This window comes from Hyperolius riggenbachi, chromosome 2 (genome assembly GCF_040937935.1).
Source record: "Hyperolius riggenbachi isolate aHypRig1 chromosome 2, aHypRig1.pri, whole genome shotgun sequence".
Lineage (NCBI taxonomy): Eukaryota > Metazoa > Chordata > Amphibia > Anura > Hyperoliidae > Hyperolius > Hyperolius riggenbachi.
Genome location: NC_090647.1, coordinates 9,679,684 through 9,823,862, shown reverse-complemented (window position 1 = coordinate 9,823,862; position 144,179 = coordinate 9,679,684). Strand labels below are relative to the sequence as shown.

Sequence of the window (144,179 nt, the reverse complement as noted above, 5' to 3'; positions counted from 1 at the left end):
ATCCAGCATGTACTCTGCATGTAGCATGTGCGAGCCCCTCCCCCTGTACCCCTCCTGCATCCGGCGTGTGCTCTGCGTGTAGCATGTGCGAGCCCCTCCCCCTGTATCCCTCCCGCATCCGGCGTGTGCTCTGCGTGTAGCATGTGCGGCCCGTCCCCCTGTACCCCTCCTGCATCCGGCGTGTGCTCTGTGTGTAGCATGTGGGCCCCTCCCCCTGTACCCCTCCTGCCTCCAGCGTGTGCTCTGCGTGTAGCATGTGCGAGCCCCTCCCCCTGTACCCCTCCTGCATCCGGCGTGTGCTCTGCATGTAGCATGTGCGAGCCCCTCCCCCTGTATCCCTCCTGCCTCCAGCGTGTGCTCTGCGTGTAGTATGTGCGGCCCGTCCCCCTCCTGCATCCGGCGTGTGCTCTGCGTGTAGCATGTGGGCCCCTCCCCCTGTACCCCTCCTGCCTCCAGCGTGTGCTCTGCATGTAGCATGTGCGAGCCCCTCCCCCTGTATCCCTCCTGCATCCGGCGTGTGCTCTGCGTGTAGCATGTGCGAGCCCCTCCCCCTGTATCCCTCCTGCATCCCGCGTGTGCTCTGCATGTAGCATGTGCGAGCCCCTCCCCCTGTACCCCTCCTGCATCCGGCGTGTGCTCTGCATGTAGCATGTGCAAGCCCCTCCCCCTGTATCCCTCCTGCATCCCGCGTGTGCTCTGCATGTAGCATGTGCGGCCCGTCCCCCTGTACCCCTCCTGCATCCGGCGTGTGCTCTGCGTGTAGCATGTGGGCCCCTCCCCCTGTACCCCTCCTGCCTCCAGCGTGTGCTCTGCGTGTAGCATGTGCGAGCCCCTCCCCCTGTACCCCTCCTGCATCCCGCGTGTGCTCTGCATGTAGCATGTGCGAGCCCCTCCCCCTGTACCCCTCCTGCCTCCAGCGTGTGCTCTGCGTGTAGTATGTGCGGCCCGTCCCCCTGTACCCCTCCTGCATCCCGCGTGTGCTCTGCATGTAGCATGTGCGAGCCCCTCCCCCTGTATCCCTCCTGCATCCGGCGTGTGCTCTGCGTGTAGCATGTGCGAGCCCCTCCCCCTGTATCCCTCCTGCATCCCGCGTGTGCTCTGCATGTAGCATGTGCGAGCCCCTTCCCCTGTATCCCTCCTGCATCCCGCGTGTGCTCTGCGTGTAGCATGTGCGAGCCCCTCCCCCTGTACCCCTCCTGCATCCCGCGTGTGCTCTGCGTGTAGTATGTGCAGGCCCCTCCCCCTGTACCCCTCCTGCATCCCGCGTGTGCTCTGCATGTAGCATGTGCGAGCCCCTCCCCCTGTATCCCTCCTGCATCCCGCGTGTGCTCTGCGTGTAGCATGTGCGAGCCCCTCCCCCTGTACCCCTCCTGCATCCCGCGTGTGCTCTGCATGTAGCATGTGCGAGCCCCTCCCCCTGTACCCCTCCTGCATCCCGCGTGTGCTCTGCATGTAGCATGTGCGAGCCCCTCCCCCTGTATCCCTCCTGCATCCCGCGTGTGCTCTGCGTGTAGCATGTGCGAGCCCCTCCCCCTGTACCCCTCCTGCATCCCGCGTGTGCTCTGCGTGTAGTATGTGCAGGCCCCTCCCCCTGTACCCCTCCTGCATCCCGCGTGTGCTCTGCATGTAGCATGTGCGAGCCCCTCCCCCTGTATCCCTCCTGCATCCGGCGTGTGCTCTGCGTGTAGCATGTGCGAGCCCCTCCCCCTGTACCCCTCCTGCATCCCGCGTGTGCTCTGCATGTAGCATGTGCGAGCCCCTCCCCCTGTACCCCTCCTGCATCCGGCGTGTGCTCTGCGTGTAGCATGTGCGGCCCCTCCCCCTGTATCCCTCCTGCATCCGGCGTGTGCTCTGCATGTAGCATGTGCGGCCCCTCCCCCTGTACCCCTCCTGCATCCGGCGTGTGCTCTGCGTGTAGCATGTGCGGCCCGTCCCCCTGTACCCCTCCTGCATCCCGCGTGTGCTCTGCATGTAGCATGTGCGAGCCCCTCCCCCTGTATCCCTCCTGCATCCCGCGTGTGCTCTGCGTGTAGCATATGCGGCCCCTCCCCCTGTACCCCTCCTGCATCCGGCGTGTGCTCTGCGTGTAGCATGTGCGGCCCGTCCCCCTGTACCCTCCTGCATCCCGCGTGTGCTCTGCATGTAGCATGTGCGGCCCCTCCCCCTGTACCCCTCCTGCATCCAGCATGTACTCTGCATGTAGCATGTGCGAGCCCCTCCCCCTGTACCCCTCCTGCATCCGGCGTGTGCTCTGCGTGTAGCATGTGGGCCCCTCCCCCTGTACCCCTCCTGCATCCGGCGTGTGCTCTGCGTGTAGCATGTGCGGCCCGTCCCCCTGTACCCCTCCTGCATCCCGCGTGTGCTCTGCATGTAGCATGTGCGAGCCCCTCCCCCTGTATCCCTCCTGCATCCGGCGTGTGCTCTGCATGTAGTATGTGCGGCCCCTCCCCCTGTACCCCTCCTGCATCCGGCGTGTGCTCTGCGTGTAGCATGTGCGGCCCGTCCCCCTGTACCCCTCCTGCATCCCGCGTGTGCTCTGCGTGTAGCATGTGCGGCCCGTCCCCCTGTACCCCTCCTGCATCCGGCGTGTGCTCTGCGTGTAGCATGTGCGAGCCCCTCCCCCTGTACCCCTCCTGCATCCCGCGTGTGCTCTGCATGTAGCATGTGCGGCCCGTCCCCCTGTACCCCTCCTGCATCCGGCGTGTGCTCTGCGTGTAGCATGTGCGAGCCCCTCCCCCTGTACCCCTCCTGCATCCCGCGTGTGCTCTGCATGTAGCATGTGCGAGCCCCTCCCCCTGTACCCCTCCTGCATCGTGTACTCTGCATGTAGCATGTGCGGACCCCATATCCTGTACCCCTCCTGCATCCCGCGTGTGCTCTGCGTGTAGTATGTGCGGGCCCTCCCCCTGTACCCCTCCTGCCTCCCACGTGTGCTCTGCATGTAGCATGTGCGAGCCCCTCCCCCTGTATCCCTACTGCATCCGGCGTGTGCTCTGCATGTAGCATGTGCGGCCCGTCCCCCTGTACCCCTCCTGCATCCCGCGTGTGCTCTGCGTGTAGCATGTGCGAGCCCCTCCCCCTGTACCCCTCCTGCATCCGGCGTGTGCTCTGCATGTAGCATGTGCGAGCCCCTCCCCCTGTATCCCTCCTGCATCCCGCGTGTGCTCTGCGTGTAGCATGTGCGGCCCGTCCCCCTGTACCCCTCCTGCATCCCGCGTGTGCTCTGCATGTAGCATGTGCGGCCCCTCCCCCTGTACCCCTCCTGCATCCGGCGTGTGCTCTGCGTGTAGCATGTGCGGCCCGTCCCCCTGTACCCCTCCTGCATCCCGCGTGTGCTCTGCATGTAGCATGTGCGAGCCCCTCCCCCTGTATCCCTCCTGCATCCCGCGTGTGCTCTGCGTGTAGCATGTGCGAGCCCCTCCCCCTGTACCCCTCCTGCATCCCGCGTGTGCTCTGCATGTAGCATGTGCGAGCCCCTCCCCCTGTACCCCTCCTGCATCCAGCATGTACTCTGCATGTAGCATGTGCGAGCCCCTCCCCCTGTACCCCTCCTGCATCCGGCGTGTGCTCTGCGTGTAGCATGTGGGCCCCTCCCCCTGTACCCCTCCTGCATCCGGCGTGTGCTCTGCGTGTAGCATGTGCGGCCCGTCCCCCTGTACCCCTCCTGCATCCCGCGTGTGCTCTGCATGTAGCATGTGCGAGCCCCACCCCCTGTACCCCTCCTGCATCCGGCGTGTGCTCTGCATGTAGCATGTGCGAGCCCCTCCCCCTGTATCCCTCCTGCATCCGGCGTGTGCTCTGCATGTAGTATGTGCGGCCCCTCCCCCTGTACCCCTCCTGCATCCGGCGTGTGCTCTGCGTGTAGCATGTGCGGCCCGTCCCCCTGTACCCCTCCTGCATCCCGCGTGTGCTCTGCGTGTAGCATGTGCGGCCCGTCCCCCTGTACCCCTCCTGCATCCGGCGTGTGCTCTGCGTGTAGCATGTGCGAGCCCCTCCCCCTGTACCCCTCCTGCATCCCGCGTGTGCTCTGCATGTAGCATGTGCGGCCCGTCCCCCTGTACCCCTCCTGCATCCGGCGTGTGCTCTGCGTGTAGCATGTGCGAGCCCCTCCCCCTGTACCCCTCCTGCATCCCGCGTGTGCTCTGCATGTAGCATGTGCGAGCCCCTCCCCCTGTACCCCTCCTGCATCGTGTACTCTGCATGTAGCATGTGCGGACCCCATATCCTGTACCCCTCCTGCATCCCGCGTGTGCTCTGCGTGTAGAATGTGCGGGCCCTCCCCCTGTACCCCTCCTGCCTCCCACGTGTGCTCTGCATGTAGCATGTGCTCTGCGTGTAGCATGTGCGAGCCCCTCCCCCTGTATCCCTACTGCATCCGGCGTGTGCTCTGCATGTAGCATGTGCGGCCCGTCCCCCTGTACCCCTCCTGCATCCCGCGTGTGCTCTGCATGTAGCATGTGCGAGCCCCTCCCCCTGTATCCCTCCTGCATCCCGCGTGTGCTCTGCATGTAGCATGTGCTCTGCGTGTAGCATGTGCGAGCCCCTCCCCCTGTACCCCTCCTGCCTCCAGCGTGTGCTCTGCGTGTAGCATGTGCGGCCCGTCCCCCTGTATCCCTCCTGCATCCCGCGTGTGCTCTGCATGTAGCATGTGCGGCCCGTCCCCCTGTACCCCTCCTGCCTCCAGCGTGTGCTCTGCGTGTAGCATGTGCGGCCCGTCCCCCTGTATCCCTCCTGCATCCGGCGTGTGCTCTGCATGTAGCATGTGCGAGCCCCTCCCCCTGTACCCCTCCTGCATCCGGCGTGTGCTCTGCGTGTAGCATGTGCGGCCCCTCCCCCTGTATCCCTCCTGCATCCCGCGTGTGCTCTGCGTGTAGTATGTGCAGGCCCCTCCCCCTGTACCCCTCCTGCATCCCGCGTGTGCTCTGCGTGTAGCATGTGCGGCCCCTCCCCCTGTATCCCTCCTGCATCCCGCGTGTGCTCTGCATGTAGTATGTGCAGGCCCCTCCCCCTGTATCCCTCCTGCATCCCGCGTGTGCTCTGCGTGTAGTATGTGCAGGCCCCTCCCCCTGTACCCCTCCTGCATCCCGCGTGTGCTCTGCGTGTAGCATGTGCAAGCCCCTCCCCCTGTACCCCTCCTGCATCCCGCGTGTGCTCTGCATGTAGCATGTGCGAGCCCCTCCCCCTGTATCCCTCCTGCATCCCGCGTGTGCTCTGCATGTAGCATGTGCTCTGCATGTAGCATGTGCGAGCCCCTCCCCCTGTATCCCTCCTGCATCCAGCGTGTGCTCTGCATGTAGCATGTGCGGCCCGTCCCCCTGTACCCCTCCTGCATCCCGCGTGTGCTCTGCGTGTAGTATGTGCGGGCCCTCCCCCTGTACCCCTCCTGCCTCCAGCGTGTGCTCTGCGTGTAGCATGTGCGGCCCGTCCCCCTGTACCCCTCCTGCATCCAGCGTGTGCTCTGCGTGTAGCATGTGCGAGCCCCTCCCCCTGTACCCCTCCTGCATCCGGCGTGTGCTCTGCGTGTAGCATGTGCGGCCCCTCCCCCTGTACCCCTCCTGCATCCGGCGTGTGCTCTGCGTGTAGCATGTGCGGCCCGTCCCCCTGTACCCCTCCTGCATCCGGCGTGTGCTCTGCGTGTAGCATGTGCGGCCCGTCCCCCTGTACCCCTCCTGCATCCGGCGTGTGCTCTGCATGTAGCATGTGCGAGCCCCTCCCCCTGTACCCCTCCTGCATCCAGCGTGTGCTCTGCGTGTAGCATGTGCGAGCCCCTCCCCCTGTATCCCTCCTGCATCCGGCGTGTGCTCTGCGTGTAGCATGTGCGAGCCCCTCCCCCTGTACCTCTCCTGCATCCGGCGTGTGCTCTGCGTGTAGCATGTGCGGCCCGTCCCCCTGTACCCCTCCTGCATCCGGCGTGTGCTCTGCGTGTAGCATGTGCGAGCCCCTCCCCCTGTACCCCTCCTGCATCCCGCGTGTGCTCTGCGTGTAGCATGTGCGAGCCCCTCCCCCTGTACCTCTCCTGCATCCGGCGTGTGCTCTGCGTGTAGCATGTGCGGCCCGTCCCCCTGTACCCCTCCTGCATCCGGCGTGTGCTCTGCGTGTAGCATGTGCGAGCCCCTCCCCCTGTACCCCTCCTGCATCCGGCGTGTGCTCTGCGTGTAGCATGTGGGCCCCTCCCCCTGTACCCCTCCTGCATCCGGCGTGTGCTCTGCGTGTAGCATGTGCGGCCCCTCCCCCTGTACCCCTCCTGCATCCGGCGTGTGCTCTGCATGTAGCATGTGCGGGCCCCTCCCCCTGTATCCCTCCCGCATCCGGCGTGTGCTCTGCGTGTAGCATGTGCGGCCCGTCCCCCTGTACCCCTCCTGCATTAGCGTGTGCTCTGCGTGTAGCATGTGCGGCCCGTCCCCCTGTACCCCTCCTGCATCCCGCGTGTGCTCTGCATGTAGCATGTGCGAGCCCCTCCCCCTGTATCCCTCCTGCATCCGGCGTGTGCTCTGCGTGTAGCATGTGCGAGCCCCTCCCCCTGTACCCCTCCTGCATCCCGCGTGTGCTCTGCATGTAGCATGTGCGAGCCCCTCCCCCTGTATCCCTCCTGCATCCGGCGTGTGCTCTGCGTGTAGTATGTGCAGGCCCCTCCCCCTGTGCCCCTCCTGCATCCCGCGTGTGCTCTGCATGTAGCATGTGCGAGCCCCTCCCCCTGTACCTCTCCTGCATCCGGCGTGTGCTCTGCGTGTAGCATGTGCGGCCCGTCCCCCTGTACCCCTCCTGCATCCGGCGTGTGCTCTGCGTGTAGCATGTGCGAGCCCCTCCCCCTGTACCCCTCCTGCATCCCGCGTGTGCTCTGCGTGTAGCATGTGCGAGCCCCTCCCCCTGTACCTCTCCTGCATCCGGCGTGTGCTCTGCGTGTAGCATGTGCGGCCCGTCCCCCTGTACCCCTCCTGCATCCGGCGTGTGCTCTGCGTGTAGCATGTGCGAGCCCCTCCCCCTGTACCCCTCCTGCATCCGGCGTGTGCTCTGCGTGTAGCATGTGCGGCCCCTCCCCCTGTACCCCTCCTGCATCCCGCGTGTGCTCTGCATGTAGCATGTGCGGGCCCCATATCCTGTACCCCTCCTGCATTAGCGTGTGCTCTGCGTGTAGCATGTGCGGCCCGTCCCCCTGTACCCCTCCTGCATCCCGCGTGTGCTCTGCATGTAGCATGTGCGAGCCCCTCCCCCTGTATCCCTCCTGCATCCGGCGTGTGCTCTGCGTGTAGCATGTGCGAGCCCCTCCCCCTGTACCCCTCCTGCATCCCGCGTGTGCTCTGCATGTAGCATGTGCGAGCCCCTCCCCCTGTATCCCTCCTGCATCCGGCGTGTGCTCTGCGTGTAGCATGTGCGAGCCCCTCCCCCTGTACCCCTCCTGCATCGTGTACTCTGCATGTAGCATGTGCGGGTGCATCCCGCGTGTGCTCTGCATGTAGCATGTGCGGACCCCATATCCTGTACCCCTCCTGCATCCGGCGTGTGCTCTGCGTGTAGTATGTGCGGGCCCTCCCCCTGTACCCCTCCTGCCTCCAGCGTGTGCTCTGCGTGTAGCATGTGCGGGGAGTTGGGACACGTGAGGGCCGTGTGCTGTGTTACTCTGGGTCATAACGCTATCTGTTATTAATCCCGCTATGGAGATAAATCTTCAGCGCTGTGTAATCCCCGCTTGTCCCGGCCGGTGATTCTGTCATATTATGTCACCGTCACTTCCACAGGCTGACACTGCTCAGTACAGACAGGCCTGGGGACACCGGCAGCAGCACAGAGGCAGCCACAGCTGGGGGAGGGGGGGTGCTGTGAGGAGACAGTGAGGGGCCACATATCATCACCCAGTGAGGGGCCACGTATCGTCACCCAGAGAGGAGCCACGTATCGTCACCCAGTATTCTGTCATATTATGTCACCGTCACTTCCACAGGCTGACACTGCTCAGTACAGACAGGGCTGGGGACACCGGCAGCAGCAGAGAGGCATTCACAGCCGGGGGAGGGGAGGGGGGTGCTGTGAAGAGACAGTGAGGGGCCACATATCATCACCCAGTGAGGGGCCACGTATCGTCACCCAGTATTCTGTCATATTATGTCACCGTCACTTCCACAGGCTGACACTGCTCAGTACAGACAGGCCTGGGGACACCGGCAGCAGCACAGAGGCAGGCACAGCCAGCGCAAGTAGGAGGAGACAGTGAGGGGGCCACATATCATCACCCAGTGAGAGGCCACGTATCGTCACCCAGAGAGGAGCCACGTATCGTCACCCAGTGAGGGGCCACGTATCATCCAGTGAGGGGCCACGTATCGTCACCCAGTGAGGGGCCACATATCATCACCCATTAAGGGGCCACGTATCATCATCCAGTGAGGGGCCACGTATCGTCACCCAAAGAGGGGCCACGTATCGTCACACAATGAGGGGCCACGTATCATCATCCAGTGAGGGGCCACATACCATCACCCAGTGAGGGGCCACGTATCATCACCCAGAGAGGAGCCACGTATCGTCACCCAATGAGGGGCCACGTATCGTCACTCAGAGAGGAGCCATGTATTGTCACCCAGTGAGGGGCCATGTATCGTCACCCAGTGAGGGGCCACGTATCATAACCCAGAGAGGAGCCACGTATCATCACCCAGTGAGGGGCCACGTATCATCACCCAGAGAGGAGCCACGTATCATCACCCAGTGAGGGGCCACGTATCATCACCCAGAGAGGAGCCATGTATTGTCACCCAGTTAGGGGCCACGTATCATCACCCAGAGAGGAGCCATGTATTGTCACCCAGTGAGGGGCCACGTATCATCACCCAGTGATGGGTCACTTATCGTCACCCAGAGAGGAGCCACGTATCATCACCCAGTGAGGGGCCACGTATCATCACCCAGAGAGGAGCCATGTATTGTCACCCAGTGAGGGGCCACGTATCATCACCCAGTAAGGAGTCACTTATCGTCACCCAGAGAGGAGCCACGTATTACCACCCAGTATTCTGTCATATTTATGTCACTGTCACTTCCACAGGCTGATACAGTGCTCACTACAGACAGGCCTGGGGACACCGGCAGCAGCACAGAGGCAGTCACAGCCGGGGGAGGAGACACTGTGAGGAGACAGTGAGCTGCCACGTATCGTCACCCAGTGAGTGGCCACATATAATCATCCAGTGAGGGGCCACATATAATCATCCAGTGAGGGGCCACGTATCATCACCCAGTGAGGGGCCACGTATCATCACCCAGTGAGGGGCCACGTATCATCAACCAGTGAGGGGCCATGTATCATCAACCAGTGAGGGGTCACGTATCATCACCCAGAGAGGAGCCACGTGTCGTCACCCAGTGAGGGGCCACGTATCACCCAGTGAGGGGCCACGTATCATCACCCAGAGAGGAGCCACGTATCATCACCCAGTGAGGGGCCACGTATCATCACCCAGAGAGGAGCCACGTATCATCACCCAGTGAGGAGTCACTTATCACCCAGTGAGGGGCCACGTATCATCACCCAGAGAGGAGCCACATATCATCACCCAGTGAGGGGCCACGTATCATCACCCAGAGAGGAGCCACGTGTCGTCACCCCGAGAGGAGCCACGTATCATCACCCAGTGAGGAGTCACTTATCACCCAGTGAGGGGCCACGTATCATCACCCAGAGAGGAGCCACGTATCATCACCCAGTGAGGGGCCACGTATCATCACCCAGAGAGGAGCCACGTATCGTCACCCAGTGAGGGGCCACGTATCATCACCCAGTGAGGAGCCACGTATCATCACCCAGTGAGGGGCCACGTATCGTCACCCAGTGAGGGGTCACGTATCATCACCCAGTGAGGGGCCACATATCACCCAGTGAGGGGCCACGTATCATCACCCAGTGAGGGGTCACGTATCATCACCGAGTGAGGGGCCAAGTATCATCACCCAGTGAGGAGCCACATATCATCACCCAGAGAGGAGCCACATATCGTCACCCAGAGAGGAGCCACATATCATCAACCAGTGAGGAGCCACGTATTGTCACCCAGTGAGGGGCCACGTATCGTCACCCAATGAGGGGCCATGTATTGTCACCCAGTGAGGGGCCACATACCATCACCCAGTGAGGAGCCACGTATCATCACCCAGTGAGGGGCCACGTATCGTCACCCAGTGAGGGGCCACGTATTGTCACCCAGTGAGGGGCCACATACCATCACCCAGTGAGGGGCCACGTATCATCACCCAGTGAGGGGCCACGTATCGTCACCCAGTGAGGGGCCACGTATTGTCACCCAGTGAGGGGCCACATACCATCACCCAGTGAGGAGCCACGTATCATCACCCAGTGAGGGGCCACGTATCATCACCCAGAGAGGAGCCACGTATCATCACCCAGTGAGGGGCCACGTATCATCACCCAGTGAGGGGTCACGTATCATCACCCAGTGAGGGGCCACGTATCATCACCCAGTGAGGGGCCACGTATCATCACCCAGTGAGGGGCCACGTATCGTCACCCAGTGAGGGGCCACGTATTGTCACCCAGTGAGGGGCCACATACCATCACCCAGTGAGGAGCCACGTATCATCACCCAGTGAGGGGCCACGTATCATCACCCAGAGAGGAGCCACGTATCATCACCCAGTGAGGGGCCACGTATCATCACCCAGTGAGGGGTCACGTATCATCACCCAGTGAGGGGCCACGTATCATCACCCAGTGAGGGGCCACGTATCATCACCCAGAGAGGAGCCACGTATCGTCACCCAGAGAGGAGCCACATATCATCAACCAGTGAGGAGCCACGTATTGTCACCCAGTGAGGGGCCACGTATTGTCACCCAGTGAGGGGCCACGTATCATCACCCAGAGAGGAGCTACGTATCGTCACCCAATGAGAGGCCACGTATCATCACCCAGTGAGGGGCCACGTATCGTCACCCAGTGAGAGGCCACGTATCGTCACCCAGAGAGGAGCCACGTATCGTCACCCAGTGAGGGGCCACGTATCATCCAGTGAGGGGCCACGTATCGTCACCCAGTGAGGGGCCACATATCATCACCCATTAAGGGGCCACGTATCATCATCCAGTGAGGGGCCACGTATCGTCACCCAAAGAGGAGCCACGTATCGTCACACAATGAGGGGCCACGTATCATCATCCAGTGAGGGGCCACATACCATCATCCAGTGAGGGGCCACGTATCATCATCCAGTGAGGGGCCACATACCATCACCCAGTGAGGGGCCACGTATCATCACCCAGAGAGGAGCTACGTATCGTCACCCAATGAGGGGCCACGTATCGTCACTCAGAGAGGAGCCACGTATTGTCACCCAGTGAGGGGCCATGTATCATCACCCAGTGAGGGGCCACGTATCATAACCCAGAGAGGAGCCACGTATCATCACCCAGTGAGGGGCCACGTATCATCACCCAGAGAGGAGCCATGTATTGTCACACAATGAGGGGCCACGTATCATCATCCAGTGAGGAGCCACATACCATCACCCAGTGAGGGGCCACGGATCGTCACCCAGTGAGGGGCCACGTATCATCACCCAGTGATGGGTCACTTATCGTCACCCAGAGAGGTGCCACATATCATCACCCAGTAAGGAGTCACTTATCGTCACCCAGAGAGGAGCCACGTATTACCACCCAGTATTCTGTCATATTTATGTCACCGTCACTTCCACAGGCTGACACTGCTCAGTACAGACAGGCCTGGGGACACCGGCAGCACAGAGGCAGTCACAGCCGGGGGAGGAGACACTGTGAGGAGACAGTGAGCTGCCACGTATCGTCACCCAGTGAGTGGCCACATATAATCATCCAGTGAGGGGCCACATATAATCATCCAGTGAGGGGCCACGTATCATCACCCAGTGAGGGGCCACGTATCATCACCCAGTGAGGGGCCAGGTATCATCAACCAGTGAGGGGCCATGTATCATCAACCAGTGAGGGGTCACGTATCATCACCCAGAGAGGAGCCACGTGTCGTCACCCAGAGAGGAGCCATATATCATCAACCAGTGAGGGGCCACGTATCATCACCAAGAGAGGAGCCACGTATCATCACCCAGTGAGGAGTCACTTATCACCCAGTGAGGGGCCACGTATCATCACCCAGAGAGGAGCCACGTATCATCACCCAGTGAGGGGCCACGTATCATCACCCAGAGACGAGCCACGTATCGTCACCCAGTGAGGGGCCACGTATCATCACCCAGTGAGGAGCCACGTATCATCACCCAGTGAGGGGCCACGTATCGTCACCCAGTGAGGGGTCACGTATCATCACCCAGTGAGGGGCCACATATCATCACCCAGTGAGGGGCCACGTATCATCACCCAGTGAGGGGTCACGTATCATCACCCAGTGAGGGGCCACGTATCATCACCCACTGAGGAGCCACATATCATCACCCAGAGAGGAGCCACATATCGTCACCCAGAGAGGAGCCACATATCATCAACCAGTGAGGAGCCACGTATTGTCACCCAGTGAGGGGCCACGTATCGTCACCCAGTGAGGGGCCACGTATTGTCACCCAGTGAGGGGCCACATACCATCACCCAGTGAGGAGCCACGTATCATCACCCAGTGAGGGGCCACGTATCGTCACCCAGTGAGGGGCCACGTATTGTCACCCAGTGAGGGGCCACATACCATCACCCAGTGAGGGGCCACGTATCATCACCCAGTGAGGGGCCACGTATCGTCACCCAGTGAGGGGCCACGTATTGTCACCCAGTGAGGGGCCACATACCATCACCCAGTGAGGAGCCACGTATCATCACCCAGTGAGGGGCCACGTATCATCACCCAGAGAGGAGCCACGTATCATCACCCAGTGAGGGGCCACGTATCATCACCCAGTGAGGGGTCACGTATCATCACCCAGTGAGGGGCCACGTATCATCACCCAGTGAGGGCCCACGTATCATCACCCAGAGAGGAGCCACGTATCGTCACCCAGAGAGGAGCCACATATCATCAACCAGTGAGGAGCCACGTATTGTCACCCAGTGAGGGGCCACGTATTGTCACCCAGTGAGGGGTCACTTATCGTCACCCAGTGAGGGGCCACGTATCATCACCCAGAGAGGAGCCACGTATCATCACCCAGTGAGGGGCCACGTATCATCACCCAGAGAGGAGCTACATATCGTCACCCAATGAGGGGCCACGTATCATCACCCAGTGAGGGGCCACGTATCGTCACCCAGTGATGGGTCACTTATCGTCAACCAGTGAGGAGCCACGTATCGTCAACTAGAGAGGAGCCACATATCATCACCCAGTGAGGGGTCACGTATCATCACCCAGTGAGGGGCCACGTATCATCACCCAGAGAGGAGCCACGTATCATCACCCAGTGAGGGGCCACGTATCATCACCCAGAGAGGAGCTACGTATCGTCACCCAATGAGGGGCCACGTATCATCACCCAGTGAGGGGCCACGTATCGTCACCCAGTGATGGGTCACTTATCGTCAACCAGTGAGGAGCCACGTATCGTCACCTAGAGAGGAGCCACATATCATCACCCAGTGAGGGGTCACGTATCATCACCCAGTGAGGGGCCACGTATCATCACCCAGTGAGGGGTCACGTATCATCACCCAGTCAGGGGCCACGTATCATCACCCAGTGAGGGGCCACGTATCGTCACCCAGTGAGAGGCCACATATCATCACCCAGTGAGGGGCCACGTATCATCACCCAGTGAGGGGCCACATATCGTCACCCAGTGAGGGGCCACATATTGTCACCCAGTGAGAGGCCACATATCATCACCCAGTGAGGGGCCACGTATCATCACCCAGTGAGGGGCCACATATCATCACCCAGTGAGGGGCCACGTATCATCACCCAGTGAGGGGCCACGTATCATCACCCAGTGAGGGGCCACGTATCATCACCCAGAGAGGAGCCACGTATCGTCACCCAGAGAGGAGCCACGTATCATCACCCAAAGAGGGGCCACGTATCATCACCCAGTGAGGAGCCACATATTACCACCCAGTATTCTGTCATATTATGTCACCGTCACTTCCACAGGCTGATACTGCTCACTACAGACAGGCCTGGGGACACCGGCAGCAGCACAGAGGCAGGCACAGCCGGGGGAGGGGACACTGTGAGGGGCCACGAATGGTCACCCGGTGAGGGGCCACGTATCATCACCCAGTGAGGGGCCACGTATCATCACCCATTCAGGGGCCACGTATCATCACCCATTGAGGGGCCACATATCATTACTTAGTGAGGGGCCAAGACCAGAATCCCACGAGTGACAATAGGAAACTGAGCTTGCTGGAAAGTAGACCTTGACAGGTGAATTAATGAGATAACAGCTCTCAGGTCTGTAATAGAAAATTAGTTTTCCTACCTCATTAAAGGTTGTGGTTAATTTCCTCTGGGTGATAATTATTTCTTGGCCTGAGCAGCCCCCCCCCCCCCCCTTCCCCCCCGGTCCTGACTTCTCTAACAAGCTGCTGTCCCCCAGCCCTTATTACTAGACACATATCCATGCATGATGCCATATGATATAACCCGGAGGTGTGACACTGCTGCTGGGATGTCTGGATTGTCTGTCAGGGATGGTGGAGGAGGCCAGAAATCTCCCACTAATGTACCACATGCTCAGGACGAGGACTTTTCTGACCCCTCAGAAAGGTAACGAGCGGCCTTCCTGTTCCACAGACGTGAGAGGCGAGCTGTATAGATGCTGGGATCTGTAGTTCTTCAGAGAAGAAAACCCTTCATTCGGAATATAATAAGGAATGAGACAAAGCAGTGAGAAACCAGTGGCGGAAAGCTGGGACTTGTAGTTCAAAGAAGGACAGCAATGGGTCTCCTGGGACATGTAGTGCAAATACAAATACTAGTACACCAAGTTTCCATTGCAAAAGTTGAAGAGAAATCGAGAGCCCAATATGGTGTAGTATGTCAAAATTGATTGGATAAATGAAACAGTGAGATGGTAATACTCACAAACACGGGTTTCCACCTAGGTAACCACTCATTAGGCAGGTGAGGAGATTAGACCTGTCCTCACTCAGGATTAAGAAGTCGCTCTCTGTAGATCACCCCTCCACCTGGGGTGGACTCAAATATATTGGTAGGTGAACAGAGGCGCCAGAAGGATAAAAGTACATAACATTTAAAAAAAAATTGCTGGGAGGAAGTGGTGGACTCGCCTCCGTTAAAGCAGACACCAAGGACTGTAAATATATAGATATACACATTTATTGAAAATACCCCAAAGATGCAACGTGTTTCGCGGGCACAGCCCACTTCTTCAGGCAATAAGAAGGAGATAAACAACAGCAATTCAGTTATAGCAAGCAGAGCGCCTCTGTCTAGGGCTTGTCACAGAGGCGCTCTGCTTGCTATAACTGAATTGCTGTTGTTTATCCCCTGCTTATTGCCTGAAGAAGTGGGCTGTGCCTGCGAAACGCGTTGCATCTTTGGGGTATTTTCAATAAATGTGTATATCTATATATTTACAGTCCTTGGTGTCTCCTTTAACAGAGGCGAGTCCACCACTTCCTCCCAGCAATTTTTAAAAAATTGTATGTACTTTTATCCTTCTGGCGCCTCTGTTCACCTACCAATATTAGATTCCATTGCAGGCATTTTGAGACTTTGAGTTGCACAGAGATTCTGTATGCTGGCATGCTGGGACTTGTAGTTGCACCGAAATTCCAATACAGGCATGCTGTGACTTGTAGTTGCACTGAGATTCCAATGCACACATGCTGAGACTTGTAGTTGCACAGACATTCTAATGCAGACATGCTGAGGTTTGTAGTTGCACAGAGATTCCAGTACAGGCATGCTGGGACTTTTAGTTGCTCAGACAGTAGAGATATGAATAGTAGCAATATTATGCTGGGTACACACGATGAGATTTTCTGGCCAATTTACTGTCAGATCAAATATTTCCAACATGCCCGATCTGCTTTCTGACCGATTTCCTTTCACTTCAATAGGAAATCGCTTGGAAATCGAGTGGAAAGCAGATCGGACATGTTGGGAATAATCGATCTGACAGTAAATGGCCAGAAAATCTCATCGTGTGTACCCAGCATAATGCTGGGAATACACGGTTTGATTCTGAGCCATTTAGATGGCTTGATATATAATTTACGACATGTCCGATCTCCCGCCCGATCGATTCTGCGCTCGATTCTGCATGGAGGGCAAAGAAAAACGAGTGGAAGATAAGAGAATCGCCCTCAGAATCGAACGCGGAAAACGTTCGGGCACGGAATCGAGCGGCAAAATCGTGCCCTGTATGCCCAGCATTACACTGTACAGGTACAATAAGATTGCCTTGTATGGTAGGACTCGTCAGACCATCTGGAACGCTCACTATTATTGCTCTGCAGTGGCTGTGAATGAGCCCCGCCCACTTCAGGGTCACCCAGTAGGTGTGGCATTGACGTTTGGGGTGTTACGTCAGCGCTGGATGCTGTGGGGCACAGATATAAGTTATTAGTTCTCCCTCCAGGATCCGCACCCTAACATGAGTGTATAATGCAGGCCCAGCACTGTCCGCATGCCAAGCGGGGCACTTGGGCGTCCGCTATCGTAAGACACCGCGGCGCCGCCACAGGATACACAGAATGCTACAAATACGCAATATGGAGGACTGTTCAGCCTAGCTTCACTTATTAATATGGTAGCAGGAAAAAAGGGCGCCGGCTGCGGGTGGACTAAAAGGGTGCCGCCATAGACTTTAATGCAATTATCGGTAATACGGCAAAAAAAGCAGAAAAAAAGGTGCCGTGATAAATATCGTTAACAACATTAGAACATTATAGTTTTTGAAGTATGTTATTGTTTTACAAGCTTTCGACATTATAGTTTTTGTCATATTATTTTGTTTATATTTACAAATTTTACGTTATCAAAGAGATTATCGTTACTATGTATAAAAGGGTGTTTCTGCAGAGGGAGTGGTTAGGGTAAAGCTGGCCACTAATGGTCCAATTTCTAGCGAAAAATCGTTAGAGCGATCAGAAATTCTGATCGGATTGGTTGTAAATAATCTCCATTGGTGGACACAATCGGTTATGAACGAGTGAAAAAAATGTCGCCCGAATGAATTTTCGACAAACGAAAATTTGGATTTTCTTGGTGGTCGTCATAGATAGGAAGCAATGATTGGTTAATTTATGGTGTAGTGAACGATTTTTCGTCCGATCAGAATTTCTGATCGCTCGAACGATTTTTCGCTAGAAATTGGACCGTTAGTGGCCACCTTTAGGCACCATCAGGGGGAGTGGTTAGGGTTAGGCCACATTAGGTGGGTGGTTAGGGATAGGTACCACCGGGGGGGGGGGGTTATCACCACCAGGGGGAGTGGTTAGCTTTAGGCACCACCAGGGGAGGGTTCTGTGTGAGAGTAGGCTTGGGTTAGGTGCCACCAGGGGGGGTGGTTAGGGTTAGGCACCACCAGGGAAGGGTTCTGTGTGAGAGTAGGGTTGGGTTAAGCTGTATTGTTGAATTTCGTAACAATATTTAACGTTAATATATTTTCGTTATTATTTCTCGTCTGTTTTTACAACTGTATTTGTCGTTAACGTTGCTTGACAACTATGTTTATCGTTATCAGATTTCGTTAATAAGCAGTTCCATTTCGTTATCAACTCGGGCCCTTTTTTTACGGCGCCCTTTTTTCATGCACGTTGTTAATATTCTTATTAATGTAGCAATAACATCTACTGAGGCTCTGTGCAAATAATATCATATAAAATAATATAAAAGTCCAGCACATTAAGCACAACATCATGACTTTCAGCCACACTAAATATGGAGACAGTTCCGTCCTGCCACGGCAAGAGCCATGAGGAATGAAGCAGAATGTCCCCTGGCACCTCCGGCACACACTCGTAACGGCCATTTCATTATAAACCAAAACGCCAAAACGCATACATAAATGAGGCCATAAATGGAAAGTAAAAACAATAAAGATCACTGGCCAGTGTCCAGTACTGATGATGTCACTGGCCAGTGTCCAATAGTGATGAAGTCACTGGCCAGTGTCCAATAGTAATGACCTCACTGGCTAAGCAAGGAATATGCAGCAGACTGGCTGGCCCTGGGCGTAAGGTCCTTCATTAGAATCGGGCAGTTGCACACAGGTGACACTAGAAAGGCTGGCAGTTTTTGCGGTATGGGTTTAAAGAGAACCAGAGACGAAGCACCCTCATGTACCATATATATCAGTGGGAACAGCTCAGGAATCATTATAGCTGAGTCATTATAGCAGATCCAGAAGGGGGCAGGCTTGGGCTTGAAAAGACATCAGAGAAGGCAGACTCAGCTATAATGATTCCTGAGCAAAGCCAGACTGAATGGACAGTCAGGGATTTTATCAGGGCTGATAAAAAGCAGGCTGAGCAGTGAAGAATGAAACAGAGAGCAGGGTAGGTGTTTTCTCTAATGTTCCCACTGATATACTGTATATGGTAAAATACATGAGGGTGCTTCGTCTCTGGTTCACTTTAATGGAGTTGTCAGACAAATACTGCTGCCCCATGATATACTTACCCGAGGCTTCCTCCAGCCCCTTGCAGCTGACATGTCCCTCGCAGCATCTCCACTCACAGCCGCCGGCCCGGGGTTCCCGCCCGTGCAGAGGCCGACCTCCTCTACTGCGCCTGCGTGAGCGCTGCTGCCTGTGCAGCATACTGCGGACAACGAGGACTTGATTGACAGCTGCACTCACACAGACGCAGTAGAGGAGGTCGGCCTCTGCACGGGCGGGGACCCCGGGCCAGCGGCTGTGAGTGGAGATGCAGCGTGGGACGTGTCAGCTGCAAGGGGCTGGAGGAAGCCCCAAGTAAGTATATCATGCAGCAGCAGTATTTGTCTGACAACTCCTTTAAATCTTAATCCTGGCTGTGCCATGCATTAAATAAAGGCACCAGGAAAAATGGGCATGAGGTGAGGCCGAACTGTAAAAATACTGTCTCTTCATCTTTAGAAGTCGTTAGAATAATAAATACAGTGGGATGCAAAAGTTTGGGCAGCCTTGTTAATCGTCATGATTTTCCTGTATAAATCGTTGGTTGTTACGATAAAAAATGTCAGTTACATATATCATATGGGAGACACATACAGTGATATTTGAGAAGTGAAATGAAGTTTATTGGATTTACAGAAAGTGCGCAATAATTGTTTACATAAAATTAGACAGGTGCATAAATTTGGGCACCACAAAAAAGAAATGAAATCAATATTTAGTAGATCCTCCTTCTGCAGAAATTACAGCCTCTAAACGCTTCCTGCAGGTTCCAATGAGAGTCTGGATTCTGACTGAAGGTATTTTGGACCATTCCTCTTCTATACATTCCTCCTCACACACCACAGATTTTTAATTATATTCAGGTCTGGGGACTGAGATGGCCATTCCAGAACATTGTACTTGTTCCTCTGCATCAATGCCTTAGTGGATTTTGAGCAGTGTTTAGGGTCGTTGTCTTGTTGAAAGATCCAACCCCGCTGCAGCTTCAGCTCTGTCACTGATTCCTGGACATTGGTCTCCAGAATCTGCTGATACTCAGTGGAATCCATGCGTCCCTCAACTTTGACAAGATTCCCAGTCCCTGCACTGGCCACACAGCCCCACAGCATGATGGAACCACCACCATATTTTACTGTAGGGAGCAGGTGTTTTTCTTGGAATGCTGTGTTGTTTTTCCTCCATGCATAACGCCCCTTGTTATGCCCAAATAACTCAATTTTAGTTTCATCAGTCCACAGCACCTTATTCCAAAATGAAGCTGGCTTGTCCAAATGTGCTTTAGCATACCTCCAGCGGCTCTGTTTGTGCTGTGGGCGGAGAAAAGGCTTCCTCTGCATACAGCATCTCCTTGTGTAAAGTGCGCTGAATGGTTGAACGATGCACAGTGACTCCATCTGCAGCAAGATGATGTTGTAGGTCTTTGGCGATGGTCTGTGGGTTGACTCTGACTGTTCTCACCATTTGTCGCTTCTGTTTATCTGAGATTTTTCTTGGTCTGCCACTAGTGTTGGGCGAACAGTGTTCGCCACTGTTCGGGTTCTGCAGAACATCACCCTGTTCGGGTGATGTTCGAGTTCGGCCGAACACCTGATGGTGTTCGGCCTTTTAAGTTCGGGTTCGCCCCGAACTACTGAATGGCCGCCGAACAGGGCGAACAGGGCCCCTGTTCGGCCGAACAGGGCCCTGTTCGCCCGAACATGCCGCAATACGGCCCCCCTATGGGGTCACAGGCATAAGGGGGGAGCATGCCTCGATCGCGGGGGGGGGGGTCGGAAATTCCCCCCACCCCCTCCGCTAGCGCTCCCCCCTCTGCCCGCTTCCCCATACAAAAGTTTAAGGCAAGTTAAATAGTACTTGGTGGCTGGCACTGGCAGTGGAGTGAGGAGGAGGAGGAGTCCGAGTAGCAGAGTGACGCGTTGAGGCCGGGCAGCGGGCGGTTCAGCGGTAGTACCCTTGTGGTACTTCCGCCCTTTCTCTGACCTCACGTCCTCTGCATACGAGGGTACGCGTCACGCGTACCCTTGTATGCGTCATCACGTAGAGGACGTGAGGTCAGAGAAAGGGCGGAAGTACCACAAGGGTACTACCGCTGAACCGCCCGCTGCCCGGCCTCAACGCGTCACTCTGCTACTCGGACTCCTCCTCCTCCTCACTCCACTGCCAGTGCCAGCCACCAAGTACTATTTAACTTGCCTTAACCTTTTTTTATGGGGAAGCGGGCAGAGGGGAGAGCGCTAGCGGAGGGGGTGGGGGGAATTTCCGACCCCCCCCCCCGCGATCGGGGCATGCTCCCCCCTTATGCCTGCGACCCCATAGGGCCCCCAAAATGGGCATGTTCGGGGGTCCCATTGACTTCCATTGAGTTCGGCGTTCGGGCCGAACATGCCGAACATCTGGCCCATGTTCGGCCTGTTCGGCCCGAACATCCAGGTGTTCGCCCAACACTATCTGCCACTTTGAGCCTTAACTTGCACTGAGTCTGTGGTCTTCCATTTCCTAAATATGTTCCTAACTGTGGAAACAGACAGATGAACTCTCTGATACAGCTTTCTGTATCCTTCCCCTAAACCATGATGGTGAACAAATTTTGGGCTTGATTCAGAAAAGGGTGCTAAGTGTTAGCACGCCAATGAAAAGCCACTTTGCATGTGCTAACATGCTTTGCACGTGCTAAGTAGTTAGCACATGCAAACTACTTAGCACCGTAGTTAGCACATGTGGGGCCTGATTCACAAAGCGGTGCTAACAGTTAGCACCCTGGTGAAAAGCCCTTTATCATGCCTAAACTCAGTTTAGGCATGATAAGTTTAGGTGTGATAAGTTTAGGTGTGATAAGTTTAGGCATGATAAGTTTAGGTGTGATAAGTTTAGGCATGATAAGTTTAAGCACCAACTGCGTTAGCACCGCAGTGCACAGCTGATCAAAAGTTTTACGCTAGCAAAGACTGGTGCACTTCGTATAAAGTTTAATGGCGCTGCTTTGCGTGCGGGACTTTGCAAGCGATCTAAACTTATCTAAACTTAGCATGCCTAAACTTATCACGCCTAAACTGGCATTTCACCAGAGTGGTGCAATGGTTATCATGCCTAAAGTCTCTAACTGGGTTAGCACCGCTTTGTGAATCGAGCCCGTAAACTACTTAGCACCGTAGTTAGCACATGTAAACTACTTAGCACCGTAGTTAGCACATGTAAACTACTTAGCACCGTAGTTAGCACATGTAAACTACTTAGCACCCTAGTTTTTTTAAAAAAAATCAGTGTTTATTCAACAAAGAAAAGGAACATATGACAGAATATGCAGTGTAGCAGTGCGCCTCCTAACTTGTCCAACAGTAGCTTCAGCATCAATAATCACTGTGGAAGATGAGAGGTATTGTTAACAATAATATAATGATCGTCACATAATATATAGAGCTCAGATTGAATTTAAATTTCCAAATATTCTATCTTTTACAAGATCATAATTAGCAAGACCAGGGGTATCTAACCATGGAGCTTAGCTCCCTAGTTAGCAAGGTGCTAAGTAGTAGTTTGCATGTGCTAACTACGGTGCTAAGTAGTTTTCATGTGCTAACTACGGTGCTAAGTAGTTTGCATGTGCTAACTACGGTGCTAAGTTTGCATGTGCTAACTACGGTGCTAAGTAGTTTGTATGTGCTAACTACTTAGCACCCTAGTTAGCACGCCCAAAGCCTTTAGGCGTGCTAACTGGGCTAGCACCGTTTACTGAATCGACCCCTTTGTCTTCAGGTCATTTGAGAGTTGTTTTGAGACTCCCATGTTGCTACTCTTCAGAGAAAATTAAAAGAGGAGGGAAACTTACAATTGACCCCCTTAAAAAGACACTGAAGCGAGAATAATTCTCGCTTCAGAGCTCATAGTTAGCAGGGGCTAAAACGCCGCTATCCCGCGGCTAAACGGGGGTCCCTTCATCCCCCCCCCCCCTGCAAAACCATCGACCAACTTGGTCGTAGATTCTGCTCTTCCTGGAGGCAGGGCTAATGACTGCAGCCCTGCCTCACAGCGCGTCTATCAGACGCGCATCGCCGCCTCTCCCCTGCCCCTCTCAGTGAAGGAAGACTGAGAGGGGCGGGGGAGAGGCGGAGGTACGCGTGATAGACGCGCGGGAGGCAGGGCTGCGGCGGTTAGCGCTGCCCCAATGCGGAAGAGATTCCGCCGATGTATGGAGGGGATTTGGGGGTGAAGGGACCCCCGTTAAGCCGCGGGATAGCTGCGTTTTAGCAGGGGCACACATGCCCCTGCTATCTATGAGGTCTGAAGCGAGATTTATTCTCGATTCAGACTCTCTTTAAATACTCTCTCATGATTGGATTCACCTGTGTATGTAGGTCAGGGGTCACTGAGCTTGCCAAGCCAATTTGAGTTCCAATAATTAGTTCTAATGGTTTTGGAATCAATAAAATGACATGCATCAATAAAATTTATGCACCTGTCTAATTTTATTTAAACAATTATTGCACATTTTCTGTAAATCCAATAAATTTCATTTCACTTCTCAAATATCACTGTGTGTGTCTCCTATATGATATATTTAACTGACATTTTTTATCATAACAACCAAAGATTTATACAGGAAAATCATGGCGATTAACAAGGTTGCCCAAATTTTCGTATCCCACTGTATATATACATGTATCACTAAGGTAACAACTTATGTGTTCTATTTAAAATTCTGTCACTTTGTTTATTTATTTTACAGTATACAGAATATATGAATAGATTATATAATTTTGTTTCTTACTTTTGATTAAGTTTGTCTGTAAAAAGAATTAACAAGACATAGTCCTCAAGCCTAAAACACTCTAGAATTTACTCTACAACTTATCACGGTTCAAATAATACCACATATCTCTCAGTTGATAGTTGGGCACCTAGCAGGCCATTAAAGGCACGTACACACGCCTTACTTTTGCAAACAACGGGTCCGTCAGACCCTCTCGTGGGGTGATCGTTCTGCCGACAGTTGCATGTGAGTACAAGCTATCGGCAGACTGATAAGACTGTTTTTGACTGATCCGCCGTGCCTTAACCTTCCTGGCGGTAAGCCCGAGCTGAGCTCGGGCTATGCCGCAGGAAGGCACCGCTCAGGCCCCGCTGGGCCGATTTACATAATTTTTTTTTGCTACACGCAGCTAGCACTTTGCTAGTTGCATATGCAATCCGATCGCCACCGCTCCCCGCCGATCCGTCGCGCCGCAAAAGCCTCCCCACCCCTGACCCCGTGCGCTGCCTGGCCAATCAGTGCCAGGCAGCGCTGAGGGGTGGATCGGAGTCCCCTTTGACGTCACGACGTCGATGACATCATCCCGCCCGTCGCCATGGCGACAGGGGAAGCCCTCCAGGAGATCCCGTTCTTTGAAGGGGTTGGGGGCTGGGGGATGCTGCTGAGCATACCTACCTTTAAAGTGAATGTTTACCGTTTAAAAAAAGAAAAAGTCAGATACTCACCTAAGGAGAGGGAAGGCTCGGTCCTAATGAGCCTTCCCTCTCCTCTCCCGGTGCCCTCGGTGCTGCGCTGGCTCCCCCGCCGCCACAGGGACTTCGGAGGTCTTCGGGAACACTCAGGCTTACGAAGACGGGCCGCTCCATACTACGTACGTGCGAGCGCGTCATAGAGGGCGTGTCAAGTAGGTGTCAAGTAGGTGCGTGTCATGACACCACGAGGAATCTGAGCCAATTGTAGGCTTGGGGTTATGGCTCGGATGATGTCACATTTAACTCTTCCCTGGTCGGTATTAAACCCACACCCGGCTTACGGAGAGTCACTCTTTGCTTCCTGTGATGGCTGGCTTTCAACCTTTTACTCTTATTTATGTTTTGTCATCTTATATAACTGTATGCTGTATATAAGACGTAGTCTAGATGTAACGTAGTATAGACAGAAGATAACCTGATTACCATTCACCAGGAATGGAATCAAGAAGCTGCAACGCAACGGACTTACTACAGAATAATCTACTTTGCTAAGATGTTACAAACTGTACTGCATATCTGTTGACTGAATAAACTCCTAAACTTTGAGGACGCCTAAGAAGTTCTATCTCCTATGCTGTGATGAGAGTCAAGTTCTCACACTTCCTGTGAGTTGCAACTCTAAGGAGTTGCTGGTGCCGGAAAAAAGGTGTAGTGTTGTTGCCAATAGCAACCGACTATACTATAGGTTTCTTACAACCTACACCCCTGTGAGGACAAAACAGCCTCCTCTACTTACACACCCCTGATTATCGACTTTAGCCACAACTATGGTATATCTATGTCCTCTGTGACTTCAGGTAAGCCACGAGGATGTAGATATAAGATATTTAGTTGCAGCATCGCTGTGCATGATTGGGGAACTATCGTGTACGCCCCCGGCACAGTCAGCTGCAGCACCAATTGATGAAAGGGAATATATGTTCCCTTAGACATGGTTGGATTGTGTATACAGGACAGCCTCTGGTATGTGTACCAATCAGAGGAGAGGAGATCCTCTATCATCCCCCCCCCCCCCTCGGGGCATAACAGCCTCTGGTATGTGCACCAATCAGAGGACAGAAGAGCCTCCATCACTCCTGGCTTTATGCACATGTCTTAGAGAACATAACAACCTCCATCACCTGCTCCTTGGTCGCAGGAAGAATAATCTCTATCGTGAACACATCTCAGAGCTAGTGTTGGGCGAACACCTGGATGTTCGGGTTCGGGCCGAACAGGCCGAACATGGGCCAGATGTTCGGCATGTTCGGCCCGAACGCCGAACTCAATGGGAGTCAATGGGACCCCCGAACATGCCCATTTTGGGGGCCCTATGGGGTCGCAGGCATAAGGGGGGAGCATGCCCCGGTCGCGGGGGGGGGTCGGAAATTCCCCCCACCCCCTCCGCTAGCGCTCCCCCCTCTGCCCGCTTCCCCATACAAAAAGTTTAAATCAAGTTCAATAGTACCTGGGCTGGTGGCATTGGCTGGCAGTGGAGTGAGGAGGAGGAGGAGTCCGAATAGCAGAGTGACGTTGAGGCCGGGCAGCGGGCGGTTCAGCGCTAGTACCCTTGTGGTACTTCCGCCCTTTCTCTGACCTCACGTCCTCTGCGTGATGACGCATACGAGGGTACGCGTGATGCGTACCCTCGTATGCAGAGGACGTGAGGTCAGAGAAAGGGCGGAAGTACCACAAGGGTACTAGCGCTGAACCGCCCGCTGCCCGGCCTCAACGTCACTCTGCTACTCGGACTCCTCCTCCTCCTCACTCCACTGCCAGCCAATGCCACCAGCCCAGGTACACTACTATTGAACTTGATTTAAACTTTTTTTATGGGGAAGCGGGCAGAGGGGGGAGCGCTAGCGGAGGGGGTGGGGGGAATTTCCGACCCCCCCCCGCGATCGGGGCATGCTCCCCCCTTATGCCTGCGACCCCATAGGGGGGCCGTATTGCGGCCTGTTCGGCCCTGTTCGGGGGCATACAGAAGTTCGGGGCGAACCCGAACTTAAAAGGCCGAACACCATCAGGTGTTCGGCCGAACTCGAACATCACCCGAACAGGGTGATGTTCTGCAGAACCCGAACAGTGGCGAACACTGTTCGCCCAACACTACTCAGAGCACAGGGATGCCTCTATTAGCCACCCTTGGGTACAGGGTAGAACACTCTGTGGTTTATACACCTCCTGGAAAGTAGCTTCTGCCACCCAACACTACACGGGGCAGAGGAATGTCTGTTATGTATGGCTCTCGTAGAACAGAAGATCATCCATAAACCACCCCTGGAATAGGAACAGAACCCTCCTTGTCACCCTCCCTGACAGCTTCTGTCACCCAACACAACACGGGGCAGAATAATTTCTCTTATATACAGTATGGCTCTCTTAGAACAGAAGACCTTCTTCCATCATCCACCCCTGGAATAAGGACAGAACCCTCCCTGTCACTTCATGGAACAGAAGACCTTCTTCCATCATCCATCCTTGGATCAGGGGAAGAACACTCTCCTCTCTGTTATGTACTTCTCTCAGAAATTAGCTTCTGTCACCCAACACTACATGAGGCAGACAAGTCTGTGAGCTACAACTCTCTGAAAACAGAAGACCTCCACCATCCACCCCTAGATCAGTGGCAGAAGAGCCTGTTTTATGGACCTCTCAGAGCATAGAACACCTTTTAATGTCCACTTTTCTTCTACAGAGGGCGGAAGACTCTCTTTAATGTTTTTCAATAGTATTACAGTATGGACCGATTATGAAAGCCAAATCTGCTAACCTGGTACCCCTGGTCGGGATCACATTCTCTCGAGCACCTTTTGAAACAAATGCATTTATTCTCAGTAGACTCTAACCATCCCCAACCGTGCTTTCCAGATATTTCCTTATGTCTGAATTAACATAACACATTTAAATGTCCTTATTTTCTGAAGCTCAAAACTTTCACAATGAAAAATTTAAATTTATAAGCATAAAAATGCCCCATGAGCCCATCAGACGAGCCTCCTGGGGTATGTGCGTAACATGTAGAGACCCCTCTGCTTACTGCTTTATTAGGCGCACCTCTCAGGAAGAGAAATTCCTCCATTACCCTTCCCACTGTGTTTGGGGCAGAAGAGCTTCCGAAAGGTGCACCTCTTAAAGGACATAACAGTAACAGCCTTCATCACCCCTCCCCCTGTGTTTGGGGCAGAAGAACCTCCACTAGGTGCTCACCTTGGAGGACATAATAGAAAAGCCTTGATTTACAGGGCAGATGAATCTCTGTTAGGTAGACTAGATGGAAGGGGTGTAACTGGAAATTATGAGACTCCCCCCCCCCCCATTACACTTTGATATTCACACCTCTCCCCATGTTGTCCATAACAGCCAGAGGCACATCTGCCAGACGTCCTATAACGAGGAGCACATCTACCCACAGTGCCCCCACCATGATCCATGACAAGTTGTGGAGCCACAGCAATGCTGGCTCTGAAATACGTGTTTGTTGAGGGAAGGGGGCAACATAACTGATAGTTATGCCTCTGCTTGTCAGAAAACATTACAAAATAGCCCCCGCATGTGGGGCAGAAGAACCTGTTAGATACGCCTCTCAGAGAACATAACAGATTAAACACGGCATATTCAGCAGATGAGTCTCCGCTAGGCTCACCTGTCAGAGAGAACATGACAGAACAGCCCAGTTCAAGTCAGATGAATATAACAAAGCAGCCACATGGTACAGGGCAGCAGTGGCGTCACTAGGGGGGTGCGGGAGGTGCAGACCGCACCAGGTACCACAAGCAGAGGGGGTGACACCAAGCTCCAGGCTAAGGCACAGAGAGAGGAGTACTATGTAAATATAAACCAGGCTATTGCCCAACTCTTCTCTCCCCTATAGCAAATGGGTCCAGTATAACCCCTGCCCAACCCAATTATCAACAAATGTAACAAGTAACGTCACTACAAAAAAAAAATATTGGTTTTGTTTAGCCTGGTGAGGTTGGAGGTTTATGAGGTAAGAGAGGGGGTGACACCATGAGTTTCTTCTCCAGGTGACATCGAATCTAGTGACACCTCTGCGGGGCAGAACCTCTGTTAGAAGCACCTAACAAAATATACAGAGTATAAGGGTGGAAGGACCCCTACTAGGTACACCTTTCAGAGAACAGACAAGGACACCCCGTGAGTATGGACACTGTATGGACCAGGACATCCCATGAGTAAGGATAATAGACCCTAAACTGACCAGGAAACCCACTGAGTGTGGGAAATAGACATGAAGAGACCAGGACACCCCAAGATTGTGGGAAATAGACTTAACGGAACCAGAACTCCCAATGTTTGGGAAACAAACATGAAGAAACCAGGACACACCATGAGTATGGGAAATAGACATGAAGAGACCAGAACACACATGAGTATGGGCAATAGACATGAAGAGACCAGAACACACATGAGTATGGGCAATAGACCCAGTAGGACCAGGACACCCCATGAGTATGGAAATATACATGAAGAGACCAGAACACACATGAGTATGGGCAATAGACATGAAGAGACCAGAACACACATGAGTATGGGCAATAGACCCAGTAGGACCAGGACACCCCATGAGTATGGGCAATAGACATGAAGAGACCAGAACACACATGAGTATGGGCAATAGACCCAGTAGGACCAGGACACCCCATGAGTATGGGAAATAGACATGAAGAGACCAGAACACACATGAGTATGGGCAATAGACCCAGTAGGACCAGGACAACTAACGAGTGTGGGAAATAGACATGAAGAGACCAGAACACACATGAGTATGGGCAATAGACCCAGTAGGACCAGGACAACCAACGAGTGTGGGAAATAGACCCTGAACAGACTAGGATACTCCTCAAGTCATAGACCCCTTACCGGTAACACTCTGGCTCTTCTTGCGCTCCAGGGAGTCACAGCTGAAGTTGAGACCTGGGAAGCCCCCGGTAAAGTTCCCGGTGATATTGGTGGTCTGGTTGAGGCTGTTCCAGGTAGAGGAAGGTATCCGGTTGAGCAGACTTTGCCGGCAGAGCAGCTCGTGTATAATGCTGGCATTGCCCGTCAGTCGTAGGGAATCCATCCTTCCTGGGGATCCCTCACTGACAGTCCAGCTGGACAGTACACACTTTCCTCTTCTTTATGGCTCTACTTCTGCTGCCATGGTGACTTTGCTGTCACTTTGCCTCCTCTGTGGCCACATCATCAGCAGCAGCAGCAGCAGCAGGTTGTTCCTGCGAGAGCCATGTGCAGAGAGCAGCGCAGACTGAGGCACTCTGTGTGTATATGTGTGTATAGAGGAGGTGATAGCTGCATATTCCTCTACAGCTCACAGCATTGAGGATACATAGCTCTGCAGTGCCCTCCTGTGGGCAAACAATGGAACTGCAGCCTGTATAAAGATCCCTGCACTGAGAATGCATAGCTCTACAGTGCCCTCCTGTGGACAAACATTAGAACTGCAGCCCGTATAAAGTTCTCTGTATTGATGATACATAGCATTGCAGTGCCATCCTGTGGACAAACAGTGGAAGTGCAGCCTGGATAAAGATCCCTGCACTGCGGATACATAGCTCTACAGTGCCCTCCTGTGGACAAACATTAGAACTGCGGCCTGTATAAAGATCCCCGTATTGAGGATACATAGCACTGCAGTGTTCTCCTCTGGACAAGCACTGGAATTGTAGCTACTGAGAATATCTCTGCTCTTAGAATATGGTACATATTACAGCACCCTTCTCAGGCCAAGCACTGGTACTGCAGCTATTGCAATATGTCTGCACAGAGGATCCATGGCACTGCAGCGCCCCTCTCAGGCCTAGCACTAAAACTGCAGCCTGTATAAACAACCTGCTCAGATGGTAAAAAAATGTGTATGATCCCAGCTTCCTTCTTTTTCATCAAGACCAGGACCAGAATTAGCACAATCAATGCACAGAGGATACATAGCACCTGCAGACCCAGAGTGCAATCCTCTGGCCAAATGTACATCACTGCACCAACCATACACAGCGTCTAACTGCAGACCCAGAGTGCCATCCTCTGGCCAAACACTGGAACTGCAGCCACTGCACATCACAGCACCAACCATACACAGCGTCTACCTGCAGACCCAGAGTGCCATCCTCTGGCCAAACTCTGGAACTGCAGCCACTGCACATCACAGCACCAACCATACACAGCGTCTACCTGCAGACCCAGAGTGCCATCCTCTGGCCAAACACTGGAACTACAGCCACTGCACATCACAGCACCAACGATACACAGCGTCTACCTGCAGACCCAGAGTGCCATCCTCTGGCCAAACACTGGAACTACAGCCACTGCACATCACAGCACCAACCATACACAGCATCTACCTGCTGACCCAGAGTGCCATCCTCTGGCCAAACACTGGAACTGCGGCCACTGCACATCACACCACCAACCATACACAGCGTCTACCTGCAGACCCAGAGTGCCATCCTCTGGCCAAACACTGGAACTGCAGCCACTGCACATCACAGCACCAACCATACACAGCATCTACCTGCTGACCCAGAGTGCCATCCTCTGGCCAAACACTGGAACTGCAGCCACTGCACATCACTGCACCAGCCATACACTGCATCTACCTACAGACCCAGAGTGCCATCCTCTGGCCAAACACTGGAACTGCAGCCACTGCACATCACTGCACCAGCCATACACAGCGTCTACCTGCAGACCCAGAGTGCCATCACCTGGCTAAATATTGGAATTGCAGCCACTGCACATCACAGCACCAACCATACACAGCATCTACCTGCAGACCCAGAGTGCCATCCTCTGGCCAAACACTGGAACTGCAGCCACTGCACATCACAGCACCAACCATACACAGCGTCTACCTGCAGACCCAGAGTGCCATCCTCTGGCCAAACACTGGAACTGCAGCCACTGCACATCACTGCATCAGCCATACACTGCATCTACCTGCAGACCCAGAGTGCCATCCCCTGGCTAAATATTGGAATTGCAGCCACCGCACATCACAGCACCAACCATACACAGCATCTACCTGCAGACCCAGAGTGCCATCCTCTGGCCAAACACTAGAACTGCAGCCACTGCACATCACAGCACCAACCATACACAGCGTCTACCTGCAGACCCAGAGTGCCATCCTCTGGCCAAACACTGGAACTGCAGCCACTGCACATCACAGCACCAACCATACACAGCGTCTACCTGCAGACCCAGAGTGCCATCCCCTGGCTAAATATTGGAATTGCAGCCACTGCACATCACAGCACCAACCATACACAGCATCTACCTGCAGACCCAGAGTGCCATCCTCTGGCCAAACACTAGAACTGCAGCCACTGCACATCACAGCACCAACCATACACAGCGTCTACCTGCAGACCCAGAGTGCCATCCCCTGGCTAAATATTGGAATTGCAGCCACTGCACATCACAGCACCAACCATACACAGCGTCTACCTGCAGACCCAGAGTGCAATCCTCTGACCAAACACTGGAACTGCAGCCACTGCACATCACAGCACCAACCATACACAGCGTCTACCTGCAGACCCAGAGTGCCATCCTCTGGCCAAACACTAGAACTGAAGCCACTGCACATGACAGCACCAACCATACACAGCATCTACCTGCAGACCCAGGGTGCCATCCTCTGGCCAAACACTGGAACTGCAGCCACTGCACATCACAGCACCAACCATACACAGCATCTACCTGCAGACCCAGAGTGCCATCCTCTGTCCAAACCCTAGAACTGCAGCCACTGTACATCACAGCACCAACCATACACAGCGTCTACCTGCAGACCCAGAGTTCCATCCTCTGGCCAAACACTGGAACTGCAGCCACTGCACATCACAGCACCAACCATACACAGCGTCTACCTGCAGACCCAGAGTTCCATCCTCTGGCCAAACACTGGAACTGCAGCCACTGCACATCACAGCACCAACCATACACAGCGTCTACCTGCAGACCCAGAGTTCCATCCTCTGGCCAAACACTGGAACTGCAGCCACTGCACATCACAGCACCAACCATACACAATGTCCTTTAATGTAAATATCTTGCCAAATACACTTGATCCCTCTGCACCACTATAAATTAAATATAGTGCAAAAATACTGCTTTGGATTTTCAGTCCATTGATTGTGGGCCCCCCAGTTCTCTAACAATGCGACTGAGGCATTGGTATTTGGTATTCACTGGAGAAGTTGAGGAATATGTTTTAGGGTGTATTTTGTGGCATCCAAACAGCATGTAGGCATTATGTTCTTTCAAATCAGCATGTTTGCCCCCTAAAAATGAATTTTTACATTTTACCCAATTTTTCCAATCAAAATTGAGAAAAGACCAGACAGTCAAATCCTTTATCCCTTGTTGAATATGTTGGGGGGGGGGGGGGGGGTCTAGTTTTCTAGATGTTCATTTTGGGGGATATTCTGGGAACTGGTCCTTCTGCACTGCTATAAATGAAGTAAGGTGCAAAAAATTCTGCTTTGGATTTTAAGTTCTTAAAAATGTGCTCAGTTGATTCTGGGCCCCCCAGTTCTCTAGCAGTGTGACTGAGGCATTAGTAGGATGGAGGATCCCCTCAAACAGACCCACTAGTTCCGCGCACGTTACCCCACTTTGTCAAGGAGAGGAGACAACCGTGCTGACCATGCTGTACCGATCTTATCTGCCGCGTGTCACATGACTTGGCAGTCAAGGAGAGGAGACAACCGTGCTGACCATGCTGTACCGATCTTATCTGTCTCGTGTCACATGACTTGGCAGTCAAGGAGAGGAGACAACCGTGCTGACCATGCTGTACCGATCTTATCTGCCGCGTGTCACATGACTTGGCAGTCAAGGAGAGGAGACAACCATGCTGACCATGCTGTACCGATCTTATCTGTCGCGTGTCACATGACTTGGCAGTCAAGTAGAGGAGACAACCCTGCTGACCATGCTGTACCGATCTTATCTGCCGCGTGTCACATGACTTGGCAGTCAAGGAGAGGAGACAACCGTGCTGACCATGCTGTACCGATCTTATCTGTCTCGTGTCACATGACTTGGCAGTCAAGGAGAGGAGACAACCGTGCTGACCATGCTGTACCGATCTTATCTGCCGCGTGTCACATGACTTGGCAGTCAAGGAGAGGAGACAACCATGCTGACCATGCTGTACCGATCTTATCTGTCGCGTGTCACATGACTTGGCAGTCAAGTAGAGGAGACAACCCTGCTGACCATGCTGTACCGATCTTATCTGCCGCGTGTCACATGACTTGGCAGTCAAGGAGAGGAGACAACCGTGCTGACCATGCTGTACCGATCTTATCTGCCGCATGTCACATGACTTGGCAGTCAAGGAGAGGAGACAACCGTGCTGACCATGCTGTACCGTTCTTATCTGTCGCGTGTCACATGACTTGGCAGTCAAGGAGAGGAGACAACCGTGCTGACCATGCTGTACCGATCTTATCTGCCGCGTGTCACATGACTTGGCAGTCAAGGAGAGGAGACAACCCGTGCTGACCATGCTGTACCGATCTTATCTGCCGCGTGTCACATGACTTGGCAGTCAAGGAGAGGAGACAACCCGTGCTGACCATGCTGTACCGATCTTATCTGTCGCGTGTCACATGACTTGGCAGTCAAGGAGAGGAGACAACCCGCGCTGACCATGCTGTACCGATCTTATCTGTCGCGTGTCACATGACTTGGCAGTCAAGGAGAGGAGACAACCGTGCTGACCATGCTGTACCGATCTTATCTGTCGTGTGTCACATGACTTGGCAGTCAAGGAGAGGAGACAACCGTGCTGACCATGCTGTACCGATCTTATCTGCCGCGTGTCACATGACTTGGCAGTCAAGGAGAGGAGACAACCGTGCTGACCATGCTGTACCGATCTTCTCTGTCGCGTGTCACATGACTTGGCAGTCAAGGAGAGGAGACAACCGTGCTGACCATGCTGTACCGATCTTATCTGCCGCGTGTCACATGACTTGGCAGTCAAGGAGAGGAGACAACCGTGCTGACCATGCTGTACCGATCTTCTCTGTCGCGTGTCACATGACTTGGCAGTCAAGGAGAGGAGACAACCCGTGCTGACCATGCTGTACCGATCTTATCTGCCGCGTGTCACATGACTTGGCAGTCAAGGAGAGGAGACAACCGTGCTGACCATGCTGTACCGATCTTATCTGTCGCGTGTCACATGACTTGACAGAAGGAGATACCGTGCTGACCATGCTGTACCGATCTTATCTGCCGCGTGTCACATGACTTGGCAGTCAAGGAGAGGAGACAACCGTGCTGACCATGCTGTACCGATCTTATCTGACGCGTGTCACATGACTTGGCAGTCAAGGAGAGGAGACAACCGTGCTGACCATGCTGTACCGATCTTATCTGCCGCGTGTCACATGACTTGGCAGTCAAGGAGAGGAGACAACCGTGCTGACCATGCTGTACCGATCTTATCTGTCGCGTGTCACATGACTTGACAGCATGAGATGCCGGGCTGAAGAGTGAGCGAGGAGTGGAGTGGATAGACGCACATTGCTGGATTCAGCGGCGTGGTTAAGAAGCTGTACGCCCCAGTACAAGTTTTACAATGGGGCCCCCCAAGGACTATAAACATAACAATTAATACGGCGCACCAAAACCTGCTAAGGAAATCCACAGTGTCAGAGGTGTAGGATGAGGATGGAAAACAGTGTGTTAATGATCACTACTTTTTAAACGCAACCAAGCACCACTTTTGTTTCCTGGTTTCTAATATAGGAGGTGCCATGTTCCCTCCTCCCCTTCTAGCTGCCCATTATTTATCCAGGTGTGAAGATAGCATCTGTGCCTTCTCTAAACTCTTTGAAGCACAGTGTACAATCCCCAACTCTCCCCCCCCCCCTCTAATGTGTGCAATAAAACAATGACATCAGTCCTTATGTGCCTGAAACTTCTGCGGTTGGGCAGGACTCGGAAGTAGGGGGACGTAGGCTAATAAAACCCTCTGCTAAACTTTTAAATATAAAAAGAAGAGGGGAAATGTAAGGGTTTTTTATTGATGAGCCATATCGTTGGTATGCATGTTAAACGTGCTATTGAGAGGCCCTGAGAGCTAAAAATGGTGCGTGGTTCACTTTAAAGCATCTATAGAAGTGAATATTATTATAAGGGCCCCGATGCGATGGAGGTCTCTGCACCCCCTATTGCTGCGCCGCTGGCTGGGGTGGCTGGAGTAGGGGAGAGATGCACGGCTTTCAGTTGCACCCATACTGTGTGGTATATGGTGGGACTGGGGAGTAGGGGGGGGGAGTCACTCTGCAGCTGACCGGTGGGGTGGAACTGGGTGGGGGAACACTGAAGGGCCAGAGGACCACCCTCACCTGCCTCACCCCCCCCCCCCATGTGACACCAGCGGCTTGTGTCACTAAAGTGTGATAACTGCAGGTCAGTACACAATAGAACAGCCCATCCATCCGGCAACTACAACAATGAATGAGAAAGTCACTTTTCTCCAAAACGCAATACACTTTATTATACAGGTAACGTATCCAACATAAAAGCAATCAAAAACTACAAGCAGCAAGGCACAGTGTAATAAGTAATACCATAATAATACAAATAGCAATAATTCAATCATCTTGGAAGACCAGGGTTTTATACAATATAAATCCCTACTGGACCACACAGTGTAAAGCAGGTTCAAGAGGAGTATAACACCCAGTCTGGGCCGCTCCCTGCCTGCGCCCCTCCCCGCCTCCGTAAGCTGATTGGAGGAAGCATACGGAGGCGGGGCGGGGAGGGGAGGGACACAGGTGGGGAGCCGTGCTATGCAGGAGGCGGGGAGCGGCGGTGAGTGACAGCATTCAGGTAAACAGCCAGCTAGCGACAAGATGCATGTCGATAGCGTGGCTTCTTTTATGGGGGACAGAAGAGCATGGGGGGGGGGTTGTGGGGCTGGGGGGACATTGTACAGACACAGAGGCTGGTGATAGTGTGCAGACCCAACCTTTGTGTCCTAATAGGATTCTTCAAACCCACCTCGGGTTCTCTTTAAGGGGATCAGGTAAATGCAGCCAAATATTTCAGAAAAGTGATGCATGGCTGGGATACTCCAGCCTAGGGCCGGTTCAAGTAACAATTGGGTCCTAGGGCAAAATTAGCCTGCCCCCCCCCCCCCCAACAGACAGCCACATTTCCCTCCTGGGAAAGCTGGCTGCTGACCCTCCCCCAATCACCTCCCAACTTAACAGACTCTGCAGAGTCCCTGGGGAGCAATGGTTAAGATGGGGGAGGGACACCTTGGGGGCCCCTACAGGCTCTGGGGCCCTGGGGCAATTGCCCATTTTTTCCTATGGTATCTCCAGCCCTGCTCCAGCCTGAACTGAATTGAACAGCCCTGAAGTCCAGCGTTCCACCTCCAGCACAGGGACGTAGCAATAGGGGGTGCAGAGGTTGCGACCGCATCGGGGCCATTGGCAGGTTTTGGTGCACCGTTTCAATTGTTATGTATAGAGTGCTTGGGGGGCACCATTGTAAAACTTGCACCAGGGTCCACAGCTCCTTAGTTACGCCACTGCTCCAGCAATTAGTGAGCACAAGTACTAAAACCATGGTTGCTGTAATGAATGACTGTATGCTCGCTATCGTCCTGCCTTGCGGTCACTCGCTAAGTGCTGGGAGCGTATTTGGTATATTCTTTAGTTGAATCATGAAAAGCTGAGCTCTGGAGCTGATCGAGGAAGGATTGCCGGAAAGTTGTCAGTCCCGTCCTGAGACCACATACCAGCTGCAGGCAGAGTGACAGGTCCATCACATAATGTGATATGCCGGATTACTAGTAACATTGCCTGCAGGTTACCAATGTCATCATCATCAGCCAACCCTCCTGCTCCCATAAGACCAAAGCAATGCACGATCTGTCAGACACACGGTGTGAATCGGGTACGTCGTACTGCATAACTACTGCATACTACTCAATGGCTGCATCTCCCAACTGACCGCTACCAAGCAAGCTTCCACTCTGATGGCCCAGCAGTTAAGCGGAGTCCTTCGTGTGTGATGGAGTTCACACTGGCCAAATAAACGCCTCATCTAAACTGCCAAAGGTAAGTCATCAGAACTCTCACAAAAACAATTCCACACATACCTCTTGTTTCCATATCTGACGCTCCCTCCAGGAGATATTGAACTTTTCACTATCTGTAAGGGCTTCTTCACACTACAAGAGCTTCTCTAAGCGCTTTGTGATTTGAAAAGCTCTTGCTAATGTTATCCTATGTGTGTGCGCACAATGGAGCGGTGTGATTTTGTTAAAATCCCCCATAGCATTGCATTAGGAAGAGCTTTTCAAAATCATTAGCGCTTAAAAAGCTCTTGTAGTGTGCACAAGCCCTTAATGTCTTTGAAGAGTTCCCAGCACTGCCTGACTGCCTGTCCTCCATCTGACTCTCTGGTGTAGACAAACTGCCAGACAGGGAGCAGCAGAGGCACACATAACCCTTTAGTGTCTGCAGACAGGGCTGGATTACCCACCAGGTAAGTGAAGCAACTGCCTGGGGCTTTGTGAGACCAGCTGGTGATAAGGAGGCCTAGCTGTGGCCCTCATGGAGACCCACAACAGACCCTGAGATCGACTACAGAGGATTGAGTGGAGTGCAGAGGCAACTCACCTATCCAGGATTCCTCCTCCCTCCTCCAGCATCCTCCAACTCTGATCACATGACTCACCAACATGTAACAACAATCTGGTTGGGTGGGAAAGTGAGAAGTGGGTGAGTGGCGGAGGGAGCAGACACTGGAGGTACAATGACAATGAGAGGAAGGACTACCGAAGCAACACAAAGGGCTTGATTCACTAAGACAAATAGCATGCCTTATCCGAGTTAACACACCTTATCAGATATAACACACCATATCCAAGTTAACACTCCTTATCAAGGTTAGCACGCCTTATCAGAGATAACAAACCTTATCAGAGTAGCATAGCGAGCGCTACAAACCTGCAGGGGCTCAGGGCAGGACGAGTGTCATTGCCAATTAGCAGGCATAAGTTTGTAGCGCTCACTATGCTACGCTGATAAGGCGTGTTAACTTTGATAAGGCGTGTTATCTCTGATAGGGAGTGTTAACTCAGATAGGGCATGCTATTTGTCTTAGTGAAGTTACTCTGGTGAGTAGCTACAGGAAAGGTAATAATTACAATTGCTGTGGCTACTCTGCATAGAGGGGAGTCCCATGTGTCTGCCTAATACTATGTGGGGATATATCTAGCTGCATAAAGTGGATCTGAACTCTTGCACAGGAGAGAAATGCACACCGTATGTATTTAGAGAGGTAAGCCTGTCTAATTCCCCCTCACCAGTGTCTAATGACAAGTTGTAATTTGATCTTCCCCCTGTGTTAGCTGACTGCCATGGCAGATAAGCTCATTTTGAAGCTCAGGATGTTAACCCTATGTCTGTTTCCATGAAAGCAGGATGTAGACACACTGCAGATTTATTGTAGGATTTGAAACAGCTGTAACAAAGAAATGTTTTTCTTTAAAAGTTATTATGCTGTTGCGTATCTTTTAGAGCAGAGAGGAAGTTCTGAGTTCAGATCCGCTTTAATATTATCTGGGGGTGGGAGCGTTGGTAACCTAATTATTATTATTATTAATGTATAAAGCACCAACATATTCTGTGGTGCTGTACAATCCTGGGGCATAGCTGGCTACCTTACACTCTATGGGGGCACACGTGGCTATCAAATACTATCTACGGGGCTTACATGACTCTGTAATACTGCTGATTGGTGAGTGGGGGCATATAGCTTCCTAATACTATGTGGGGGCACACATGGGACTCACAGGGCTGGGCCGAGGCAGAAGCAAGAGAGGCTCCAGCCTCAGGGCGCAGTGTAGGAGGGGGCGCTTTGCAGAGGCAAGAAAGGTTCCAGCTTCAGGGCACAGTGTAGGAGGGGGCACAGAGACGAGGCAGAGGCGAGAGAAGCTCCAGCCTCAGGGCGCAGTGTAGGAGGGGGCACAGGGCTGAGGCAGAGGCGAGAGAGGCTCCAGGGTGCAGTGTGAAGGGGGGGGAGCAGGGCGGGGCCGGGCAGAGGCGAGAGAGGCTCCAGCCTCAGGGCACAGTGTAGGAGGGGGCGCAGGGCCAGGCCCGAGGCAGAGGCGAGAAAGGCTCCAGCCTCAGGGCGCAGTGTAGGAGGGGGCGCAGTGCAGAGGCAAGAAAGGCTCCAACTTCAGGGTGCAGTGTAGGAGAGGGGTGTCGGGCTGAGGCAAGAGAGGCTTCAGCCTCAGGGCGCAGTGTAGGAGGGGGAGCAGGGCGGGGCCCAGGCAGAGGCGAGAGAGGCTCCAGCCTCAGGGCGCAGTGTAGGAGAGGGGTGTCGGGCTGAGGCAAGAGAGGCTTCAGCCTCAGGGAGCAGTGTAGGAGAGGGTGCAGGGCGGGGCCGAGGCAGAGGCGAGAGAGGCTCCAGCCTCAGGGCGCAGTGTAGGAGAGGCAGAGCGGGGCCAAGGCAGAGGTGAGAGGGGCTCCAGCTTCAGGGTGCAGTGTAGGAGAGGCAGGACGGGGCCAAGGCAGAGGTGAGAGAGGCTCCAGCCTCAGGGTGCAGTGTAGGCATGGCCGGATTTCTGGCAAGGCCACATAGGCCATGGCCTAGGGCACCAGATAAACAAGGGGCGGCCTGCAGACAGTGGGCATTATTTGCAAGTGTCCAAACAAATGAAAGTGGTCAGGATAACTGCACTATTAGTACCAGCTGGCATCTGCCTGTGCTGTGCTACAGGCAGCTGCAGTCCGTTAACCAAACGTTTGTGAACAGTGTGTGACTAGAAAAAAGCCAGACCTTGCCCAATGACATAGCAGCAGCTGCAGGCAGTTACAGAAGGCCGGTTCTCATGTACTTGGTGTGGGGGATGAAAGGACCAGGGGCAGCACCAGCAAATAGTACAGAATACAGAAGGCAGCCTCTCACAGTACCCATTTCTTAATTATTGATTGGCCAGCGCTGTTACCCTGGAGACAGCAGTGGGTACAGGACTCACTTTTACGTGTTGCTGACCCCACCCAATGTCCAATTGTGAGCAACTTTTGACTGTGTGTGTGGTGGATGGCTCCCAGCACGCCCATCACCTGTAGATCGCTTGATTGACCAGTTCCCCCGTGTGACGTGGATTGATTCACTTCACGTTGCCATGGAGACCTCAGCACTAGCCGCAATAGTGGACACTAGCGGCACAAAAATGTTTGGGTGTGTGTGGAGAGAGGTGGTAGGATACGGTTTCGGTTGGGGCGGCTGGTAATAGTCGGCCTTGGGCGGTAAGAAGTACAAATCCGGCCCTGAGTGTAGGAGGGGGTGGAGCGAGGCAGAGGCGAGAGAGGCTCCAGCCTCAGGGCGCAGTGTAGAAGGGGGCGCACAACTCACTCAGCTATCATTCCCCTATTGTGTTTGAAGCAGAGAGAAATAAGAAAAGGGGATACATGGCAGTGCCTGCAAAACCAGATAACTAGAGAGTAAGGTGTTGGGGGCCCTGGAGCACCTCTTAAAGGGAATATCCAGGCGCAGGATGGCTGCATGGGGCTGGTAGAAGCAGAACTAGCTGGTGGCGGGGGACTGGAGCAGCAGTGAGTGACTACGAGGGCACAGGATGGCTGCATGGGGCTGGTAGAAGCAGAACTAGCTGGCGGCGGGGGACTGGAGCAGCAGTGAGTGACTACGAGGGCACAGGATGGCTGCATGGGGCTGGTAGAAGCAGAACTAGCTGGTGGTGGGGGACTGGAGCAGCAGTGAGTGACTACGAGGGCACAGGATGGCTGCATGGGGCTGGTAGAAGCAGAACTAGCTGGTGGAGGGGGACTGGAGCAGCAGTGAGTGACTACGAGGGCACAGGATGGCTGCATGGGGCTGGTAGAAGCAGAACTAGCTGGTGGCGGGGGACTGGAGCAGCAGTGAGTGACTATGAGGGCACAGGATGGCTGCATGGGGCTGGTAGAAGCAGAACTAGCTGGAGGCGGGGGACTGGAGCAGCAGTGAGTGACTACGAGGGCACAGGATGGCTGCATGGGGCTGGTAGAAGCAGAACTAGCTGGCAGCGGGGGACTGGAGCAGCAGTGAGTGACTACGAGGGCACAGGATGGCTGCATGGGGCTGGTAGAAGCAGAACTAGCTGGTGGAGGGGGACTGGAGCAGCAGTGAGTGACTACGAGGGCACAGGATGGCTGCATGGGGCTGGTAGAAGCAGAACTAGCTGGTGGAGGGGGACTGGAGCAGCAGTGAGTGACTACGAGGGCACAGGATGGCTGCATGGGGCTGGTAGAAGCAGAACTAGCTGGTGGTGGGGGACTGGAGCAGCAGTGAGTGACTACGAGGGCACAGGATGGCTGCATGGGGCTGGTAGAAGCAGAACTAGCTGGAGGCGGGGGACCAGAGCAGCAGTGACTACGAGGGCACAGGATGGCTGCATGGGGCTGGTAGAAGCAGAACTAGCTGGCAGCGGGGGACTGGAGCAGCAGTGAGTGACTACGAGGGCACAGGATGGCTGCATGGGGCTGGTAGAAGCAGAACTAGCTGGCAGCGGGGGACTGGAGCAGCAGTGAGTGACTACGAGGGCACAGGATGGCTGCATGGGGCTGGTAGAAGCAGAACTAGCTGGTGGCGGGGGACTGGAGCAGCAGTGAGTGACTACGAGGGCACAGGATGGCTGCATGGGGCTGGTAGAAGCAGAACTAGCTGGTGGTGGGGGACTGGAGCAGCAGTGAGTGACTACGAGGGCACAGGATGGCTGCATGGGGCTGGTAGAAGCAGAACTAGCTGGTGGCGGGGGACTGGAGCAGCAGTGAGTGACTACGAGGGCACAGGATGGCTGCATGGGGCTGGTAGAAGCAGAACTAGCTGGTGGTGGGGGACTGGAGCAGCAGTGAGTGACTGCGAGGGCACAGGATGGCTGCAGGGGGCTGGTAGAAGCAGAACTAGCTGGAGGCGGGGGACTGGAGCAGCAGTGAGTGACTACGAGGGCACAGGATGGCTGCATGGGGCTGGTAGAAGCAGAACTAGCTGGTGGAGGGGGACTGGAGCAGCAGTGAGTGACTACGAGGGCACAGGATGGCTGCATGGGGCTGGTAGAAGCAGAACTAGCTAGCGGTGGGGGACTGGAGCAGCAGTGAGTGACTACGAGGGCACAGGATGGCTGCATGGGGCTGGTAGAAGCAGAACTAGCTGGCAGCGGGGGACTGGAGCAGCAGTGAGTGACTACGAGGGTACAGGATGGCTGCATGGGGCTGGTAGAAGCAGAACTAGCTGGTGGCGGGGGACTGGAGCAGCAATGAGTGACTATGAGGACACAGGATGGCTGCATGGGGCTGGTAGAAGCAGAACTAGCTGGTGGTGGGGGACTGGAGCAGCAGTGAGTGACTACGAGGGCACAGGATGGCTGCATGGGGCTGGTAGAAGCAGAACTAGCTGGCAGCGGGGGACTGGAGCAGCAGTGAGTGACTACGAGGGTACAGGATGGCTGCATGGGGCTGGTAGAAGCAGAACTAGCTGGTGGCGGGGGACTGGAGCAGCAATGAGTGACTATGAGGACACAGGATGGCTGCATGGGGCTGGTAGAAGCAGAACTAGCTGGTGGTGGGGGACTGGAGCAGCAGTGAGTGACTACGAGGGCACAGGATGGCTGCATGGGGCTGGTAGAAGCAGAACTAGCTGGTGGAGGGGGACTGGAGCAGCAGTGAGTGACTACGAGGGCACAGGATGGCTGCATGGGGCTGGTAGAAGCAGAACTAGCAGGGGGCGGGGACTGGAGCAGCAGTGAGTGATGAGGGCACAGGATGGCTGCAGGGGGCTGGTAGAAGCAGAACTAGCTGGTGGAGGGGGACTGGAGCAGCAGTGAGTGACTACGAGGGCACAGGATGGCTGCATGGGGCTGGTAGAAGCAGAACTAGCTGGTGGAGGGGGACTGGAGCAGCAGTGAGTGACTACGAGGGCACAGGATGGCTGCATGGGGCTGGTAGAAGCAGAACTAGCTGGCTGCGGGGGACTGGAGCAGCAGTGAGTGACTACGAGGGCACAGGATGGCTGCATGGGGCTGGTAGAAGCAGAACTAGCTGGTGGTGGGGGACTGGAGCAGCAGTGAGTGACTACGAGGGCACAGGATGGCTGCATGGGGCTGGTAGAAGCAGAACTAGCTGGTGGCGGGGGACTGGAGCAGCAGCGAGTGATGAGGGCACAGGATGGCTGCATGGGGCTGGTAGAAGCAGAACTAGCTGGCAGCGGGGGACCAGAGGAGCAGTGAGTGGCTGCGAGGGCACAGGATGGCTGCAGGGGGCTGGTAGAAGCAGAACTAGCTGGCAGCGGGGGACTGGAGCAGCAGTGAGTGACTACGAGGGCACAGGATGGCTGCATGGGGCTGGTAGAAGCAGAACTAGCTGGCGGCGGGGGATTGGAGCAGCAGTGAGTGACTACGAGGGCACAGGATGGCTGCAGGGGGCTGGTAGAAGCAGAACTAGCTGGCGGCGGGGGATTGGAGCAGCAGTGAGTGACTACGAGGGCACAGGATGGCTGCATGGGGCTGGTAGAAGCAGAACTAGCTGGCGGCGGGGGATTGGAGCAGCAGTGAGTGACTACGAGGGCACAGGATGGCTGCAGGGGGCTGGTAGAAGCAGAACTAGCTGGTGGCGGGGGACTGGAGCAGCAGTGAGTGACTACGAGGGCACAGGATGGCTGCATGGGGCTGGTAGAAGCAGAACTAGCTGGTGGAGGGGGACTGGAGCAGCAGTGAGTGACTACGAGGGCACAGGATGGCTGCATGGGGCTGGTAGAAGCAGAACTAGCTGGCAGCGGGGGACTGGAGTAGCAGTGAGTGACTACGAGGGCACAGGATGGCTGCATGGGGCTGGTAGAAGCAGAACTAGCTGGAGGCGGGGGACTGGAGCAGCAGCGAGTGATGAGGGCACAGGATGGCTGCATGGGGCTGGTAGAAGCAGAACTAGCTGGCAGCGGGGGACCAGAGGAGCAGTGAGTGGCTGCGAGGGCACAGGATGGCTGCATGGGGCTGGTAGAAGCAGAACTAGCTGGAGGCGGGGGACTGGAGCAGCAGCGAGTGATGAGGGCACAGGATGGCTGCATGGGGCTGGTAGAAGCAGAACTAGCTGGCAGCGGGGGACCAGAGGAGCAGTGAGTGGCTGCGAGGGCGCAGGATGGCTGCATGGGGCTGGTAGAAGCCCCAGGTAAGTGAAACAATTTTTTTTGCCTGGATATTCCCTTTAAGGTGGCCATACATTAGAAGATTATGGGCAGATTCGACCAAGAGACAAATGTATCTCTAATCGAATCTGCCTATACACTACAGGTGGATTGCCGTCCGATTTCTGCATGAAAGCATCAGGGAATTGGCTGAGCCGCCGCGTCCGCCCCGCTGCTGCCCCCAAAATGTATAAATGTGTGTAATGTTGTGCCTTTACACATTACCCGTCCTGTAGCAGCTTCCGCACAGTGTCCGTCCATCTCACCGGGTAACAGCCGCATACACACTAGCGGTGCATAGCGTCTGACGTCAGACATAGCGACGCTGGCGTGTGTGCGGAACCCGGCGAGATGGACGGAAACAGGTAATGTATAAATGCACACACTACATATATTTATGCAGCGGCAGCGGTGGGGGTTTCGTCGTCTCGTTGCTCGTTTGCAAATCGGCCACCGTACTGCCACGCCCCCGACCAACCAACTTCGGCCCGACATATTGCAGCATGCTCGATGGACTGCGCGGCCAATTTCTGTCCCGAAATTGGCCGCTTTGTAGGTCGGGCATGCACTTGGCAGCACCAACTTTTATCCGATTCGATTATAATAATTAGATGGTCGATTGGTTGGTTGGTTGGTCGGCTAATGTATGGCCACGTTTAGTCTAATAGCAATCAGTGTGTGATGGCTGGGGTAGGAGGGATGGGGAGGGGCCTCTTAGTCTAATAGCAATCAGTGTGTGACAGCTGGGGTGGGAGGGATGGGGGAGGAGCCTCTTAGTGTAATAGCAATCAGTGTGTGAAGGCTGGGGTGGGAGGGATGGGAGGGGCCTCTTAGTGTAATAGCAATCAGTGTGTGACGGCTGGGGTGGGAGGGATGGAGGAGGGGCCTCTTAGTCTAATAGCAATCAGTGTGTGAAGGCTGGGGTGGGAGGGATGGGGGAGGGGCCTGTTAGTGTAATAGCAATCAGTGTGTGACGGCTGGGGTGGGAGGGATGGGAGGGACCTCTTAGTGTAATAGCAATCAGTGTGTGAAGGCTGGGGTGGGAGGGATGGGAGGGGCCTCTTAGTCTAATAGCAATCAGTGTGTGAAGGCTGGGGTGGGAGGGATGGGGGAGGGGCCTCTTAGTGTAATAGCAATCAGTGTGTGACGGCTGGGGTGGGAGGGATGGGGAGGGGCCTGTTAGTGTAATAGCAATCAGTGTGTGACGGCTGGGGTGGGAGGGATGGAGGAGGGGCCTCTTAGTCTAATAGCAATCAGTGTGTGACGGCTGGGGTGGGAGGGATGGAGGAGGGGCCTCTTAGTGTAATAGCAATCAGTGTGTGACGGCTGGGGTGGGAGGGATGGAGGGGCGCACTTTGGTGTCTCAGCCTTGGGTGCTGGAGGACCTTGTCCCGCCTCTGCACAGGGCCACCTAATACTGATGGTGGGGGAGATGACTTCTTAGTTTTCTGACAAGAGGAAACATGGCTGCTATATTGTTGTGTATGAAGGCACAGGGCTACTCAAAGTGTACCCGAGATGAACCTTGACTCATAAGACGGATACCTGCCTAAGAAGAAGGAAGCCTCACGACCATGATCCTGACAGTTTCCTGTCTGTGAACCTCATTGCATTGTGGGAAATATTGTCTGTTTCCACCTGCCAAGCAAGCAATATCTCCCTCTGTGATTGGGGAAACAGAGGGCACCATCCGTCTGTTACTTGTATTTAATTCCAATAAACATCATACAAAGGCAACCAGTAAACAACATAAAGTGTTACCATACCTATGCTGTATGTGGCACCGCTGCAGGTGATGGAGGTGGGAGTGGGGAGGAGTAGGTGTCACAATTAAAGGGGAAGTGCCACACAACTCCTATTCCTTCATTACAACAATATCTCCCTCTGTGCATAGAACTCTCAGTAATGAACATTCCACAGAGATCACCTGACAGGACTAAAGAGGCCACCAGCAGTGATCCATTTCAGAATATAAATCAGGGAGAGGAGAACCACAACAGGCAGGACAAGAATCCCCCTCAGGCAATGAGCCAGTCACTAGAGCCATAGATCAGCTGTCACACCCCCTCTCTGGAGAAATCATTTCCACAGAACTGGCTGGGCAGGTAATGTGTCTGGGGGCAGCCAGTCCTCTGTACTGCGAATGTGCAGCATTTCAGAGGGAATTTCCTGTTCTGAATAACCTCCAACTTCCGTCTATACACGCAGTGGTGTAGCTAAGGAGCTTTGGGCCCCGGTGCAAGTTTTACAATGGGGCCCGCCAAGCACTCTATACATAACAATTGATACGGCGCACCAAAACCTGCCAATGGCAACTACAGTGTCAGAGCTGCAAGAAGGTGATAGGAGAAGTTTGTATTACCACTATTCAAAGTATCTATAGAAGTGATTATTATGAGCACAGGACCAATAGAGAGCTAATACTGAGGTTGAGAGAGAGCCCATATAGTGCAAGCTGCACTGTATGCTGCACTGTACACTGCACTGTATGCGGCACTGTATACTGCACTGTATCCTACACTGTATACTGCACTGTATACTGCACTGTATGCTGCACTGTATACTACACTGTATGGTGCACTGTAAACTGCACATGCTGCACTGTACGCTGCACTGTATGCTGCACTGTACACTGCGCTGTATGTTGCACTGTATACTGCACTGTATGCTGCACTGTATACTGCACTGTATACTACACTGCAAGGTACATTGTTTGCTGCACTGTATGCTGCACTGTATACTACACTGTATGCTGCACTGTATGGTGCACTGTACACTGCACTGTATGCTGCACTGTATTCTATGCTGCACTGTACACTGCACTGTATGCTGCACTGTATTCTATGCTGCACTGTATACTGCACTGTATGCTGCTCTGTACACTGCACTGTATGCTGCACTATATTCTATGCTGCACTGGATGGTGCACTGTATCCTGCACTGTATGCTGCATTGTACACTGCACTGTATGCTGCACTGCATGGTGCACTGTACGCTGCACTGTATTCTATGCTGCACTGTATGCTGCACTGCATGGTGCACTGTACACTGCACTGTATGCTGCACTGCATGGCACATTGTACACTGCACTATATGCTGCGCTGTACACTACACTGTATGCTACACTGTATACTGCACTGTACACTGCACTTGCTGCACTGTATTCTATGCTGCACTGTATACTGCACTGTATGCTGCTCTGTACACTGCACTGTATGCTGCACTGTATTCTATGCTGCACTGGATGGTGCACTGTACACTGCACTGTATGCTGCATTGTACACTGCACTGTATGCTGCACTGCATGGTGCACTGTACACTGCACTGTACAACATGCTGCACTATACGCTGCACTGTATGCTGCACTGTATTCTATGCTGCACTGTATTCTGCACTGCATGGTGCACTGTACACTGCACTGTATGGTGCATTGTACACTGCACTATATGCTGTGCTGTATACTGTATACTACACTGTATGCTACACTGTATACTACACTGTATGGTGCACTGTACAGTGCACTTGCTGCACTGCACGCTGCACTGGACGGTGAACTGTATACTGCACTGTATTCTATGCTGCACTGTACGCTGTACTGTATGCTGCACTGTATGCTGCACTGTATTCTATGCTGCACTGTATGCTGCACTGTACACTGCACTGTATGCTGCACTGTATTCTATGCTGCACTGTATTCTATGCTGCACTGTATGCTATGCTGCACTGTATGGTGCATTGTACACTGCACTGTACACTGCACTGTATGCTGCACTGTATTCTATGCTGCACTGTATGGTGCACTGTACACTGCACTGTACGCTGCACTGTATTCTATGCTGCACTGTACACTGCACTGTATGCTGCACTGTATTCTATGCTGCACTGTATACTGCACTGTACGCTGCACTGTATGCTGCACTGTACACTGCACTGTACGCTGCACTGTATTCTATGCTGCACTGGATGGTGCACTGTATCCTGCACTGTATGCTGCATTGTACACTGCACTGTATGCTGCACTATATGCTGCACTGTATTCTATGCTGCACTGTATGCTGCACTGTATGCTGCACTGCATGCTGCACTGTACGCTGCACTATATGGTGCATTGTACACTGCACTATATGGTGCGCTGTATTCTATGCTGCACTGTATGGTGCACTGTATGCTGCACTGCATGCTGCATTGTACACTGCACTGTATGCTGCACTGCATGGTGCACTGTACACTGCACTGTACAACATGCTGCACTATACGCTGCACTGTATGCTGCATTGTATTCTATGCTGCACTGTATTCTGCACTGCATGGTGCACTGTACACTGCACTGTATGGTGCATTGTACACTGCACTATATGCTGTGCTGTATACTGTATACTACACTGTATGCTACACTGTATACTACACTGTATGGTGCACTGTACAGTGCACTTGCTGCACTGCACGCTGCACTGGACGGTGAACTGTATACTGCACTGTATTCTATGCTGCACTGTACGCTGCACTGTATGCTGCACTGTATGCTGCACTGTATGCTGCACTGTATTCTATGCTGCACTGTATGCTGCACTGTACACTGCACTGTATGCTGCACTGTATTCTATGCTGCAGTGTATTCTATGCTGCACTGTATGCTATGCTGCACTGTATGGTGCATTGTACACTGCACTGTACACTGCACTGTATGCTGCACTGTATTCTATGCTGCACTGTATGGTGCACTGTACACTGCACTGTACGCTGCACTGTATTCTATGCTGCACTGTATGCTGCACTGTATGCTGCACTGTATACTGCACTGTATGCTGCACTGTATGCTGCACTGTACACTGCACTGTACGCTGCACTGTATTCTATGCTGCACTGGATGGTGCACTGTATCCTGCACTGTATGCTGCATTGTACACTGCACTGTATGCTGCACTATATGCTGCACTGTATTCTATGCTGCACTGTATGCTGCACTGTATGCTGCACTGCATGCTGCACTGTACACTGCACTGTATGCTGCACTATATGGTGCATTGTACACTGCACTATATGCTGCGCTGTATTCTATGCTGCACTGTATGGTGCACTGTACGCTGCACTGTATGCTGCACTGTATGCTGCATTGTACACTGCACTGTATGCTGCACTGTATGCTGCACTGCATGCTGCACTGTACACTGCACTGTATGCTGCACTATATGGTGCATTGTACACTGCACTATATGCTGCGCTGTATTCTATGCTGCACTGTATGGTGCACTATATGCTGCACTGTATGCTGCAGTGTATGCTGCACTGTACGGGTCCATCGCAATGGCAGCAATGTTACTTTACATGACCATTGCATTATGACCCAATATCAGGATGTGAAATTCAGCATATACACTGTGAACGTGGCTTCATACCCGGATCTGATGTGTGAATTTACAAATTGCACAAACTGTAAGATGCTTCTGTGTTTAGCTTACATGTTGTGTGATGGCGTCCCACCCCTGACCCCTGACCTCTGCCTGTGTTTCCTGCAGAGACCATGAAGAAGATGAAGATGGTGATGAAGTGTCTCCTGGGCATTGTGTGTCTAGCTTTCCTCTCTCACATCAGCATGGCACAAAGTAAGTGAAGAACCTCCATGTCTCTACATTGTGGGGACACACTGCCTCCTCTGGTGATGGATGGAACCAGACTGATCCCCAAGGCTTGTTCATATCTAAAATCAAATTCGCAAACACAAGCGTTTTGCGATGTTGTGAGCAATTTTTTAAGCCCCTACCGGCACTCTCGCTGCATTTTTTTTTAAAGCGCTTTTCTAAGCACTTTTTCAGAGCTATTTTTTAATTCACTCCCTGACGCAAGTCATGATGAAGTGAACTGAATAATTACAATGTATTTATTCTTGGAAATGCAAACGCAATCACTGCACAAAACAATTTTGTGAGCATTTTGTGGTTTTCCTATATTTTTCCTATACCTTCCATTGAGGCAAAATCACCTCAAAAATGGTCCAGGCACCGCTTTGCTGAGGGGATCGGAAGAAAGCCGCTCAGATGTGAACTCTCTCATAGGGAATCACTGCACAAGCGTTTTCAGGACTTGCGCTTGAAAAAAGGCTGAAAACGCCCCTAGTGTGATCGAGCCCTAAGAGAGTACTATATACAGGATCTTCTCAAAAAATTAGCATATTGTGATAAAGTTCATTATTTTCTGTAATGTACTGATACACATTAGACTTTCATATATTTTAGATTCAAATACACACAACTGAAGTAGTTCAAGCCTTTTATTGTTTTAATATTGATGATTTTGGCATACAGCTCATGAAAACCCAAAATTCCTATCTCAAAAAATTAGCATATTTCATCCGACCAATAAAAGAAAAGCGTTTTTAAAACAAAAAAAGTCAACCTTCAAATAATTATGTTCAGTTATGCACTCAATACTTGGTCGGGAATCCTTTTGCAGAAATGACGGCTTCAATGCGGCGTGGCATGGAGGCAATCAGCCTGTGGCACTGCTCAGGTGTTATGGAGGCCCAGGATGCTTCGATAGCGGCCTTAAGCTCATCCAGAGTGTTGGGTCTTGCGTCTCTCAACTTTCTCTTCACAATATCCCACAGATTCTCTATGGGGTTCAGGTCAGGAGAGTTGGCAGGCCAATTGAGCGCAGTAATACCATGATCAGTAAACCATTTACCAGTGGTTTTGGCACTGTGAGCAGGTGCCAGGTCGTGCTGAAAAATGAAATCTTCATCTCCATAAAGCTTTTCAGCAGTTTGTGAGGCTGAGGGGGGAAGGAGCTGCTGCCTGTCACATGCTAATCCCAGACTGGATTGCAGATAATTCACAATGTAATAAAAACTTGTAGTATACCGTAACATGATTATATATATATATATATATATATATATATATATATATATATATATATATATATATATATATATATATATATATACATACATCACTTCCTGGCCATGCGGCCATGTTTTTTGTTTGTAAACACTGTTTAAGACTGGCGATTAAAAGCCAGAATCACGGCGGGGAGTGGTGGAAATGGCAAAGAGGGACCCAGCAGATCACAGTGACTCGATTGGTATGTTTTTTATTGTACAAATCGGACAGTACAGTGTAAGGAAACGCGGAAGAGCCGGAGGTGGCTCTTTCCGCACACGGCATGGCGGAGCACGGAGAGGCAGCCGCCTCCACTCAGTGTGAGGCGGCTGTCTCCTTACGGGGCATGGTGGAGCACGGAGAAACCGCCGTGTTGGAAGCGGCGGTTAGCGCGCATGGCCCCATTGCTGGTGTGGCTGGGACACGTTGTCCCTCTAGGATTAGAGTGACGCGCGCACTGGGGCAGGGATTATATGACAGCCAGAGGTGAGTCAGCTGACCAGGCTGGTCAGCTGACACTGGCTCCACAGCTCATTGGTCCAGCACTTAGGGAGGTGCTGGAGAGATGCCTGTGTATATATACTGCTGGCTGTTCACTTGCTCCTTGTCTGGCGTTGCGAACACAACGTGCTAGCACTCAGACCCGTAGTCAGATCCGAAAGTGTGCCGGGACCAGCTGGAGCTGTAATCCTACACTTAGCTAGATTCTGTTGATAGCTTAAAGTACTAGTTTGATTGTGATATCTGTTATGACCTTTTGGCTTGCCTGACTATCTCCTGAACTCTGATTCTGTACCTCGATATTTCTGATACTCTGTTGCCGAACCCCGGCTCGCCCTAAGACTCTGCTTTTGTCTCCTGATTCTGTACCTTGATATTTCTGATACCATGTTGCCGAACCCTGCCTGTTTATCGGACTCCGTATCTGCCTTCTGAGTCTGTACTTTGTCTGTGTGTTTACGACCTGGCTTATCCGACCTCGAGAATCGACCTTACTGTTAGAGGCGGTTCCCAGTCCTGTTAGTGACACCTTCTCCTGGGTGTCACTATCAGAGAGTCCTTCCTATCTTAGCTTGACTCCTCCCTCCTAGGAGAGTTCAGGCCTTCGGAAGGAATCCGTGCAGTACTCCTTACTGCCTCGAGGCCTATGCCTCTTAGTGTTACAGTTACACCAATCACTACACTCTACTCAGGTGTCCAGAGGTTAGCTTGTATATCGGATTATCGGTGATACTGCAGATCATCTATAATCTGGTATATATCTGTATTCCCAGTGATACTGCAGATCACCGGTAATCAGATCCTCTCTGTGCTACACCGTTCATTACATACAGATTCTCTTTAAAGCGGAATATAACCCTGCATTTCAACTTTGCTCTAAAACATTATTTATAGCATATTATATGCAACCAGCTTTTTTTTTTACTAGACCAGCATTGGAAGGGTTACACAAAGAGCTTTAAAGTTCCTGGAGAGAACTGCTCCCTGCAGCCGAAGTTTAGATAGATACATTTAAGTAAACAAAATGTATCTAAGTGTGGAATGTGACTCACTCTCTCTGACTGTGTAGGAGCTGGATGACAGCCAAAGAGTGTGTAACATCCCTCACTTGTTACATTCTATTTAGTTAAATGTATCTATCTGAACTTCAGCTGTGGGAAGCAGTTCTCTCCACGGAACTTTAAAGCTCTGTGTGTAACCCTTCCAATGCTGGTCTAGTAAAAAAAATGCTGATTGCATATAATATGCTGTAAATAATGTTTTAGAGCAAAGTTGAAATGCTGGGTTATATTCCGCTTTAAGCACACACTAGGCTTTAAGAGAACCTGAGACAACCTAATAAAGAAAATGTATCCATTCCTCGCCGTCCCACCTCTGCTGACTGCATTTTCCGCTATGGGCCCTGGTAAGTGAGTCGGAGCGCAGTGGCCTGGCCACAGTACTCCCAGCCATGGCAGTGCGGCGGGGAGAGCGCGCGGGGCCAAAGTGCACCTGCGCCCCCTGGCTCACTTACCGGGGCCCATTGTAGAAAATGCAGACAGCAGAGGAGTAGGACAGCGAGGGACGGATCAGCCTGCAGGGGGCTGGAGGAAGCCCCAGGTATGTATTACGTTTTCTTTTTTAGGTCATGTCAGGTTCTCTTTAACTTTGGCATCTAGAGGTCCTGAGAGAATTATCAAAGTATATATCAAAAATAATTACCACTTATCCCGTCACTAATATTATGCTGATCAGGGACTGGCTATATGATAAGGCATAGCTAGTGCGAAGGCTTGGCACAATTCTCAGATCGCAGATCCATCCTTTGCCTTCGTCTCTGCATTCAGCATCCTTGTACGACAGTTCAGTAAAGCAAAGCGTGAGTCTTAGGAGCAGTGGTGTAGCTAAGGAGCTATAGATTCCCCCTCCCCCCCCCCCCCCCCTTCCGAGCATCACTAATTGTGTGTCAGTTTATCTCTTTATAAAATGATCAGTAGAGATTGTACATGAAATGCTGAGGATTCCGCCTGGCATACAAATTGTATGCAGCCTGCAGCTAGGCCAATCACGTTCGGAAAAAAACACATTTTAGGGCTGGTGCACACTGCACACCAAGAGCTCTTCTGAGGCCTTTTAGAAGCACTAGAAAGGCTCGGTCACACTAGGGGCGGTTACAAGCCCGGGCGATTTTCAAAATCGGCCTAAAAGCCCTTGTGCAATGATTCCCGACGAGAGCGTTCACATCTGAGCGGTTCATTTCTGATCCGCTCAGCAAAGCAGTTCCTGTACCTTTTTTGAGGCAATTCCCCCTCAATGGAAGGTATAGAAAAAAAACGCAAAACGCTCACAAAATCGCTTTGTGCAACGAATACGCAATGCCCACCCAAGCACCGGGAATCCCAAATAAAATTGCGTCAAAAAGCACCCAACGTGAACGCTAATGGAATGCAATGTGAACAAGGCCGAACAGAGCGATTTTCCAAGCATTTTTTTGCCCAGGCTGTTCACTTCCAGTTCTACTGTACAAAAAAAAAAAAAAACTCTACACCAAAACACTCCAAAAATCGCCAGGCACGTTCCTGGAATCGCTTAGAAAAATCTCTTCTAAAAACGTTTAGTGTTTGCGATTATGCCAGTGATTTTTAGTGTGCACCATATTCAGGGCCCTTTCACACCGCCTGCGCTCCGATTTGTTATTGAAAAGGCGTACGATTTTCCACACGTAAGTACAGTAAAGTAGCAATCGGACTCCCGGGAAGGCAATCACACTAAATGCATTTCCCATTTGCTAAAAAAGGCAATCCTAGTTCTGCTGCATTTTTCCTGCGTTTCGACTGAGAACAGCATAATGAAAATCGCAAAACATAAAGTGCGAAACGTGCTATTTATTATTATTTATTTATTATTTATTGTATTTATAAAGCGCCAACATATTACGCAGCGCTTAGTGTTTGCATTGTTCGATTGCGTTTTGGACTTTTTGGTGTGAAAGAGCCCTCAAGCTGCATACGTTTTGCATTACATTTTAATGCAAGCTGGCATCACAAGCATCTGATTGGAGGTCTGTAATAATGATATGGGGGGGGGGTGACTGTCCCTTTAAGTGTCTGGAATAATAATTTCCTTTCTCTTTCCTGTTTTCCAGGTCTCATGTCGTGTAAGTATGTCACCCACTCCTGTCACTACAACACATGAAGTGTACAGTCACCTTCTGCAGGTCCACAACATGTCTGCTCTCCAGTCTCCAAGTCCGAGAGTTCCGAGAAGAGCTGAAGCTTCAGGAAGCGCCACCACTGAGATATCCAAAGCATTACACCTCCCCCCCTAAATCCCCCAGAAAACCACAGGGAAATACCCCAGCAAGAAGACATAACAGCCACATAAATAAACAGGGGCGTTTCTAGGGTCCCTGGAGATCAGTGGCACCTGTGGGCACCAGGAGGGGAGGGCAAAAAATGGGCGTGGCCATGCGGTAAGTGGGCGTGGACATGGATGGGGCCAAATGTACATGAACTTAGCAGCGGTGTAAGCTACGGATAACGGGCCTGCCCATCGAAATATTGGACGGAGCCCCCTGTCCTTTATTTCGATCATTTACAATCAGTATAGGCATAGATCAAAGATGTATACGCACATACAATTTTGATTGGTCAATCACTGACCCCCAATTTCCCACCCCCGTGCAGTAAGTGGGCCAACAGACAATGAATTTTATGAACAGAGCTAAAATTGGCTAATCAAAATTGTATGTGTGTACCAGGCTTTACAGCTAATACTGTACATACTGAAAGTAGCAGGGATCAGCATACAATACAGCTGGTTTACAATCAATAAAGGCACAGAGTAACACCTTACACTGTACACACTGGAGGTAAATCAGCACACAGTGCAAGCACTAGAGAACAGCGTATACTGTACATACTGTAGGCAGCAGAATTCAGCACACTGCAGCTAGCGTGCCAAAAATATGACGATCACGTTGTGTGGCGTGCTTATCGCGCCGCACCAAAAAATGGGTGGGCCATGGACCAGAATATAGGTGTGGTAACGGGTGGAGACAAATTTACATGAACCTAGCAATGGTGGGACATCAGATTAGGACAGTGGTGGCGAACCTTTTGGAGGCCGAGTGCCCAAACTGCAACCCAAAAGTCACTTACCGGTATCTATCGCAAAGTGGCAACAGCAATTTAAACTAAATACTGTACAAACGTTTTAACTCATACATGAACATTATGGAAAATCCAAGTTGAAAATAAACTGTGAAGATAAACAATTTCATCCATCCTACTCCTGAAAAATGTATTCAATTTTTTAGAACCTCCCAGTTTTATTTTCTGTTTTAAAACGCTAAAAAAGTAGGTTTAATGCTATTGTCTCATATGATAAGGATTCAGCTTTTCCCATAGTCTCGCAGTTAGCAATCATGTGACCCCCAACAAGACATATTCAGCAATCATGAGGCCCCCAACAAATCAGGAGGCCCCCAACAAGACAAATTCAGCAATCATGAGGCCTCCAACAAATCATGAGGCCCCCAACAAGACAAATTCAGCAATCATGAGGCCCCCAACAAGACAAATTCAGCAATCATGAGGCCCCCAACAAATCATGAGGCCCCCAACAAGACAAATTCAGCAATCATGAGGCCCCCAACAAATCATAAGGCTCCCAACAAGACACATTCAGCAGTCATGAGGCACATAAATAGACAGCATTTCACATAAATAGGCAGAATGCCCCCTTAATATGGTAGCCCCCCCAAGTTAGGTAGTGAGTGACAGGGACCCCCAGGTTAGCTAGTGAGTGACAGGCGCCTCCAGTTAGCTAGTGAGTGACAGGCGCCTCCAGTTAGGTAGTGAGTGACAGGGACCCCGATAGTGAGTGACAGGGAGCACCTTTAGGTAGTGAGTGAGTGCCAGGGAGCCCCTTTAGGCAGTGAGTGAGTGCCAGGGAGCCCCTTTAGGCAGTGAGTGAGTGACAGGGAGCCCCTTTAGGCAGTGAGTGAGTGACAGGGAGCCCCTTTAGGCAGTGAGTGAGTGACAGGGAGCCCCTTTAGGCAGTGAGTGAGTGACAGGGAGCCCCTTTAGGCAGTGAGTGAGTGACAGGGAGCCCCTTTAGGCAGTGAGTGAGTGACAGGGAGCCCCTTTAGGGAGTGAGTGAGTGACAGGGAGCCCCTTTAGGGAGTGAGTGAGTGACAGGGAGCCCCTTTAGGGAGTGAGTGAGTGACAGGGAGCCCCTTTAGGGAGTGAGTGAGTGACAGGTAGCCCCTTTAAGGAGTGAGTGAGTGACAGGGAGCCCCTTTAGGCAGTGAGTGAGTGACAGGAAGCCCCTTTAGGCAGTGAGTGAGTGACAGGGAGCCCCTTTAGGCAGTGAGTGAGTGACAGGGAGCCCCTTTAGGCAGTGAGTGAGTGACGGGGAGCCCCTTTAGGCAGTGAGTGAGTGAAAGGGAGCCCCTTTAGGCAGTGAGTGAGTGACAGGGAGCCCCTTTAGGGAGTGAGTGAGTGACAGGTAGCCCCTTTAGGGAGTGAGTGAGTGACAGGGAGCCCCTTTAGGGAGTGAGTGAGTGCCAGGGGAGCCCCTTTAGGGAGTGAGTGAGTGACAGGGAGCCCCTTTAGGGAGTGAGTGAGTGCCAGGGGAGCCCCTTTAGGGAGTGAGTGAGTGACAGGGAGCCCCTTTAGGGAGTGAGTGAGTGACAGGGAGCCCCTTTAGGGAGTGAGTGAGTGACAGGTAGCCCCTTTAGGGAGTGAGTGAGTGACAGGGAGCCCCTTTAGGGAGTGAGTGAGTGACAGGGAGCCCCTTTAGGGAGTGAGTGAGTGCCAGGGAGCCCCTTTAGGGAGTGAGTGAGTGCCAGGGAGCCCCTTTAGGGAGTGAGTGAGTGACAGGGAGCCCCTTTAGGGAGTGAGTGAGTGCCAGGGAGCCCCTTTAGGGAGTGAGTGAGTGACAGGGAGCCCCTTTAGGGAGTGAGTGAGTGCCAGGGAGCCCCTTTAGGGAGTGAGTGCGCGCCAGGGAGCCCCTTTAGTGAGTGAGTGAGTGAGTGACAGGTAGCCCCTTTAGGGAGTGAGTGAGTGCCAGGGAGCCCCTTTAGGGAGTGAGTGCGTGCCAGGGAGCCCCTTTAGTGAGTGAGTGAGTGACAGGGAGGCCCCCTCTCTAGCCGCCGCCGCCGCTCCCCCCCCCTACCTCTCAGCAGACCTCAGGATCAGCGGCGACCCGACCAGATGTACGAGCGGGCGCTGGACGCACCCGCTCGATATGCGGAAGTGATGTCACTTCCGCATATCAGTGCGGGCGCTGGGTCCTAGCGCCCGCACGATTGGTCGCCGGCTCGCCGCCTGATCCTGAGGTCTGAGACTGTCAGTGACGCGGCGGCTGGAGGGAGCCGCTGAGTCTGACAGAGGGGGCGGCCGGGCGGAGATCCGTGGCACCCCAGGAAAGATTGGGGGCACGTGCCCCCCTAAAACAAGGCTAGCGACGCCCCTGTAAATAAATAAGCAGGAGGGAGGGTGACTGACAACGGTAGCTACACCTTCTTCTATAGAATGGAGCAAGAGGGAAGGTGAGTGGCATAAAAGAGAGTAAGATGGAAGGAGAGTAGAAGTGATAGCCACACCTTCTCTCAGAGAAAAGAGGGAGGGTGAGTGGCAGTGATAGCCACGCCTTCACCCAGAGAAAAGAGGGAGGGTGAGTGGCAGTGATAGCCACGCCTTTACCCAGAGAAAAGAAGGAGGGTGAGTGGCAGTGATAGCCACACCTTCTCCCAGAGAAAAGAGGGGGAGGAGTGATAGCCACATATTATCCTATAGAACAGAGTAAAAAGAAGGGGGAGTGGCAGTGATAACCACACCTTCTCCTATAGAAAAGAGTAAGAGGGAGGGTGAATGGCTGTAATACAATGAGTAAATAAGAAGGAGGCACTCAAATGGTGTTTAAACTTGCATTTATTAAATCTCAGCAGTTACACAACATTCTAGTTGCAATGCTCAGTTACAAGTTGCAGGGCTCCAAAATAAGCTCCATACCAGTGAAGGGTTCTGCATGATATTATAATGATATAACTAACCTGGACTACATTGGGGGCATCACTGCCAGAGGGGAGAACAGAACGTCCTCAAGGCTTTCCATCCACGTGGTCACCAGGAGATGACATCACCTCCTCCAGAGCACTGGATTATGGCCATAATTGGGGACACAGACGTCACAATTGCCACCAAGACCTCCACTGTTGCAGGGGAAGGGGAAGGGGGGCAGAGCATTATACTTTACCAGTGGCGGTACAGGTCCTCTTCACTCCCCTTCTGTGTACAAGTGTCATGCAGCTGGCCAATCACTAGGCTGCTACAACCACAGTTATTCCAAATACAGCCACTATCTTACCAACTGCTACTACTGCATACAGATCTACAACCACAGCTATACCAACTACAGCCACTATCTTACCAACTGCTACTACCGCATACAGATCTACAACCACAGCTATATCAACTACAGCCACTATCTTACCAACTGCTACTACCGCATACAGATCTACAACCACAGCTATACCAACTACAGCCACTATCTTACCAACTGCCACTACTGCATACAGATCTACAACCTCAGCTATACCAACTACAGCCACTATCTTACTAACTGCCACTACTGCATACAGATCTACAACCCCAGTTATACCAACTACAGCCACTATCTCACTAACTGCTACTACTGCATACAGATCTACAACCACAGCTATACCAACTACAGCGACTATCTTACCAACTGCCACTACCGCATACAGATCTACAACCACAGTTATACCAACTACAGCCACTATCTTACCAACTGCTACTACCGCATACAGATCTACAACCACAGTTATACCAACTACAGCCACTATCTCACCAACTGCAACTACCTCATACAGATCTACAACCACAGTTATACCATCTACAGCCACTGTCTTACCAACTGCTACTACCGCATACAGATCTATAACCACAGTTATACCAACTACAGCCTCTATCTTACCAACTGCTACTACTGCATACAGATCTACAACCACAGCTATACCAACTACAGCCACTATCTCACCAACTGCTACTACTGCATACAGATCTACAACCACAGCTATACCAACTACAGCCACTATCTCACCAACTGCAACTACCGCATACAGATCTACAACCACAGTTATACCAACTACAGCCACTATCTTACCAACTGCTACTACCGCATACAGATCTACAACTACAGTTATACCAACTACAGCCACTATCTTACCAACTGCTACTACCACATACAGATCTACAACCACAGTTATACCAACTACAGCCACTATCTTACCAACTGCTACTACCGCATACAGATCTACAACTACAGTTATACCAACTACAGCCACTATCTTACCAACTGCTACTACCACATACAGATCTACAACCACAGTTATACCAACTACAGCCACTATCTTACCAACTGCTACTACCGCATACAGATCTACAACTACAGTTATACCAACTACAGTCACTATCTTACCAACTGCTACTACTGCATACAGATCTACAACCACAGCTATACCAACTACAGCCACTATCTTACCAACTGCTACTACCACATACAGATCTACAACCACAGTTATACCAACTACAGCCACTATCTCACCAACTGCTACTACCGCATACAGATCTACAACCACAGTTATACCAACTACAGCCACTATCTCACCAACTGCAACTACCTCATACAGATCTACAACCACAGTTATACCATCTACAGCCACTGTCTTACCAACTGCTACTACCGCATACAGATCTATAACCACAGTTATACCAACTACAGCCTCTATCTTACCAACTGCTACTACTGCATACAGATCTACAACCACAGCTATACCAACTACAGCCACTATCTCACCAACTGCCACTACCGCATACAGATCTACAACCACAGTTATACCAACTACAGCCACTATCTCACCAACTGCAACTACCGCATACAGATCTACAACCACAGTTATACCAACTACAGCCACTATCTTACCAACTGCTACTACCGCATACAGATCTACAACTACAGTTATACCAACTACAGCCACTATCTTACCAACTGCTACTACCACATACAGATCTACAACCACAGCTATACCAACTACAGCCACTATCTCACCAACTGCAACTACCGCATACAGATCTACAACCACAGCTATACCAACTACAGCCACTATCTTACTAACTGCTACTACCACATACAGATCTACAACCACAGTTATACCAACTACAGCCACTATCTAACCAACTGCTACTACCACATACAGATCTACAACCACAGCTATACCAACTACAGCCACTATCTCACCAACTGCAACTACCGCATACAGATCTACAACCACAGCTATACCAACTACAGCCACTATCTCACCAACTGCAACTACCGCATACAGATCTACAACCACAGCTATACCAACTACAGCCACTATCTTACTAACTGCTACTACCACATACAGATCTACAACCACAGCTATACCAACTCCAGCGACTGAAGAATTACTGTGGCCTAAGGGGTGCTGTTCTTAGCTGGTTTCAGACCTTCCTATCTGGCAGGACACAGCAAGTATGTCTGGGCACACACTACTCTAATCCAGTGCCACTTGCCTATGGAGTTCCACAGGGTTCTGTACTATCACCATTACTCTTTGCAGTCTACATGCTCCCACTGGGCAAAATAATCCAGAACTATGGTTTAGGATACCATTGTTATGCAGATGACACACAACTGTATCTGTCCTTCAAGCCTGGCACCCAAGACCCATCAGCATCCATAAATGCGTGTCTAGTGGATTTACAAAATTGGATGAACACCAGCTGGCTGAGGCTGAACTCTGACAAAACAGAGGTGTTGGTGGTAGGTGGTCCACACATGATGGATAAAGTTCAAAACGCTCACCACCTCAAACTAGCAATTGGGGGAGATACTGTACAGTATAAAGACTCTGTGCGAAACCTTGGGGTGATCCTGGATGGAAATCTAAAACTCAGACAGCAGGTATCAGCTGTCGTCAAGTCTTCCTTCTTCCATCTAAGAAATATAGCGAAAATAAAACACCTAATCCCAGCTGAAGACCTACCTGCCCTGGTTCACGCATTTGTATCCTCCCGCCTAGACTACTGCAACGCCCTGTTCATCGGATCTACAGATAAGGTTCTGCGCCCCTTACAGCTAGTACAGAATGCTGCAGCCAGACTCCTAGCCAATGCCCCCCGCAGCTCACACATCACCCCAGTACTGCAAACTCTTCACTGGTTGCCAGTAAAATGGAGAATCAATTTTAAGATCTGCCTGCTGACATTCAAGGCTCTACACCACATGGGACCCAAATACATAGCGGATCTATTGGAACTTTATGCCCCTCCACGCACCCTCCGCTCTGCCAACAAGATGAAGCTGGTTATTCCCAGGATACACTTAACATTTGGTGCTCGGGCCTTTTCCTATGCAGCCCCTACTCTATGGAACTCACTCCCACAATCAGTACGAGAGGCTCCTTCTCTGGACAGCTTTAAAAAAAGGCTAAAAACTCACCTCTTTTCCCTAGCCTTTGAGACTGCATAATGCAGGGTCACAGCGCTTTGAGTCCCCAGGGAGAAAAGCGCTATATAAATATTATTGTTATTGTTAACTACAGCTACTATCTCACCAACTGCCACTACTGCATACAGATCTATAACCACAGTTATACCAACTACAGTCACTATCTTACCAACTGCTACTACCAAATACAGATCTGCAACCACAGCTATACCAACTACAGCCACTATCTCACCAACTGCTACTACCACATACTGATCTACAACCACAGCTATACCACCTACAGCCACTATCTCACTAACTGCTTCTACCGCATACAGATCTACAACCACAGCTATACCAACTACAGCCACTATCTTACCAACTGCCACTACCGCATACAGATCTACAACCACAGTTATACCAACTACAGCTACTATCTCACCAACTGCCACTACTGCATACAGATCTATAACCACAGCTATACCAACTACATCCACAATCTTACCAACTGCTACTACTGCATACAGATCTACAACCACAGTTATACCAGCTACAGCCACTATCTCACCAGCTGCTACTACTGCATACAGATCTACAACCACAGCTATACCAACTACAGCCACTATCTTACCAACTGCAACTACCTCATACAGATCTATAACCACAGTTATACCAACTACAGCTACTATCTCACCAACTGCCACTACTGCATACAGATCTACAACCACAGCTATACCAACTACAGCCACTATCTCACCAACTGCTACTACCGCATACAGATCTACAACCACAGTTATACCAACTACAGCTACTATCTCACCAACTGCCACTACCGCTTACAGATCTACAACCACAGTTATACCAACTACAGCCACTATCTCACCAACTGCCACTACCGCATACAGATCTACAACCACAGTTATACCAACTACAGCCACTATCTTACCAACTGCCACTACTGCATACAGATCTATAACCACAGCTATACCAACTACAGCCACTATCTTACCAACTGCCACTACTGCATACAGATCTATAACCACAGTTATACCAACTACAGCCACTATCTTACCAACTGCTACTACCGCATACAGATCTACAACCACAGCTATACCAACTACAGCCACTCTCTTACCAACTGCCACTACCGCATACAGATCTACAACCACAGTTATACCAACTACAGCCACTATCTTACCAACTGCTACTACAGCATACAGATCTACAACCACAGTTATACCAACTACAGCCACTATCTCACCAACTGCCACTACAGCATACAGATCTACAACCACAGCTATACCAACTACAGCCACTATCTTACCAACTGCTACTACCGCATACAGATCTACAACCACAGTTATACCAACCACAGCCACTATCTCACTAACTGCTACTACAGCATACAGATCTACAACCACAGTTATACCAACTACAGCTACTATCTCACCAACTGCCACTACTGCATACAGATCTACAACCACAGTTATACCAACCACACCCACTATCTCACTAACTGCTACTACAGCATACAGATCTACAACCACAGTTATACCAACTACAGCTACTATCTCACCAACTGCCACTACCGCTTACAGATCTACAACCACAGTTATACCAACTACAGCCACTATCTCACCAACTGCCACTACTGCATACAGATCTACAACCACAGTTATACCAACTACAGCCACTATCTCACCAACTGCTACTACCGCATACAGATCTACAACCACAGTTATACCAACTACAGCCACTATCTCACCAACTGCCACTACAGCATACAGATCTACAACCACAGTTATACCAACCACAGCCACTATCTCACTAACTGCTACTACAGCATACAGATCTACAACCACAGTTATACCAACTACAGCTACTATCTCACCAACTGCCACTACTGCATACAGATCTACAACCACAGCTATACCAACTACAGCCACTATCTTACCAACTGCTACTACTGCATACAGATCTACAACCACAGCTATACCAACTACAGCCACTATCTTACCAACTGCTACTACTGCATACAGATCTACAACCACAGTTATACCAACTACAGCCACTATCTCACCAACTGCTACTACCGCATACAGATCTACAACCACAGTTATACCAACTACAGCTACTATCTCACCAACTGCTACTACCACATACAGGTCTACAACTACAGTCATACCAACTACAGCCACTATCTCACCAACTGCCACTACCGCATACAGATCTACAACCACAGTTATACCAACTATAGCCACTATCTCACCAACTGCCACTACCGCATACAGATCTACAACCACAGTTATACCAACTATAGCCACTATCTCACCAACTGCCACTACCGCATACAGATCTACAACCACAGCTATACCAACTACAGCCACTATCTTACCAACTGCTACTACCGCATACAGATCTACAACCACAGTTATACAACCACAGTTATACCAACCACAGCCACTATCTCACTAACTGCTACTACAGCATACAGATCTACAACCACAGTTATACCAACTACAGCCACTATCTCACCAACTGCCACTACCGCATACAGATCTATAACCACAGCTATACCAACTACAGCCACTATCTTACCAACTGCTACTACCGTATACAGATCTACAACCACAGTTATACCAACTACAGCCACTATCTTACCAACTGCCACTACCGCATACAGATCTACAACCACAGCTATACCAACTACAGTCACTATCTCACCAATTGCCACTACTGCATACAGACCTACAACCACAGTTATACCAACTACAGCCACTATCTTACCAACTGCTACTGCATACAGATCTACAATCACAGTTATACCAACTACAGCCACTATCTTACCAACTGCTACTACCAAATACAGATCTACAACCACAGCTATACCAACTACAGCCACTATCTTACCAACTGCTACTACCGCATACAGATCTACAACCACAGTTATACCAACTACAGCCACTATCTCACCAACTGCTATTACCGCATACAGATCTATAACCACAGCTATACCAACTACAGCCACTATCTTACTAACTGCTACTACCACATACAGATCTACAACCACAGTTATACCAACTACAGCCACTATCTTACCAACTGCAACTACCTCATACAGATCTACAACCACAGTTATACCAACTACAGTCACTATCTTACCAACTGCTACTACCGCATACAGATCTACAACCACAGTTACACCAACTACAGCCACTATCTCACTAACTGCCACTACCGCATACAGATCTACAACCACAGTTATACCAACTACAGCCACTATCTTACCAACTGCTACTACCGCATACAGATCTATAATCACAGTTATACCAACTACAGCCACTATCTTACCAACTGCTACTACCAAATACAGATCTACAACCACAGCTATACCAACTACAGCCACTATCTCACCAACTGCTACTACCACATACTGATCTACAACCACAGCTATACCAACTACAGCCACTATCTCACCAACTGCTACTACCGCATACAGATCTACAACCACAGCTATACCAACTACAGCCACTATCTTACCAACTGCCACTACCGCATACAGATCTACAACCACAGTTATACCAACTACAGCTACTATCTCACCAACTGCCACTACCGCATACAGATCTACAACCACAGCTATACCAACTACATCCACTATCTCACCAACTGCTACTACAGCATACAGATCTATAACCACAGTTATACCAACTACAGCCACTATCTCACCAACTGCCACTACAGCATACAGATCTACAACCACAGTTATACCAACTACAGCCACTATCTTACCAGCTGCTACTACCGCATACAGATCTACAACCACAGCTATACCAACTACAGCCACTATCTTACCAACTGCAACTACCTCATACAGATCTATAACCACAGTTATACCAACTACAGCCACTATCTTACCAACTGCTACTACAGCATACAGATCTACAACCACAGTTATACCAACTACAGCCACTATCTCACCAACTGCCACTACCGCATACAGATCTACAACCACAGTTATACCAACTACAGCTACTATCTCACTAACTGCTACTACCACATACAGATCTACAACTACAGTTATACCAACTACAACCACTATCTTACCAGCTGCTACTACCGCATACAAATCTACAACCACAGTTATACCAACTACAGCCACTATCTTACCAACTGCTACTACAGCATACAGATCTACAACCACAGTTATACCAACTACAGCCACTATCTCACCAACTGCCACTACCGCATACAGATCTACAACCACAGTTATACCAACTACAGCTACTATCTCACTAACTGCTACTACCACATACAGATCTACAACTACAGTTATACCAACTACAGCCACTATCTCACCAACTGCTACTACTGCATACAGATCTACAACCACAGCTATATCAACTACAGCCACTATCTCACCAACTGCTACTACAGCATACAGATCTACAACCACAGCTATACCAACTACAGCCACTATCTTACCAACTGCTACTACCGTATACAGATCTACAACCACAGTTATACCAACTACAGCCACTATCTTACCAACTGCTACTACAGCATACAGATCTACAACCACAGTTATACCAACTACAGCTACTATCTCACCAACTGCCACTACTGCATACAGATCTACAACCACAGTTATACCAACTACAGCTACTATCTCACCAACTGCTACTACCGCATACAGATCTACAACCACAGCTATACCAACTACATCCACTATCTCACCAACTGCTACTACAGCATACAGATCTATAACCACAGTTATACCAACTACAGCCACTATCTCACCAACTGCCACTACAGCATACAGATCTACAACCACAGTTATACCAACTACAGCCACTATCTTACCAGCTGCTACTACCGCATACAGATCTACAACCACAGCTATACCAACTACAGCCACTATCTCACCAACTGCTACTACCGCATACAGATCTACAACCACAGTTATACCAACTACAGCCACTATCTCACCAACTGCCACTACCGCATACAGATCTACAACCACAGTTATACCAACTACAGCCACTATCTTACCAGCTGCTACTACCGCATACAGATCTACAACCACAGCTATACCAACTACAGCCACTATCTCACCAACTGCTACTACCGCATACAGATCTACAACCACAGCTATACCAACTACATCCACTATCTCACCAACTGCTACTACAGCATACAGATCTATAACCACAGTTATACCAACTACAGCCACTATCTCACCAACTGCCACTACTGCATACAGATCTACAACCACAGTTATACCAACTACAGCTACTATCTCACCAACTGCTACTACCACATACAGATCTACAACTACAGTCATACCAACTACAGCCACTATCTCACCAACTGCCACTACCGCATACAGATCTACAACCACAGTTATACCAACTACAGCTACTATCTCACTAACTGCTACTACCACTTACAGATCTACAACTACAGTCATACCAACTGCAGCCACTCTCTCACTTACTGCTTCTACCGCATACAGATCTACAACCACAGTTATACCAACTACAGCCACTATCTTACCAACTGCTACTACCGCATACAGATCTACAACCACAGTTATACCAACTACAGCCATTATCTCACCAACTGCTACTACCGCATACAGATCTACAACCACAGTTATACCAACTACAGCTACTATCTCACTAACTGCTACTACCACATACAGATCTACAACTACAGTCATACCAACTACAGCCACTATCTTACCAACTGCCACTACCGCATACAGATCTACAACCACAGCTATACCAACTACAGCCACTATCTTACCAACTGCTACTACCGCATACAGATCTACAACCACAGTTATACAACCACAGTTATACCAACCACAGCCACTATCTCACTAACTGCTACTACAGCATACAGATCTACAACCACAGTTATACCAACTACAGCCACTATCTCACCAACTGCCACTACCGCATACAGATCTACAACCACAGCTATACCAACTACAGCCACTATCTCACCAACTGCCACTACCGCATACAGATCTATAACCACAGCTATACCAACTACAGCCACTATCTTACCAACTGCTACTACCGTATAGAGATCTACAACCACAGTTATACCAACTACAGCCACTATCTTACCAACTGCTACTACCGCATACAGATCTACAACCACAGTTATACCAACTACAGCCACTATCTCACCAACTGCCACTACCGCATACAGATCTACAACCACAGCTATACCAACTACATCCACTATCTCACCAACTGCTACTACAGCATACAGATCTATAACCACAGTTATACCAACTACAGCCACTATCTCACCAACTGCCACTACTGCATACAGATCTACAACCACAGTTATACCAACTACAGCTACTATCTCACCAACTGCTACTACCACATACAGATCTACAACTACAGTCATACCAACTACAGCCACTATCTCACCAACTGCCACTACCGCATACAGATCTACAACCACAGTTATACCAACTACAGCTACTATCTCACTAACTGCTACTACCACATACAGATCTACAACTACAGTCATACCAACTACAGCCACTCTCTCACTAACTGCTTCTACCGCATACAGATCTACAACCACAGTTATACCAACTACAGCCACTATCTTACCAACTGCTACTACCGCATACAGATCTACAACCACAGTTATACCAACTACAGCCATTATCTCACCAACTGCTACTACCGCATACAGATCTACAACCACAGTTATACCAACTACAGCTACTATCTCACTAACTGCTACTACCACATACAGATCTACAACTACAGTCATACCAACTACAGCCACTATCTTACCAACTGCCACTACCGCATACAGATCTACAACCACAGCTATACCAACTACAGCCACTATCTTACCAACTGCTACTACCGCATACAGATCTACAACCACAGTTATACAACCACAGTTATACCAACCACAGCCACTATCTCACTAACTGCTACTACAGCATACAGATCTACAAAAACAGTTATACCAACTACAGCCACTATCTCACCAACTGCCACTACCGCATACAGATCTATAACCACAGCTATACCAACTACAGCCACTATCTTACCAACTGCTACTACCGTATAGAGATCTACAACCACAGTTATACCAACTACAGCCACTATCTTACCAACTGCCACTACCGCATACAGATCTACAACCACAGCTATACCAACTACAGTCACTATCTCACCAATTGCCACTACTGCATACAGACCTACAACCACAGTTATACCAACTACAGCCACTATCTTACCAACTGCTACTACCGCATACAGATCTACAACCACAGTTATACCAACTACAGCCACTATCTTACCAACTGCTACTACCAAATACAGATCTACAACCACAGCTATACCAACTACAGCCACTATCTCACCAACTGCCACTACCGCATACAGATCTACAACCACAGTTATACCAACTACAGCCACTATCTCACCAACTGCTATTACCGCATACAGATCTACAACCACAGCTATACCAACTACAGCCACTATCTTACTAACTGCTACTACCACATACAGATCTACAACCACAGTTATACCAACTACAGCTACTATCTCACCAACTGCCACTACCGCTTACAGATCTACAACCACAGTTATACCAACTACATCCACTATCTTACCAACTGCCACTACCGCATACAGATCTACAACCACAGTTATACCAACTACAGCCACTATCTTACCAACTGCTACTACCACATACAGATCTACAACCACAGTTATACCAACTACAGCCACTATCTCACCAACTGCAACTACCTCATACAGATCTATAACCACAGCTATACCAACTACAGCCACTATCTTACTAACTGCTACTACCGCATACCGACCTACAACCACAGTTATACCAACTACAGCCACTATCTTACCAACTGCAACTACCTCATACAGATCTATAACCACAGCTATACCAACTACAGCCACTATCTTACTAACTGCTACTACCACATACAGATCTACAACCACAGTTATACCAACTACAGCCACTATCTTACCAACTGCAACTACCACATACAGATCTACAACCACAGTTATACCAACTACAGCCACTATCTTACCAACTGCTACTACCGCATAGAGATCTACAACCACAGTTATACCAACTACAGCCTCTATCTTACCAACTGCCACTACCGCATAGAGATCTACAACCACAGTTATACCAACTACAGCCACTATCTTACCAACTGCTACTACCGCATACAGACCTACAACCACAGTTATACCAACTACAGCCACTATCTCACTAACTGCTACTACCGCATACAGATCTACAACCACAGTTATACCAACTACAGCCACTATCTTACCAACTGCTACTACCAAATACAGATCTACAACCACAGTTATACCAACTACAGCCACTATCTTACCAACTGCTACTACCACATACAGATCTACAACCACAGTTATACCAACTACAGCCACTATCTTACCAACTGCTACTACCACATACAGATCTACAACCACAGTTATACCAACTACAGCCACTATCTTACTAACTGCTACTACCGCATACAGACCTACAACCACAGTTATACCAACTACAGCCACTATCTTACCAACTGCAACTACCTCATACAGATCTATAACCACAGCTATACCAACTACAGCCACTATCTTACCAACTGCTACTACTGCATACAGATCTACAACCACAGCTATACCAACTACAGCCACTATCTTACCAACTGCTACTACCGCATACAGATCTACAACCACAGTTATACCAACTACAGCCACTATCTTACTAACTGCTACTACCGCATACAGACCTACAACCACAGTTATACCAACTACAGCCACTATCTTACCAACTGCAACTACCTCATACAGATCTATAACCACAGCTATACCAACTACAGCCACTATCTTACCAACTGCTACTACCGCATACAGATCTACAACCACAGTTATACCAACTACAGCCACTATCTTACCAACTGCTACTACCAAATACAGATCTACAACCACAGTTATACCAACTACAGCCACTATCTTACCAACTGCCACTACCGCATACAGATCTACAACCACAGTTATACCAACTACAGCCACTATCTCACTAACTGCCACTACTGCATACAGATCTACAACCACAGTTATACCAACTACAGCCACTATCTTACCAACTGCTACTACCAAATACAGATCTACAACCACAGTTATACCAACTACAGCCACTATCTTACCAACTGCCACTACCGCATACAGATCTACAACCACAGTTATACCAACTACAGCCACTATCTTACCAACTGCCACTACCGCATACAGATCTACAACCACAGTTATACCAACTACAGCCACTATCTTACCAACTGCCACTACCGCATACAGATCTACAACCACAGTTATACCAACTACAGCCATTATCTCACCAACTGCTACTACCGCATACAGATCTACAACCACAGTTATACCAACTACAGCCACTATCTTACCAACTGCTACTACTGCATACAGATCTACAACCACAGCTATACCAACTACAGCCACTATCTTACTAACTGCTACTACCACATACAGATCTACAACCACAGTTATACCAACTACAGCCACTATCTTACCAACTGCTACTACCAAATACAGATCTACAACCACAGCTATACCAACTACAGCCACTATCTCACCAACTGCTACTACCACATACTGATCTACAACCACAGCTATACCACCTACAGACACTATCTCACTAACTGCCACTACCGCATACAGATCTACAACCACAGTTATACCAACTACAGCCACTATCTTACCAACTGCCACTACCGCATAGAGATCTACAACCACAGTTATACCAACTACAGCCACTATCTTACCAACTGCTACTTCCGCATACAGACCTACAACCACAGTTATACCAACTACAGCCACTATCTTACCAACTGCTACTACCGTATACAGATCTACAACCACAGTTATACCAACTACAGCCACTATCTCACTAACTGCTACTACCGCATACAGATCTACAACCACAGCTATACCAACTACAGTCACTGTCTCACCAATTGCCACTACTGCATACAGACCTACAACCACAGTTATACCAACTACAGCCACTACCTCACCAACTGCTACTACCACATACTGATCTACAACCACAGTTATACCAACTACAGACACTATCTTACCAACTGCTACTACCGCATACAGATCTACAACCACAGCTATACCAACTACAGTCACTATCTCACCAACTGCAACTACCGCATACAGATCTACAACCACAGTTATACCAACTACAGCTACTATCTCACCAACTGCTACTACCGCATACAGATTTACAACCACAGCTATACCAACTACAGCCACTATCTTACTAACTGCTACTACCACATACAGATCTACAACCACAGTTATACCAACTACAGCCACTATCTTACCAACTGCAACTACCTCATACAGATCTATAACCACAGTTATACCAACTACAGCCACTATCTTACCAACTGCTACTACTGCATACAGATCTACAACCACAGCTATACCAACTACAGCCACTATCTCACCAACTGCTACTACCGCATACAGATCTACAACCACAGTTATACCAACTACAGCCATTATCTTACTAACTGCTACTACCACATACAGATCTACAACCACAGTTATACCAACTACAGCCACTATCTTACCAACTGCTACTACCGCATACAGATCTATAATCACAGTTATACCAACTACAGCCACTATCTTACCAACTGCTACTACCAAATACAGATCTACAACCACAGCTATACCAACTACAGCCACTATCTCACCAACTGCTACTACCACATACTGATCTACAACCACAGCTATACCAACTACAGCCACTATCTCACCAACTGCTACTACCGCATACAGATCTACAACCACAGCTATACCAACTACAGCCACTATCTTACCAACTGCCACTACAGCATACAGATCTACAACCACAGTTATACCAACTACAGCTACTATCTCACCAACTGCCACTACTGCATACAGATCTACAACCACAGCTATACCAACTACAGCCACTATCTCACCAACTGCCACTACCGCATACAGATCTACAACCACAGTTATACCAACTACAGCCACTATCTCACCAACTGCCACTACTGCATACAGATCTACAACCACAGCTATACCAACTACATCCACTATCTCACCAACTGCTACTACAGCATACAGATCTATAACCACAGTTATACCAACTACAGCCACTATCTCACCAACTGCCACTACAGCATACAGATCTACAACCACAGTTATACCAACTACAGCCACTATCTCACCAACTGCCACTACCGCATACAGATCTACAACCACAGTTATACCAACTACAGCCACTATCTTACCAGCTGCTACTACCGCATACAGATCTACAACCACAGCTATACCAACTACAGCCACTATCTTACCAACTGCAACTACCTCATACAGATCTATAACCACAGTTATACCAACTACAGCCACTATCTTACCAACTGCTACTACCGCATACAGATCTACAACCACAGCTATACCAACTACAGCCACTATCTTACCAACTGCCACTACCGCATACAGATCTACAACCACAGTTATACCAACTACAGCCACTATCTCACCAACTGCCAGTACCACATATAGATCTACAACCACAGTTATACCAACTACAGCTACTATCTCACTAACTGCTACTACCACATACAGATCTACAACTACAGTTATACCAACTACAGCCACTATCTTACCAACTGCTACTACCACATACAGATCTACAACCACAGTTATACCAACTACAGCTACTATCTCACTAACTGCTACTACCACATACAGATCTACAACTACAGTTATACCAACTACAGCCACTATCTTACCAACTGCTACTACAGCATACAGATCTACAACCACAGTTATACCAACTACAGCTACTATCTCACCAACTGCCACTACTGCATACAGATCTACAACCACAGTTATACCAACTACAGCCACTATCTCACCAACTGCCACTACCGCATACAGATCTATAACCACAGTTATACCAACTACCGCCACTATCTTACCAACTGCCACTACCGCATACAGATCTACAACCACAGTTATACCAACTACAGCCACTATCTCACCAACTGCTACTACCGCATACAGATCTACAACCACAGCTATACCAACTACAGCCACTATCTTACCAACTGCTACTACCGCATACAGATCTACAACCCCAGTTATACAACCACAGTTATACCAACCACAGCCACTATCTCACTAACTGCTACTACAGCATACAGATCTACAACCACAGTTATACCAACTACAGCCACTATCTCACCAACTGCCACTACCGCATACAGATCTATAACCACAGCTATACCAACTACAGCCACTATCTTACCAACTGCTACTACCGCATACAGATCTACAACCCCAGTTATACAACCACAGTTATACCAACCACAGCCACTATCTCACTAACTGCTACTACAGCATACAGATCTACAACCACAGTTATACCAACTACAGCCACTATCTCACCAACTGCCACTACCGCATACAGATCTACAACCACAGCTATACCAACTACAGCCACTATCTTACCAACTGCTACTACCGCATACAGATCTACAACCCCAGTTATACAACCATAGTTATACCAACCACAGCCACTATCTCACTAACTGCTACTACAGCATACAGATCTACAACCACAGTTATACCAACTACAGCCACTATCTCACCAACTGCCACTACCGCATACAGATCTATAACCACAGCTATACCAACTACAGCCACTATCTTACCAACTGCTACTACCGCATACAGATCTACAACCCCAGTTATACCAACTACAGCCACTATCTCACCAACTGCCACTACAGCATACAGATCTACAACCACAGCTATACCAACTACAGCCACTATCTTACCAACTGCTACTACCGTATACAGATCTACAACCACAGTTATACCAACTACAGCCACTATCTTACCGACTGCTACTACAGCATACAGATCTACAACCACAGTTATACCAACTACAGCTACTATCTCACCAACTGCCACTACAGCATACAGATCTACAACCACAGCTATACCAACTACATCCACTATATCACCAACTACCACTACCACATACAGATCTACAACCACAGTTATACCAACTACAGCCACTATCTCACCAACTGCCACTACAGCATACAGATCTACAACCACAGTTATAACAACTACAGCCACTATCTTACCAGCTGCTACTACCGCATACAGATCTACAACCACAGCTATACCAACTACAGCCACTATCTTACAAACTGCTACTACCACATACAGATCTATAACCACAGTTATACCAACTACAGCCACTATCTTACCAACTGCTACTACAGCATACAGATCTACAACCACAGTTATACCAACTACAGCTACTATCTCACCAACTGCTACTACCACATACAGATCTACAACTACAGTCATACCAACTACAGCCACTATCTCACCAACTGCCACTACCGCATACAGATCTACAACCACAGTTATACCAACTACAGCTACTATCTCACTAACTGCTACTACCACATACAGATCTACAACTACAGTCATACCAACTACAGCCACTATCTCACTAACTGCTTCTACCGCATACAGATCTACAACCACAGCTATACCAACTACAGCCACTATCTTACCAACTGCTACTACCGCATACAGATCTACAACCACAGTTATACAACCACAGTTATACCAACCACAGCCACTATCTCACTAACTGCTACTACAGCATACAGATCTACAACCACAGTTATACCAACTACAGCCACTATCTCATCAACTGCCACTACCGCATACAGATCTATAACCACAGCTATACCAACTACAGCCACTATCTTACCAACTGCTACTACCGTATAGAGATCTACAACCACAGTTATACCAACTACAGCCACTATCTTACCAACTGCCACTACCGCATACAGATCTACAACCACAGCTATACCAACTACAGTCACTATCTCACCAATTGCCACTACTGCATACAGACCTACAACCACAGTTATACCAACTACAGCCACTATCTTACCAACTGCTACTGCATACAGATCTACAACCACAGTTATACCAACTACAGCCACTATCTTACCAACTGCTACTACCAAATACAGATCTACAACCACAGCTATACCAACTACAGCCACTATCTCACCAACTGCCACTACCGCATACAGATCTACAACCACAGTTATACCAACTACAGCCACTATCTCACCAACTGCTATTACCGCATACAGATCTACAACCACAGCTATACCAACTACAGCCACTATCTTACTAACTGCTACTACCACATACAGATCTACAACCACAGTTATACCAACTACAGCCACTATCTAACCAACTGCTACTACCGCATACAGATCTACAACCACAGCTATACCAACTACAGCCACTATCTTACTAACTGCTACTACCACATACAGATCTACAACTACAGCTATACCAACTACATCCACTATCTCACCAACTGCTATTACCGCATACAGATCTACAACCACAGCTATACCAACTACAGCCACTATCTTACTAACTGCTACTACCACATACAGATCTACAACCCCAGTTATACCAACTACAGCCACTATCTTACCAACTGCTACTACCAAATACAGATCTACAACCACAGCTATACCAACTACAGCCACTATCTCACCAACTGCCACTTCCGCATACAGATCTACAACCACAGTTATACCAACTACAGCCACTATCTTACCAACTGCTACTACCAAATACAGATCTACAACCACAGCTATACCAACTACAGCCACTATCTCACCAACTGCCACTACCGCATACAGATCTACAACCACAGTTATACCAACTACAGCCACTATCTCACCAACTGCTATTACCGCATACAGATCTACAACCACAGCTATACCAACTACAGCCACTATCTTACTAACTGCTACTACCACATACAGATCTACAACCACAGTTATACCAACTACAGCCACTATCTAACCAACTGCTACTACCGCATACAGATCTACAACCACAGCTATACCAACTACAGCCACTATCTTACTAACTGCTACTACCACATACAGATCTACAACCACAGCTATACCAACTACATCCACTATCTTACCAACTGCTACTACCGCATACAGATCTACAACCACAGTTATTCCAAATACAGCCACTATCTCACCAACTGCTACTACAGCATACATATCTACAACCACAGTTACACCAACTACAGCCACTATCTTACCAACTGCCACTACCGCTTACAGATCTACAACCACAGCTATACCAACTACAGCCACTATCTCACCAACTGCTACTACTGCATACAGATCTACAACCACAGTTATACCAACTACAGCCACTATCTCACCAACTGCCACTACCGCATACAGATCTACAACCACAGTTATACCAACTACAGCCACTATCTTACCAACTGCTACTACCACATACAGATCTACAACCACAGTTATACCAACTACAGCTACTATCTCACCAACTGCCACTACCGCTTACAGATCTACAACCACAGTTATACCAACTACATCCACTATCTTACCAACTGCAACTACCGCATACAGATCTACAACCACAGTTATACCAACTACAGCCACTATCTTACCAACTGCTACTACCACATACAGATCTACAACCACAGTTATACCAACTACAGCCACTATCTCACCAACTGCAACTACCTCATACAGATCTATAACCACAGCTATACCAACTACAGCCACTATCTTACCAACTGCTACTACCACATACAGATCTACAACCACAGTTATACCAACTACAGCCACTATCTTACTAACTGCTACTACCGCATACAGACCTACAACCACAGTTATACCAACTACAGCCACTATCTTACCAACTGCCACTACCGCATACAGATCTACAACCACAGTTATACCAACTACAGCCACTATCTCACCAACTACCACTACCGCATACAGATCTACAACCACAGTTATACCAACTACAGCCACTATCTTACCAACTGCTACTACCACATAGAGATCTACAACCACAGTTATACCAACTACAGCCACTATCTTACCAACTGCTACTACCACATACAGATCTACAACCACAGTTATACCAACTACAGCCACTATCTTACTAACTGCTACTACCGCATACAGACCTACAACCACAGTTATACCAACTACAGCCACTATCTTACCAACTGCCACTACCGCATACAGATCTACAACCACAGTTATACCACCTACAGCCACTATCTCACCAACTACCACTACCGCATACAGATCTACAACCACAGTTATACCAACTACAGCCACTATCTCACCAACTACCACTACCGCATACAGATCTACAACCACAGTTATACCAACTACAGCCACTATCTTACCAACTGCTACTACCACATACAGATCTACAACCACAGCTATACCAACTACAGCCACTATCTCACCAACTGCTACTACCACATACAGATCTACAACCACAGTTATACCAACTACAGCCACTATCTTACCAACTGCAACTACCTCATACAGATCTATAACCACAGTTATACCAACTACAGCCACTATCTTACCAACTGCTACTACCACATACAGATCTACAACCACAGCTATACCAACTACAGCCACTATCTCACCAACTGCTACTACCACATACAGATCTACAACCACAGTTATACCAACTACAGCCACTATCTTACCAACTGCAACTACCTCATACAGATCTATAACCACAGCTATACCAACTACAGCCACTATCTTACCAACTGCTACTACTGCATACAGATCTATAACCACAGTTATACCAACTACAGCCACTATCTCACTAACTGCTACTACCGCATACAGATCTACAACCACAGTTATACCAACTACAGCCACTATCTTACCAACTGCTACTACCAAATACAGATCTACAACCACAGTTATACCAACTACAGCCACTATCTTACCAACTGCCACTACCGCATACAGATCTACAACCACAGTTATACCAACTACAGCCACTATCTTACCAACTGCCACTACCGCATACAGATCTACAACCACAGTTATACCTACTACAGCCACTATCTCACTAACTGCCACTACTGCATACAGATCTACAACCACAGCTATACCAACTACAGCCACTATCTTACCAACTGCCACTACCGCATACAGATCTACAACCACAGTTATACCAACTACAGCCATTATCTCACCAACTGCTACTACCGCATACAGATCTACAACCACAGCTATGCCAACTACAGCCACTATCTCACCAACTGCCACTACCGCATACAGATCTACAACCACAGCTATACCAACTACAGCCACTATCTCACCAACTGCTACTACAGCATACAGATCTATAACCACAGTTATACCAACTACAGCCACTATCTCACTAACTGCCACTACTGCATACAGATCTACAACCACAGTTATACCAACTACAGCCACTATCTTACCAACTGCTACTACCAAATACAGATCTACAACCACAGTTATACCAACTACAGCCACTATCTTACCAACTGCCACTACCGCATACAGATCTACAACCACAGTTATACCAACTACAGCCACTATCTTACCAACTGCCACTACCGCATACAGATCTACAACCACAGTTATACCAACTACAGCCACTATCTCACCAACTGCTACTACAGCATACAGATCTACAACCACAGCTATACCAACTACAGCCACTATCTCACCAACTGCCACTACCGCATACAGATCTATAACCACAGTTATACCAACTACAGCCACTATCTTACCAACTGCTACTACCGCATACAGATCTACAACCACAGCTATACCAACTACAGCCACTATCTTACCAACTGCAACTACCTCATACAGATCTATAACCACAGTTATACCAACTACATCCACTATCTTACCAACTGACACTACCGCATACAGATCTACAACCACAGTTATACCAACTACAGCCACTATCTTACCAACTGCCACTACCGCATACAGATCTACAACCACAGTTATACCAACTACAGCCACTATCTTACCAACTGCCACTACCGCATACAGATCTACAACCACAGTTATACCAACTACAGCCATTATCTCACCAACTGCTACTACCGCATACAGATCTACAACCACAGTTATACCAACTACAGCCACTATCTTACCAACTGCTACTACTGCATACAGATCTACAACCACAGCTATACCAACTACAGCCACTATCTTACTAACTGCTACTACCACATACAGATCTACAACCACAGTTATACCAACTACAGCCACTATCTTACCAACTGCTACTACCAAATACAGATCTACAACCACAGCTATACCAACTACAGCCACTATCTCACCAACTGCTACTACCACATACTGATCTACAACCACAGCTATACCACCTACAGCCACTATCTCACTAACTGCCACTACCGCATACAGATCTACAACCACAGTTATACCAACTACAGCCACTATCTTACCAACTGCCACTACCGCATAGAGATCTACAACCACAGTTATACCAACTACAGCCACTATCTTACCAACTGCTACTTCCGCATACAGACCTACAACCACAGTTATACCAACTACAGCCACTATCTTACCAACTGCTACTACCGTATACAGATCTACAACCACAGTTATACCAACTACAGCCACTATCTCACTAACTGCTACTACCGCATACAGATCTACAACCACAGCTATACCAACTACAGTCACTGTCTCACCAATTGCCACTACTGCATACAGACCTACAACCACAGTTATACCAACTACAGCCACTACCTCACCAACTGCTACTACCACATACTGATCTACAACCACAGTTATACCAACTACAGACACTATCTTACCAACTGCTACTACCGCATACAGATCTACAACCACAGCTATACCAACTACAGTCACTATCTCACCAACTGCAACTACCGCATACAGATCTACAACCACAGTTATAACAACTACAGCTACTATCTCACCAACTGCTACTACCGCATACAGATTTACAACCACAGCTATACCAACTACAGCCACTATCTTACTAACTGCTACTACCACATACAGATCTACAACCACAGTTATACCAACTACAGCCACTATCTTACCAACTGCAACTACCTCATACAGATCTATAACCACAGTTATACCAACTACAGCCACTATCTTACCAACTGCTACTACTGCATACAGATCTACAACCACAGCTATACCAACTACAGCCACTATCTCACCAACTGCTACTACCGCATACAGATCTACAACCACAGTTATACCAACTACAGCCATTATCTTACTAACTGCTACTACCACATACAGATCTACAACCACAGTTATACCAACTACAGCCACTATCTTACCAACTGCTACTACCGCATACAGATCTATAATCACAGTTATACCAACTACAGCCACTATCTTACCAACTGCTACTACCAAATACAGATCTACAACCACAGCTATACCAACTACAGCCACTATCTCACCAACTGCTACTACCACATACTGATCTACAACCACAGCTATACCAACTACAGCCACTATCTCACCAACTGCTACTACCGCATACAGATCTACAACCACAGCTATACCAACTACAGCCACTATCTTACCAACTGCCACTACAGCATACAGATCTACAACCACAGTTATACCAACTACAGCTACTATCTCACCAACTGCCACTACTGCATACAGATCTACAACCACAGCTATACCAACTACAGCCACTATCTCACCAACTGCCACTACCGCATACAGATCTACAACCACAGTTATACCAACTACAGCCACTATCTCACCAACTGCCACTACTGCATACAGATCTACAACCACAGCTATACCAACTACATCCACTATCTCACCAACTGCTACTACAGCATACAGATCTATAACCACAGTTATACCAACTACAGCCACTATCTCACCAACTGCCACTACAGCATACAGATCTACAACCACAGTTATACCAACTACAGCCACTATCTCACCAACTGCCACTACCGCATACAGATCTACAACCACAGTTATACCAACTACAGCCACTATCTTACCAGCTGCTACTACCGCATACAGATCTACAACCACAGCTATACCAACTACAGCCACTATCTTACCAACTGCAACTACCTCATACAGATCTATAACCACAGTTATACCAACTACAGCCACTATCTTACCAACTGCTACTACCGCATACAGATCTACAACCACAGCTATACCAACTACAGCCACTATCTTACCAACTGCCACTACCGCATACAGATCTACAACCACAGTTATACCAACTACAGCCACTATCTCACCAACTGCCAGTACCACATATAGATCTACAACCACAGTTATACCAACTACAGCTACTATCTCACTAACTGCTACTACCACATACAGATCTACAACTACAGTTATACCAACTACAGCCACTATCTTACCAACAGCTACTACCACATACAGATCTACAACCACAGTTATACCAACTACAGCTACTATCTCACTAACTGCTACTACCACATACAGATCTACAACTACAGTTATACCAACTACAGCCACTATCTTACCAACTGCTACTACAGCATACAGATCTACAACCACAGTTATACCAACTACAGCTACTATCTCACCAACTGCCACTACTGCATACAGATCTACAACCACAGTTATACCAACTACAGCCACTATCTCACCAACTGCCACTACCGCATACAGATCTATAACCACAGTTATACCAACTACCGCCACTATCTTACCAACTGCCACTACCGCATACAGATCTACAACCACAGTTATACCAACTACAGCCACTATCTCACCAACTGCTACTACCGCATACAGATCTACAACCACAGCTATACCAACTACAGCCACTATCTTACCAACTGCTACTACCGCATACAGATCTACAACCCCAGTTATACAACCACAGTTATACCAACCACAGCCACTATCTCACTAACTGCTACTACAGCATACAGATCTACAACCACAGTTATACCAACTACAGCCACTATCTCACCAACTGCCACTACCGCATACAGATCTATAACCACAGCTATACCAACTACAGCCACTATCTTACCAACTGCTACTACCGCATACAGATCTACAACCCCAGTTATACAACCACAGTTATACCAACCACAGCCACTATCTCACTAACTGCTACTACAGCATACAGATCTACAACCACAGTTATACCAACTACAGCCACTATCTCACCAACTGCCACTACCGCATACAGATCTACAACCACAGCTATACCAACTACAGCCACTATCTTACCAACTGCTACTACCGCATACAGATCTACAACCCCAGTTATACAACCATAGTTATACCAACCACAGCCACTATCTCACTAACTGCTACTACAGCATACAGATCTACAACCACAGTTATACCAACTACAGCCACTATCTCACCAACTGCCACTACCGCATACAGATCTATAACCACAGCTATACCAACTACAGCCACTATCTTACCAACTGCTACTACCGCATACAGATCTACAACCCCAGTTATACCAACTACAGCCACTATCTCACCAACTGCCACTACAGCATACAGATCTACAACCACAGCTATACCAACTACAGCCACTATCTTACCAACTGCTACTACCGTATACAGATCTACAACCACAGTTATACCAACTACAGCCACTATCTTACCGACTGCTACTACAGCATACAGATCTACAACCACAGTTATACCAACTACAGCTACTATCTCACCAACTGCCACTACAGCATACAGATCTACAACCACAGCTATACCAACTACATCCACTATATCACCAACTACCACTACCACATACAGATCTACAACCACAGTTATACCAACTACAGCCACTATCTCACCAACTGCCACTACAGCATACAGATCTACAACCACAGTTATAACAACTACAGCCACTATCTTACCAGCTGCTACTACCGCATACAGATCTACAACCACAGCTATACCAACTACAGCCACTATCTTACAAACTGCTACTACCACATACAGATCTATAACCACAGTTATACCAACTACAGCCACTATCTTACCAACTGCTACTACAGCATACAGATCTACAACCACAGTTATACCAACTACAGCTACTATCTCACCAACTGCTACTACCACATACAGATCTACAACTACAGTCATACCAACTACAGCCACTATCTCACCAACTGCCACTACCGCATACAGATCTACAACCACAGTTATACCAACTACAGCTACTATCTCACTAACTGCTACTACCACATACAGATCTACAACTACAGTCATACCAACTACAGCCACTATCTCACTAACTGCTTCTACCGCATACAGATCTACAACCACAGCTATACCAACTACAGCCACTATCTTACCAACTGCTACTACCGCATACAGATCTACAACCACAGTTATACAACCACAGTTATACCAACCACAGCCACTATCTCACTAACTGCTACTACAGCATACAGATCTACAACCACAGTTATACCAACTACAGCCACTATCTCATCAACTGCCACTACCGCATACAGATCTATAACCACAGCTATACCAACTACAGCCACTATCTTACCAACTGCTACTACCGTATAGAGATCTACAACCACAGTTATACCAACTACAGCCACTATCTTACCAACTGCCACTACCGCATACAGATCTACAACCACAGCTATACCAACTACAGTCACTATCTCACCAATTGCCACTACTGCATACAGACCTACAACCACAGTTATACCAACTACAGCCACTATCTTACCAACTGCTACTGCATACAGATCTACAACCACAGTTATACCAACTACAGCCACTATCTTACCAACTGCTACTACCAAATACAGATCTACAACCACAGCTATACCAACTACAGCCACTATCTCACCAACTGCCACTACCGCATACAGATCTACAACCACAGTTATACCAACTACAGCCACTATCTCACCAACTGCTATTACCGCATACAGATCTACAACCACAGCTATACCAACTACAGCCACTATCTTACTAACTGCTACTACCACATACAGATCTACAACCACAGTTATACCAACTACAGCCACTATCTAACCAACTGCTACTACCGCATACAGATCTACAACCACAGCTATACCAACTACAGCCACTATCTTACTAACTGCTACTACCACATACAGATCTACAACTACAGCTATACCAACTACATCCACTATCTCACCAACTGCTATTACCGCATACAGATCTACAACCACAGCTATACCAACTACAGCCACTATCTTACTAACTGCTACTACCACATACAGATCTACAACCCCAGTTATACCAACTACAGCCACTATCTTACCAACTGCTACTACCAAATACAGATCTACAACCACAGCTATACCAACTACAGCCACTATCTCACCAACTGCCACTTCCGCATACAGATCTACAACCACAGTTATACCAACTACAGCCACTATCTTACCAACTGCTACTACCAAATACAGATCTACAACCACAGCTATACCAACTACAGCCACTATCTCACCAACTGCCACTACCGCATACAGATCTACAACCACAGTTATACCAACTACAGCCACTATCTCACCAACTGCTATTACCGCATACAGATCTACAACCACAGCTATACCAACTACAGCCACTATCTTACTAACTGCTACTACCACATACAGATCTACAACCACAGTTATACCAACTACAGCCACTATCTAACCAACTGCTACTACCGCATACAGATCTACAACCACAGCTATACCAACTACAGCCACTATCTTACTAACTGCTACTACCACATACAGATCTACAACCACAGCTATACCAACTACATCCACTATCTTACCAACTGCTACTACCGCATACAGATCTACAACCACAGTTATTCCAAATACAGCCACTATCTCACCAACTGCTACTACAGCATACATATCTACAACCACAGTTACACCAACTACAGCCACTATCTTACCAACTGCCACTACCGCTTACAGATCTACAACCACAGCTATACCAACTACAGCCACTATCTCACCAACTGCTACTACTGCATACAGATCTACAACCACAGTTATACCAACTACAGCCACTATCTCACCAACTGCCACTACCGCATACAGATCTACAACCACAGTTATACCAACTACAGCCACTATCTTACCAACTGCTACTACCACATACAGATCTACAACCACAGTTATACCAACTACAGCTACTATCTCACCAACTGCCACTACCGCTTACAGATCTACAACCACAGTTATACCAACTACATCCACTATCTTACCAACTGCAACTACCGCATACAGATCTACAACCACAGTTATACCAACTACAGCCACTATCTTACCAACTGCTACTACCACATACAGATCTACAACCACAGTTATACCAACTACAGCCACTATCTCACCAACTGCAACTACCTCATACAGATCTATAACCACAGCTATACCAACTACAGCCACTATCTTACCAACTGCTACTACCACATACAGATCTACAACCACAGTTATACCAACTACAGCCACTATCTTACTAACTGCTACTACCGCATACAGACCTACAACCACAGTTATACCAACTACAGCCACTATCTTACCAACTGCCACTACCGCATACAGATCTACAACCACAGTTATACCAACTACAGCCACTATCTCACCAACTACCACTACCGCATACAGATCTACAACCACAGTTATACCAACTACAGCCACTATCTTACCAACTGCTACTACCACATAGAGATCTACAACCACAGTTATACCAACTACAGCCACTATCTTACCAACTGCTACTACCACATACAGATCTACAACCACAGTTATACCAACTACAGCCACTATCTTACTAACTGCTACTACCGCATACAGACCTACAACCACAGTTATACCAACTACAGCCACTATCTTACCAACTGCCACTACCGCATACAGATCTACAACCACAGTTATACCACCTACAGCCACTATCTCACCAACTACCACTACCGCATACAGATCTACAACCACAGTTATACCAACTACAGCCACTATCTCACCAACTACCACTACCGCATACAGATCTACAACCACAGTTATACCAACTACAGCCACTATCTTACCAACTGCTACTACCACATACAGATCTACAACCACAGCTATACCAACTACAGCCACTATCTCACCAACTGCTACTACCACATACAGATCTACAACCACAGTTATACCAACTACAGCCACTATCTTACCAACTGCAACTACCTCATACAGATCTATAACCACAGTTATACCAACTACAGCCACTATCTTACCAACTGCTACTACCACATACAGATCTACAACCACAGCTATACCAACTACAGCCACTATCTCACCAACTGCTACTACCACATACAGATCTACAACCACAGTTATACCAACTACAGCCACTATCTTACCAACTGCAACTACCTCATACAGATCTATAACCACAGCTATACCAACTACAGCCACTATCTTACCAACTGCTACTACTGCATACAGATCTATAACCACAGTTATACCAACTACAGCCACTATCTCACTAACTGCTACTACCGCATACAGATCTACAACCACAGTTATACCAACTACAGCCACTATCTTACCAACTGCTACTACCAAATACAGATCTACAACCACAGTTATACCAACTACAGCCACTATCTTACCAACTGCCACTACCGCATACAGATCTACAACCACAGTTATACCAACTACAGCCACTATCTTACCAACTGCCACTACCGCATACAGATCTACAACCACAGTTATACCTACTACAGCCACTATCTCACTAACTGCCACTACTGCATACAGATCTACAACCACAGCTATACCAACTACAGCCACTATCTTACCAACTGCCACTACCGCATACAGATCTACAACCACAGTTATACCAACTACAGCCATTATCTCACCAACTGCTACTACCGCATACAGATCTACAACCACAGCTATGCCAACTACAGCCACTATCTCACCAACTGCCACTACCGCATACAGATCTACAACCACAGCTATACCAACTACAGCCACTATCTCACCAACTGCTACTACAGCATACAGATCTATAACCACAGTTATACCAACTACAGCCACTATCTCACTAACTGCCACTACTGCATACAGATCTACAACCACAGTTATACCAACTACAGCCACTATCTTACCAACTGCTACTACCAAATACAGATCTACAACCACAGTTATACCAACTACAGCCACTATCTTACCAACTGCCACTACCGCATACAGATCTACAACCACAGTTATACCAACTACAGCCACTATCTTACCAACTGCCACTACCGCATACAGATCTACAACCACAGTTATACCAACTACAGCCACTATCTCACCAACTGCTACTACAGCATACAGATCTACAACCACAGCTATACCAACTACAGCCACTATCTCACCAACTGCCACTACCGCATACAGATCTATAACCACAGTTATACCAACTACAGCCACTATCTTACCAACTGCTACTACCGCATACAGATCTACAACCACAGCTATACCAACTACAGCCACTATCTTACCAACTGCAACTACCTCATACAGATCTATAACCACAGTTATACCAACTACATCCACTATCTTACCAACTGAAACTACCGCATACAGATCTACAACCACAGTTATACCAACTACAGCCACTCTCTTACCAACTGCCACTACCGCATACAGATCTACAACCACAGTTATACCAACTACAGCCACTATCTTACCAACTGCCACTACCGCACAGGGACGGATCTAGACCAAGTTGCCCCAAGTTGCGCCTGGGGCAAGGTCAGGTTTTGGCGCCTAAACTGCCATTCCCCATCCAAATTTTGCCGCCTTTTTAAGAATTCAACAAACTGCGCCGGGGGCAAGAGACCTGCTTGCCCCCCCCTAGATCCGTCCCTGCTACCGCATACAGATCTACAACCACAGTTATACCAACTACAGCCACTATTCTTCCAGCTACCACCACAGCACACCTACCTGCAAATTCAGTGTTTCCAATGGCAACCACGGTTCTTTTAATTGCCACCAAGGCTTGGCCAACTATTACAGCTACACCACATACAATCACAATTCCTTTAGCCAATTCCACTGTATACTCAACTATAACTCTATAGTTACTAAAACCCGCTTAGTTCCTTATTTCATCTGCCACGGTCACTACACCAATGATCACAATTCATCCAGCAATTACCCGAGAAATCCGGATCACATTTCCTCCCACGCCACGCCTAAAAACAACTTATTATATTATTATTAAAGAGAACCTGTACTGAGTAAAAATATTTAAAATAAACACATGAGGTAACTTCAAATGAACATTACATAGTTACCTTGCCATCAGTTCCTCTCAGAAGCTCACCATTTTCTTCTGACAATAATCCCTTCCAGTTCTGACAACATTTTGTCAGATCTGAAATATATCAGTTGCTGTCAGTTATATATCAGTTGCTGTCAGTTACAGCTGAGAGGAGAACTGATGTGTCCATGTCTCCCTATGGCTGAAGTGGGTGATATTACAGTGTAACAGTGTGCTGACCAGGAAGCTGTTATGGAGTAATGGCCATTTTCAAAATGGAGGACGGAAAATTCCCTTGATCACAGAGGACAAACAGGACGCAAGACAGGAGAAAGAGATTGATGAGTAGACTACACAGGAGGTAAGTATGATGTGTGTATGTTTATTTTGATTTTTAATTTTCAGTTCCGGTTTTCTTTAAAGGGATACTGTAGGGGGTCGGGGGAAAATGAGCTGAACTTACCCGGGGCTTCTAATGGTCCCCCGCAGACATCCTGTGCCCGCGCAGCCGCTCACTGATGCTCCGGCCCCGCCTCCGGTTCACTTCTGGAATTTCTGACTTTAAAGTCAGAAAACCACTGCGCCTGCGTTGCCGTGTCCTCGATCCCGCTGATGTCATCAAGAGCGCACAGCGCAGGCCCAGTATGGTCTGTGTCTGCGCAGCACACTCCTGGTGACATCAGCGGGAGCGAGGACACGGCAACGCAGGCGCAGTGGTTTTCTGACTTTAAAGTCAGAAATTCCAGAAGTGAACCGGAGGCGGGGCCGGAGCATTGGGGAGTGGCTAGGCAGGCACAGGATGTCTGCGGGGGACCCTTAGAAGCCCCGGGTAAGTTCAGCTCATTTTCCCCCGACCCCCCTACAGTATCCCTTTAAATATTATTATTTTTTAGCACCGACATCTTCCGCTGTGCTGTACAGAGTATATTTTCTTGTTACTAACGGTCCCTCAGAGGAGCTTGTGTGTATCGTAGTCTAGGGCCAATATGTATGGGGAAGCCAATTAACTTATCTTCATGTTTTTGGGATGTGGGAGGAAACCCGAGTGCCCGGAGGAAACCCATGCAGATATGGGGAGAACATACAAACTCCATGCAGATAGTGGCTAGAATTCAGAACATGGCCCCAGCGCTGCAAGGCGAGAGTGCTAACCACTACGCCATACATACATATCTCCTTCTCATTCACAGAGGTATTATTCCTGTGACTACAGCCATTTCTAACACAACCTCAACTATTCCAGCTTCAATCACAGACTTCAGTTCATAATGTACCTGCACTGCTTTATAGAAATCTTTACAATATCTATCAGGTCATTTGATTATGTCCTTTTTTCCAACAGATGTCAAATCATGCAGCAATTGCAACTCCACAAGAAATTCCAACTGTTACGATAAATCGGACTTTGTGTTGTGTTCCTGCAGACCTGGGTTAGTTGGGAATGGCTTGAGTTGTACACACATGGCCTACTGTGACTCATATATGTGCTGCCCTAATGGTTACTACTGGGATATGCAAAAGAAACAGTGTGTGGACATCGATGAGTGTACCAGCCCTACACTGAACAAGTGTTCTCCAACAGACGCCTGTGTCAACCGAATCGGCACCTACTTGTGTATTGCCAACAGGGCCGCAGCTTGTGTAGGGGGCAATCCTTGTGACAGTGAGTGGGACTGTCTGAAAATCAATGGGAACAACCAATGCACTGATCCTTGTGACTCCAGTGTCTATCACCTGTTGAATGGAACTGCCCGACTGGCCAGCATCTCCTCAACTGGAAGGTTCCCCACTGACCGGTTCCTCTTTGGTTGGTTCCGTTACAGCGGCACTGGCAATGCTGGGCTCAGCCTGAAGGAAGGGTGTGTTGGACCCCTGAGGTGTGGCTCTCTGAGTCCCTTCACTCTTGGAATAGGAAGCCATCCAAAGATCGGAGATGGGATAAAATCCACTCCTCTACTGATCAATAACTATCCGGGAACCAGTGCAAGCTGTATAACAGGAGCGAATATTCTTGTGAAAGCCTGTCCGGGTGGATATTATGTGTACAAGTACTTTGGGAACTTCAGATATGATGTCTACTGCACAGGTGAGTCACTATACTGCACATAGGATCACTATACTGCACAGGTGAGTCACTGTACTGCACAGGTGAGTCATTACACTGCAGAGGTGAGTCACTATACTGCGCAGGTGAGTCACTATACTGCACAGGTGAGTCACTATACTGCACAGGTGAGTCACTATACAGCACAGGTGAGTCACTATACAGCACAGGTGAGTCACTGTACTGCACAGGTGAGGCCCTATACTGCACAGGTGAGTCACTATACTGCACAGGTGAGTCACTATACTGCACAGGTGAGTCACTATACTGCACAGGTGAGTCACTATACTGCACAAGAGGGTCACTGTACTGCACAGGTGAGTCACTGTCTTGTACAGAACATGCAGATTTCAGTCTATGGGGGTCATTTTCTATGAGCGGCAGTGATCATCAGTGATGCACATCCGAGCTAGGATATCCGAGATACTCGGATATCCTAGTTTTTTTTTCACTATTCGAGCTCGAATACCGAGCCCGAATAGTATTAGCTATCCGGGCTGTGCTATCCGAGCGCACTTAGATAGCAATCAGCTATCCGGAGATATCCCAGCTATCCGAGCTCAGATAGCATCATCAGCTCGGATAGCGTCACGTCACACCACCTCGACTCCTTACAAGCGAATCAGAGGGCTCCCAGCCCTCTGACTGCAGCCAATCACAGAGGGGGAGCCTGGCCAAGCCCCCCTCTATAAATAGTGGGCGCCATGTTGCCTCACTCGTCCTGCTTGCGACTTACTGACTGATAGTACTGAGAGAACTGCTCCAGTGCTTTTTGTCTGTGTGCAAGTGCATTGATATTGTTCTAAACCTAGCGTTTTTACACTCCAACACTTGATATTCAACTGTATTGCTTTGTATTGTAGATAGATTGTATTTTAGGCAGTTTAGTTTGAGTGATTAGGGACTAGGGAGGGAGACTGTCACTGGTGCTGCTGCAGCTGCAGCCAGCAGCTAGGCCCTGTGCCTAGGCAAGGCAGCCTGCCCTGCTCTGTGCTCTAGTCTCTACCTTACCTGTGCTCTCACCTGTCCTATTCTACTGTACTACTTCTGTGTTAGATAGATTATTGTACTATTTTGTAGTTAGCAAGGCCCAGCTTTACTGCTATACCTGTCCTGTATCAGCTCTCTGTAATCTAGTCACACCTGTTCTATTGTTTAGCTAGATTCTTCTATTGTTTAGTTAGTACTGTAGTGTACTCTAGTCTGTGTATAGGGACCGTCCGTCATCCGTCACCGCATTACCTAGGGTCTTTGTGTGCGCAATGCACGTCTGCGCTGTCCGCACCCTCTCGTTAGTGCTACACCCGTCCTATTGTTTATATTACTTCTATTGTGTATGCGCTGACTATACTGTACTGTAGTCTGTGTATAGGGACCATCCGTCACCGCGTTACCTAGGGTCTTTGTGTGCGCACTGCGCACTCTCTCGTTAGCGCTACACCGATCTCTGCTGTAGAGTACACCTGTCCGTCACTTCACACATCCACCACCACCAGTCCCACCCCATTAAAGTACCCCACTTGTCCCACCCGCCTTTACATACATAACTTTTTTTTTTCATTTGTATAATATTAAAAATATACGATGTCTGGCACTGGCAGCCGCGGTTTGGGCAGGGGCAGCAAGGGCAGAAAGAGAGGAGGTCGTGGCAGCCGCACCACCACCACCATGCGCAGTTCTGCGTCTGCACCAGTGGCTATTCCGCCATTAGCCACTGGCCGTGGACGCCTTGACCGCCCAACAGCTGGGAGTCACGCTGCAGAGACACAGCAGCAGCGTGTGGCGCAGATGTTCCTCCCACCGCCAGGTCATAGCCGTCCTATTGAGGAGAAGGACGCAGACTCTGTGGTGGAACTGATGGTGGATGAGCAGGCCACCATTAGCTCTGGAACCGAGTCCTCCACCCCCGCAACCACTCCTGTTTGCAAGAGCAGCAGCAGCCGCCCAGCACTGCCTGGGGAGGAGGAGTGCAGTTCTCCAGCCCCAGCGGGCAACACAAGCACCCTGTCACTCAGCACCTTCTTATACCCAAGCACAGCGGGGCTATGGAGTGCTGTTGCGGCAGAATTGGAGGAGGAAGAAATGCTGATGGGCACTTTGGGGGATGATGCTTTGGACAGTCAGACAGTGGTGAGTGTCCATCAGCCCATGCATGCAGAAGGGGAGTTTGTGGGGTTATCCCAGCAGGACATGTTTGCTGAGGGGGAGGATGATGATGACAGGGTGAAGGACAGAGACTGGGTGGCAGATCCTGGGGAGGATGCGTCTGCGGGCCTTGCTAGAAGGATCAGCATTGCAGACATAGGCAGGATCAGAAGTGGGCGTGGTATGCAGGCCACACAGCATGCTGATCCGGAGAGTTCTGCCAGTGCCACCACCAGCCGCACCAAGAACCCCCCCCCCCCCCCCCCAACCACCACAAGGAGACCAGCGGCAGCAGCAGCACCGTCGAGCCGAAGGGGCAACTTCACCTCCCCAATTTGGAATTTTTTCACCCTGCCATATGTGGAGTGCAAGTATGCCACCTGCAACTAGTGTTGGGCGAACACCTGGATGTTCGGGTTCGGGTCCGTTCGGCCGAACATGGGCCAGATGTTCGGCATGTTCGGGCCGAACTCCGAACTCCCCCGAACATGCCGCTTTTGGGGCCCTATGGGGTCGCAGGCATAGGGGGGAGCATGCCCCGATCGCGGGGGGGGGTCGGAAATTCCCCCCACCCCCTCCGCTAGCGCTCCCCCCTCTGCCCGCTTCCCCATAAAAAAAGTTTGATGAAAGTTAAATAGTACCGGTGGCTGGCAGTGGAGTGAGTGAGGAGGAGGAGTCCGAGTAGGAGAGTGACGCGTTGAGGCCGGGCAGCGGGCGGTTCAGCGGTAGTACCCTTGTGGTACTTCCGCCCTTTCTCTGACCTCACGTCCTCTACGTGATGACGCATACGAGGGTACGCGTGACACGTACCCTCGTATGCAGAGGACGTGAGGTCAGAGAAAGGGCGGAAGTACCACAAGGGTACTACCGCTGAACCGCCCGCTGCCCGGCCTCAACGCGTCACTCTCCTAGTCGGACTCCTCCTTCTCACTCACTCCACTGCCAGCCACCGGTACTATTTAACTTTCATCAAACTTTTTTTATGGGGAAGCGGGCAGAGGGGGGAGCGCTAGCGGAGGGGGTGGGGGGAATTTCCGACCCCCCCCCGCGATCGGGGCATGCTCCCCCCTTATGCCTGCGACCCCATAGGGGGGCCGTATTCGGGTGAACAGGGCCCTGTTCGGCCGAACAGGGGCCCTGTTCGGCGGGCATTCAGTAGTTCGGGCGAACCCGAACTAAAAAGGCCGAACACCATCAGGTGTTCGGCCGAACTCGAACATCACCCAAAACAGGGTGATGTTCTGCAGAACCCGAACAGTGGCGAACACTGTTCGCCCAACACTACCTGCAACCAGTGCCGCCAGCAGCTCAGCAGAGGGAAGGAGCCCTCTGCGTACGGCACCACCTCTCTGGTGAACCATCTGGCAGGGAAACACTTTCATGAGCATGAGGAGTTCATGAAGTTGAAGGAAGCTGTCAGTGGCAGTGGCAGACCCGCCACCACTGCGAAGCCGTCGGCAGCAGCCACCCGCCCTCCTCCACCTCCTCCAGCAGCACCAGCAGGAGTGCGTCAGAAACTCAATGCTCCTCCTTCCTCTGCAACTCCTGCCGCCGACACTGAGGCCTGTTCTGGCAGCCAGTCCTCAGTGGCCTCCTCTGCTCCCTCCACTGCTTCCCGTGCCAGCAAAATGCGTCGCCAGACCCTGCTCAGCGACACCTTCCAGGGGGTGGTCAGGGTTCCGCCTCCCAGCAGCCTTCGCGTGCGTCAGCTGAATGGCTTGCTGGCACGGGTCATGTGCTCCCAACTCCTGCCTTATTCCCTTGTGCAGGAGGGGAGCGACATGCGTGCGCTCCTGATGTGTGCAGCCCCCGATTGGCCAATCCCCAGCCGACATTTTTTTGCACGCACGGCCATCCCTGCACTTCACCGCTCTGTGATGGCCAATGTCGGGAGAGGGCTGGAGCACGCGGTGGGTCAACGGGTCCACGCTAGCATGTACTCGTGGGGCAGCCGGTTTGGGACAGGCCGCTATCTGTCCTTCACCGCGCATTGGGTCAGCTTGGTGGAAGGGGGTGAGGAGGGGGGAGCAGCATCGGGCACAGTCAGAGCAGCAGCAGGAGCAACAACGCAGTGGGTGGTGCCACCATGCAGGGTCAGTGGAATTGCAGCAGGTTCCTCTGATCCGCTTCCATCCTCCAGCACACCAGCCCAAACCCCCCGCCTCAGCAGCAGCGTGAATCCCCGCCACTGCCAAGCGCTGCTGGAATTGGTCAGCCTGGGGAAGACCAAACTGACGGCGAACCATGTCCTGGCCAAACTCCGAGAGCAGGAGAGGAATTGGCTGACTCCCAGAGGCCTCAGAGTCGGAGAGGTGGTGTCCGGGGGTGGAGAGAGGATGAGGTGGAGGAGGCAGAGGATGAGGAGGACAGCACTGTCGGCTCTGGAGCTGCCGATGATGTGCCAGCAGACGTGGCCAGACTCTTCCCAATGGCAGCGCACATGCTGAGGTGCCTGCGCAAGGACCCAAGGGTCATCCAGATGAAGCAGAGGGAGGACATCTGGATCTGCATGATGCTGGACCCACGTCTGAAGGGAAAGCTCAGCCAGTTCCTGCCTGCAGGAGGAGACCGTGCGCAACAAATGAGGGATTTGCAGCTGTCCCTTGTTGAGCGCTTGGAGGAAGCCTTCCCTCAGCCATCCACCCCCACTGTCCAGCCAGCACAGAGGCAGCAGCAGGTGCCTGTATCCACCAGCAGCAAGCGCACGCGCACCACAGACCTGCTGTCTCTGACCAACCAGCTCTACATGAGTGTAGAGCTGCCAGGGACTAGAGAGGATGCGCCACCAGCTATTTACGCTCAAAAATAGCTGCATTATTTTGAAAAAAAAAATTTTAAATTATTTTAGAGGTTGAAAACTGTGCTGTCCCAATTGTGTATTGGACACAATGTGGGCTTCACGACCGCTGTCTGGAACCTCATGGTGTTCATTTACGGCCCTAGTACCACCGCTAGGAACCAGGGCCTATTATGTCAACAGTCACATCACACTGCCTGACACACACTACTCCTCCTCCTGTAGCTGCATTGAGCTTCTGCTGTCTGTGTGCTGCTACCACTGCCAGGGAGAACAGAAGAAGAACTATTTTCTGCTGCCACCCACTCTCCTACCAGCTATTACCACACTACAATAGCTGCAACTACTTCCTCCTCCTGCTGATGTCTGTGTTTTACCACCGCCAGGGTACACAGAAAAAGGCGCTGTGGCTTGCAATGTCTCACTAGTACCTAGTATGCCATCAACACAAATATAACTATGGTGTTATTAAAATAAAATATTTCCACAAATGAAGTAAAAAAAATATTACAAAAGAAAGGAAAACCAAGACACATAATATAATGATAGAGAAGAAGAGGAAGAAGAAGAAGAAGAAAGAAGAAAGAAGAAGAAAGAAGAAAGAAGAAAGAAGAAGAAAGAAGAAAGAAGAAGAAAGAAGAAAGAAGAAGAAGATATAGAAGAAGATATAGAAGAAGAAGATATAGAAGAAGATATAGAAGAAGAAGAAGATATAGAAGAAGAAGAAGAAGAAGAAGAAGAAGAAGATATAGAAGAAGAAGAAGAAGAAGAAGATATAGAAGAAGAAGAAGAAGATATAGAAGAAGAAGAAGAAGAAGAAGAAGATATAGAAGAAGAAGAAGATGAAGAAGAAGAAGATGAAGAAGAAGAAGAAGATATAGAAGAAGAAGAAGAAGATATAGAAGAAGAAGAAGAAGATATAGAAGAAGAAGAAGAAGATATAGAAGAAGAAGAAGATGAAGAAGAAGAAGAAGATGAAGAAGAAGAAGAAGATATAGAAGAAGAAGAAGATGAAGAAGAAGAAGAAGATGATGAAGAAGAAGAAGAAGAAGAAGATATAGAAGAAGAAGAAGAAGAAGAAGAAGAAGATATAGAAGAAGAAGAAGATATAGAAGAAGAAGAAGATATAGAAGAAGAAGAAGATGAAGAAGAAGAAGAAGATGATGAAGAAGAAGAAGATGATGAAGAAGAAGAAGAAGATGATGATGAAGAAGAAGAAGATGATGAAGAAGAAGAAGAAGATGATGAAGAAGAAGAAGAAGAAGATGATGAAGAAGAAGAAGAAGATGATGAAGAAGAAGAAGAAGAAGATGATGAAGAAGAAGAAGAAGAAGAAGAAGAAGAAGAAGAAGAAGAAGAAGAAGAAGAAGAAGAAGAAGAAGAAGAAGAAATAAAATAAGAAGATATAGAAGAAGAAGATATAGAAGAAGAAGATATAGAAGAAGAAGAAGAAGAAGAAGAAATAAAATAAGAAGATATAGAAGAAGAAGATATAGAAGAAGAAGATATAGAAGATATAGAAGAAGAAGATATAGAAGAAGAAGATATAGAAGAAGAAGATATAGAAGAAGAAGATATAGAAGATATAGAAGAAGAAAATATAGAAGAAGAAGATATAGAAGAAGAAGATATAGAAGAAGAAGAAGATATAGAAGAAGAAGATGAAGACGACGTAAATGAAGACTTCCAACTTACAACCATTTTGGACACACCTTCTCATGCAAACACTTTCATGAAGTTCATTTACTATTTTTGAGACCTTTTTTTATAACTACTACATCACCACATAATCACTTGATGTTTTTCTTCATAAAAAAAGGTGGTTTCATGCATCATTGACCTCCAATACAAGTTTTAAAAGCTATTTAAAGAGACACTGAAGCGAAAAAAAAAAATATGATATAATGAATTGGTTGTGTACTATGAATAATTACTAGAAGATTAGCAGCAAAGAAAATATTCTCATACTTTTATTTTCAGGTATATAGTGTTTTTTCTAACATTGCATCATTCTATAATATGTGCAGATTACACAACACTCAGCATTCAAAATGAGTCTTTCAGAGCAGTCTGTGAACTAATGACCTCTCCTCTAGCAGAGGAAAAGTAAATAGTCCAGGAACAGTTGAGATAATAAAAGTCAGATAACAGCCCTCTCCACGACTAACTTAGTCGGAGAGCTTAATGGCTTGTTTGCATAGAGATAACAACTGGAGTTTCTCAACTCTTCCTGTACTGGAAACAATTACACTGATGTATCTGATCTTAATGTTTTATTTCTTAGCTGTGCTACACATACAAATCATAATATCATCATTTTTTTTCCGCTTCAGTGTCTCTTTAAGGCCAGCTCGAATATTTTACTTGAATACAGACTCGGATAGTGACGTCGGATATCCGAGTTCGAATCGGATATTCAATTAACTCGAATATCGAACTTCGAGTGAATTTGGATAGTTTATTATCCGAATTCGACCAAACTCGAATAGGATAATGAGGTATCCGAGCAACACTGGTGATCATTTCATATTTTCCTAGTTAAACGTTTATTATTTCTCAAGTATATTTTTTGAAAGGTACAAAGGAGACTAGATATGTTAGCTCGATATGTTTTGATTATTTTATGGTGAAAGATTGCCGCATTATGATTATTTTATGGTGAAACACTGCCCCATTATGATTATTTGGCACCTAAGGGGGGCCCCATCCAAATTTTTACAGGGGGGCCCAGTGATTTCTAGTTATGCTCCTTATTGTAAACTGTGCTGCAGCACATATACAATATGTATGTACTGTATGTATGCAATACACGGAGAATATAGTTTTCCTGGGTGGTGGTGGGGATGGTTGAGCATTTTCCTGTCGCCAGGAATAGAGGAGCGGCCACGGGAAGGGGAGGAAAAGGCAAAGGAGGAGGCAGAGGCTCTTCCATCCAGCCCCATTAGCAGACTGCTGCTGCATGTGGCTGGATGTGTTAGAGCGGGAGCTCTCAATGTGTATCACTGTCAAAAATACTAATCCCAAAAGCTTTTATAAAAGCTATTATTAGGAGAAGGAGCGGTGTTAGTAGTGAAGTGGATAGGTAGGCTGGCGGTGGTGGAAAAAACTGTTCTTTCTTTTTCCTTGCTAAGGCCCATAGATCTTTATTGTGTGTGCTGTTATACTGCGTGACTAGTGCAAGGCAATGGTGCTGTCACTCCTGCCCAGCGCAGATATACGCCTCTGCAGATATACGCTGTCAACTGTCACCTCTGATACCAGATTTTACTAAAATTGCTACAAGTATGCAACAGCAGATATCGCATTCACTTTTTAAAAAATTAAGTATGGACACAGTCCCTGCCTATCCTTACATTTGTTAACCAGGGACTACCTGTGTTTCGCTAGTATTTGGCTCCACCCACATTATGTCATGGCCACACTAGGGGGTACATTTGCTTAGGGATGACCCACAAAGGGGTGCATGTGCTGAAAAGGTTGAGAACCACTGGGTTAGCAACAGAGGCTGGGCATTATATGCAGACCCAGCCTCTGTGTGCAATTAGGATTCTTAGTTTTAACCCTTAACCTAGCCTATTAACCTATTGCTAACCCCTGCAATACCTATATATTTTTTAAACTTCTACCATATGCTCAGCTAGTAATAAAACATGGCATATGGGGTATCGTTTTAACCAGGAAGGGCCAAGCGATATACCCCATTTGAAAACGATACCCCATATGCCAAATAATTCATCTTTATGTGTTTTATACCTGTGGGGCTCATCATGTGAAAATTAGAAAGGGTGAAAAATGAAAAAATGGGTATTTTCAGCATTTACTCCTAATAGTTTGGAAGAAAATATTGCCCAAAGAAAGTCTAATTTGCACTGAAATAAAACAAAATATATATCAGATGGTATAAATGATGAAGATAATAATTAAGATGGTATAAATAATTAAAAAGTTACAGCTGTATCAAAGCGACACAGCTAAAGTGTCAAAAATGTCAGGAACCTTAACCTTCCTGGCGGTAAGCCCGAGCTGAGCTCGGGCTATGCCGCGCAGGAAGATATCTCAGCCCCTGGTGGGGCGATTTTCTTCATTTAAAATGCTGTACGCGCAGCTAGCACTTTGCTAGACGCAGCGGCGCAAGAGGCCCCCCCCCCCCGCCAGAGCCCTGCGCTGCCCGGACCAATGAGTTCCGGGCAGCGCTATGGGCTGGATCGGAGGCGTCTGACGTCAGGATGTCGGCTGACGACCATGACGTCATTCCGATCGTCGCCATGGCGACATGAGAAGCCAAACAGGGGAGCGCGTTATATACGCGTTCCCCTGTTTGCTATTGATGCCGGCGACGATCGCACTAGAGGGACACATGCGCCCTCTAGTGGTGTTTCATGTAGCTACCACTCTGGTAGCTTTACATGAAACAAACAAAAAAAAATTTTTAAAAAAAGGATTTTTGCCTTTTTGGCAAAAACAATTAACCGCCAGGAGGGTTAAAGGACACATCCGAGGAGCACAAAATAAAAAAAATCCACTTATTTGGGGCTTCCTCCAGCCCCTGCCAGCCGTCCAGTGCCTTCGTTGCAGCTCCGCTCCCCGTCGGTGGCACGGGGTCCCCTCCGGCGCAAGATTCCTACTGCGCATGTGCCAGCGGCTCTCAGAGTTGCGTTGACAACATTCGGACGGTACTGCGCAGGCTGTTCAGTACAGTCCTGATGACATCAGCATGACTTAGTGAGCCGCACAGTGGTGCACAAGCAGATGCCGACCTGTCGAGGTTGGCATCTGGACCGGAGGGGACCGGAAGCCATCGGAGCTGCAGCGAGGGCACAGGACAGCTGCCAGGGGCTGGAGGAAGCCCCGAGTAAGTGGATTATTGGTTTCTGTTCTTCCTGGGCCTTCCCTTTAACCACTTAATGATTTTGATACAGTACATCTACGACCCCGACTAAGACTTCATCTTAGCCTCAGGGGCGTAGATATATGTATTTCACTGCGATCTCGCTGTGCACGCTCCTGCTCGCTTGTGCGCACGTTCTCGACGCCACCCATTAGTCTTCCTGTGCGTACTGTTAGTACACTAACAGGAAGTAATGGGTGGAGGTGTAACTCCGGAAGATGCAATGCCGCAGGCATCTCACTGATGTCAGCCATCATTGACACAGGGACTGTGTTCCCATTCAGTTATGTATGATTGTTAGGCCGCTGTGGATGGTGTTAAGTGAGAATAGAGTTGGCCACCATCTGATGAGTTGCCCATGTGTTGGGGTTGTGGAGACACAAGTGTGGGCACCGTGGCACTTGCACAGCGGGAAACTGTGTTGAAAAACTTTTCAGGCAGTTTCACGCTATGTGTGGCTTTGCATTATAGGATGTGTTATTGGAATCTGGAGTGTGCAGCAGAAAACTATACAAGATTGAATTGAAAGGTCAATTGTTCAGCCAAATCGTTAGGTGTATGGCTGACTTAGGAGTCTATGGGACCAGTGGCGGCACCAGGGGGGGTGATTTGGGGTGCTGAAGCATCTCCTAAAATTGTACAAGCACCCCTAAAGCACCACTCAGCGTGAACTGACTTTCGGTGTCTAATAGACGGCAGCGGAGAGCAGGGCTATGGTAAAAGGGCGTCCGAAGCCCTGCTCTGGAGACTTTGAGTCTGCAGTGCAGGGCTTCGGGCACCATTTTCCCGTAGCTCTGCTCTCAGCACAGGAGTTTCAGTTCAGGAAGTCATGGACATTGCTGGCTCACTGTAGAGGATCGTGGGAGCTGCGCGCCGGGCAGAGGCCGGGACAGAAGGTCTTCTGCAGGTGAGTAAATGTTGTATTTTCTGGTCAAGTCTGCCACATGATTGAAGTGTTTTCTGGTCAAGTCTGCCACATGATTGAAGTGTTTTCTGGTCAAGTCTGCCACATGATTGAAGTGTTTTCTGGTCAAGTCTGCCACATGATTGAAGTGTTTTCTGGTCAAGTCTGCCACATGATTGAAGTGTTTTCTGGTCAAGTCTGCCACATGATTGAAGTGTTTTCTGGTCAAGTCTGCAACATGATTGAAGTGTTTTCTGGTCAAGTATGCCACATGATTGAAGTGTTTTCTGGTCAAGTCTGCAACATGATTGAAGTGTTTTCTGGTCAAGTCTGCCACATGATTGAAGTGTTTTCTGGTCAAGTCTGCCACATGATTGAAGTGTTTTCTGGTCAAGTCTGCCACATGATTGAAGTGTTTTCTGGTCAAGTCTGCCACATGATTGAAGTGTTTTCTGGTCAAGTCTGCAACATGATTGAAGTGTTTTCTGGTCAAGTATGCCACATGATTGAAGTGTTTTCTGATCAAATCTGCCACATGATTAACCCTCCTGGCGGTTTTAAAAAATCCGCCAGGGGGCAGCACAGTAGTGTTTTTTAATTTTTTTTTTATCATGTAGCGAGACAAAGTCTCGCTACATGATAGCCACTGCTCAGCGGCATCCCCCCGGCGGCATAGCCCCTCAGCACAGGCTTACCGCCAGGGAGGTTAAAATGTTTTCTGGTCAAGTCTGCCACATGATTGAAGTGTTTTCTGGTCAAATCTGCAACATGATTGAAGTGTTTTCTTGTCAAGTCTGCCACATGATTAAAATGTTTTCTGGTCAAGTATGCCACATGATTGAAGTGTTTTCTGGTCAAGTCTGTCACATGATTAAAATGTTTTCTGGTCAAGTATGCCACATGATTGAAGTGTTTTCTGGTCAAGTATGCCACATGATTGAAGTGTTTTCTGGTCAAATCTGCAACATGATTGAAGTGTTTTCTGGTCAAGTCTGCCACATGATTGAAGTGTTTTCTGGTCAAGTCTGCTACATAATTGAAGTGTTTTCTGGTCAAGTATGCCACATGATTGAAGTGTTTTCTGGTCAAGTCTGCCACATGATTGAAGTTTTTTCTGGTCAAGTCTGCTACATGATTGAACATAATTTTTGGTCAAATCTGCCTCATGATTGAACGTATTTTCAGGTCAACTCTGCCACATGATTGCACGTATTTTCAGGTCAAATCTGCCACATGATTGAACATATTTTCTGGTGAAATCTGCCACATGATTGAACGTATTTTCTGGTCAAATCTGCCTCATGATTGAACGTATTTTCTGTTCAAATCTGCCGACATGATTTAACGTATTTTCTGGTCAAATCTGCCAACATGATTGAACGTATTTTCTGGTCAAATCTGCCGACATGATTGAACGTATTTTCTGGTCAAATCTGCCGACATGATTGAACAAATTTTCTGGGCAAATCTGCCAACATGATTGAACGTTTTTTTTGGTCAAATCTGCTGACATGATTTAATGTGTTTTCTGGGCAAATCTGCCGACATGATTGAACGTATTTTCTGGTCAAATCTGCTCACATTATGTGTATTTTCTTGAGAAAGCTATTTATGTTTCACTAATTATGTGAATTTTCTAGGTAAAGGGTCACCAAAACTTGGGCCCACTGTCTTTGCGTTGCACTCTTAAATTACAGTTAGCTCCACCCTCACCCGGTCATAGCCACTCCCATTTTTTGCTGCGGCGTGCGAAGCTACCCCAGAAGTTGGTCCAGCACTGCATAGCACCCCCCCAAAAAAATTCCTGGAGCCGCCACTGTGTGGGACTAAAAAAATCTGATTCCTTTACATGTGTCATAATAAGAGCATTGCATGTAACCTCCAGCTCTACATACCGGTGGCTCTTATCCAGGTGTGCATTATGCCTGAAAAAGAAACACAGGTTTTGAAAGCTTGAAAGAAATAGTTTTTTTTCTAAAATTCTTTATTTTTACTTATCTATATATATAAAATCGGATGTGTGTATGTGTGTATGTATGTGTGTGTGTGTGTATGTGCCGCGATCATTTGAAAACAGCTTGACCGATTTGAACGAAACTTGGTACACAGATCCCTTACTACCTGGGATGATATGTTCTGGGGGTCTCGCGGCCCCCCTGCACATGTGGGCGGAGCTACAAACAGCCAATCAGATTTCACCCATTCAAGTCAATGGAAAACATGTAAAAGGCTGCCATTCTCACAGTAATCAAGCCAGAGTCCCCACACATGGCACAGTTGGTCACTTGGTGACCGAGGTTACAAATCCAGGAAAAGTGGGCGGAGCATAAAACTGCCAATCAAATTTCAGCCATTCATTTAAATGGGAAAATGTAAACTGCAGCCATTCTTAGACTTTTAATCGCAGGGTTCTCAAACCTGGTACACTTGGTCACTGGGTGAATACGATTACGATTCAAGAAAATGGGTGGAGCCTACAACAGCCAATCAAAATTTACCTATTGATTTTCAAGGAGAATATTTAAACTGCTGCTATTCTTACACTTTTAATGGCAGAGGCTTCAAACCTGCTACAGTCGGTCATTGGATGACTGGGGTCCAAATTCACTAAAGGGGCGGGGCCACATACAGCCAATCAGATTTCCTTGGTGAATAAACTGCTTCCATTCACATACTTTTTATGCCAGGAACCTGAAAGCTCACAAACTTGGTCATTGAGTGACTGTGTGTCAAGGTTACAAAAAGTGGGCGGAGCAAAAAAAAAAATTATTGGGAAAACATAAACTGCAGCCACTTTTACACCGTTAATGGCAGGGTTCTCAAACTTTGCACAGTTGGTCACTGGGTGACTGAGATTAAGATTTTGGAAGGTGGGTGGAGCCTACAACAGCCAATAAAAATTCACCTTTTGAATTTCAAAGGGAATATTTCATCTGCTACCATTCTCTTATACTGTGAAAAGCAGATTCCTCAAACCTGGTACAGTTGGTCGCTGGGTGACTTGGGTCCAAATTCGGAAAGCCGGCGGAGCCACAAACAGCCAGATTTGTTTATTTTTCAATGGGATTATACAAAGTATTGATACCAAGGACCCCAAAGCCGATAAACTTGATAACTGAGTGACTGTATGTCAAGGTTAGAAAAAGTGGGCTGTGCCAACAACTACATTTTTAACATGGCAGGGTTCCCAAACTTTACACAATTGGCCACTGGGTGACTGGGATGGATATTCAGAAATGTGGGTGGAGCCTACAACAGCCAATCAAAATGTACCTATTGATTTTCAAGGGGAATATTCCCATTGCTACCATTCTCACACTGTTAGTGGCAGAGGCCGCAAACCTGATACAGTCAGTCATTGAGTGACTAGGGTCCAAATTCACTAAAGGGGTGGAGCCTCAAACAGCCAATCAGATTTGTTAGATTGATTTCAGCCATTCTGTTATTGGCAGGGTTCTCAAACGTGACACAGTTGGCCACTGGGTGACTGGGACTAATATTCAGAAAAGTGGGTGGAGCCTACAGCAGCCAATCAAAATTCACCTTTTGATTTTCAAGGGGAATATTTACATTGTTGCCATTCATGCACTCTTAATGGCAGAGGCCTAAAATCTGCTACAGTCAGTCACTAGGAGACTGGAGTTTAAATTCTGAAGGGATCAGGCCAAAAACAGCCAATTAGATTTGTTTAATTTCAATGGTAAAATGCAAAAAATGTTCAAAAAATGTTCAAATTCAGTAAATTCAGTAAAGGTGCGGAGCCAAAAACAGCCAGATTTCTTTGCTGGATAAACTGCTTCCATTAGCACAATTTTGATGCCACGAACCCAAAAGCTCACAAACTTGGTCATTGAGTAGTGACTGTGTGTCCAGGTTACAAAAAGTGGGTGGAGTTAAAAACAGATTTTTCTGGGAAATTGTAAACTGCAGCCCTTCTTCACTGTTAATGGCAGGGTTCTTAAACTTACCATAGCTGGTTACTAGGTGACTGGGATTAATATTCAGAAAGGTGGGAGGAGCCTAAAAATGGCAATCAAAAATCACATGTCACTTTTCAAGGAGAATATTAAAATTGCTGCCATTCTTTCACTTATGGCACAAGCCTCAAACCTGGTACAGTTGGTCACTGGGGTTCACATTCAGAAAAGGGGACAGAGCCACAAACAGTGAATCAGATTTGTTTCATTTCATGAGAAAATACAAATTATTGATGCCAAGGACCCCAGAGCTCACAAACTTGGTCATTGAGTGACTTTGTGTCCAGGTTACAAAAAGTGGGCAGAGCCAAAAACAAATTTCACTGGGAAAGTGTAAACTGCAGCCCTTCTTACACTGTTTATGGCAGGGTTCACAAACTTTGCCCAGATGGTCACTGAGTGACTGAGATTAATATTCAGGGAAGTGGGTGGAGCCTATAATAGCCAATCAAAATTCACCTGTTGATTTTCAAGTGGAATATTGAAATTTCTGCCATTTTTACACTGTTAATAGCAGATGCCTCAAACCTGCTACAGTTGGTCATTGAGTGACTGGGGTTCACATGCTGGAGAGGGGCGGAGCCAAAAACGGCCTATCTGATTTGTTTAATTTCTATGGGAATATACAAATTATTGATGCCAAGGACCCCAAATCTCACAAACTTAGTCATTGAGTGTTTGTGCGTTAGGGTTGGAAAGTGGGCGGAGCCCACACAAGTCAAATACATACCCGGGCAACGCCGGGTCATCAGTGGGTGGAGACATATATAAATTTCACTGGCAAAATGTAAACTGCAGCCATTCTTACATTGTTAACGGCAGTGTTTTTAAAATTTGCACAGTTGGTCACTGGGTGACTGGGATTAATATTCAGAAAAATTAGGCTCCACCTATTGCTTTTCAAGGGGAATATTTAATTGCTACCATTCTTGAACTGTTAATGGCACAGGCCTCAAACCTGGTACAGTTGGTTATTGGGTGACTGGGGTTCACATTCAGAAAAGGGTGTGGAGCCACAAACAGCCAATCTGATTTTTTCATTTCAATGCAAATTATTGATACCAAAGACAGCAAAGCTCACAAACTTGGTCATTAAGTAATTGTGTGTTAGGGTTAGAAAAAGTATGCAGAACCAACACCAGCCAAATACATACCCGGGCAACGCCGGGCAATCAGCTAGTATAAAATATTATTCAAAACATCATACCATATATAAAATGCCTGCAGATATACACTTTGTTACCATAACAGCCGATTTGTAAAAAAGTAGAAGAAAAAAATTAACATTCGTAGTAGATAACAACAGTTTCTGATGTCATGTTTGAAACTACTTCTACCATAACTCTTTAAGATCACATTAATATGACATAGGCCTCAATTCATAAAGCGCTGTGTGATAAACAAATCTGGTCAGGAAAATACCGCATTCGGTACTTTAGACATTTTTTGCTAATTCATCAATATTTTCACAGGTGCGGTAGAAGTTCTGTAATTTATCAAGGCCCATTCACAAAGTAACTGCAGATCAGTGTGGAGTGTCACTGTGTTGTTATAAGCTGTTCTGTGCAATGACGGCATTACAACAGTAAGAAGCATCCCGACATCCCTTTAGATGTACATGTTTGTTATACTGCCTCTGCTCGCTCTGAATCTCTCCATTAGTCTTGGGACTTTAAGAGGCACATACACAAAATAAATGCAAAAACTGAAAGAACACAGTCACAAACCATATCTGGATTAAAATTGGCCGGAGACGTTATTTATTGCGGTTTTAATAAATGTAAATATCTATCTATATATATAATAGAATAAGCGCCTCAACTTTCAAGCAAGAAGAAGAAGTAGCGCCCTGCCCCCAGGGCCGGTCCAAGCAAGAAGAAGGGGCCGGTCCAAGCAAAAAGAAGAAGTAGCGCCCTGCCCCCAGGGCCGGTCCAAGCAAGAAGAAGGGGCTGGTCCAAGCAAGAAGAAGAAGTAGTGTCATGTCAAACCAAGGGCAAAGAGGGATAATTTGCATATTCAGTAGCAGTGCATTGTGGGTAACCACAAATGTTCACTTATAGCTGAATTATTGCAGATTTGCTTCTGTTTTAAGAAGGAAAATTACACCAAGCTTTGATTTTTTTAGTAGGAGGGCTTTTTGGTCCATTTTATCCTCCTATACATTCTTAGTAGTTTGGGTCACCCTGAGCTGCTTGGTTACTCTGTTGTACTGGTCCAAGCCCTATCTCATACAGCTATATCAATCCTTGCCATGTACTGATAAGGACCAAAAGTCTGAAATAGGCTGTCACATGTGGGTTTGATATAACTGTGTAAAATTTAAAGCTATAGGCTTTCTTGACTTACCAAGGGTGAAAAGGAATAATTTGCATATTTAGTGGCAGTGCATTGTGGGTAACCACAAATGTTCACTTATAGCTGAATTATTGCAGATTTTCTTCTGTTTTAAGAAAGCAAATTACACCAAGCTTTGCTTTTTTTAGTATGAGGGCTTTTTGGTCCCTTTTATCCCCCTATACATTCCGAGTAGAGATGTAGCGAACGGTTCCAGGCGAACATAGGGGGTTCGCATTCGCCTGCACCAGGCGAACTTTTGCGGAAGTTCCATTCGCCCCATAATGCACTATGAGGGTCAACTTTGACCCTCTGCATCACAGTCAGCAGGCACATTGTAGCCAATCCGGCTATACTAAGCCCTGGAGCCCTACCCCCCCCCCCCCCCCCTTATATAAGGCAGGGTCCAGCGGCCATTACACTCACTCGTGTGCCTGCTAGAGAGAGGAAAGGGACAGCTGCTGCAGACTTTTTCTCCTAGGGACAGATTAGTTAGGTTCTAGGCTGCTTTGCTTGCTCCTGTCCTGACTGATTATTATTGATTTTAAAGCACCCAGCAACAGCTCTTTTCAGAGCTCATCCTGTACATATTTTTTTTCTGTGTGTCAAACTGACACTTTTGTTGCATGCACAGCCTTGCTAATTGTTATTGTGTGTGCCACTGCCAGCAGCCCAGCACATTCAGTGACTACCTGTGTGTGTGACAGGGAGCTGCACATTGTACTGCCCAGTACTGCATATACCCCAGTACCTGTTGTGTTTACTTAACCCACCTCATCACTGCATATACCTAGCTTTGTGTTGAGTGAACCCAGCTCACTGCATCTAACTATCTGTTGTGTTGAGTGAGAACCCACCTCACTGCATCTTAAGTAACTTTACTGTTCAGTGAACCCAGCTCACTGCATCTAACTACCTGTTGTGTTGAGTGAGAACCCACCTCACTGCATCTTAAGTAACTTTACTGTTCAGTGAACCCAGCTCACTGCATTTAACTACCCAGTACCTGTTGTGTTTACTTAACTCACCTCATCACTGCATATACCTAGCTTTGTGTTGAGTGAACCCAGCTCACTGCATCTAACTACCTGTTGTGTTGAGTGAACCCACCTGGCCACCTCACTGCATCTAACTACCTGTTGTGTTGAGTGAGAACCCACCTCACTGCATCTTAAGTACCTTTACTGTTCAGTGAACCCAGCTCACTGCATCTAACTACCTGTTGTGTTGAGTGAGAACCCACCTCACTGCATCTTAAGTACCTTTACTGTTCAGTGAACCCAGCTCACTGCATCTAAATACCCAGTACCTGTTGTGTTTACTTAACCCACCTCATCACTGCATATACCTAGCTTTGTGTTGAGTGAACCCAGCTCACTGCATCTAACTACCTGTTGTGTTGAGTGAACCCACCTGGCCACCTCACTGCATCTAACTACCTGTTGTGTTGAGTGAACCCACCTGGCCACCTCACTGCATCTAACTACCTGTTGTGTTGAGTGAACCCTCCTCACTGCATATACCTAGCATCCCCCCGAGATGGACAAAATGGACAAACCAGGTAGAGTAAGAGGTAGAGGCAGACCCAGAGGAAGGCCACCAGGCACCGGCAGGTCTGTGCGAGGTGGTGATGCTGTGATTTCGTGCGGACCTGGCCCAAAATACAGTGCTCACAAGAAGGCACGTGCCATCACTTCCCAAAATCATGAGGAGGTGCTTGAGTATTTAACACAGAACACCTCATCTCCCGCAGCCACCAGCGCTACAACAAGCACCACATCCACTGCATTTGACACTTTGCAGGAGTTATTTGGTGGTGGTGGTGAAATCACTGATTCCCAGCCACTACTGCAACAACAACAAGAAGGCGCAGGTACACTACCTCATACGTCTGAGTTAGGTGGCGATAGTATGGAGGAGGGGGATGATGAACCACCTGAAGTTGGTGCAGTTGAGGAGGTGTCTGAGGAAAGCGCAGCTGGCCAGGAGGATTATGATGACGATTATACGGATACCACATATGTTCCCGGTAGAGGAGATGACCAGGGGGACAGTTCAAAGGAGGAGTCAGAGAGGAGTAGGAGGAGACGACTCCATGATAGAAGCAGAGGGAGCTCGTCCTCAGAAACAGCTGGGGGCAGTGTCCGGCGCCATGTATCGCCAGCTATGGCCAGCCAGCCAACATGCCCTTCAACGTCAGCTGCTGAAGCCACTGTAGCGCCATCACCCCAGGGGGGCTCAGCGGTTTGGAAATTTTTTCACATGTGTGTCTCAGATCGGAGCAAAGCCATCTGTTCTCTCTGCCAGCAAAAATTGAGCCGTGGAAAGGCCAACTCTCACGTAGGGACAAGTGCCTTATGAAGGCACCTGGAGAGAAGGCACAAACAGCTATGGCAAGAACACCTGAACAAAAGCAGCACCCCTCAAAAGACAAGCCACCCTCCTTCTCCTCTTCCTCCTTCAGGTGTGTCGTCTTCATCCACTTTCTCCCTTGCACCTTCACAGCCACCCTCCTCCACACCGCCTCTTCTCTTGAGCGGTTCCTTCTCCTCTGCCCACAGCAGTACCCAGCTGTCCGTGAAGGAAGTATTTGAGCGAGCAAATGTCTGCCAGTCACCCTCTTGCCTGGCGTCTGACAGCTGGCGTGGCGGAACTATTAGCTAAGCTCGCCAGCTATTACCATACAAGCTGGTGGAGTCGGAGGCTTTCCGTATGGTAGTGGTGGATATGTCAGGGGTGTGGAGGTAGATCTGGGTGTCATCTGCATACAGATGATAGTTAAAACCCATGGAGAAGATATCCTTGCCAATCGAGGATGTGTATAGTGAGAACAGTAGGGGGCCAAGGACCGAGCCTTGGGGGACTCCCACCAGGATTTTCTTCCATTGTGGGTCCGTAAACTCTTTTTTGCAGATCCTCCTGCCACGTATTCCTAATTATTCGGGAGTCATCTCCTCCATGTTCAGCATGTTGTAGAGAGGCTTCCCTGGCCCTATTTTCTCCTCAGCATAACTTTTCAGAAGTGGTGTTGCCTCTAGAGAATTCCTCCCCTGTTCCCTGTATTGCTAGAAACTCATCTTCAGTAAATCATGACAGTAACATCCTAAGAGCTCTCTTCCACTAGCAATCACAAACACAAATGCCAGCAATTGCGATTTGAGATTTGCATATCCAATCACTATAGCGTGAAAAATACTTTTCATGATTCCTATGATAAAGTAGCAACCCTAGCGATTTGTGATTGAGATTTGCAAATCGCTCTCAGTGGAAAAGGGTCCTTAAAAAGAACCCGAGGTGTTTTTTGGAAGAGCAGATGTGACACAGAGGCATATTCTCTGCCTAATGACACGCCTCTGTGTCACCCTACCGCCGCTCTCTGCCTCCGCCCCCCACCGCTGCGCTATAGCCCCCCAAGATTAGCGACAATACTTGTGGGATTCCCTGCTCAAAATGCACACAGGGGGCGTTCCTACAGAGTTTCCAGAACTGCCATTGGGCAGCTCTCTCTCCCTGGCCATGCCTCCTGCCCCTCCCCTGCTTCCTTGCCAGCTGCTGTGTGGGAATCAGAGGGCAATTGCGGCCCACAGGAGCGGCAAGGAGCGGCGTTTTCTTGCGGCTACCTGATCCGCTCAGCCCCCGGATCAAGTAGCCTCGGTTTTTGTTTCAATTTCATGAGCCCACCTCGGGCTCTGTTTAAGAGACGTTTGTTATTCTGACATAATGTATGGTTCTGGCACTGATCTCTGTGTATGAAGTTTTGGAAGGTCCAGTGCTGGTCGCTTTAGTGCAGAGGTAGTTTTGGCACAGCAGATTTTGGCAAATTAAATACTGTGACAATCCAGCCCCGTGACCCCGTCTAATCTGCTCCCGTTAGCGTACGCAGGAAGTACGGTGAGCAGACTGACAATATGGATTGATCTCGCAGCTGCCGACAATATGTAATGTGACAATCACTCACCAATCCCGTATTACTAGGCCACGTTTGCCATGCAGGTCTCATGCCCTAGACACTTCTGGAGGCATATTCACTGTGTGTGCAGTAAACAGTTAAGAGTGGTTGGAGGTGCCCATACATGTACAATCCCGATTGTAAGTATAATCGGTAAAATAAAAATATAGATTTCGCGCTGGAAATCGGGTAAATTCACTGCCACCATTCTCCGATTTGATAGGGCGAAGAGACCCCAATGCTATCATAATATGGTAGCCACCCAAACACGTTCGACATGCTCCAGTCACCGTTCGGGGAATAGTCACTTCCGAAGGCTTAAAGACTGCGAGCAGTGTGATGTTTAAAGAAAGGTTACTGGGTCCATATATGATGCAATCTCGATTGTATGTCCAATTGATAAACTAAAGTTATCGATTTCGCACAGGAAATCGGGTACTAGCTAATCCTAGAAGGAAGAAACGGTTATTTACAACCTAGCTAGCAAATCAGCAATTTATAAGACCATAATAAAACAATGCGGTAGTATGACTGACTCTTCAGAGGGCAGATTCGTTATAGCAGCAATCAGATGACCAGAACAGGCACAGGCCTGAACGATAAAATCGTTAGTTTTTATTCTAAAACTACATACACATAGCCTATTTTAGCCCACAGATAAATATACCTGTCCGGCAGAACTGATTGGTTTGATAGAAAGAGAGTAAAGATGAAAAGAAACAGAATGTCTTAACCACTTTACCCCCACGCGTACGGATTTCTCCGCCCCTTTTTTCCCCTCCTAAAAAACCAGGGACGGAGAAATCCGTACCTTCCGCGCTCCCGCCGCTGTCCGCGCTCCCGCCGCTCGTGCGCGCGCACCCGCCGCTCGTGCACGCCGCCACCCACTCGCCCGGAGATCAATGAACGGGAAAATCCATTCCCGTTCGTTGATCTAAGCCCCCGCAATGATCTGCTGCTTCTTTCAGAAACAGCGAGATCATTGTGAGTCTACCAGCCTCCTACTGCTTCCTGTAAGCATCCTTCCGGACGCTTACAGGTCGCATGTAAACCAGGCATGGTCGGAAAATTCCGCGGAATTATAAATTCCGTGATTCCGGCCGGAATTAGGTTAATTCCGATTCCGGTAGTGAAATTGGAATTCCTATTCCTCTCAAACGGAATTCCGCGGAAATTTTTTAATTCCGACGGAATTTTCCGGAATGACATAAAAATCTCTCTCTCTCTCTCTCTCTCTCTCTCTCTCTCTCTCTCTCTCTCTCTCCCTCTCTCTCTCTCTCTCCCTCTCTCCCTCTCCCTCTCTCTCTCTCTCTCTCCCTCTCTCTCCCTCTCTCTCCCTCTCTCTCCCTCTCTCTCCCTCTCTCTCCCTCCCTCTCCCTCCCTCTCCCTCCCTCTCCCTCCCTCTCTCTCCCTCTCTCTCTCTCTCTCTCTCTCTCCCCCCCTCTCTCTCCCCCTCTCTCTCCCTCTCTCTCTCTCTCTCCCCCCCTCTCTCTCCCTCTCCCCCCCTCTCTCTCCCTCTCTCTCCCTCTCTCTCCCTCTCTCTCTCTCTCTCTCTCCCTCTCCCTCTCCCTCTCCCTCTCCCTCTCCCTCTCTCTCCCTCTCTCTCTCCCTCTCTCCCTCTCTCCCTCTCTCCCTCTCTCTCTCTCTCTCTCCCTCTCTCCCTCTCTCCCTCTCTCCCTCTCTCCCTCTCTCCCTCTCTCCCTCTCTCCCTCTCTCCCTCTCCTCCTCATCCATCCATCCATCCATCCAATGCAGTAGGGAATTGCAGATTTTCAAAACAGCTTATATACCATAGCTGGGATTTGAACCCAGAACCTAGTGTGTAGTAGGTATCTGTCTTACCCTCTAGACCATGACCCACACTACATGCTAAAGCTGCCGGTAGCATAAACCATACTTCCATTATGATCAATTCGATAGAAAAAGTAGCATGATTAAGGATTTGTACTTTTTGAAAAGCATGCTTATATACCATAGCTGGGATTTGAACCCAGGACCTAGTGTGTAGTAGGTATCTGTCTTACCCTCTAGACCATGAACCACACTGCATGGAAGTAGGTATCTGTCTTACCCACTAGTAAGGCTGAGGCTGGAGAGGCTGCAACCTCAGGGCGCAGTGTAGGAGGGGGTGCACAATTCATTCAGCTGTCATTCCCAATTGTGTTTGACATGGCAGCGACAGCAAGCCAGATAAGTAGAGATTAAGGTGTTGGGGGTGGGGGGGGGGGCCTGGGGCACCTCTTAGTGTAATAGCAATCAGTGTGTGACAGCTGGGGTGGGAGGGATGGGGGGGCGCACTTTGCTGTCTCAGCCTTGGGTGCTGAAGGACCTTGTCCCACCTCTGACCACACTACATGCTAAAGCCTGGCCCTGAGTGTGGTTGATGGTCTAGAGCAGTGGTCCTCAAACTAAGGCCCGCGGGCCGAATGTGGCCCCCTAAGGCTTTCTTACCGGCCCCCCACACAGAAAATGTATTGCTTATAAATGCAGTCAGCTACATCTTTAAATATTGGTGGTCCACATATGGAATAGCAGTGCAGCACCCCCCATCCACATGGAAGCCAGAAAGCAGAAATTTTGCTGGTTTCCAATCAAATTCCACATCAGGTGACACTGCTGTCCAATTGGCTTGCAGATTGTCACCTGGGTATGCTTCACTGTCTGGTCCGCAAAGACTTCTACATCATTTTATGTTTACTCCGGCCCACCAGCGGTCTGAAGTATGTTGACCCGGCCCTCAACCCAAAAATGTTTGGGGACCCCTGGTCTAGAGGGTAAGACAGATACCTACTACACACTAGGTTCTGGGTTCAAATCCCAGCTATGGTATATAAATAAGCATGCTTTTCAAAAAGTACAAATCCTTAATCATGCTACTTTTTCTATCGAATTGATCATAATGGAAGTATGGTTTATGCTACCGGCAGCTTTAGCATGTAGTGTGGGTCATGGTCTAGAGGGTAAGACAGATACCTACTACACACTAGGTTCTGGGTTCAAATCCCAGCTATGGTATATAAATAAGCATGCTTTTCAAAAAGTACAAATCCTTAATCATGCTACTTTTTCTATCGAATTGATCATAATGGAAGTATGGTTTATGCTACCGGCAGCTTTAGCATGTAGTGTGGGTCATGGTCTAGAGGGTAAGACAGATACCTACTACACACTAGGTTCTGGGTTCAAATCCCAGCTATGGTATATAAATAAGCATGCTTTTCAAAAAGTACAAATCCTTAATCATGCTACTTTTTCTATCGAATTGATCATAATGGAAGTATGGTTTATGCTACCGGCAGCTTTAGCATGTAGTGTGGGTCATGGTCTAGAGGGTAAGACAGATACCTACTACACACTAGGTTCTGGGTTCAAATCCCAGCTATGGTATATAAATAAGCATGCTTTTCAAAAAGTACAAATCCTTAATCATGCTACTTTTTCTATCGAATTGATCATAATGGAAGTATGGTTTATGCTACCGGCAGCTTTAGCATGTAGTGTGGGTCATGGTCTAGAGGGTAAGACAGATACCTACTACACACTAGGTTCTGGGTTCAAATCCCAGCTATGGTATATAAATAAGCATGCTTTTCAAAAAGTACAAATCCTTAATCATGCTACTTTTTCTATCGAATTGATCATAATGGAAGTATGGTTTATGCTACCGGCAGCTTTAGCATGTAGTGTGGGTCATGGTCTAGAGGGTAAGACAGATACCTACTACACACTAGGTTCTGGGTTCAAATCCCAGCTATGGTATATAAATAAGCATGCTTTTCAAAAAGTACAAATCCTTAATCATGCTACTTTTTCTATCGAATTGATCATAATGGAAGTATGGTTTATGCTACCGGCAGCTTTAGCATGTAGTGTGGGTCATGGTCTAGAGGGTAAGACAGATACCTACTACACACTAGGTTCTGGGTTCAAATCCCAGCTATGGTATATAAGCTGTTTTGAAAATCTGCAATTCCCTACTGCGATGGATGGATGGATGGATGGAGGAGGAGGAGGAGGAGGAGAGAGAGAGAGAGAGAGAGAGAGAGAGAGAGAGAGAGAGAGAGAGAGAGAGAGAGAGAGAGAGAGAGAGAGAGAGAGAGAGAGAGAGAGAGAGAGAGAGAGAGAGAGAGAGAGAGAGAGATTGATTTTAAAATTTTTCCGACGGAATTCCGTGTAAATCGGAATTCCGCGGAATTGACCCGGTATACCGTCGGAATGGAACGGTAACGGAATTTCTATATGTCGGAATGCGGAATTGTGCCGGAAACGGAAATCGGCTATTCCAACCATGCCTGATGTAAACAAACACTCTGTGGCCATCTTGTGGCCAAATAGTAAACTACACCCTAAAAGCATTTTACATATACAAACATTACATTTACACAATAAATTAACTCATTACCTCCCACACTCCCCAATTTTTATGTTAAATCTAATAACATTTATAGATCGATCAGAATTTATTGATAACAAAGATATCAAACTTGAGGGGTCAGACCCCTGGGGTATTAAAGGGTTACTTTAAACTGGTCTGATGCTAGATCTGGGAGTCCGATTGGTCCGGAAACCTCTCAGAACCAGCATCCTGTGGAATCCCACAACCTGTGCAGATTGTATGGGCATAGAGATTTGCTATGCCATGAATTATGAAGAAAATGTGAAGGAAATATGGATATTGGGATTCCTGAGGTCACAGTAGGTCAGCTACTTCCAGGGAGAGTTGAAGAACTCAGCCGGAAGTCTTTGAAGCTTTGAAGGCTGCAGGAGATCCAAGGGTGAGGGGAGCCTATAAATACCCCAGACGTGTTAAGGCCTATGTGATCCAGGCCCACCGCTGTTGGTGAGTGTTGACCCCACAGGGTGAATCTGGTGGAGGTGGAGAATACAGCAGAAGAGGAGCGCTGTTCTGATCTTGATAGTATACAAAAAAAGAACTGCTCATTCTTAAAGGGACTCCGAGCAGTGCAGAAACTATGGGAAGATGCATATCATTTTAAAGCTCTCTTTCTCCTCTTTCCAATGATATATAAACCGCCGCCCTACGCCTTTTAGTTTTCACTATTTTCGCGATTGAAATTGCCGCGGCCACGCAATACAATGTAACTATGGAAAGATGGATATCATTTTAAAGCTCTCTTTCTCCTCTTTCTGACGACACATAAACCGCCGCCCTACGCCTTTTAGTTTTCTCTATTTTCGCGATCGAAATAGCGGCCGCTGCAATTTCAATCGCGAAAATAGCGAAAACTAAAAGGCGTAAAGCTGCGGATAATATATCATTGGAAAGAGGAGAAAGAGAGCTTGAAAATGATATGCATCTTTCCATAGTTTCTGCACTGCTCGGAGTCCCTTTAATACAGAAGCGCACCTTAAGAGACTGTATTACCTGGCTAAATGTGAACTTGTAGGAATCCTGTCTGGAACTCATTCTCCATATATTGATATATTGATTATATTAGTATACAGTTTGATCATATTGATCTAGGAGGTTCAAATAGGGATTATATCCCTTATAGGTGATGTATATGACTCCTGTGGAGCTTTAGCGCTGTGTTATTGGTGTTGATATTGTTTGTAAGTGTCAGATTCCCTGCTGAGATTGGGGCCGATCAGTCTGGAGAAGGATGCTTTAAATTGGTTCTGTCAGGCTGATATCTAATCTTCATCTGATGGATGAGCGATATAACTTCCCAGAAATACTGGGTGACAGATTTCTCACTTGGATGAGAGAGACTATGTGATCAGAAACAGCCAGTGTTTGCTAGCAGAGCCAGAGAGTTGGGGTGGGAAAAAAGAGTTGATTTAAACCAAAAATGTCATTCTGGTTGCTTGTAATGAAACTTGCACTTGTGACGTGAATGGCGCACAAACAGTTTTCTCTGGAACCATGTGAGCGTCACAAATACTTGTGTCTGTGTAGAACTGCAATGCAGAAATGTCTATGATACATCCTATTGTCTGCAGGTAGAAGTGAGGAATGGTGAAAATTAAACTGGCTAAGGAATTTACAGTAAATAGAAATATGTTAAGCAGCTGGACAAATGAATACGTTTTTTTCTTGTTTTATTTTAGATCCTGTCCTAAATATCCCAGATATAGCAACATCAGTTATCGCCATAACATCTCCCCCAACAACTCCCACAACCACAACCACAACAACAACTCCTCCAACCACAACAACAACTCCTCCAACCACAACAACAACTCCTCCAACCACAACAACAACTCTCCCAACAACTACAACAACTCCCCCAATCACAACAACAACTCTCCCAACCACAACAACAACTCCTCCAACCACAACAACTCCTCCAACCACAACAACAACTCCTCCAACCACAACAACAACTCTCCCAACAACTACAACAACTCCCCCAATCACAACAACAACTCTCCCAACCACAACAACAACTCCTCCAACCACAACAACTCCTCCAACCACAACAACAACTCCTCCAACCACAACAACAACTCTACCAACAACTACAACAACTCCCTCAATCACAACAACAACTCCCCCAATCACAACAACAACTCTCCCAACCACAACAACAACTCCTCCAACCACAACAACAACTCTCCGAAAAACAACAACAACTCCTCCAACAACAACAACTCTCCCAACAACAACAACAACTCCTCCAACCACAACAACAACTCCTCCAACCACAACAACAACTCCTCCAACCACAACAACAACTCTCCCAACAACAACAACAACTCCTCCAACCACAACAACAACTCCTCCAACCACAACAACAACTCCTCCAACCACAACAACAACTCCTCCAACCACAACAACAACTCTCCCAACAACTACAACAACTCCCCCAATCACAACAACAACTCTCCCAACCACAACAACAACTCTCCCAACCACAACAACAACTCTCCCAACCACAACAACAACTCCTCCAACCACAACAACAACTCTCTCAACAACAACAACAACAACTCCCCCAATCACAACAACAACTCTCCCAACAACAACAACAACTCCTCCAACAACAACAACTCTCCCAACAACAACAACAATTCCTCCAACCACAACAACAACTCCCCCAATCACAACAACAACTCTCCCAACCACAACAACAACTCCTCCAACCACAACAACAACTCCCCCAATCACAACAACAACTCTCCCAACCACAACAACAACTCCTCCAACCACAACAACAACTCCTCCAACCACAACAACAACTCCTCCAACAACAACTCCCCCAATACCAACAACAACTCCCCCAACCACAACAACGAATCCTCCAACCACAACAACAACTCTCCCAAAAACCACAACTCTCCCAACCACAACAACAACTCCTCCAACCACAACAACAACTCCTCCAACCACAACAACAACTCCTCCAACAACAACTCCCCCAATACCAACAACAACTCCCCCAACCACAACAACGAATCCTCCAACCACAACAACAACTCTCCCAAAAACCACAACTCTCCCAACAACTACAACTCTCCCAATCACAACAACAACTCTCCCAACCACAACAACAACTCTCCCAACGACAACAACAACTCTCCCAACCACAACAACAACTCCTCCAACCACAACAACAACTCTCCCAACCACAACAACAACTCCTCCAACCACAACAACAACTCCTCCAACCACAACAACAACTCCTCCAACCACAACAACAACTCCTCCAACAACAACTCCCCCAATCACAACAACAACTCCCCCAATACCAACAACAACTCCCCCAACCACAACAACAAATCCTCCAACCACAACAACAACTCCTCCAACCACAACAACAACTCTCCCAACAACTACAACAACTCTCCCAATCACAACAACAACTCCCCCAATCACAACAACTCCTCCAACCATAACAACAGCTCCTCCAACCACAACAACTCTCCCAACAACAACCATGACTCCTCCAACCACAACAACTCCCCCAACCACAACAACAACTCTTCCAACAACAACAACTCTCCCAAGCACAACAACAACTCCTCCAACCACAACAACAACTCTCCCAACAACAACAACAACTCTCCCAACCACAATAACAACAACAACTCCTCCAACCACAACAACTCTCCCAACAACAACAACAACTCCTCCAACCACAACAACAACTCCTCCAACAACAACAACTCTCCCAACAACAAACACAACTCCTCCAACAACAACAACAACTCCTCCAACAACAACAACAACTCCTGCAACCACAACAACAACTCTCCCAACAGCAACCACAACTCTCCCAACAACAACAACAACTCCGCCAATCACAACAACAACTCTCCCAACCACAACAACAACTCCTCCAGCCACAACAACAACTCCTGCAACCACAACAACAACTCTCCCAACCACAACAACAACTCCTCCAACCACAACAACAACTCCTCCAACCACAACAACAACTCCTCCAACAACAACAACTCTCCCAACCACAGGAACAACTCATCCAACCACAACAACAACTCCTGCAACCACAACAACAACTCTCCCAACTACAACAACAACTCTCCCAACAACAACAACTCCTCCAACCACAACAACAACAACTCTCCGAATAACAACAACAACTCTCCCAACAACAACAACAACTCTCCCAACAACAACAACTCCTCCAACCACAACAACAACTCTCCCAACCACAACAACAACTCCTCCAACCACAACAACAACTCCTCCAACCACAACAACAACTCCTCCAACAACAACAACAACTCCTCCAACAACAACAACAACTCCTCCAACAACAACAACTCTTCCAACCACAACAACTCCTGCAACAACAACAACTCTCCCAAGCACAATAACTACTCTCCCAAGCATACCAACAACTCCTCCAACCACAACAACAACTCTCCCAACAACAACAACTCCTCCTCCAACCACAACAACAAGTCTCCCAACAACAACTCCTCCAATCACAACAACAACTCCTCCAACTACAACAACAACTCTCCCAACAACTACAACAACTCCTCCAACCACAACAACAACTCCTCCAACCACAACAACTCCTCCAACAACAACAACTCTCCCAACAACAACCACAACTCCTCCAACCACAACAACTCCTCCAACAACAACCACATCTCCTCCAACCACAACAACTCTCCCAACCACAACAATAACTCCTCCAACAACAACAACTCTCCCAACCACAGCAACAACTCCTCCAACCACAACAACAACTCCTCCAACCACAACAACTATCCCAACAACAACAACAACTCCTCCAACCACCACAACAACTCTTCCAACGACAACAACAACTCCTCCAAAAACAACCTCAACTCCTCCAACCATAACAACTCCCCCAACAACAACAACAACTCCTGCAACAACAACAACTCCCCCAACCACAACGACAACAACAACAACTCCAACAACAACTCCTCCAACCACAACAACTCCTCCCCTAACCACAACAACAACTCCTACAACCACAACAACAACTCCTCCAACCACAACAACAACTCATCCAACCACAACAACAACTCCTCCAACAACAACTCCTCCAACAACAACTCTCCCAACCACAGCAACAACTCTCCCAACAACATCAACTCCTCCAACCACAACAACAACAACTTTCTCAACAACTCCTCTCCCAACAACAACAACTCTTCCAACAACAACAACTCCTCCAACCACAACAACAACTCCTCCAACCACAACAACGACTCCTCCAACAACAACCACAACTCCTCCAACCACAATAACACCCCCAACCGCAACAACAACTCCTGCAACAACAACAACTCCCCCAAATACAACAACAACAACTCCTCAAACCACAACAACTCCTCCTCCAACCACAACAACAACTCCTCCAACCACAGCAACAACTCCTCCAACAACAACAACTCCTCCTCCAACAACAACTCTCCCAACCACAACAACTCCTGCAACAACAACAACTCTCCCAAGCACAACAACTACTCTCCCAAGCCTACCAACAACTCCTCCAACCACAACAACAACTCTCCCAACAACAACAACAACAACTCCTCCAACCACAACAACAACTCCTCCAACAACAACAACTCTCCCAACAACAACCACAACTCCTCCAACCACAACAACTCCTCCAACCACAACAACTCCACCAACCACAACAACAACTTCTCCAACAACAACAACAACTCCTCCAACCACAACAACCACTCCTCCAACAACAACAACAACTCCTCCAACAACAACAACTCTCCCAACCACAACAACTCCTGCAACAACAACAACTCTCCCAAGCACAACAACTACTCTCCTAAGCCTACCAACAACTCCTCCAACCACAACAACAACTCTCCCAACAACAACCACAACTCCTCCAACCACAACAACTCCTCCAACCATAACAACAACTCCTCCAACAACAACCACAAATCCTCCAACCACAACAACTCCCCCAACCACAACATTAACTCCTCCAACAACAACAACTCTCCCGACCACAGCAACAACTCCAACCACAACAACAACTCCTCCAACCACAACAACTATCCCAACAACAACAACAACTCTCCCAACCACAACAACAACTTTCCCAACCACAACAATAACTCCTCCAACAACAACAACTCTCCCAACCACAGCAACAACTCCTCCAACCACAACAACTCCTCCTCCAACCACAACAACTATCCCAACAACAACAACAACTCCTCCAACCACAACAACTCCTCCAAACACAACAACAACTCCTCCAACAACAACCACAACTCCTCCAACCACAACAACTCTCCCAACCACAACAATAACTCCTCCAACAACAGCAACTCTCCCGACCACAGCAACAACTCCTCCATCCACAACAACAACTCCTCCAACCACAACAACTATCCCAACAACAACAACAACAACTCTCCCAACCACAACAACAACTTTCCCAACCACAACAATAACTCCTCCAACAACAACAACTCTCCCAACCACAGCAACAACTCCTCCAACCACAACAACAACTCCTCCAACCACAACAACTATCCCAACAACAACAACAACTCCTCCAACCACAACAACTCCTCCAACCACAACAACAACTCCTCCAACAACAACCACAACTCCTCCAACCACAACAATAACTCCTCCAACAACAGCAACTCTCCCGACCACAGCAACAACTCCTCCAACCACAACAACAACTCCTACAACAACAACCACAACTCCTCCAACCACAACAACTCCCCCAACCACAACAATAACTCCTCCAACAACAGCAACTCTCCCGACCACAGCAACAACTCCTCCAACCACAACAACAACTCATCCAACCACAACAACTATCCCAACAACGACAACAACTCTCCCAACCACAACAACAACTTTCCCAACCACAACAATAACTCCTCCAACAACAACAACTCTCCCAACCACAGCAACAACTCCTCCAACGACAACAACAACTCCTCCAACCACAACAACTATCCCAACAACAACAACAACTCCTCCAACCACAATAACACCCCCAACCGCAACAACAACTCCTGCAAAAACAACAACTCCTCAAACCACAACAACTCCTCCTCCAACCACAACAACAACTCCTCCAACCACAACAACAACTCCTCCAACAACAACAACTCTCCCAACCACAACAACTCCTGCAACAACAACTCCTCTCCTAAGCACAACAACTACTCTCCCAAGCCTACCAACAACTCCTCCAACCACAACAACAACTCTCCCAACAACAACAACAACCCCTCCAACCACAACAACAACTCCTCCAACAACTACAACTCTCCCAACAACAACCACAACTCCTCCAACCACAACAACTCCTCCAACCACAACAACAGCTCCTCCAACAACAACAACAACTCCTCCAACAACAACAACAACAACTGCTCCAACCACAACAACTCTCCCAACCACAACAACTCCTGCAACAACAACAACTCTCCCAAGCACAACAACTCTCCCAAGCCTACCAACAACTCCTCCAACCACAACAACAACTCTCCCAACAACAACCACAACGCCTCCAACCACAACAACTCCTCCAACCACAACAACAACTCCTCCAACAACAACCACAACTCCTCCAACCACAACAACTCCCCCAACCACAACAATAACTCCTCCAACAACAACAACTCTCCCGACCACAGCAACAACTCCTCCAACCACAACAACAACTCCTCCAACCACAACAACTATCCCAACAACAACAACAACTCTCCCAACCACAACAACAACTTTCCCAACCACAACAATAACTCCTCCAACAACAACAACTCTCCCAACCACAGCAACAACTTCTCCAACCACAACAACAACTCCTCCAACCACAACAACTATCCCAACAACAACTCCTCCAACCAAAACAACTATCCCAACAACAACAACAACTCCTCCAACCACAACAACTCCTCCAACAACAACCACAACTCCTCCAACCACAACAACTACCCCAACCACAACAATAACTCCTCCAACAACAGCAACTCTCCCGACCACAGCAACAACTCCTCCAACCACAACAACAACTCCTCCAACCACAACAACTATCCCAACAACAACAACAACTCTCCCAACCACTACAACAACTTTCCCAACCACACCAATAACTCCTCCAACAACAACAACTCTCCCAACCACAGCAACAACTCCTCCAACCACAACAACAACTCCTCCAACCACAACAACTATCCCAACAACAACAACAACTCCTCCAACCACAACAACAACTCTTCCAACCACAACAACAACTCCTCCAACAACAACCTCAACTCCTCCAACCACAACAACTCCCCCAACCACAACAACAACTCCTGCAACCACAACAACAACTCCTCCAACCACAACAACAACTCCTCCAACCACAACAACAACTCCTCCAACCACAACAACTATCCCAACAACAACCACAACTCCTCCAACCACAATAACACCCCCAACCGCAACAACAACTCCTGCAACAACAACAACATCCCCAAATACAACAACAACAACTCCTCAAACCACAACAACTCCTCCTCCAACCACAACAACAACTCCTCCAACCACAACAACAACTCCTCCAACAACAACAACAACTCCGCCAACAACAACAACTCTCCCAACCACAACAACTCCTGCAACAACAACAACTCTCCCAAGCACAACAACTACTCTCCCAAGCCTAACAACAACTCCTCCAACCACAACAACAACTCCTCCAACAACAACAACAACTCCTGCAACAACAACAACTCTCCCAAGCACAACAACTACTCTCCCAAGCCTAACAACAACTCCTCCAACCACAACAACAACTCTCCCAACAACAACAACAACTCCTCCAACCACAACAACTCCTCCAACCACAACAACAACTCCTCCAACAACAACAACTCTCCCAACAACAACCACAACTCCTCCAACCACAACAACTCCTCCAACCACAACAACAACTCCTCCAACCACAACAACAACTCCTCCAACAACAACAACTCCTCCAACCACAACAACAACTCCTCCAACAACAACAACTCTCCCAACCACAACAACTCCTGCAACAACAACTCTCCCAAGCACAACAACTACTCTCCCAAGCCTACCAACAACTCCTCCAACCACAACAACAACTCTCCCAACAACAAACACAACTCCTCCAACCACAACAACTCCTCCAACCACAACAACAACTCCTCCAACCACAACAACTCCCCCAACCACAACAATAACTCCTCCAACAACAACAACTCTCCCGACCACAGCAACAACTCCTCCAACCACAACAACAACTCCTCCAACCACAACAACTACCCCAACAACAACAACAACTCTCCCAACCACAACAACAACTCTTCCAACCACAACAATAACTCCTCCAACAACAACCTCAACTCCTCCAACCACAACAACTCCCCCAACCACAACAACAACTCCTGCAACAACAACAACAACTCCTCCAACCACAACAACAACTCTTCCAACCACAACAACAACTCCTCCAACAACAACCTCAACTCCTCCAACCACAACAACTCCCCCAACCACAACAACAACTCCTGCAACAACAACAACAACTCCTCCAACCACAACAACAACTCCTCCAATCACAACAACAACTCCTCCAACAACAATATCAACTCCTCCAACAACAACAACTCTCCCAACCACAACAACTCCTGCAACAACAACAACTCTCCCAAGCACAACAACTACTCTCCCAAGCCTACCAACAACTCCTCCAACCACAACAACAACTCTCCCAACAACAACAACTCCTCCAACCACAGCAACAACTCCTCCAACAACAACTACTCTCCCAACAACACCCACAACTCCTCCAACCACAACAACTCCTCCAACCACAACAACAACAACTCCTCCAACAACAACCACAACTCTTCCAACCACAACAACTCCCCCAACCATAACAATAACTCCTCCAACAACAACAACTCTCCCGACCATAGCAACAACTCCTCCAACCACAACAACAACTCCTCCAACCACAACAACTATCCCAACAACAACAACAACTCTCTCAACCACAACAACAACTTTCCCAACCACAACAATAACTCCTCCAACAACAACAACTCTCCCAACCACAGCAACAACTCCCCCAACCACAACAACAACTCCTCCAACCACAACAACTATCCCAACAACAACAACAACTCCTCCAACCACAACAACAACTCTTCCAACCACAACAACAACTCCTCCAACAACAACCTCAACTCCTCCAACCACAACAACTCCCCCAACCACAACAACAACTCCTGCAACAACAACAACAACTCCTCCAACCACAACAACAACTCCTCCAATCACAACAACAACTCCTCCAACAACAACAACAACTCCTCCAACAACAACTCCTCCAACAACAACAACTCTCCCAACCACAACAACTCTTGCAACAACAACAACTCTCCCAAGCACAACAACTACTCTCCCAAGCCTACCAACAACTCCTCCAACCACAACAACAACTCTCCCAACAACAACAACAACTTCTCCAACCACAACAACAACTCCTCCAACCACAACAACAACTCTTCCAACCACAACAACAACTCCTCCAACAACAACCTCAACTCCTCCAACCACAACAACTCCCCCAACCACAACAACAACTCCTGCAGCAACAACAACAACAACTCTTCCAACCACAACAACAACTCCTCCAACCACAACAACAACTCCTCCAACAACAACAACAACTCCTCCTACAACAACTCCTCCAACAACAACAACTCTCCCAACCACAACAACAACTCCTCCAACAACAACCTCAACTCCTCCAACCACAACAACAGCTCCTCCAACCACAACAACAACTCCTCCAACCACAACAACTCCTCCAACAACAACAACTCTCCAAACCACAACAACTCCTCCAACCACAACAACAACTCCTCCAACCACAACAACAACTCCTCCAACAACAACCACAACTCCTCCAACCACAATATTTCCCCCAACCACAACAACAACTCCTGCAACAACAACAACTCCCCCAACTACAACAACAACAACTCCTCCAACCACAACAACAACTCCTCCAACCACAACAACAACTCCTCCTCCAACAACAACTACTCCCCCAACCACAACAATTCCCCCAACCACAACTCCTCCAACCACAACAACTACAACTCCTCCAACCACAACAACTCCCCCAACCACAACAACAACTCCTTCAACAACAACTCCCTGAGGGGTGCCATGATGAGAAATCTCATCCTTGCTTGTGTGACTGCTCACTAAGAGACATGCTCCAGAGCTACTGCCTGGCCTAGCAAGTGCTGTATACAGTGATAAACCTAAAGGCCCATACACACGTCTGTTTTTTGCGAACGACGGGACGTTTGAACGAGCGGATCGCTCAAACTCACTCTTATCACGCGAACGACAGTCTGTACTCACACCCGATTTAGCGGGTGAACGACAGAACGACGGGTCGTTCAAACGACCCGTCGTTCGCAAAAAAGTTCGTGTGTATGGGCCTTTAAGCTTTTCAGTGATTAACACCTTCACTACACTATTGTTCTATTAGGTAGCTAGCTTGATTACATTCAGTGACAGTCAGTCAGGCCTGCTGCAGCAGCTGCTATGTGTCTGTGTGCTGCTGGCCTGCTATCAGCCTTAGCTACAATATAGGTTAGGTTACGGAATAGGATTACTGTGTTATTGTGTAGTTAGAACTGTAATACTGCAGTCAGTGCTAGTTAGTTGTTAGAGTAGTAGTACTACTGTGTTAGCTTACTAACAACCGCAACTCCTCCAACCACAACAACTCCCCCAACCACAACAACAACTCCTCCAACAACAACAACTCCCCCAACAACAACTCCAACCACAACAACAATTTCTCCAACCTCAACAACAACTTCTCCAACCACAACAACAACTCCTCCAACCACAACAACTCCCCCAACCACAACAGCAACTCCTCCAACCACAACAACAACTCCTCCAACAACAACATCTCCCCAAACCACAACAACAACTCCAACAACAACTCCCCCAACCACAACAACTCTCCAACCACAACAACAACTCCCCCAAAGACAACAACAACCCAACCACAACATCAACTCCTCCAACCACAACAATTCCCCCAACCACAACAACTCCTCCAACCACAACAACAACTCCTCCAACCACAACAAAAACTCCCCTAACCACAACAACTCCTCCAACAACAGCAACTCCCCCAACCACAACAGGAACTCCCTTAACCACAACAACAACTCCTCGTACAACAACAACAACAACTCCCCCAACCACAACAACAACTCTCACAAACACAACAACAACTCGCCAAAAACAACAACAACTCCTCCTCCAAACACAACAACAACGCCCCCAACCACAAAAACAACTCCAACAAAAGCAACAACTCCTGCAACCACAACAACAACTCCAACAACAGCAACAACAACTCTCCCAAACACAACAACAACAACTCCTCCAACCACAACAACAACGCCCCCAACCACAACAATAACTCCCTCAACCACAATAACAACTTCCCCAACCACAACAATAACTCCCTCAACCACAACAACAACTTCCCCAACCACAACAATAACTCCCTCAACCACAACAACAACTTCCCCAACCACAACAATAACTCCTCCAACCACAACAACAACTCCTCCAACCACAACAATAACTCCCCCAACCACAACAACATCTCCAACAACAGCAACAACTCCTGCAACCACAACAACAACTCCAACAACAGCAACAACAACTCTCCCAAACACAACAACAACTCACCAACCACAACAACAACAACTCCTCCAACCACAACAACAACGCCCCCAACTACAACAACAACTCCCCCAACCACAACAACAACTCCTCCATCCACAACAACAACTCTCCCAACAACAACAACTCCCCCAACCATAACAACTCCTCCAACAACAACTCCCTCAACCACAACAAAAACAACTTTTCCAATAACAACAACTCCTCCAACAGCAACAACTCCTCCTCCAACAACAACAACAACTCCCCCAACCACAACAACAACTCCCTCAACCACAACAACAACTCCCTCAACCACAACAACGTCCCCAACCACAACAATAACTCCTCCAAACACAACAACTCCTCCAACCACAACAATAACTCCCCCAATCACAACAACAACTCCTGCAACCACAACAACAACTCCAACAACAGCAACAACTCCTCCAACCACAACAACAACTCCCCCAACCACAACAACAACTCCTCAAACCACAACAACAACAACTCCCACAACCACAACAACAACTCTCTTAACTACCTGCGGACCGCCGCAGTATAAATCTATGGCGGGCAGGGGGCGCTGCGGTTCTGACCGGACGTAAACTCTAGCGCGCCCCCGCCCGTCTCCGCCGCTGTCACCGATCGGTCTCCGCAGAAATGTGCTACCCTGCCGCCTCTATGATGGCAGAGCACTGTGAGCCGGGCAGGAGCCGTTTTCATTGGCTCCTAGCCCTGTCATTCATGTAAGCCGTTCCCATTGGCTTATATGGAGTGACAGGGTCAGGAGCCAATGAAAACGGCTCCTGACCGGCGCACAGCGCTCTGCCGTCATACCGACGGCAGAGAGAGCAGCCTGCAGCAGGAACAGAGCTGACTGTCGGGAGCGGCGGATTTTCGCGTCGATTCGTCGGGAAGCGGCACTTTACTGGACCAGCACCCTCTGGTCCTTAAGGGAGCAGAGGGTGCTGTTCCCGAAGTGGTTAACCACAACAACAACTCCTCCAACCACAACAATAACTCCCCCAACTACAACAACAACTCTCCCAACCACAACAACTCCTCCAACCACAACAATAACTCCCCCAACTACAACAACAACTCTCCCAACCACAACAACAACTCCTCCTCCAACAACAACAACTCCCCCAACCACAACAACTCCCCCAACCACAACTCCTCCAACCACAACAACTCCTACAACAACAACTCCTCTAACCACAACAACAACTCCTCCAACAACAACAACTTCCCCAACCACAACAACAACTCCCCCAAACACAACAACTCCCCCAACCACAACTCCTCCAACCACAACAACTCCTCCAACAACAACAACAACTCCTCTAACCACAACAACAACTCCTCCAACAACAACAACTTCCCCAACCACAACAACAACTCCAACTCCCCCAACCACAACAACTTCTCCAACCACAACAACTCCCCCAACCCCCATTTACCCAACTACAACACCTCTCCTAACCACAACACCTCACCCAACCACAACAACTTCTCCAACCACAACAAGTCCTCCAAGCACAACTACTTCCCTAGCCACAACAACCCCCTCAACCACCATTTACCCAACTACAACACCTCCCCCAACCACAACAACTTCTCCAACCACAACAAGTCCTCCAACCACAACTCCCCCAGCCACAACAACTCCCTCAACCACTATTTACCCAACTACAACACCTCCCACAACCACAACAACTTCTCCAACCACAGCAACTCCCTCAACCACAATTTACCCAACTACAACACCTCCCCCAACAACAACAACTGCTCCAACCACAACAACTCCTCCAACCACAGCAATTCCTCCGACCACAACAACTCCCCCAACCACCACAACAAACCCAACCACCATTTACCCAACAACACCTCCCCCAACCACATAACCAAACACAACATTTCCCCCAACTGCAGAACCACCCACAACACCTTCTCCAACCCCACTTTACCTAACCACAACAACTCACCCAACCACAATTTACTCAACCACAACACCTCCAGCAATTGCAGAAGCACCCACAACACCTCCTCAAATTACAATTTACCCAATCACAACACCTCCCCATCTGCAGAACCACGCACAATACTTCCCCAATTACAATTTACCCAAACACGACACCTCTCCTAACTGCAGAACCACCCCCAACACCCCCCACCACAGAACCACCCACAACACCTCCCGCAACTTCAGAGCCAACAACCACACCTCCCCTAACTGCAAAACCACCTACAATACCTCCCCCAATCACAATTTACCCAACCACAACAACTTACCCAACCACACCAACAACTTCCATCATAATTACAGTACCAACCTACACAACACTTGCCCAATCACAAAACCACCCACAACACCTCCCCCAACCACAGAATCACCCACAACACCTCCCCCAATTACAAGTTACCCAACCACAACAACTTACCTAACCACACCAACAACTTCCATCATAATCACAATACCAACCTACACAACACCTCCCCCAACCACAGAACCAACCACAACGCCTCCTCCGACTGCAAATCACCTACAATACCTCCACCAATTACAAGTTACCCAACCAAAACAACTTACCCAACCACAGGCCCAACTACTACCACAAAACTTCCCAAAACCACAACACCTCCCCCAACCACAGCACCAACTACCATCATAACTACAGTACCAACCACAACACCTCCCCAAACCATACCATTAACTCCCACCAAATGCATTGCCAACTATTGCTCCTCACACCACACCAACTACTTTGCCAAATACAATGCCAACTATTTCCCCTTCTACAACACCATCTACATTGCCAAATATAGTGCCAACTATTGCTCCTCCCACCACACCAACTCCATTGCCAAATTCAATGCCAACTATTGCCCCTCCTACAACACCATCTACATTGCCAAATATAGTGCCAACTATTGCTCCTCCCACCACACCAACTCCATTGCCAAATACAATGCCAACTATTGCCCCTCCTACAACACCATCTACATTGCCAAATATAATGCCAACTATTGCTCCTCCCACCACACCAACTCCATTGCCAAATACAATGCCAACTATTGCCCCTCCTACAACACCATCTACATTGCCAAATATAATGCCAACTATTGCTCCTTCCACCACACCAACTCCATTGCCAAATACAATGCCAACTATTGCCCCTCCTACAACACCATCTACATTGCCAAATATAATGCCAACTATTGCTTCTCCCACCACACCAACTCCATTGCCAAATACAATACCAACTATTGCCCCTCCTACAACACCATCTACATTGCCAAATATAGTGCCAACTATTGCTCCTCCCACCACACCAACTACTTTGCCAAATACAATGCCAACTATTGCCCCTCCTACAACACCATCTACATTGCCAAATATAGTGCCAACTATTGCTCCTCCCACCACACTAACTACTTTGCCAAATACAATGCCAACTATTGCCCCTCCTACAACACCATCTACATTGCTCCAATGCTCAATATATAGCACGGGCTACTCCTTCAAATACCACTTCTGTTCTACCAGTAGATTTCTACTTAGAGTAGTGTACTGACTACATCCTCATCTGTCTACAACACCAACTACACTTCTACCTACAGTACTGACTACTACTCCCCCAACTACAACACCAATTAATTCCCTGAGCACATCAGGTAATCTTCTATGGCATAGTACACTGATTATGTTCAGCACAGGATATGCCACTAACTGGGTAAGTTTGCCTCTTCCTCCAAAAGTTCAATACCTAGTGAAAATTATGTCTGGACCCCTTCTACAATTACAAAAACAATATCCCAAAGGGTAACTACTGTTTTCTCAGCCAGAACCTGCTATTACAGACTACAATCCCTCAACCAGAAGAATGTCTAGTCCATGAATGAGAACTATTATAGGGTCCAATAACTCCATGGCAAATACAATCACACCAGTAACTACAACAACAACTTCTCCACCTTCAACCACTTACCTAATACAATAATAACTTCATAGCCATTGGCCCACAAATCCCCCGACCTGTGGTTGAAGATGGTGAGTTTTTCAATATCACCACTGGAAGGTATACGTTTAATAAAGACAGGAGACAGCTCCTCGGCCACCACTTGTGGTTGTTGTCGTCCTCATAGAATGGATAGCAAGAACATGAACATGGACATCTGGAACCAAGTGATTTACAGTATATAAGACCTAATGAAGAACTGAAGACAAGGAATGACCACCACTGAGTGGGGAAGCTAGTTTGTTACGAGCATTATACAACTTGTAGGTGACATCCAACAAAGAGGACCTGTTACCACTCTGTCAGCAGATAGCAGGTTCTGGAAAAGGAGCAACAGTGTGACCACCTGGAAACAAATACTTGAACATCAGAAGAGACAGCAACCAGTGGAGATCTTGTGTCTTCTCTGGCTCATTGCTGATTTTCGGCTGAATTAGGATTTGGAAGTATAAAATGAAAGGAAATATTCATAAAATACAGATTGTCCAGAGCTCCGAAAGCCAGCTAAGGGGATGTGTTACTATTCTGCTGCTGCACATTTGTATTCTGTGAGTTATATATAGTTTGTATTGTTTGTATTTGTTACAGACAGAAGCATTTAAGATATTGATGATGTATAAATCTATAATAATCATGGCTACATCTGGGCAATAATGGGTAAGCAGAGACAGTGGGGTAGCTAAGCAGCTCTGGTCCCCAGTGCGAGTTTTGCATTGGGCCCCCTCAAGCACTCTATACATAACAATTGATACAACCAGGGCCGAATTTACCACAAGGCAGTGTAGGCACGTGCCTACAGGCGTCCGATGATGGAAAGGCAGCTCTCTCATCTCCCATAGTGCCTCCCTCCTTCCCTATGCAGAGTCCAGAGCAGAGTGTAAATGAGAGACTTCTCACCCAGCCCTCGGTTTTCCAGTGACCAGATCTCCCTTCAGCCAGAGGCACCTCTAGCTACCTAATACTAAGGGTTGCCAACCCTTCACATTTTTTTTTACTGACAGACATACAAATTTACTGACAAAGGATTTTTTTTTACTGACAAAAACCTCTGCTGAAAAATGGGCTTGGTCACGCAACAGAATGTGGGCGTGGTCATGGGTGGGGCCGAATATACATGACCTTAGCAGTGCTGTAAAAGGAAGTTTCAGCTCTCTGCCATAGTGTTTCCCCCAAAATACATGTAATCTGACAGCATTTCACCAAAAAGACACATAATCTGGCAGCAGCGGTTCCCCAACATACACATAATCTGGCAATATACACAAAAACTCCACGTCTTGGGAAAAAACGGCTCTAAACTTGCCAGCCCGTGATCACTGTCCTACAGAAACACCACCTCTGCAAGTACAGGACAAATGAGAAAGAAAGACTCGGCAGCAACAAGCTCTATCAAAGTCACAAGATACACAACATGTTTTTCAGGCGGAGCCCTTCCTCAGGTGATAATCTGGCAGCGGTTCCCCAAAATATGTGTAATCTTGCAGCAGCGGTTTCCCAAAAATACGGATAATCTGGCAGCAGTTCTCCCCAAAAAGGTGCCCCCAGTATAGGTAGCCAGGTCTATAGGTGTCCCCAGTATAAGTTGCCAGGTCTATAGGTGTCCCCAGAATAGGTAGCCAGGTCTATAGGTTACCCCGGTATAAGTAGCTATGTGTATAGATGTCCCTAGAATCGGTAGCCAGGACCTGGCTACCTATTCTGGGGACGCCTACAGACCCGGCTACCTATTCTGGAGACACCTACAGACCTGGCTACCTATTCTGGAGACACCTACATGTTATAATTTAAGTTATTTGGACTGAGTTAGTCAAAAAGCCTTGGGGAGCAGACCTGCCCTTTAAGGGGATTTTCTCTTAGAGAGAAAATCTGCAGTTCTGTCAGCAGAACTAGAACATACCAAGAAGCTGTTCTATGGACAAGGCCACGGGTCTCCCTGTCCTGTGCATGTACACCACTAGAACAGTAAACATCAGCCATATTTACTAAACACCAAATTCTTGTATGTATGTCAAAAGCCTCATTGAATATTAATCGAGTAGGTGTGTATGATGACACCACGAGGGGGTCCACCAATAGTCTGATCTAGGGGATGGCGAAGATGAGATCACAGTTAACTCTTTCCGAGTCGGTATAAATAGCCGGACGAGCTGAAAAAGAGGTCTCTCTCTCTCTGATTCCTGCTATGCTTCAATACTGACTGGGACCTCTAAGTATGTTCATTCCTTTCTGTAATCTGATATGATGTATGCTGTACATAGGTAGTCTAGTGTAACATAGAGTAGATATAAGAATACCTGCCTAACTTCCGCAGGGAGTTAGGCAAGAGCTGCAACGTCAAGAAACATGAAGATCTGCTTTGCTTGCTAGGATATGATGAACTGTATCTATCTGTATTTCTGTTTCCTGAATAAATAAAGTGAATATTGAAGAAGCCTGAGAAAGTCTATCTCCTGCTTGCTGTGAAAAGTCGTGTGCGCAAACTCCTGCTGACGAGTTTCCTGGTGCCGGAAAAAGGTGATTAGAACAGAATATAACACTACAGACCTGGCTACCTATTCTGGGGACACCTACAGACCTGGCTACCTATTCTGGGGACACCTACAGACCTGGCTACCTATTCTGGGGACACCTACAGACCTGGCTACCTATTCTGGGGACACCTACAGACCTGGGAACCTATTCTGGGGACACCTACAGACCTGGCTACCTATTCTGGGGACACCTACAGACCTGGATACCTATTCTGGGGACACCTACAGACCTGGCTACCTATTCTGGAGACACCTACAGACCTGGCTACCTATTCTGGAGACACCTAAAGACCTGACTACCTATTCTGGGGACATCTATAAACCTGGTAATTGAACTGGGGACACCTACAGACCTGGGAACCTATTCTGGGGACACCTACAGACTTGGCTACCTATTCTGGGGACACCTATGGACCTGGTAACTGAACTGGGGACATCTATACACCTGGCTACCTATTCTGGGGACACCTATAGACCTGGCTACCTATTCTAGGGACATCTATACACATTGCTAATTATACTGGAGACACCTATAGACCTGGCTACCTATTCTGGGGACACTTAAAGACCTGACTACCTATACTGGGGACACCTATAGAGCTGGATACCTATACTGGGGGTACCTTTTTTGGGAGAACTGCTGCCAGATTACATGTATTTTGGGAAACCTCTGCAAAATTATGTGTACGTTGGTGGAACTGCTGCAGCCAGATTGCCTCTATTTTGGGGGAACCACTGCCAAATTATCTGTATTTTGGAAGAACCTCTGCCACATTATGTGTCTTTTTGGTAAAATGCTGTCAGATTACATGTATTCTGGGGGCAAACACTATGGCAGAGCTCAAACTTCCCTGGCACACCTTTTACAGCACTGCTAAGGTCATGTATATTTGGCCCCAGCCATGAACACGCCCACCTTCTGTTGCAAGGCCACGCCCATTTTTCAGCAGGGGTTTTTGTCAGTAAAAAAATTCTTTGTCAGTAAGTTTGTATGTCTTTGTCAGTAAAAAATAATGTGAAAGGTTAGAAACACTGCTTTGCATCTTTCTGTGGATATCCCTGCAGATCCTCTTTGGCCCATTCTGTTTCTTTCTACCTTTCAGTCCAGAGTGCCCTTAGAAAATCCATGAGGCTCCACATCTTTCATATTCTTCCTGCTAATAGTGACGACTGGTGGGCAATGGAGGATTTTCAATAGCAAATTAGAGCCAAACTTGGTCAAATTCAAGATGGCTTTGATGATGTCTGGGTGTCCTGAGCAGTGGCTTAGCAATAGGGGGTGCAGAGGTAGTGACCGCATCGGGGCCCCGAGGGCCCTCCCTAAAGCACAATATTAGCTCTCTATTGGTCCTGTGCTGGTAATAATCACTTCTATAAATGCTTTAAAGTGACTCTGTAACAAAAATTACAACGTTTTTTCTACCATGCTACAAGTTCCTAAACCTATTCTAATCTGTTCTGGCTCACTGCAGTACTTTGTACTATCAAGGTCTATGTAATAAATCAATGTATCTTTCCCCTGTCAGACTTGTCGGCCTGTGTCTGGAAGGCTGCCAACTCTTCCGTGCTGGTCTGTTCCTCTATGCACACTCCAGTGTGTGTTTTATTTACATAAGCCAGCAGCTTCTCTGCTATCTTATCAGTGATAGAAGAGAGCTGGATAAAAATCCTCCTCTGTTAGGCTGTGAAAGTAGCTGGCTGACACATACTGAGGAATTACAAACACAGGCACAGGCAGAGCTGTCTGCAGGAAGCCTGTAATGTTCAGTGCATGAGAGAAGAAGGGGACAGAAGGTAAACACACAAATGATCTTTTGAGATTCAAAAGGAAAGCTGTATACAGCCTGCTTGTGTATGGATGTATTTTCTATGTGTGGACATATTGTACATCAATCTACTTCCTGTTTTGGTGGCCATTTTGTTTGTTTATAAACAAACTTTTTAAAACTGTTTTTAACCACTTTTAATGCGGCGAGGAGCGGAGAAATTGTGACAGAGGGTAATAGGAGGTGTCCCCTAACACACTGGTATGTTTAATTTTGTGCGATTTTAACAATACAGATTCTCTTTAAATAGTGGTAATTAATAAAAAACTGCTCCCCATCCCCTTCTTGCACCTCTGACACTGTAGTTGCCATTGTATAGAGTGCTTGGGGGCCCCATGTAAAACTTGCACCAGGGCCCATAGCTCCAAGCTCCTTAGCTATGCCCCTGGTCCTGGGTGTCCTTTCTCCTGGATGCAAGGTCTCCGTAGCACCTTAGGTTTCACAAATGTTATATGCTTGTTTCCTTTTCTCATTATTTACTTGTTTATGGACTTTTCTAAGCCTAGGAAGTTGGGCTATTTTGTATACTCTGCCTTCTGTTTGTATTGTTTTATTTGGTTGTGTTGTCTTCTGAAATGGTTGATTTATTATAATATTTGGGCTTTTGTAGTCTGGTTGGAAAATATGATAAACAACCACAACCTCACCTCCTAAAAAGACTATGGTGGTTCTTGCTGATTTGCACCTACTTCAAAGAAAGAGACAAACTTGACAGGAAACTTGACAGGCAGCCTATTAGGCCAATCAAAGTGCTTCATATTAATGAAGCTGCAGAACTGCGATTACTACAGCAGATTGAAAAAGCTGCAAGTAAAAATGAGGTCATAATTATGGGCGACTTCAACTTTCCAGACATTGACTGGGGTATTGAGGCTACCCATTCTGGTAAAAGCAGCAGATTTCTGGCAGCACTACAGGACAATTACTTGACTCAAATGGTAACGGAACCAACTAGGAGGAATGCGTTACTGGATCTGATCATTTCTAATAGACCAGATAATGTATCAAATGTGCAGGTTCAAGAACATTTGGGAAATAGTGATCACAACATGATAACGTTTGATCTGGTGACTGATAGGCCACGGGGCGGCGGGACCACTAAAACTATGAATTTTAGAAAAGCAAAGTTCACTCAAATTAGGCAGGCACTAAGTTTGGTAAACTGGGATAATGTACTACAAGGGGAAGACACTGAAGGGAAATGGCAAGCTTTTAAACTTATACTCAATCAATACTGTAGTATGTATATCCCATATGGAAACAAAATGTCTAGGAATAAAAAAAAGGCCTCTATGGATGAATAGAAAGGTTAGGGATAAAATGAAGAGGAACCTACCAAACGCGAACTTTCCCGGAAGTTCGATTCACCCCATAAAGCTCTATTGAGCAAAACTTTGACTCTTTATATTACAGCCAGCAGACACATTATTGCCATACACACTGCTCTCAATGCTGGAGGCCCACACTGCTCTCAATGCTGGAGGCCCACCCTCCCCTCCTCCTCCTCCTCCTCTCCTCCTCCTCCTCCTCCTCCTCCTCATAAGGTCCTTATACTGCCTACACTAATTAGTTATGGGACAGCTGCTACACACTCTGCTAGGGAGATTTTAATTAGCCTGTTTGTGGGTTCCTCCCTTCTACCCTTCTACCTATTCCCTCCTCCCTCCTACCAGAGGGAGGAGGGAGGAGGGTCTCATCTGCCAGGGAATTCCAGTATTTCAAAAACCAGCTTATATACCATGATAGGGATTTGAACCCAGGCCTCAGTGTATGGTAGGCAACTAACATATCCATTGTACCACCAACACTACTAGCTGAAAGTAGCTGAAAGTAGCTGAAAGTAGCTGAAAGTAGCTGAAAGTAGCTGAAAGTAGCTGAAAGTAACTGAAAGTAGCTGAAAGTAGCCTAGCATGTACCATTTATGCTTAATGCAAGAGAAAAATTAGACAAGACAAATAACATTTATATCACACTTTTCTCCTGGCAGACTCAAAGCACCAGAGCTGCAGCCACTAGGGCATGCTCTATAGGCAGTAGCACAGATATGTAGCCAGACATGGCCTTGTATTTTGTGTTCAACAGTTGTCAAGAGAAAAATTAGACAAGATAGCAGTGTTAGGAAGACTTGCCTAAGGTCTCCTACTGACTAGGTGCTGGCTTACTGAACAGACAGAGACGAGATTCAAACTCTGGTCTCCTGTGTCAGAGGCAGAGCCCTTCACCATTACACCATGCAGCCACTGCTTACAGATATGTAGCCAGGCATGGCCTTGTATTTTGTGTTCAACAGTTGTCCAAAGAGAACCCCAGATAGCCAGGTAGATTCATATCCCTCTCTCTCTCACCAACACTACATGCTGAAGCCAGCCTAGCATGTACCATTTATGCTCAATCCATTTATGCTCAAAATACAATTCCGCGGAAAGTGGTGACCATCCCTACGAGAGAAAGAGAAAGAGAGAGAGAGAGAGAGAGAGAGAGAGAGGGATATGAATCTACCTGGCTATCTGGGGTTCTCTTTGGACAACTGTTGAACACAAAAGACAAGGCCATGTCTGGCTACATCTCTGTAAGCAGTGGCTGCATGGTGTAATGGTGAATGGCTCTGCCTCTGACACAGGAGACCAGAGTTCGAATCTCGTCTCTGTCTGTTCAGTAAGCCAGCACCTATTCAGTAGCAGACCTTAGGCAAGTCTTCCTAACACTGCTATCTTGTCTAATTTTTCTCTTGACAACTGTTGAACACAAAATACAAGGCCATGTCTGGCTACATATCTGTGCTTCTGCCTATAGAGTGTGCCCTAGTGGCTGCAGCTCTGGTGCTTTGAGTCTGCCAGGAGAAAAGTGTGATATAAATGTTATTTGTCTTGTCTAATTTTTCTCTTGCATTAAGCATAAATGGTACATGCTAGGCTACTTTCAGCTACTTTCAGCTACTTTCAGCTACTTTCAGCTACTAGTGTTGGTGGTACAATGGATATGTTAGTTGCCTACCATACACTGAGGCCTGGGTTCAAATCCCTATCATGGTATATAAGCTGGTTTTTGAAATACTGGAATTCCCTGGCAGATGAGACCCTCCTCCCCTCCAGCAGGAGGGAGGAGGCCAATTAAAATCTCCCTAGCAGAGTGTGTAGCAGCTGTCCCATAACTAATTAGTGTAGGCAGGCAACTGAGTCAAATGGTATAAAGGACCTAGCTTGGAGGAGGGAGGGGGGGTCCTCCAGCAGTATGTTTTCTATCATTTTTCTAGCTGGTAGAATTTTTTCAAATTTTCAAAGTTCGCCTCCCCATTGAAGTCTTTTGCGGTTCGCAAACTTTTTCGCGAACCGAACCTTTCGCGGAAGTTCACGAACCGAAAATCGGAGGTTCGCGACATCTCTACAGATGATACAAAATTGTGCAGAATCATCAACTCTCAGGAAGATAGTGTCATATTGCAACAGGATCTGGATAGGATGGCTATATGGGCATATACATGGCAGATGAAATTCAATGTTGACAAATGTAAAGTCATGCATTTTGGTCGTACCAATGGTCTAGCACCATACAAAATAAATGGGATACAGTTGGGGACATCAAACTTGGAGAAGGACTTAGGAGTACTCATCGACAAGTTAAATAATCGTACTCAATGCCAAGCCGCTGCAGCTAAAGCGAACAAAATTTTGGGATGCATTAAAAGGGAAATAAAAACTCGAGATGCTAGCATAATATTGCCCCTGTTTAACTCTCTAGTAAGGCCACATCTGGAATATGGAATTCAGTTCTGGGCACCACATTACAAAAAAGATATTGCAGTTTTAGAGAAGGTGCAGAGTCCAGTGTTGGGCGAACATCTAGATGTTCGGGTTCGGGCCGAACAGGCCGAACATGGCCGCGATGTTCGGGTGTTCGACCCGAACTCCGAACATAATGGAAGTCAATGGGGACCCGAACTTTTGTGCTTTGTAAAGCCTCCTTATATGCTACATACCCCAAATTTACAGGGTATGTGCACCTTGGGAGTGGGTACAAGAGGAAAAAAAAATTTAGCAAAAAGAGCTTATAGTTTTTGAGAAAATCGATTTTAAAGTTTCAAAGGGAAAACTGTCTTTTAAATGCGGGAAATGTCTGTTTTCTTTGCACAGGTAACATGCTTTTTGTCGGCATGCAGTCATAAATGTAATACATATAAGAGGTTCCAGGAAAAGGGACCGGTAATGCTAACCCAGCAGCAGCACACGTGATGGAACAGGAGGAGGGTGGCGCAGGAGGAGAAGGCCACGCTTTGAGACACAACAACCCAGGCCTTGCATGAGGACAAGAAGCGTGCGGATAGCATGCTTTGTACCACCATGCAGTCATAAATGTAATAAAGATAAGTGGTTCAATAAACAGGGACCACGCGGCAACGCTAACCCAGCAGCAGCACACGTGATGGAACAGGAGGAGGCGCAGGAGGAGAAGGCCACGCTTTGTGAGACACAACAACCCAGGCCTTGCATGAGGACAAAAAGCGTGCGGATAGCATGCTTTGTACCGCCATGTAGTCATAAATGTAATAAAGATAAGAGGTTCAATAAACAGGGACCACGCGGCAACGCTAACCCAGCAGCAGCAGCAGCAGCAGCACACGTGATGGAACAGGAGGAGGCGCAGGAGGAGAAGGCCACGCTTTGTGAGACACAACAACCCAGGCCTTGCATGAGGACAAAAAGCGTGCGGATAGCATGCTTTGTACCGCCATGTAGTCATAAATGTAATAAAGATAAGAGGTTCAATAAACAGTGACCACGCGGCAACGGTAACCCAGCAGCAGCAGCAGCACACGTGATGGAACAGGAGGAGGCGCAGGAGGAGAAGGCCACGCTTTGTGAGACACAACAACCCAGGCCTTGCATGAGGACAAAAAGCGTGCGGATAGCATGCTTTGTACCGCCATGTAGTCATAAATGTAATAAAGATAAGAGGTTCAATAAACAGGGACCACGCGGCAACGGTAACCCAGCAGCAGCAGCAGCAGCAGCAGCACACGTGATGGAACAGGAGGAGGCGCAGGAGGAGAAGGCCACGCTTTGTGAGACACAACAACCCAGGCCTTGCATGAGGACAAAAAGCGTGCGGATAGCATGCTTTGTACCGCCATGTAGTCATAAATGTAATAAAGATAAGAGGTTCAATAAACAGGGACCACGCGGCAACGCTAACCCAGCAGCAGCAGCAGCAGCAGCACACGTGATGGAACAGGAGGAGGCGCAGGAGGAGAAGGCCACGCTTTGTGAGACACAACAACCCAGGCCTTGCATGAGGACAAAAAGCGTGCGGATAGCATGCTTTGTACCGCCATGTAGTCATAAATGTAATAAAGATAAGAGGTTCAATAAACAGGGACCACGCGGCAACGGTAACCCAGCAGCAGCAGCAGCACACGTGATGGAACAGGAGGAGGCGCAGGAGGAGAAGGCCACGCTTTGTGAGACACAACAACCCAGGCCTTGCATGAGGACAAAAAGCGTGCGGATATAGCAGCAATGCTTTTTGCCGCCATGCAGTCATAAATGTAATACAGATGAGAGGTTCAATAAACAGGGACCGGAAACGCTAAACCATCCCAGATGTTCATCGGTCATGTTACTTGGTTGGGGTCCAGGAGTGTTGCGTAGTCGTTTCCAATCCAGGATTGATTCATTTTAATTTGAGTCAGACGGTCTGCATTTTCTGTGGAGAGGCGGATACGCCGATCTGTGATGATGCCTCCGGCAGCACTGAAACAGCGTTCCGACATAACGCTGGCTGCCGGGCAAGCCAGCACCTCTATTGCGTACATTGCCAGTTCGTGCCAGGTGTCTAGCTTCATGCCCGGTTTCAGGTCCAGCGGTGCCAGCCACAAATCCGTCTGTTCCTTTATTCCCCTCCAAATTTCCTCCCCTGTGTGCTGCTTATCCCCAAGGCAGATCAGCTTCAGCAACGCTTGCTGACGCATGCCAACAGCTGTGCTGCACTGCTTCCACGATCCTACTGCTGCTGGTGCTGGGTTAGC

At 48.3% G+C, this 144,179-nt stretch overlaps 2 protein-coding genes across 2 annotated transcripts in view; one reads left to right on the top strand and one right to left on the bottom strand.

Moving 5' to 3' along the window:
- CCKBR (cholecystokinin B receptor) overlaps window positions 1-29,318 on the bottom strand; it is a 159,712-nt gene extending 130,394 nt beyond the window's left edge. Inside the window, exon 1 of the mRNA XM_068264022.1 lies at window positions 28,917-29,318. Within this exon, the coding sequence (XP_068120123.1) occupies window positions 28,917-29,118 (202 nt within the window). The 5' untranslated portion in view covers window positions 29,119-29,318. The remainder of the gene's footprint in view (window positions 1-28,916) is intronic.
- A 22,116-nt stretch (window positions 29,319-51,434) lies between these two features.
- LOC137544571 (homeobox-like protein HDP1) lies at window positions 51,435-128,284 on the top strand. The gene is made up of 14 exons (XM_068265670.1): window positions 51,435-51,536; window positions 54,777-54,788; window positions 68,645-68,972; window positions 69,086-69,490; window positions 74,392-74,621; window positions 75,694-75,909; window positions 80,493-81,009; window positions 84,504-84,968; window positions 90,823-91,566; window positions 117,120-117,273; window positions 118,651-121,177; window positions 121,376-123,771; window positions 123,883-126,646; window positions 126,827-128,284. Exons 1-14 carry the CDS (start codon window positions 51,435-51,437, stop codon window positions 128,282-128,284), a joined length of 12,318 nt encoding a protein of 4,105 aa, XP_068121771.1.
- The last annotated feature ends 15,895 nt before the right edge of the window (window positions 128,285-144,179 follow it).

Excerpts from the sequence above, each read along its gene's own strand:
- LOC137544571 (XM_068265670.1), top strand. The coding sequence starts at position 51,435 with ATGGCGGAGCACGGAGAGGCAGCCGCCTCCACTCAGTGTGAGGCGGCT. Across the intron at positions 68,973-69,085 it reads CATACAGATCTACAACTACA|ATCTACAACCACAGTTATAC; the intron begins GTCATACCAACT and ends TACCGCATACAG. Across the intron at positions 75,910-80,492 it reads ACCACAGTTATACAACCACA|ATCTACAACCACAGCTATAC; the intron begins GTTATACCAACC and ends TACCAAATACAG.